This window comes from Lissotriton helveticus, chromosome 7 (assembly GCF_964261635.1).
Source record: "Lissotriton helveticus chromosome 7, aLisHel1.1, whole genome shotgun sequence".
Lineage (NCBI taxonomy): Eukaryota > Metazoa > Chordata > Amphibia > Caudata > Salamandridae > Lissotriton > Lissotriton helveticus.
Genome location: NC_136068.1, coordinates 1,942,827,593 through 1,942,968,804, shown reverse-complemented (window position 1 = coordinate 1,942,968,804; position 141,212 = coordinate 1,942,827,593). Strand labels below are relative to the sequence as shown.

At 48.1% G+C, this 141,212-nt stretch overlaps 1 protein-coding gene across 1 annotated transcript; it reads left to right on the top strand.

The window, feature by feature from the left end:
- Positions 1–37,319: 37,319 nt before the first annotated feature.
- LOC144770950 (uncharacterized) lies at positions 37,320–102,201 on the top strand. Its single transcript, XM_078655788.1, has 3 exons — positions 37,320–37,377; positions 39,156–39,262; positions 99,799–102,201. Exon 3 carries the CDS (start codon positions 100,488–100,490, stop codon positions 102,180–102,182), a length of 1,695 nt encoding a protein of 564 aa, XP_078511914.1. The 5' UTR covers positions 37,320–37,377; positions 39,156–39,262; positions 99,799–100,487; the 3' UTR covers positions 102,183–102,201.
- The last annotated feature ends 39,011 nt before the right edge of the window (positions 102,202–141,212 follow it).

Below are 141,212 nucleotides of genomic sequence, written 5' to 3'. Positions count from 1 at the left end.
GAATGGGGAGGGGTGTCGGGTACACTGAAAGTGACCGTCCGAGATGATGCCCCTGTGGACTGCCTCCTCGGGAATGATCTAGAAAGTTCCGCCTGGGCCCACGTCGAGCGGAGAGAGCATCTGGGGATGTTAGGCCTTCCCGAGTGGGCCTGTGCGACCACTCGTTCCATGGCCACCCGGGCCTCCGCCCCGATCGAAGATGCCATACCGGGAGAACCAGAGTGGCCCGCACCACCACCGCCGGTCGTCCCTGAGGACGCCGAACCGGAACCCGACCCCCCGGGGCCCAGCCATGAAGACCTCACTGAGCTCAGCCACCTTCCCGAACTAGCTCAATGGCGCCAAGAAGGGGGCCCCACCCGCGAACAATTCCTGCAGGAACAGAAAACATGTCCCTCCCTTTAGGGAATCCGACAACAAGCCGCCACTCAAGCCGCTGGGGACCCCTCTGGGTCCCACTGGGTCTATTGGGACCACGACCTTCTCTACAGCGAGCAGAAGATTGCCGAACTAGGGGCCAGCCGGGTGCTGGTCGTTCCCCTCCGATTCAGAGACTTCCTCCTGAGCTTGGCACATGACGTGCCCCTCGCCGGGCACCTGGGGCAGGACAAAACTTACAGCCGCCTGGTGACCCATTTCTACTGGCCGAAAATGCGCAACGATGTGAGTAATCACTGCCGATCCTGTCCGACATGTCAAGCCAGCGGGAAGAGCGGGGGAAAAGTCAAAGCTCCTCTCCAGCCTTTTCCCGTGGTCACCACCCCCTTCGAGCGAGTGGGGATCGACATAGTGGGGCCCCTGGACCCCCGCACCTCTCAAGGGCACCGCTTCATCCTCGTCCTGGTGGACCATGCCACCCGCTACCCGGAAGCCATCCCTCTCCGAACTATCGCGGCCCCAGTAGTCGGCCGAGCCCTAATGGGGATCTTCTCCAGAGTCGGCTTCCCCCGGGAAGTCGTGAGTGATCGGGGCACAAACTTTATATCCAAATATATGCGGTCCCTGTGGCAACAGTGCGGGGTCACATATAAGTTCACCACCCCGTATCACCCCCAAGGAAATGGACTTGTAGAGCGGTTTAACCGAACACTGAAGGGGATGATAAGGGCCTCGAAGAGCCGCTACGACGCAAATGGGATGTCCTGCTGCCCTGCCTCCTTTTTGCATATCGCGAGGTACCCCAGAAGTCCCTGGGGTTCAGCCCCTTCGAACTGTTGTACGGGCACCCGGTCCGAGGCCCCCTCAGCCTGGTCAAAGAAGGCTGGGAGACGGCTGTCCGAGGTGCTCCACCAGATGTCTACCAGTACCTCCTGGCCCTCCGCAACCAAACTCGGAAGTTCCGGGAACTGGCCGAGGCCAACCTGGAGGCCAGTCAGGAGGAGTTGAAACGCTGTTATGACTAGAACGCCTCGTCCATCGAATTCGAGCCGGGCCAGCAGGTCTGGGTCATGTCCCCGGTTGAACCGTGTGCCCTCCAGGACAAATGGACAGGGCCCTTCAAAGTGGTGGAGCGCAAGAGCCCCGTCACCTATCTGGTGGACATGGAGTCCCCCCAGAACCCCCTCCGGGTTCTCCACGCTAACTGGCTCAAGCCGCACTTTGCCCACACTGAACTAAGTCTGCTGCTAGCGACCGATGACGGAGCTGAAGACGACTCTGAACCCCTACCCGATCTCCTGAGCACCACCGAGAAAGACGGCTCCGTCGAAGGGGTCACGCTCTCCTCGACCCTGACCCCAGACCAGCACCAAGACTGCCGGAAGCTGCTGGGGCAATTTGCAGATCTGTTCTCCCTCACTCCGGGGGTCACACGGTGGTGTGTCCACGATGTAGACACCGGAGACAGCCCGCCTGTGCGACACCGAGCCTACCGCATGCCTGACCGAGTTCGGGCCTGCATCCAGACCGAGGTGGCCAAAATGTTGGCCCTAGGGGTAGTCGAACCCTCCGACAGTCCCTGGGCCAGTCTTGTTGTCCTGGTCCCTAAAGCCGCCGCCCTCGGCACACCCCCGGAGCTCCGGTTCTGTGTCGACTACCGGGGGTTGAATGCAGTCACCAGGACCGACGCCCATCCCATCCCCCGGGCGGATGAACTGATCGATCGCCTGGGGGCCGCAAGATATCTCAGCACCTTCGACCTCATGGCCGGATACTGGCAGATCGACCTCACCCCTGGAGCTCAAGAGCGATCGGCCTTCTCGACCCCCGATGGCCACTACCATTTCAAGGTGATGCCCTTCGGCATGAAGAACGCCCCGGCCACCTTCCAGAGACTCGTAAATAAGGTCCTGGCCGGGCTAGAAGAGTTCAGTGCCGCCTATCTAGACGACGTTGCAGTATACAGCCTCCACTGGGATGAGCACCTGACCCACCTCTGGGAGGTCCTGACGGCCCTCCGACGGGCCGGACTGACAATAAAAGCCAGCAAGTGCCAGATAGGCCAAGGGTCCGTGACCTATCTGGGACACCAAGTAGGGAGCGGCCAGGTGGCTCCCCTCCAGCCAAAGATTGACGCCATCCAGGCCTGGGAGCCCCCGGTCACCCAAACAGCAGTCCGAGCCTTCCTGGGGCTCACCGGATATTATCGGCGCTTCATAAAGGACTATGGGAGCATTGTGGGGCCCCTCACAGAACTAACGTCCAAGAGACTACCGCCAAAGGTACACTGGACCCCCGAGTGCCAGGTCGCCTTTGACACCCTAAAGACCGCCATGTGCACCGCCCCTGTGCTCCAAGCCCCCGACTACAGCCGAGAGTTTGTGGTCCAAACCGACGCCTCGGAGCACGGCATTGGGGCGGTCCTATCGCAAGTTAACCCCGAGGGGGTTGACCATCCTGTGGCCTTCATCAGCCGGCGGCTGCTGGCTAGAGAACAGCGATGGAGCACCATCGAGAGGGAAGCCTTCGCTGTCGTATGGGCCCTAAAGAAGCTCCAGCCCTACCTCTTCGGCACCCACTTCAGGGTCCAGACCGATCACCGGCCCCTGCGGTGGTTAATGCAGATGCGGGGAGAAAACCCAAAACTATTGCGATGGTCCATCTCCCTCCAAGGGATGGACTTCACTGTGGAACATCGCCCGGGCAACGACCACGCCAATGCTGACGGCTTGTCCCGATTCTTCCGCCTCGGCGAGGAGAACCCCCAAGAAGATGGGTGACTCTCCCCTGCCTTCAGCTGGGGGGACGCGTGTTGGACCCGGCCTCATGGCGTGGCCTTATCCCCCCCGCATGGCGGGCCCAGAACGACATCGGCCCTCCGCAGAGCCCCGTGCGGCCCCTTTTGCCCGACCCTGCACGCCCCATCACTGCCGGTCCGGCTACCATCCCGGACCACCACCACGAACCACGGCCTGAACACGAGGCCGCGCCCGACGCCATCTTGGACACACCACGTCACGAACACGTGGCCTCGGCCCCGGCCCAAGCCCCAGCGAGGCCCCGACATCGAGGCACCAAGATCCACCCAGGTGGTCGAGTGGCCACTCAACCGATCCAAGAGGAGGGGAGTGTCGATGGCCCTCCAGCCGTCCCCGGACGCCTGGTATCGATCGCCCTCCGGCCTCCCGGGGCGCTAGCTCCACCCCCCTGCTGGGTGTCTGGACACCATCATCCTGGCCCCTCTGGCCCCCAGGCGTGAGGGTCCGGACATCAAAGGACTCCAGTCCTATATCTGGGCCTGCCCCGGAGTAGGACGGCAGTTGTATCCTGGACTGGAAGTCCTGCTGACGCTGTTGCGGCCGACACCAGACGAACTCACCTCCCGTAACCCGAAGTAGCTCGAGAGCCTGCTGGCGCTGCCACGGCCTATCCTCGCTGAACCATCTTGAGAGCCTGCTGGCGCTGCCGCGGCCTATCCTCGCTGAACCATCTTGAGAGCCTGTTGGCGCTGCTGCGGCCTATCCTCGCTGAACCATCTTGAGAGCCTGCTGGCGCTGCCGCGGCCTATCCTCGCTGAACCATCTTGAGAGCCTGCTGGCGCTGCCGCGGCCTATCCTCGCTGAACCATCTTGAGAGCCTGCTGGCGCTGCCGCGGCCTATCCTCGCTGAACCATCTTGAGAGCCTGCTGGCGCTGCCGCGGCCTATCCTCGCTGAACCATCTTAAGAGCCTGCTGGCGCTGCCACGGCCTATCCTTTGGAACCCCCCGGCTCGAGGATTGAGAGCTGCGCGTAGGGTATCCCTTCCTGCTCCCGTACTGAGACTGTCCCGCTACCCTGTCCCTGATTTACGAGACTTTCCAGATCTTTCGATCTGCCTGTACATAACGCTGAGAACAAGTAACCTTTTACTCTTGATAAAGCCTAAGAACTTATCCTCTTGTGTGGTGTCCATTTGTAGTGTTGTGGTTACTCTGCTGTACGATTTCAGGAGAGGACCCTCACCCAGGAGGGCTCTCGACAACGCTCGGCTACTTCTCAACGGAGAGGTGGACCTAGGGGTGGTCAGTCAGACATCTTCTGCCTCCCCCGGGATCGCCTTTCTAACAGCAGCCAACTGGGGCAACCAAGTAGAGTTCTCATCAAAGATCACCCCCAGGTAGGGAAATCTTGTAACCCTAGATAAAACATTCCCTTCACAATTCATAGTCTTGTTTTTTTTTGGTTTACTACCCACAATCATTACATGAGATTTAGGAAAATTTACACTGAGATCCAGCGCCTTCATAAAAGAAGCGAATACATTTAAAAGACGTTGCAACCCCACTGCTGTGCGTGCTATTAAGGCGGCATCATCGGCATAAAGTAGTGCCGGAATAGAAATTTTGCCAGCCTTTGGTATGTCTTTACACGCCTCGGTTAGAACAGCACCTAGGTCGTTAATGTAAAGGGTGAAAAGTAAGGGGGCCAAAATACAGCCCTGCCTAACTCCATTAAAGATCCCAATTTTGCCCGTGCTGTTACCCAAACGATCATACCTAACTGTAGCCGTAAGATCTCTGTGTAAGTCAGCAAGAAAATACCCAATATTTTTATCAACCCCTAACTTAAGGAGCAATTCCCAGAGTTTGGACCTATTCACTCGGTCAAAGGCCGAGGAAAGGTCCATGAATGCAAAATACAGGGTGCCCCTTTTAGCAATAGTGTATTTCCCTATTAACAGTTGAAGGTTGAGGCGCTGATCTATAGTGCCTCGACCTTTCCTAAAGCCATATTGTAGGCATGAGAGGGTATCTGTGTCCTCCAGCCAAGATGTTACTTTGCTAAGGACCACTCGCCCTAACACCTTCACTGCAGCATCAATGAGGGTAATAGGGCGATAACAGCTAGGATTCCCCCTATTTCCCTTCTTAAAAATGGGTACAATAACCGATTTGGACCAAGTGTCCGGTATCCCCGCCAAACAGACCCTATTAAAAACATTAGTTAAAACTCTAGACCAAGTCTTGACATCTGATTTAAAGAGGTCGGCAGGAACGCCGTCGAGACCCGGGGCCTTATTACTAGTCATCTTCCTGATTGCGTCTGCCACCTCGAGCTCTGTGACCGTTAAAGTATAGGGTTCTGAAATAGTGGTGGATGTAGACCCCACTCCCAGATGTTCCCCTTCATAGACTGACTCAAAATGTGCACACCACGCCTGTTCTTGAATACCACAATCTAATTTGTCGTTGCAGGAATCACTGAAAAAAGGTTTGTTTACGACAGCCCAGAATTTAGCACTATTCCTTAGCACGTCTACGGAGGTCAGTTGTTCCCAGGCCGCCTCCCTGATCTCCCGTCTTCTCGTATCCAGGGCTTTCTTATAACTTTTCCTTAGTAGGGCCACAGTAGCCCTGTTCACAGGTTTACAATTCAGTGCGGCTTTTAGTTTTTGGTTAGCTGACGAGCAGTTATGATCAAACCACCCCAGCTCGGCAGGGTCCTTAACTTTCCCCATTTGTGTAAGGTCTGCCGAGACCTGGGTACAGATTGTTAAATATGCCTCTAAAACCTCCTCATTCCCCGCTTCCGAGTTCAAACATGTTTCCAACTCAAATCCTACTTTAGATATTAAGTTAGCATGGAAGTTTCCAGGTATGATTCTACTCGAGCTAAGTCTGCGGGCCTGATCTGTCGGACGAATATCTGATTTGTCCGTTCTATTCTGATCTATCGTAGATTTCACAATCAGATCCAAAACACTGAGGATCACTGGATTATGGTCACTAAAACGTGACCACACGGGCAGATAACCCTGTATCCTATCCCCTAATGTTGAACTAATAAAGATATAATCAATAACAGAATGACATCCATTCCCATTAAAGGTTGGTATCTCCTTGTCCAACGTTATTGGGAGCATCAGACCATTATCTGTCAAGAAGACCACCCTGTACAGAGTGTTCGAAGTGAGTGTCCCCTAGTTCTACAGGTCCTAATTGGTCTAAGGATAGGCACTCATCCGGACATCCATGAATATTAAAGTCTCCCATGATTATAAAGAAGCAATGAGTTTTATTACCCTCTTTATAATCAGCTAAGAACGAATTTAAAGTGGCCAAGTGATCGGTCGCGGTGACTCTTGTGGAAAAGTAAATTTTGCCATGTTCTGTGTCCCTACGTGTCCTCCATCTTATGTTATGTGTGCATGATTAATATGCATATGTATCCCCCATGTTCGATTAAAGACGCAATTACAGTTGTGTCCATCTCTAGTATGCCAGTTTCCAGTTCTCGTGAATACTACGAATATTAGGCCTATGTAAAGTTACGTTGCCACGTTTCTCAGTGTGCACGTTATTTCATTGTAAAGTCCCCGTTTCTAGGCCTCAAATGGGCCCGGACACCAGATTCAGCTTCTGTCTCCTGAACCCTCGCTGAGGAGCGATACAGCCCCCACCTGTATCCTCGACCCTTCACTTACTTCCTGCCTCACAGTGCCCGGCTCAGCCTGGCTCTGCCTCTGAGTCTGCCAAGAGTATGTTATGATTCTAGTTATCAGTCCAGCCCTCCTTCTCTGCATTCCTAAGCTACTGAATCGCATCAATAGTTTCCGTCATCGTCTAGCCTTTACGTCTCCATGTAAGAGAAATACTGTATTTATGGTCATTTAATATTCCTCAACACGCACTACATGTAGAATAATGCATGCTCCAGTCTTAGAGTCTGTTAGCCTTTCCCCTCCTGACTCTTAGTTTATATCAACATGTTCTCTAAACATCAGATACTAGATATGGTTTAGGCACATGTCGCCCTGACTCTCCAGACTTCAGTCTCTGCTCCTAGCACAGAGTTCATAGCCCCCAGCTTCTCCTAGTAACACGTCATTGTCAGTTTGCGCGCACCATTAGGTTAGAGGTCCCGGCTCCTTAGGTAGCCCCCTCCATGTTTCCGCCCCATTTATGACATACTCTGTTACGTTTACATCACATGTCTATGTATACGCCTCCTGTTACACCTACTTTCACCCTTATCTTTCGCGACTGCTATTGACCACACCCACTGCTCCGCCTATTGTATTCACTGTAATGCAACTGTTTTAGTATATATGCTTGTGTACTGTTATTAAAGTTAGCGCGCTCATCCCAGATCCAGCCCCGGCAGCTGTCGGGCCCCCCTGCCGGGCCCTGTCCCCCTATTCCTGTGCAGGTTGTCCTGTTCCTGTCCTTTATGCTGTATTAAACCTGCAAACTCCTACTACCTCGAATCTTGACTCTTATTTATTGAGCTATCTGTTATTCATTTATCCATTCAAAAATAGAGGTATTATTTATTTATTTACCACATAATGGCGCCCGAATAGGGACTTGCCCTTTCCTAACGCGCCGGTGAAGCCACGCCGGCCCCCTGACCCTCTGCAGCCGTGACGGAACCATACCGTGCACGTGCAGATATTTGTGCTTCAAGTATCCCTCAGGCCCACGGAGGAGACAGAGGTGGCGGTCCAGCATCCAGACGAGGCGGTGGAGGAACGCGGCGAGTCCCGACCAGAGCCCAAGCCGAGAGTCCAAGGTCCGAGGTATCCGGAGGCCCACCCGTAACTGAAGTCCGAAGTTCGTCCGTCCGGCGTCGAAGCAGTCCAGTCCAGTCCGAGGCTTTCCGTTCTTGCTGCCCGGTGAGTACCATTGCTGGGGTAGTATCTAGACAGGGTCAATCTAATTGACTCTGGTCCGTGGGTTGGTGGTACACAGACCCACAACGAAGTGTCCACTTTGGTGGATGCGGGTCCTAACGTGTCTCTTTATGAGACCGGTGAGTTTCGTACTGTTTTAGCAGTACATCTAGTTTCTGTTCAAGTCAGTTCTGTTTCTCGAGAAAATTCATGTATTCTGTTTTCAGTATTCCAGGTAGTACTCTGTTCGAACTGTTATTTTAAATGTTTTTCATGTATTGTAATGTCGTGGTATGAATGTGGAGTAATTATCGTGTTCATTGTGTATTGTAATTGCGTATTGTGTCTAGGTTACAGTTCAGTCATGCCCTTATTTTCTAAACTACGTCAGTTAAAAACCAGAAAAGGTCTGCTAGAAGCAGCAGTTCCTGTCCCGCCTAGGGACAGTCCAGGTCATTTTATGTATCAGAAGCATGGCATAAGTGCCATATTGTATCTAGATTTATGGGTAGAGTATACCAAACAGTTAGAGGAAAAGTATAGATGGCCCGTATCGGGTACATGGGATGCCGAGTGCATCATGCGAGTAGAAGAAACATTATGGAAAAAGAAAGCCAGACAGTCACAGAAAGATGCCATCGAGTTATGGCGCAAAGAATCTCATAAGAGAACCGAAAAAGAAATCAGAAAGTCAGAATTAAGTAGAGAATCCTTAGAACGAGCCCAAGAAAGGGAATTAATCGAGATAGGTGAACGAGTCAAAACCGAACAGTCAGACAGACAGAGGCATGCCCTTATTAAGGGTATGTATCCTCTTCTTGCCGAGGGCTTGCCAAAAGCGACCCCGGAGGCATCCAGTAATTTTCCGCCACCATTAGTTCCGATCAAGCTACGTCACAAACCGACCGCAGCTGATATTTTCATCTCGTCCTATTTGGACGACACAGTCCCGGAATATGCAAATCCTGTTCCGCCAGCTCCTGTAAATAATGTAAATCCTGCTCCTCCAGTCACCGGAGTACCTGTTACGGTACCCCCGGTCCAGCCTACATTACAATTTCCCACCGCACCGGTACGACGAGTATCAGTCGATGATTCTAGTTTAGGGGCCGCAGGAGGAGGTCCTCCTGGTACCCCGCCACCACACCAACGTAGAACGTTGGCCGAGTTACATGAATGTGCGTTACAGCGTACGCCCAAATATAAGTCCGTTGCAGATATCCGACGAGCTCTTACTGAATGCCGCTATGATCCAGTCGCAGGTGATGATAGTACAGTTATATATTCCATCCGTGTAAGACGGGTGACCGGGTATTTGGACACCCTACCGGATATGAAAGGAGATCTAGACAGAATATATCGTTTCATCCGTACAGGGGATGATCCAGAAAGTATTGGCGAAGCTATGTCTCAAAGGAAAGCTGAGATCCAGCTCATGTTATTAAAGTTTCTGATTAATTGTCTAATAAGAGAACAAGATTATCCGACTAAAGATCCGGCCGAAATGAGAATCCTGACAAGGTGGAGTGATAATATAGCCGAGGGTAAACACAGGACACTCAGTAGTATAGAGAGTATGTACAAGAAAATCCGTAAAGAAATAATAAGGTTACACGAGAAACGCAAAGAAGCACTAGTAAACGAGAAAGAAAATGACTCTTCTACTGAAGAGGTAGACGACGAGAATCCCACTAGAATAGCGTATGTAGGTAGAACTAGACTTTCAGACCGCCATTTACGCCTAGATTACAAGAAAACTGTTCCTCATCCAGCACCAGAGCAAGGTTCTCTAGAACAAGTATTTCAAGCTACCGATCACATTCTGAAATCACGAATCGGTTACAGTGAGTTAAGTACTATGCATGAACAAGAACTAGCCCGATCAGCAGTCCGATGGACTACTGATTCTACCACTTTTCCAGACGAAATAGTGGCACAAATGTTTCTGAAATTGCCTCCAGCCGAGCAACGACTGGTGGGTATGTATATGATCCAACACCTCATTACTCTGTATGAGGGTCAACATTCTGATCCAGGTCCGTTACACGATGTCCTGAACGAGTTACTCCAGTATAGATGGAAAGGTCTAGGTACCGATTTAATTAGTGTCATTCTAGAACAGCGCCACAAATATAGAACGTTTTTGAACCCGCATTTTGTTCATGTCTCACCCCCAGAAAGTAAACCCTTTTACATAGATAGACAGAATCCGTTACGAGAAGTACACCCAGTCAGGACAGCAGATGGTGAAATGCAACGAGTGTTTGTTTACACCCCGATTACAAAGATGGAACTCTTAGAGATGAAGAAATTAATTCCCTGTCATGACAAAGATCCAGCAGGGTTCCACCGAGAATTAAAAGACATGCTCCGTATGGGAGAATACACGTACCCAGATATTATTAAAATGTTAAAGGTCCTGTTGCCCGCAGGGGTATACGAGAAACTCAAGGAAAAAGAATGGGAGGTGGGAGAGAAAAAGATCGATTGGGCAGTTCTAGAAGCTGAAGATAAGATACGAGTACCAGGTACCGGTCTAGGAGAGAAATGTAAAGAATTACCAGAACTGTTAATACAAGTTTTGCCCAGATTATTAGCCACTAAAAAGGAAGACTGGGATGCAATCTCAGCCTGTAAACAGAAACAAGACGAAGACACTAGTGATTTTTATTCTAGATTCGAGAAATGCTTTAGTATTAACAGTGGCCTCAAGACAAGTAGCGAGTCATACCCTCATCTTTTTGTTACTAAATTAGTCGAGAATTCAAGTCCACAAGTTAAGAACCGAGTTTTGAAAGTCGAAAGTACCTGGCAAGCTAATACCCCGTCCCAAATGTTACAGATGCTTCAATATCACCAGAATAGAATCAGAGAAGAGCAAGATCATGAAAGAAAACGTATGAAAGACACGAAAATGAAAGTACTAGTTGCACAATCTGTTCCTCAAGACAGTCAGAAGAGGGGTACGAATCAAGCCAGTCATCCTGCAGTTCCCGTTAAAGGGACCTGCAATTATTGTAAACAGCCAGGTCATTATATAAACGAGTGTGCAGTTCTGAAACACAACATAGCTACCGGTAAGACTAAAGAAAGACCACGTCCGCCTAGACAAGAACAAGTTTCACAGACTTCTCAGCCACAGAATGTACAACAGACAGTTCCAGCACCGCAGCCTATTGCTGCAACACAGCATGTTACACAGCAGATGTACCAGTATGCACAGTCCGAGTATCCAGAGTATCAGCCATATTCATGAAACAGCCTAGAGAGGGAGGTAGGCTTGCCTCTCATCGAGATACCTGTAGATCAAGAGGGTCCCTATGTTCATAGTCAAGTACTAGGGAAAGACAGAAAGTTTTTGATTGATACAGGGGCAAGTAGGACGACTATCAGTCACGCCGAAGTTCCAGGGGCTCCGCTCTCAGGCTCTAGAAATGTTTCCCTTGGTTTTTCAGGAAAGCCTATTGTAAACGAGATATCTAAGCCAGTTATTCTAGAAGTAGGTCCATTGTCCCGCACTACTGATCTGTTACTTACGAAGTCATGTCCAGAAAATCTGTTAGGTATTAAAACACTGAAAGAATTAGGTGCAGTTATTTGCTGCTCCCCAGAGGGAATACGATTGTTCTTACGTGACTTCAAGGGTCACTATGTATTACGAGATTTTGATCCGAGATTGTCTAATGTTCCGCAGCATCTATGGGCACAAGGTCCAACTGATGTTGGTTATATGCAAATCACACCCCATCGTGTGACTCTCAAACCAGGTGTAGTGTTACCACGAATCAGACAGTACAGATTGCCACCTGAGGCTGTAGCAGCCTTATCCAAAATTATTGACGAGCTCATCGCTCAAGGAGTAGTTGTAGAAACTGACTCCAATGTATGTAATTCTCCGATCATTCCAGTCATGAAACGTACTGATCCAAATGCACCCCCAGTATATCGATTAGTGATCGACCTTCGAGAGCTTAACAAATGTATTATTCCCCAGTACCCAGTTGTCCCAGATATCTCTTCCCTATTGACAGCCATTGATTCTGAAGCCTCATTTTTTTCAGTCATAGACCTCAAGAACGCATTTTTCAGTGTCCCCATTCATCCAGACAGCCAGTTCCTTTTCGGATTTTGTTTAAATGGAAGGAGCTATATGTTCACACGAGCTCCTCAAGGTTTCACAGAAAGTCCTAGTATTTACAGTCAAGCACTTAAGAGACAACTAGACAATATTCACATGCCAACTGACACTGCCCTGCTCCAGTATGTCGATGATCTACTGATCACAGCCCGTTCTGAACGTGCTTGCGAGCGAGCATCCCTTACAGTCTTGTATTTCCTTGCCGAGATGGGGCACAAGGTGTCCCCTTCGAAGCTTCAATTCTGTGTCCAGCAAGTGATATATTTAGGCCACTTACTGTCCAAGAGGGGTAGGCAGTTGACACCTGACCGTATCCAGTTAATAGCGAGTCTTCCACAGCCCAAGACCCAGAAGGAGGTACGTGCTTTTATCGGCCTTACTTCTTATTGCAGACAATGGATTCCTCAGTATGCATTTCTAGCCAAGCCACTGATACAGTTAACGACACAGGAGGCAGCCGTATCGACTGTCCTCCCTTGGTCATCTGAACATACACTTAGTTTCAATGAATTAAAGAAAGCCTTATGCCAAGCTCCAGTTCTCGCTACACCGAACTACAGTAAGCCTTTTACACTTTTCGTCACTGAACGTGAAGGTACAGCATTATCTGTTCTCACACAAGATCAAGCAGGACAATACAAGCCCTGTGCTTATTTTTCGAGCACACTAGATCCTGTAGCCCAGGCGCTGCCTGCGTGCCTCAAGTCAGTTGCAGCCACAGCACTAGCTATCAGACAGAGTGATTCCATAGTGTTAGGGCATTCCTTGACAGTACAAGTTCCACACTCTGTGGAAGTTCTTTTAAACCGAACACAGACTCAGCACTTGACAATTGCACGTTTAACAGGTTATGAATTGACACTGTTCCAGCCACACATAGAAATCAGACGCTGCAACGTTCTAAATCCTGCTACACTGTTACCATCAGTTACTTCAAATCCTGCCACACACGACTGTGTGGAAGTAGTTAACATTATGACAAAGCCAAGACAAGATCTGACAGATATTCCATTACCAGATCCCGACCTGACACTTTATGTGGATGGTTCATGTATGAGAACAAGTACAGGAGAACTAGTAGCCGCGTATGCAGTGACTACAGACACTGAAGTTATAGAAACACACCGTATTGACACCCTGTCTGCTCAAGCAGCAGAGCTAGTTGCTCTGACTCAAGCCTGCATACACGCTAAAAACCTGAAAGTTAATGTTTACACAGATTCACGTTACGCATTTGGAGTCGTACACGACTTCGGAGTGCTCTGGCAGGAGAGAGGTTTCATGACTTGTCATGGAACCAAGATTCAGCATGGTCTCCTTATTCAAGCTCTGTTAGATGCCATACACTTACCGACATCTATCGCTATTATGAAATGCAAAGCACATACGAAAGTTACTGACATTATTTCCCAAGGTAATGATCTAGCAGATCGCACAGCCAAGCTTACAGCTCAGACACCAGACATTCCAGTTGATAAGACACAGACACATACTTCAGATCTGACTACCTGTATGACAGTTAAGGACCCTACTCAAGATGTCATAGATATCCAGTTACATGCTACTCCCGATGAAATCAAGAAATGGTCCGAACAAGGAGGGGTCCAGATAGATCAAGGATGGTTGACGAAGGGAAAAGCCACATGGTTTCTCCCCGATTCTATGGTTCAAGTCATTATCAATACCGCACATAGTCCAGCACATTTAGGAGAAAAAGCTATGTTAGATAGTATCCAGAACATTTGGTCCAACAAGCATTTACGAGCTGCAGCCAAGCAGAAAGTCCGTACCTGTATGATATGTTGCCAGTTTAACCCAGGTAAAAGTGTCCCGGTGGAACAAGGTGGATTCCAGCCCCCTGACCACCCTTTTGAAGTCCTCCAGATGGATTATATTCAGATGGAGCGATGTCGAGGTTTCAAGTATGTCCTCGTAGTTGTATGCGCTTTGTCCAGGTGGACAGAGGCATATCCAGTCCCAGATTACACAGCCACGACCACTGCCAAGCAGTTGGTTCGTGAATTCTTCCCCCGCTACGGACTCCCTAGAGTCGTATATTCTGATAACGGCCAACCATTCTCATCCGAGCTTATGAAACATATTTCCCTGTTGTTAGGGTACCAGTGGAAGTTCCATTGTGTACGCCATCCTGAAGCAGCCGGTCTCGTAGAGAGACATAATCAGACCCTGAAAATTCGAATTGCAAAAGTATGTAAAGAGAAAGGTGTAGACTGGCTAGTAGCTCTGCCAGTTGCTTTGTTTTATATGCGCATGGTCGCACATTCCAGATCAGGTCTGTCCCCTTATGAGGTCGTATTCGGCCGCCCCCCTAATATGTGGGGTACACCTAGACCTCGAAGTATTACCGATGTTTCAAGTAATATGCTGACAGATTACCTAGCTTCCTTGATGTCTGCCCTCAACTCTTGTCGTTCACAGGTTGCTGCCGCATTTCCAGACAATACCGAGGTGGCACCGCATGAAATCGTTCCCGGATGCATGGTTCTTGTGAGGAACTTTGATCGTTCAAGTCCGCTGGAGCCTCGCTGGAAAGAACCCAAACAGGTCCTCCTGGCCACCCGTACTGCCGTCAAGCTGGAAGGCAGGAAGGGCTGGGTCCATTTGTCACATGTGAAAAGATTTTTTGGATTGAAGTCTGTTACCAAGAACATTTCCGAGGATTTGAAAGACTGCCAAAGTACTATTCTTAAGGACTGTCCCGCAAAAGACTATGATACGAATCCCTCCCTGTTAGAGAAAACTCCGCAGCAGGAGTATAAGAAGAAATTAAGGTCTAGTAAAATAAGTCAGCCAGTTTGATTGTCTAAGTCCTCCCCTAGGTGAAACGGTTAGACCGGTTTCTGACATGTATAAAATAGACCCCCATAGTGAGAGAGTTAGTGAGAACTCTAAAAGTTGCACTATTATTTTATGTTTTCTGCTATATTTTAGCCTTATGATTTCCTGCACAGGTTATGCATTTTACTTGTATTTTCCAGCTCCTCATGTAAATACGTCTGCTAATGCTACAGTAGAGCACACGTTTAGTGATCTGCCTCCTCATGAACTCTCATATCGTCTTGCTATGCGTAATAATTCTTTTATCCGCATGTTACATTATTCACACCAGACCAGCAATGCCACTAATTGTTGGGTGTGTGGTCGACTCCCCCCTTTCCAGACACCGAAGGGAGTTCTGCCACTCTTTCCTTATCCATTTTCACATAATGGTTCGTGTGGAGCATGGTCCACGTTAACGTCATCCTCAACAGATATGTCTTCTCTTAATAGTACATGTTTCCCAGGCAAGCAAGGTCTTCCCCACAGAACAAGGTTAGATCTAGAGAATGAAGTTTATAATTTGGGTAATTATTCTTCGAATTTTATGGTCCTGAATGTTCAGTCTGATTCTACTCCCGACTTACCTGCTATGTCAGTACTACCAGTCAAAGGTGAATTATGTGTCCGAAATAATGGTTCCATACATGTAGGCCATAGTGATTGTACTACTATTGTCAAGTATAGTGACAGTAGGAAATCTATTTTCAAAGCTTCACGTCATTCCTATTTTGTTTGTGGTCAAACCGCATATGTTCGTCTGCCCCTCGATTGGGAGGGAACCTGTTACATTGCCTTCCTACTGCCACCAGTTTTTCTAGCCCCACCTGACTATCATAGGAATTCCCACCTAGTACATACAAGACACAAGAGAGATCTCCCGATTATCGATTATACTGAAACTGCTCTAGAGCAATACATAGATATCAATAAAGGTGTCTTCCCCTACTTAGGTACTGTCGTGAATAGTAAACTGATACGTAGATTAACCAGAACCCTTGAAGCAGTAGTGATTGAGACTACTTCTGCTCTAGGTAACTTAACCGAAGAACAATCCTTTATGAGAATTGTCGTGCTCCAGAATCGTCTCGTCCTTGATGCATTTGTGCTACCTCTTGTATTCCTAGTCCCAAGTCCTGTTCTAAATCCCGTTCCAAGAAAATTCGAGACGAGCAAATGATACTGTATGAAATGATAGATGGTATCATGAATATTGATGTTTCCTGATGGAAACGTAGTGACAAGGAGGGAATGTGGAAAAGTAAATTTTGCCATGTTCTGTGTCCCTACGTGTCCTCCATCTTATGTTATGTGTGCATGATTAATATGCATATGTATCCCCCATGTTCGATTAAAGACGCAATTACAGTTGTGTCCATCTCTAGTATGCCAGTTTCCAGTTCTCGTGAATACTACGAATATTAGGCCTATGTAAAGTTACGTTGCCACGTTTCTCAGTGTGCACGTTATTTCATTGTAAAGTCCCCGTTTCTAGGCCTCAAATGGGCCCGGACACCAGATTCAGCTTCTGTCTCCTGAACCCTCGCTGAGGAGCGATACAGCCCCCACCTGTATCCTCGACCCTTCACTTACTTCCTGCCTCACAGTGCCCGGCTCAGCCTGGCTCTGCCTCTGAGTCTGCCAAGAGTATGTTATGATTCTAGTTATCAGTCCAGCCCTCCTTCTCTGCATTCCTAAGCTACTGAATCGCATCAATAGTTTCCGTCATCGTCTAGCCTTTACGTCTCCATGTAAGAGAAATACTGTATTTATGGTCATTTAATATTCCTCAACACGCACTACATGTAGAATAATGCATGCTCCAGTCTTAGAGTCTGTTAGCCTTTCCCCTCCTGACTCTTAGTTTATATCAACATGTTCTCTAAACATCAGATACTAGATATGGTTTAGGCACATGTCGCCCTGACTCTCCAGACTTCAGTCTCTGCTCCTAGCACAGAGTTCATAGCCCCCAGCTTCTCCTAGTAACACGTCATTGTCAGTTTGCGCGCACCATTAGGTTAGAGGTCCCGGCTCCTTAGGTAGCCCCCTCCATGTTTCCGCCCCATTTATGACATACTCTGTTACGTTTACATCACATGTCTATGTATACGCCTCCTGTTACACCTACTTTCACCCTTATCTTTCGCGACTGCTATTGACCACACCCACTGCTCCGCCTATTGTATTCACTGTAATGCAACTGTTTTAGTATATATGCTTGTGTACTGTTATTAAAGTTAGCGCGCTCATCCCAGATCCAGCCCCGGCAGCTGTCGGGCCCCCCTGCCGGGCCCTGTCACCCTATTCCTGTGCAGGTTGTCCTGTTCCTGTCCTTTATGCTGTATTAAACCTGCAAACTCCTACTACCTCGAATCTTGACTCTTATTTATTGAGCTATCTGTTATTCATTTATCCATTCAAAAATAGAGGTATTATTTATTTATTTACCACACTCTGTCAAAAGAGTTATAAAAATTAACAATTAAAATCATTCCCACCCCACTCAAGCAGATTTGTACTGCCAAGCTATTTCGTGAACCAGTATCTAGTTGGGTGTGAGTCCCAGGAATGGCAGCCAAAATTAAGGTGACCAAGCCACCCTTCGCCCTCCCCATGTTAGATTGAACTGCAGGGATGGAATAACAAGAGTAACCATCCAGACTCAGTATATTACCTGTATCCCAAGTTTCCTGTAGTCCAATGATATCGCCCATGCTAATAAACTCTCTCCAAGCTGGGTCATCTATTTTGTTTTTAAGGCCAGCAACATTCCAAGTAACCAGCTTTATCACGGTGTCCCGTGGACTTTTAGCATTAACCGTTGTCTCTGCAATGGGGGCACTAACTGCAGCGACAGGGGTGGTAATAGTAGTTTGGCTCCCTAGTCACTCGTTTTCACCCAAACTTGAGACATTATCAAATCTGTTTAGAATGGGGACGGAGAAATCATATGACAATCTCCCTTTATATATATATCTATTCATTTGTCTATTCTGGTGTGGTGGATAAAAGAAGCCCAATAGGAGTAAATTCACGTAATCATTTTGAATTCTGGCTGACCCTGCCTGTCTCAAAATGTCGTCAACAAGCCTGGGGGATCTAAAGCTGATGACAACACAATCACCCTCTAGGCTTTTTTTAGTCTTACCCACCCAAGGAACCCTTCTGACCATACTAATATTATTTTCCAGATGATTACCCAGATCTGTTTTGTTTGACAAATAATAAAGGGTTTTATTTTTTAATGAGGTCCAGTGTTCGTTTTGGCCCACCTTAATTTTCGGGACATTTGCGAGAATTATCGTGTAGGGGCAAGCCTCAACTGGTAAATTTAGTGGTAACTCTCTCTTCTAATGGGGCTGTGTTTGTGAACTTATACTCCCTGCTGGCCCCCGAGGACCCTGTTTCTCACTCATGACTCCAGTAACTTTTGGTACCGAGATGGAGATACTTGGTACCAAGCTTTGAGGTATTACTGAGGGGACTGAATTCTCTGTGAGATTGGCAACACACACAGGAGGCGCAACTAAATTTGTACTGCTGTCCTTAGTGGAAACAGTAGCGCCCCCTACTGCGTCCATGTACTTGTTCAAGAGTCCACCTAATCTATTTACCTCAGCAGACATCCGATCAAGCTTTACTACTAAAGGTTTAATGATACCCTTAATCTTTGAGTCAAGGAGGCTAGCTAACTGGTTGAGCTGTTCATCCTCCAGTTTTACAGTGCTCCAACCCACTGCTACATCATCCTCCTTTTCTAGATTTTTGATAGGTGTAACCACTTTTTTTCTAATGGAGCGGGTGCCCATACGTTTCGACTGAGTTTTTCGGCATGCTCTGACCGCTCTCGGGGCAGGGGTCGGAGTAAGCTGTACCGCTGTATCTAACGAAACGTCCAGCTCAACATGTTCAGATGTTTCCCTATCAGATACTTCGGGATTAATGGGATTGCTGCAGTCGCCCAGTCCCAGTACTGTGGTTCTGAAAATCTGGACCCTGTTGTTATCCCGATATCGAGGTCCTTTTCCGTGTCACAAAACATCCACATACCATGACGAATTTGCTATCGACGAACCGATAATGACTAGGACATCATTCCTGTGCATTTGCATCATAATCGAAGGTTGCCAACACCCTAAATCGTAGTTTCCGTTCCGACCCCTTAGACTCCATTTTGTAAACGGCATCCATCTTACGTCTTGCCCTCATGATAAGTCAATTAAAGGTCAAGCTTGATCCAAAAGGACACGCCCTCACCTTCCCTGACTTCCCCCTGACCTGTCCCAACTGACTCCACTGCCTTCGGCCAGACCTGTTTGGGCGGCTTCTCGCCCAGTGGCCGAATGCGATAACATCAGTGCATAACATTCCGCAAACCATTCACTACATACAGACCATGCTTTCTGCAAACACGCACCTGTCCACGTTCCTTGTTTATGGCCAGTTTTATGACTAGGAGGTGCCCTTCTTTATTGAGGTTTCATCGATATCTGATGGGAGTTCCAGGCCTAACTGGGTAATCTATCAACGAACTGGACATCTAAAATATGGGCTTGCTTACATGACTTCGCTCTTTGTATTATTGTAGAAATATGTGTATAGCCATATCATAAACTCAAGAATTCTTGCTTGGAGCTATATATTTTGTGTATAAGGAAAAGGCTGGCTCTGTAAAAACGAACAGTCTTCCGAGAACCTACTGTCCGTGAGGTGTACTTCTGGGACACATGTTACTTGGTAGCTGCCAATAAAACTTGATCTTTGACTGCGACTAGAAGACTCATTGTTTCTGTGGTCCGGAACAAGGGAGAACTCAGAGGTCTTCGGGTGTTATCCCCTGGCACCACCGGGTTCCTAAAAACCCGGCACCTCAGTTGGCGCCCAATGTGGGGCGGTATCAAGCGGCGACGGTCCAAGCCAGATGTTCGTGAGGAGCTTCGTGTGAAAATTCCGGAGGACGGCCAGCCACTTCAGCGACCCCTGTATGTCGACGTGGTTCCGAAGGTCTTTGCTGCGAGGTTCCCCGCGTCCCGACGGCTACGAAGGACTGCTGCCCTGACTATCGCCTTGTTTTGGACCCAGTGATCCTTGGTAGAGCGAAACGATAGACGAGTCTTCTAGCGACGTCACAGATCTTCAAATACTTCAGTTAAGTATAAGTGGAGCGTCTCCCAGTCCTTAGTTTGTCCTTAGTTTTTGGTATCCTTGAGATACGCTTTGATTTGGTACTTGCAAGCCCCAAAGCCGAAGGACTCGTGTATTCACGAGAAATATCGTAATAGATAATCCTTTGAAGTTTGAAGCTAGGCTAGTGAGTGAAGATGCCTGGTTTTAGCAGACTTGGAAACTTGTTTTGTCTTGGTTGTAGTAAGGACTCCCGATTAGAGGATTCTTGTCCGGTTCCTCCGATTGGAACTCCAACGTATGAGCTCTATGTCAAACACGGCATAGGTCCTATCGCATATAACGAAGTATGGATAAAATACACCCGCAAGGATGGTGTTTTAAAATGGCCCCAATATGGTAGTTTCAACTCAGAAATATTAGATAACTTAGAGGTCAAATTGTTCAAGAAAAAAGCCCGGCCGGCGATGTTTGACTCTTTCCGCTTATGGCGCAAAGAAGCCAAACAGAAAGAAATAAAATTAGCAAAAAGGAATAAAAGAGGTATGTCGATGGTGCAAGCTGCCGTTGCATACAGAGATAACGAGGAAGAGCAGGTAAGCGAACAAATGCTTAGGAGCAAGAAACTAGCAGTAGATAAATGTTACCCGATGTTACCAAATAAGGGACAGGGTCAAGAGAAAGGATCCGAGAAAGATCCATTAATGTCCCACTTATTGAATTTGCCACCACCCTATGCACAAAATGCCACAGCACCTCCGCAACCTTTAGTTGCACCTCTGGTAGCTGTTATACAGGCTCCTTTACAGCACTCACCAGCTGCTCTTCAGCTGGCTCCTGTTTCTCTGGTGCAGCCTCCTCAAGGCTCACCGATCACATCTACTTCTCCTACTGTTCCTTCTAAAATTTCGCCTAGCGCACCTTCTAGTCTCTCTGATACTCTTTCTACGAATGTTTCTGTTTCTGCTCTGCGTGACTCTGTTCTACCACCAGTTATTCCTCCACTTTCACCTTCCGCCTGGCATAAAATGGCAAGCATTGTTACTAACTTTCCTTCACCACTTTTTCGGTCGCCTAAAACGACCCCTAATACGGAACGAAGACAATTACGAACCCAAATGCCCGATTATCAGGAAAGGGAATCATTGAATAAGCTAGCACGGAATTGGTCTATTGACACCGCAAGATATGATGTAGAGTCTGTCATGAACGTTTTCCGTCAATGGGATGAACCAACGCAAAGATACGTGTTTGAGCAGATGTGTGTTTTCCTGTGTGAGGATTTGGAAGATAATGGTCAGAAGAGCAACCCGCAAGAGTTGTGTAGTGTACGATTTAAGTTTGGGGAGGGTATGATTGTGGGTCCCGATGTTGAAAAAGCAGTTGAGATATTATTATCACATCGAAGTACGGGTGATAATTCTGGGTCATCCTCTGAAAGTGGTACATCTAGTAGGAAAAGAGCGAGACAGTACCCCATGAGAGAGGTTCCTCCGGTTTGGAGGGAAGGTGACGCAACTGCAGTTTCACCGGTTCTGCCTCATTTCCAGCGCGTATGGGTACATGTCCCCTGGAAAAGATCCGAAGTTTTAGCACTCAAGCAGACACTACCCGAACCCCGTAAAAACCCGACTGGGTATTATAAAGAGTTGTCCCAAACTGCAAGCTCATGTATAATGAATTTAGCGGATATAGACATGTTGTTTGGGAACGTTGTTCCACATCCTTTATGGAGTAAAATTCGTCATACGGATCATGACCAAGAATTAGGTGACTCGTGGGCGAACATTGCGACTACAGATGCTAGACAAATCGGTGGTTTCAAGCCTGAGCCGTTAATAGCTGAACTTCCCAGTAGAATTATTGCGTACATGAAGACAATTATGCCTGAAGTACGCATAAACTGGGACAAGCTATCTGCATGCAAGCAGAAGAAAGACGAGAATGTATCTGACTTTTTCACGAGATTCGAGGAAACTTTCACCGATCATAGTGGTCAGGATATGGCTACCGAGGGTGGCCAAAGATTGTTCGTAGACAAATTTGTACATAATTTGCTTCCTGAACTGTGTACTAAACTAAAAGATTCAGAGAGTGCTTGGGCTGTCTCTACGTCAGCGCAGATTTTAGCAACAGCTCAGTACTACGAAAACAGGCGCAAAGACGAGCTAGATAGGGCAGACAAAAAGACGAAAGATTTAAAAACTAAAGTTCTTCTCCAGCAGGCCTATCCGCCTCGTATGGCTAGTCAGCCCAATTATCAGCAACAACCGCAGTATTCGAGAAACGCGCAAGGAAACGAGTTTTCCCATCAGCGTGTTCCGTATGGCCCGAATCAATGTGCGTATTGCAAGGAAGAGGGCCACTTCAAAAGTAATAGTCCGGCTCTTGCGCGACGCTTAAACGGTGTTTTAGGTGTAAGGGGAAGAGGTGTTCAACATGCCCCTAGAGGTAGGGGCCGTGGAAATTTTGCCCAAAACACAGCTTCTTTTCCGCCTCAGAATTCCATGAATAGCTTTGACCAACAGAATAATACATCGTCCAGGTCAGCTCAGTACTATGCTGACGACTATTACACCGAACACGACAATGAGGGTAACGATTGCTAGGACAGCCATGGACAAAGAGAGGGAGTTGTTTCAGTTCCAGTAGATCAGGATGGACCTTATGTCGAGGTAATTACCTCAGGAGTGTCAGAGCCATTTCTGCTGGATACTGGTGCTACGAAAAGTTCTATTATGCACTCGAAACTTCCTGGCGCACCTTTGTCTGGCGAAATGAATGTCTCAGTAGGCTTCTCTGGCGCCCCTGTTAGAAACCCGATCTCTAGTCCTATATCCCTTTCTGTTGGCCCCTGTGAATTAGAAGCACCCCTCATTCTTACAACAGGTTGCGGTGAAAATTTGTTAGGATTGGATTTGCTAAAGAGGTTGTATGCGACTTTGTACTGTTCTCCCTCGGGAGTACAACTTACTTTAGGGAAAAAAGTCATTTCTCCAATGTATTTGTCAAAAGAAGATATTCCAACTGAATTGTTATCACTTCCTGATATACTGTGGGCTAATGGTTCCAATGATGTAGGTCGTTTGGAGATAGCACCGTATGTCATAACTTTGAAAGCCAACGTTAGATTGCCACGTATTCCCCAATACAAAATATCTAACGAATGCGAAAAGGCGTTGTTAACGATCGTTTATGATCTGATCGACAAAGATGTTATCGAAGAAACAACAGGTAATGTTTGTAACAGTCCAGTTTTACCGGTCTTAAAACGTACTGATCCTTCACGACCACCTGTATACAGGTTCGTGATCGACCTCAGAGAAGTGAATAAGGTAGTTATACCGCAGTTTCCAGTTGTCCCCGACATTACTGCTTTATTGACAATGGTTCCAGTTTCAGCAGCTTGGTTCTCGGTGATTGACCTGAAAAACGCTTTCTTCAGCATCCCAATTGCTGAAGAGAGTAGAGATATTTTCGGCTTCAATTTAGGAGGACGAAGTTTCCGCTTCAAATGCGCTCCTCAAGGCTACTGCGAAAGCCCATCAATATTCAGTCAGGCTCTGAAAACACAACTAGACACAATTATGCTGCCAGATGGGTCAACTTTGATCCAGTACGTAGACGATCTACTGATCGCCGCAGACACTGAGGAGATTTGCAAGGAAGCTACGTTGTCACTATTGCGTCACTTATGTGACATGAAGCACAAAGTCTCCCTTTCAAAACTGCAATTTTGTCGACAAGAAGTGACCTACCTAGGTCACATCTTGTCGAAGGAGGGAAGGAGACTGACACCAGAAAGAATACTGCTGCTTTAGGACAGAAGAAGAGACAAAAGGGAAAGTAGACTCACAGGACACTCCCCTTCCCGAATGCAATGACACTTTATGGGTTGATGGTTCATGTTTCAAGTTGCCGAATGGTGATACGACTACAGCATATGCCGTAACGACATTACACACCATTATAGAGACTGCGCGTATTCCCCACGATTCTGCACAAGCCGCAGAACTTATAGCGCTTACCAGAGCATGTGTGTTGGCGAAAGGAAAGCGAGTGAATGTGTACACTGACAGCCAATATGCCTTTGGTGTGGCTCACAGTTTTGGGAGATTGTGGCATGAACGTGGGTTCCTTACGTCCCATGGTGCAAAGATACAACATGGTCAGCTAGGTAATGAGCTCCTTGAGTCACTTACCTTGCCACTACAAGTCGCCATCATAAAATGCAGTGCACACAAAAAGATTCAGGATGATGTTGGCCGCAGGAATGCATTTGCAGACGAGGTTGCGAAAGAAACTGCAAGGAACACAATGAGTCGGATGTATGTTATGGGTCCCACTAGATGGATTGCTGATGTGGGAATGTGTGAGGACACCATTGAAAGCGTGAAATCGATACAAGCCGAGGCCACTGAGAACGAGGTGAATGAATGGAGAGAAAGCACAGGTAGATTAGATGTGAATGGTTGTTGGGTCGAACTATCAGAACACCAGCGATGGTTATTACCTAATGCATACGTACTTGCAGTAGTAACGATGGCTCACGGAATTGCGCACATCAGTTCGAAAGGAATATGTAAACTATTGGCCCCAGTATGGCAGAATAGCAATATCCCAAAATATGCAGAGAATGTGGTCAAAAACTGTATGGTGAGTTTGAAGTACAATCCCGGTAGGGGAACCCCAACTCCAGCTGGTCATTTTGCGCCTCCAACGTATCCGTTCGAGGTTTTGCAGCTCGATTTCATCCACATGGAGAGGTGCAACAATCTAAAGTATGTGCTCGTTGTTGTTTGCGCCTTTTCAAGGTGGGTGGAAGCGTACCCCCTTAAGGACAACACCGCCTTATCAACTGCCAAAGCCCTTGTCAAAGAGTTCTTCCCGAGGTTCGGTATGCCTAGAATTGTCTGGAGTGATAACGGAAGTGAATTCGTAGGATGCGTGATGAAGAGAGTGTGTGAGTGTCTAGGCATCCACCAAAAATTCCACGCTGCAAATCACCCCCAATCAGCTGGATTAGTAGAGTGCTACAATGGCACTCTAAAACTCAAACTAGCCAAGATCCAAGCCAGTACAGGTCTTAAATGGCCCGACGCCTTGCCTCTAGCACTCTTGTCAACCAGAATGACTGTCCATTCCAGATTAGGACTTAGCCCCCACGAGATAGTGTTTGGCCGCCCAGCCAACGTCTGGGGCGTGCCAAGACCAAAGAAACTCAGTGAAATAGAACACCCCGTACTGCTTGACTATTTGTGCGAATTGACAACTAAATTGTGTGTTTTACACCAACAGGTTCACAGTTCCTCTCCGCCAGCCTCTGACGATCCAGGTCACCTCATCGAACCCGGCTCGTGGGTTTTGGTGCGGAATTTCCAGCGCACCAACAACGGACAGCCGAGGTGGACCGGACCATACCTGGTGCTGCTTTCAACGAGATCAGCTGTTCGGGTGGAAGGCAAGAAGAACTGGGTACATGGGACCCACTGTAAACGGGTCCCTCTACCCCTTCCATACGACCGATGGGTCAATAAAGGACTTGCCGACTCCGAGACCGAATCCGTACCTCGCTTCATCCCTTTCAGCGATGCACGTTTGAAAGAAACTGGCACCGAGAAGGAGAGTGATCATATTTTACAAGGACTTGTGTCACCGTCTATGCAGTTGGACACTACCGAACCTGAGACATTGTTTGAAGACCACACCGTACCTGGGAAACGACGGTACAACCTACGGTCTAGACAAAGAGACTAATAAAAGCTTGATCTAATGTGATTTCCCTTTTCCCCTAAGAACTATTTTTGGATTTTTCAGCTCTCTCGTCCCAGGGAACTAGCTCATTTTTGATTTTCGAACCGCCATCCGGTTCTGCTGCTAGGGTCGCGGTTGAAGTCTGGGGAGTGCAACTGGGGAAGTTTTAGGTCCACGGTTCTGGTTGGTCCACGGGAGTTACCCCGGACTGAACAGAGTGCACCCCCTGGGAGAATCAATCAACCACCGCGGGCAGCAACTAGAGGATGGAGTTTCCTAGGGTAGAGAGACCTATCAGAGTCACGAACTTAGAAAAAGAGTTATGCACGATACTGTCCAAAAGAAGATTCTTGATAATATGTCTTTTAATGTTATGTAGCATAGTCGTGTTTTTTACTGGTTATACTCTATTCGTATTTAAAGTTACCTTCTCGAATGACACCCAGCCACCACCTCCTCCCACTATTTCTCCACACTACTTTCACCCTCTACCTGAACACGAGTCTGCCCGAAGACTCGAATTTGTAAATAACTCTTTCATTCAGCTTCTACACCAACACCAGTCCATAATGAACACATCAAACTGTTGGATATGCGGACTCATGCCACACACAACCGATAAGGGGATCCCATACTTCATTTTGCTATTCAGTTACTATGGTTCTCTGTGGGCTTTCCAGACCATGTTCCTATTCGCCCTAGAACCATACCCGACCCGTTCCACTGAGAGCGATTCCAGTAACAAGGCACTAATTGCAGGGATAAGAAATATGAGTAGGGATATCGACACATACCTGACAATACCCAAAGATGAACTCAGTCCCTACACCCGTTGGAACGTGACTAAACATGGGGTTTACCTGGTCAAGAGCCAGGCAGCAAAGAAATCCCGCCCAGTTTGGATAGTGCCCCACTGAGGTCACTTATGTTTACAGGGTATTGGTAGGGACCCCACAGCACAGTTAGGAAAGAGCATTTGCACAGAAACATATGTATTCGCTTCCCGAACTTCCCCTATACTCTTAGCAGCCAAAGGCACGTATTTCGTCTGCCACGACCAAGCCTACACCTGGTTGCCCCCTGACTTCTCAGGTACATGTTTCATCTCATTTCTGCTACCTCCCACCTACACGGCCAGAGCAGATTACCATCGGACAAGGACAGCTAGAGGTGTCGTGAGTAAAGACGACACCGCGGGTCAGGAATTCGCTGACTTCGCAAAGGGTTTTCTGCCGTTTTGGGGGCCTATGGTGAACAGCAGGAATATTCGTCAGTTAGCAAGGATAGTTGAATCCGCCGTGATTACAACGGCCGGAGCCCTTGGCAATTTGACAACCGAGCTTCAGTCGGATCGACTTATGACCCTTGAGAACCGAATTGCCCTAGATATCATACTCGCCGATCGTGGTGGTGTGTGTAGAGTCATCCAATCTAGTTGTTGCATTTTTATCCCTGATAATGCGCCGACGGTATACCAGGCCATCTCTAAGCTACATGAAATATCTGGTTCCCTTCACGTAGAGAAAGGGGATTGGTCTTTGCTGGGGTGGTTCTGGGAGCTGATCACCGCCTGGGGATGGAAAACATTGATCTTCATTGGGATGATCTTAGCACTCCTGTTCATGTTTTGCCTGTGTATACAGTGCGCTCCTGCACTATGTGGCCTCTGTGCTACTTCGTGTGTACGGAAGCCTGTGTCAAAGGACGAACTGAGTAACGGAATGATGCTACAGCAACATCTCCGCGAATTTCTCCATACCGATTTGGACTCAGATTAACATAAGTTATCGCCTTACATAAGGGCAAAAGGAGGGTCTGTGGTTCTGAAAATCTGGACCCTGTTGTTATCCCGATATCGAGGTCCTTTTCCATGTCACAAAACATCCACATACCATGACGAATTTGGTATCGACGAACCGATAATGACTAGGACATCATTCCTGTGCATTTGCATCATAATCGAAGGTTGCCAACACCCCTAAATCGTAGTTTCCGTTCCGACCCCTTAGACTCCATTTTGTAAACGGCATCCATCTTACGTCTTGCCCTCATGATAAGTCAATTAAAGGTCGAGCTTGATCCAAAAGGACACGTCCACCTTCCCTGACTTCCCCCTGACCTGTCCCAACTGACTCCACTGCCTTCGGCCAGACCTGTTTGGGCGGCTCCTCGCCCAGTGGCCGAATGCGATAACATCAGTGCATAACATTCCGCAAACCATTCACTACATACAGACCATGCTTTCTGCAAACACGCACCTGTCCACGTTCCTTGTTTATGGCCAGTTTTATGACTAGGAGGTGCCCTTCTTTATTGAGGTTTCATCGATATCCGATGGGAGTTCCAGGCCTAACTGGGTAATCTATCAACGAACTGGACATCTAAAATATGGGCTTGCTTACATGACTTCGCTCTTTGTATTATTGTAGAAATATGTGTATAGCCATATCATAAACTCAAGAATTCTTGCTTGGAGCTATATATTTTGTATATAAGGAAAAGGCTGGCTCTGTAAAAACGAACAGTCTCCCGAGAACCTACTGTCCGTGAGGTGTACTTCTGGGACACATGTTACTTGGTAGCTGCCAATAAAACTTGATCTTTGACTGCGACTAGAAGACTCGTTGTTTCTGTGGTCCGGAACAAGGGAGAACTCAGAGGTCTTCAGGTGTTATCCCCTGGCACCACCGGGTTCCTAAAAACCCGGCACCTCACTACAACCGGAGAAGTACACACGGTAGGTGGTAAAGGGTCGCAGCTTAAACCTAAAGATTGTCGTCTGTCACTATTTATTTTATTCACCACCTTGACCAGGTAGTTATCCAAGGTACCAGAAACAGATAGAACACTATGTTTCGACATGCTACAAGCTACAATAGGGGAAACGATAGGGGAAACCACAATACAAGTCAAATATATAACACAGTATATGCAACTTCCACACTCACCACTATAAAGATACTCTTATTTAAGCTTATCTCAGCAATTATACTATAGCCAGGTATATTGTAGAGTCTCACTGTGTTTGTAGGGAGTGAAATGAAGAGGTCACCTCTGAATCCAGCACCAAAGTCTATGGCCCAGCCCTGCCTCAGTCTGCCACGGACGGCCACAGACGTCCCGCCCTTTGCCCGGGCTTAGCCTGACTGGGCCCGCGCGCGTCCCGCGGGACGGGACAGGAAAGTCAGTTAAATCACCCCCGGTGTCAGGGGGAGGGGCCGCTTGACCTCCGTTGCCCCCGCAGCCTCCTCGGTCGTGTAGTCCTGGTCAAAGATCTTGCCCCAAAAGCAGCACCGGAACGATGCGTCTCCCGCGAAGCGGGAGGCGCGAGGAGTATTTCAATGTCCCCGGTGTCAGGGGGAGGGGCCGCTTGACCTCCGTTGCCCCGGCAGCCTCCTGGGTCGCGTAGTCCTGGTCAAAGATCTTGCCCCCAAAAGCAGCACCGGAACGATGCGTCTCCCGCAAAGCGGGAGACGCGTGGAGTATTTCAATATCCCCGGTGTCAGGGGGACGGGCTGCTTGACCTCCGTTGCCCCCGCAGCCTCCTGGGTCGCGTAGTCCTGGTCAAAGATCTTGCCCCCAAAAGCAGCACCGGAACGATGTGTCTCCCGCGAAGCGGTAGGCGCGAGCAGTATTTCAATGTCCCTGGTGTCAGGGGGAGGGGCCGCTTGACCTCCGTTGCCCCCGCAGCCTCCTGGGTCGCGTAGTCCTGGTCAAAGATCTTGCCCCCAAAAGCAGTCTTCAGTTGTCTCTTTGGGCCATACATTTGGCCCAAAGAGACAAGCACATTTTTCCCATTTTATGGGTCGATGTCCACATGAGCTGAATACAAGAAAGTAATCAAACTGGATTGTACGCATGGGTTGCCTTAAGTAATATGTTTAATCCCCTCATGAATCAAGATGGGATAAGAAAACTATACGTTGCGATTGTGGTGTCTCAGCCATCTGGGCGCCTGTAACCCACAGTACCTGGTATGGCGTAACGCTTCCCGGCCTCATAAAACGCAACAAGAAATGAGTAGTTGAGGTTTGTGAGTCTCATTGATATTGGGCTGCCTTCCCTTAAGCTGCTACTGCAGGTCTACATTGGCAATCACCTGCCAAAGGCTTTGCAGCTGCCTTTAAAGTTACTCCACAACTTGTCTCGCCTCTTTTATCCTCGGTTTCTGCCTGATTTTCCGATTGCATTATGTTTCCTGACATCTGGTGTATAATATAATTTCCTTCTCCTGTTCTTTGCCTATGTAAGGGCTTGAGTCTGCTTGGAGGGTGCACTGCAACAACACTGTGTTCCTTTGCTTGGTTCTCTGCTCCCTCCTCTTGCTGGTCCTATTTTTTTTTCTCCAGAAGAATTCCTCTAGTGGATTATGATTTTCTTCAGTTCTTTGAAGTCTTCGGCAAAGAGGATTTTGCTTGAGCCCAGGGCGGACTGGGAACCAAACCCGGCCCTGCCAAAGTGCCTGGCCGTCCCCCCGAGGGGCTGGAGGTGCGGCCGAGCTGTTTGCCAAAGCCGATTTTGTTACAGCGGCTGATATTGCAGCTATGCTGCAAAAACGGTCCTGTAATAAAATTGGCCCCCAGGGGCCCAAAACCGGCAACCAACCCTGGTGGCCCACCGGGGAAGTGCCTGGGGCCCGCGACGGCCAGTCCGGCCCTGCCTGTGCCTTTGGTGTTTTTCTCTTGAGAAGGCGACAGCTTCTCCAGGGCACTTGACTGCCACATATTCCAGTTTGTGGTGACCTGGTGGCTTCCGAAGACAGTGGAAGACCCAGATTGTGGGTGAGCGTCCAGCCCTCAACAAACAGGCCTGTTCACAGTCCCTAATCAGACCCCGCACGCTCTTTTACACTATGATCCACAATGAGAACAAGAACGAAGAAGCTCAAATATTTCAAGATGTCGGGTTCTTTCTGGTGCACAGACTTCTTCCCTGAACACATTTATTTATTCATTATTTATTTATGCGTTTTTATATAGCGCGGACTTTACCCGAAGGCGTCAGAGTGCTTCACACAAGGAACAGAACTGTTACCTGAGGAGAAACATTACACATGAACAAATTACAAAAGCAAACGTTAAGTTACCTGAGGTAAAAGTGACAATTGTGAGCAAACAAAATACATGAGGTAGCAAAAGTGCCATGAGGAAAGTGACAAGTGTGCAGGCTATAAGAGAAAACAACGTACAAAAAGAGGTACCGGTATAATACTGCAAAATAAGCTAGACACTAAGGCACAAGAACAAAGGTAACGTAGGCAATGGTGGCATTTGTGCAAGTATCAAACGTAAACAAAATGTGAGAGGAGCAAACCGTGTGTTACAAGGGAAAAGTGGTGTGTGCAAGTTACAACAAGCATTGGAAATGCAATAGGGCTCGCATTAGGAAAGTTTGAGCTATTGGTCTTATAAATCAAAGTTTTTTTATTTATGTGTTATTCTTTAAAATAGCTAAATTAATAGCTTTGTCATTTGCTATGTTTTGTTATGTATGCTATGTTTTGTTGGGTTTTGTTATGCTATACTATATTTTGTTTTGCTATGTTTTGTTTTGCTATGTGTTGTTTTGCTATGTGTTGTTTTGCTATGTTTTGTTTTGCTATGTTTTGTTTTGCTATGTTTTGTTATGCTATGCTTTGTTATGCTATGTTTTGTTATGCTATGTTTTGTTATGCTATGCTTTGTTGTGTTTTGCTATGCTATGCTATGTTTTGTTGTTTTGTTATGCTATGTTGTGTTTTGCTTTGCTATGTTTTGTTTTGTTATACTATGCTTGGTTTTGCTATCCTATGCTTTGTTTTGTTATGCTATGCTATGTTTTGCTATCCTATGCTTTTTTTTGTTATGCTATGCGGTGTTTTCTTATGCTATGCTATGCTGTGTTTTGTTATGCTATGCTATGCTATGTTTTGTTATGCTATGCTATGCTGGTGAGGGTGTGGGGTGAGAGGGTTGTGAGGGTGAGAGGGTGTGAGGGTGAGAGGGTTGTGAGGCTGAGGGGGTGTGAGGGTGAGGGTGAGTGAGGGGTGTGAGGGTGAGTGAGGGGGTGTGAGGGTGAGTGAGGGGGGTGAGGGGGGTGAAGGGTGTGAGGGGGTGTGGGGGTGAGGGTGAATGAGGGGGTGCCAGTGTGAGGGGGCTGTGATGGTGTGTGAGGGTGAGTGAGGGGGTGTGAGGGTGAGTGGGATAGGCGAGACCTAAAAATCTATCCAACAGCTGTACTGAATGAGTAAAGTGAAGTGCAAAAACCAATCAAATGTCAGAAGTGATCCTTCTGGTGTTAATGTTCTTTATGAATTCATAGTTCTTGAACATGCTGGAGAGCACCTTCAAAGCGCAAACAACATTTTTAACAGCTTAATCGTTGTGATTGGGTGGGTTTTTGGTGGTCAAAAGGACAGCATTCAGGCTGGTTTTCTCAACAATGGAAAATGCTGCATAACCAATGAGTCACCTCTAAATGCACAAAGGCATTAAAGGGCTTTACCAGCAGAGCGGTGTGAACTGCAGTGGTAGATCAGCTGCTGCAGGGGAGGAGGAGAGGTGGGCTGATCACCGTGGCCCCTGCGGCTATAGAGGGGATCCGGGAGAGGCTGACCCCGGGCGGCCGATGACGAAGGGCACTCTACTTAACCCGGAAGTGGGGGTGGGAGGAGTGTAGATTTTGGTGTTAAGAGGGAGGGCACCAGACGGGGAGAAATGTTAAAGGTCAATGTGATTAAACAAGTTTTTAAAAAAAGTACACTGGGGGGAGGAGAATCACCAAAACGTGCACTAACCCTCTATGAACTTCACGAGCCTGCATTCTGGCGTCATGATGTAACACGGCGTCCCTGCCAAAAGACCCCCCCATTCCGCTCCCCCCATTTGCTAATGTTTTGTGACATAAAACCAGGAGATTATTATTTTTTTCCCTGCCTTAATTGAAGGAAGCATTTAGTGGAGATTTACCCATTATTGGCTCTCGGCGCGCGTGCGGCGCGCTCGCGCACTCCGGAGCAGGTTTGGACGAGCTTGCAGGATTTATGCGAATCCTGCAAGGATTTATGCGAATGGGCCTGCGGGGAGAGGCAATTTGTAGCCGAGACGGACAATTATACGTGGCCCATGATTGCAAGAATGACTGCGCCAGGCGGCTAATGGGTAGTAAGGCTGCGCCGGCAGCCATGTTATGTTATGTTATGTTATTTATTCTTTTGTATAGCGCAACGGTTACTCAAAAAGAGTGTCCCGGCGCTTTAGGTAAGGAGAACTACTTCACCATAACATAACACAGTAAAAAGAGAAAAAGAAAAAGACAGACACAATAAAAAGGCTACTGAGAGGCCTACTGGGTGAACAACCAGGTTTTAAGACCTCTCCTAAAAGCAAGAAGACTGGTAGCCCCCCGAAGTGAGAGCGGAAGCGAGTTCCACATCTGTGGAGCCAGCAAGCCGAAGGAACGGCCGCCCAGGCGCGCTCTCTTCACACGTGGAACAACCGCCAGGAATAAAGATTCTGACCTCAAAGAGCGAGCCGGATGGTAAAAGGCAAGTCTCTTTTGGAGGTACTTTGCTCCCACCGCGTGGAGAGCCTTATAGGCCAAAGTCATTGCCTTAAAGGCGATCCGTTTGCGGATGGGTAGCCAGTGCAGCGTCAGCAATAGACCCGAAGCGCTAGCTCGTCTATTAAGACCAAAAATGGCCCTGGCCGCCGCATTCTGCGCGACTTGGAGCCGCTGCAACAAGTACTCTGGTAGGCCCAGGTACAGAATGTTGGCATAATCTAACCTGGAGCCTATCAGAGCCTGCACGGTCAGCTTCCTGTGTTCCTCCGACAACAGAGGTAAAAACCTCCGCAGCATCTTTAGTAGGCCGAAACAGGTACCAGTCACCCCAAGGATCTGGGCCTTCATCGTCAGCCCCTTGTCCATCTTAACCCCCAAGTTCTTAGCCATGAGGGAGGAACAAGACGGGGGGAACATATCGATGGGCCACCAGGCCTGCCAGCTAGGCTCCGTGTCGCACCCAAAGAAGAGTACCTCGGACTTATCGGAATTGCACTTGAGGCTGTTCAGTTGGAACCATTTGAAAACAGCCCCAAGGCAATCCCGGATACTCTCCCCATCAAAGTCTCCCCCTCTCTTGGAGGAGAAGAGGAGCTGGGTGTCGTCGGCGTAGGATACGATCCGGGCACCAAACGACTCCGCCAACGCCGCCAAGGGGGAATGAAGATGTTAAAAAGGGTCGGGCTCAATATAGAGCCCTGAGGGACCCCGACTCCCAAAGGCGGCATCACGGCGGTGTCAGGAGATGTCCAGACCGTTTGCCGGCGGCCAGCTAGAAAGGAAGAAAACCAGCTGAGCACCGTCCCCCGAAGGCCGATCTCATAGAGTCTTGCGAGAAGGCCATCATGGGGGACGGTGTCAAAAGCCGCCGACAAGTCCAACAACACCAGCATGACTTTGCCCCCGGTATCCAACACCCCTTTGATGGTTTCAGAAACCTCAAGGAGCGCGGTCTCGGTGCTGAGATTTGAACGGAAGCCAGACTGGGTGGCATGCAGGATCTCGTGAGTCTCCAAAAAGTTGGAGAGCACTGCCTTAACGTGCTTCTCCAAAATTTTTACTAGAGCCGGCAGCAAAGAAATAGGCCTGTAATTGGCTGGGGCCTTCGGATCAAGACCCGGCTTTTTAAGCAGCGGGATGACCATTGCCTGCTTCCAGGCCGGCGGAACCACTCCCTGACTCAACGAGAGATTCAGAAGAGGGTTCGCCAGTGGATTGATCACTTCCGCGATCTTACTCAGAAGTTTGGCAGGGCAAGGGTCCAGTGGCGACCCAGATTTCAAATTGCCCATAAGCACTAAGGAGGCAGGGGCTGACAAAGAAGGAAACACAGCCAACGTAGCGCCATGCGAGGCCAGAGGGAACATGTCAATCTCCGATTTAAACGGCCTAGCAGGTGCTCCAGATGGAAAAGAGTCCTGTATGAGTTTTATCTTGCTTGTAAAAAAACAAGCAAGATCCGCCGCCCAGGATTCTGAGGGCACCTCTTCAGATGTAATCGACCGAGGGGAGATGAATTCTCTCACTATAGTGAAGCCGAACAGCGGTGTGACGGCGGCTCCAGAGAGCGCCGAGAAGGGGTGCTGCGAGGCACTGGCCGCAGCCAAAGAGAAGGCTCGCGGGGAACTTTAAAAGTGAGCGAGGGAGAGGGGCTGGGGTAGAGAGAAGCCAGAGGGTGAGGAGAAAACAGGAGAGGGATACAAAAAGAGTGTGTGGGGAGTTAATTCAATAGATTAGAGTACAGGTGCGTGGGTGTGGGAAGGAAGTGAGAAGGCAAAAGAGCATTAGAGATTTTAAGAGACTGCGAAAAGAAAGTGAGAGTGGGAGAGACGATGGGGGACAGAGAGGCAGTGCTGTAGTGAGGAGAGTGAGAGATGAGTAAGTATGAGAAAGTGATAATGAGAACGAAGATAGGTGGGAGGAGAATTAGTTGGGGTGAAGGGTTAGCAGTAAGGATGAACTGGGAGAGGAAGGAGGAAAATTGGAGGGGAAAATGAAAAGAGGGAGGAAAAGATGAAAACAATGAAGTGGAGATAAGCGGAAAGGATGAAGAGAGGGAAATAAAATGGACAGGTATGAAAATGAGTGAGGGAACGAGAGTGACGACGAGAGAAGAATACGGGAACAGCGGAAGCCAGAGAGAAAGATGGAGAGAAAGACTGAAAACCTGAAATAGAGGGAGGGGGAAGAATCACAAAGAAGAGAGAGACGGACTGAGGCTGGAGAAGTGATTTAGAGAGGCACCAAGAGAGTAGCACTGAAAAACTCGGGGTCGGGCTCGAAAAGAGAGACATATATGGTTGAGGTGGGAAATGCAGAAATCAGAGACAAACGAGCCAAAGAGAGGGAGGAAGATAGCGAGACGATGAGAGAGAAAGCTGGCCAGTGAGAGAGGCGGCAAGAAAGAGAAAATCGGAGAGAGAGAACATAGCATGTAACTAGGTAATGTGGCCCGATATTGCCATGAGGGGGTTCTAGTAATATCATGAACCACAAGGTGACGAGGCAGAGTGGTTTATAAATGTGACAGGAACCCTAAGATGGCAATGTAGGGCCATATTATGTACGCATGGTACCCATTGTGTATTTTAAATGGTATACATTAAGTTTGGGAAAGTTAGCTTGAAAAGGCAGTTTTCTAAAAAGTGAAGTTGGCACTGGGATTTGATTGGAATTATATATAATGTTTAAGCTTCTTTTAACTCTCCTTTAATAAATTGGTAATTGAAAAATGGTGAGGGTCATTGGATTTAGAAGATTCTGTGGCTGCTGTGTTTACCGCACAATTATGGACTTACACTGACATTGAGGGAGAAAGCTGGACAGTGAGAGAGGCTGCAAGAAAAAGAAAAGCAGACAGAGAGAGAGAGGAGAACATAAAGGCACAGAGAAATGGAGAATCAGAGACAGAAAAAAGACGAAGAGAAAAGCATAAAAGGAGAAAGTACGGCCGGCCGGCCGTGAATAATTAGGGGGTGAGAAATGCGCTGGGAGGGCTGCCTTTGATGTGGTAATGCGAGGCAGGCAGGCAGGCAGGCGGCTGGTGGCATTGTGCACGCGCTTTTTAGGACTTGCGCTTGCAAGCTTGCGCAATGACCTGAAAAGCACATGCACTCCGTGGAATCGCCAGTGTAATCGTGCTTGGTTAAACGCTGTTTAAGCCCCTATAGAGCTTAGTCAGCTATGCGCATGCGCACAGCAGGCGAGCCCTAAAAAGGTATCAAACACCAGTACATTTGATAACATCCTGCGGCCTTAGATGTAGTATTTGCCCATCAGACCACTTGAGGAGCTTTGGAAGAAATGTGTTTGATTAACTTTAAGACAATGCCACAACCTTACATTATGTTTGATGCAATGAGATTGAATGGTAGAAACACAAATCATGACCTTCTTCCCAGTGTCAGGTGTCTCAAGCCCTGACGAGGATCCATTGCACAGGTATGAAGACTTGGAACAATCTGCAAAGGTGGGTGTAATGGAGTGCGTTTTTTTGTAAATCCAAACACAGGTAAAGTGTTGTCCACGGCACTTGTGCACAGCGTCTGCTGTGTCTGTTTCTGTGACAGCCACACTTGTAAACATTGCTCCAATGGAGGCCTGTGATTGGTCGAAAGCGCGTCAGTGGCAGCACCCTGCTTTAGAACGTGTGGGCGCGATGACATCATACCTGCAGTGCCGTCAATGTGTGCGTGACGCTCGGAACATTGGCCGTTATTCAGTGTAAACGCACGCGCGGCTTGACTAGAGTCATGGCTTCTCTTCTTTACTTGAGACCTGACTTCCGGTGCAACCTGTTGCCTCACTTCCGGTGCCACCTGTTGCTTATCTTCTGCGCCACGTGCTGCATGTCTTCCGTCCACCTGTTCCCTCACTTCCGGTGCCACCTGTTACCTGTCCAAAGTCCACTCTTCTCGTGTCCAAGGAGTGTGCCGAGACCAGCGGGCGGTGAGTGCGGACACATATTATAAATATAACTTAAAATCCATAAACACGGAGGGGGCCCTGAAGTGCTGACTCCCAGATAGGGCCCTCTGTGACCCCCAGGATGGGGCCCTCTGTGACCCCCCCAGGATGGGGCCCTCTGCTGAGGCTGTGACCCCAGGATGGGGCCCTCTGGGGAGGATGTGACCCCCCTCCCCCAGGATTGGGCCCTCTGTGACCCCCAGGATGGGGCCCTCTGTGACCCCCCCAGGATGGGGCCCTCTGCTGAGGCTGTGACCCCAGGATGGGGCCCTCTGGGGAGGATGTGACCCCCCTCCCCCAGGATTGGGCCCTCTGTGACCCCCAGGATGGGGCCCTCTGTCACCCCCAGGATGGGGCCCTCAGGGGAGGATGTGACCCCCCCCCCCCCAGGATGGGGCCCTCGGCTGAGGCTGTGACCCCAGGATGGGGCCCTCTGGGGAGGATGTGACCCCCAGGATAGGATGTGACCCCCAGGATGGGGCCCTCTGGTGAGAATGTGACGTAGGATCTCATGGGGGAGCAATTATATGTTTTTCGTTTTCAGACCCTTTATTTCGATTAAAACAGAAAAGCATTGTTTCTAATGCACTGTGCATCATCGCCTCGTGTTTTCTCTTCTCAGGTTTTATGACTTTAGCGCCTCGATTCCATCTCTTGCATTAATCCGGCACCAGGCACCTCCTGTCTCTTTACATCAAAGACAGGTAGTAGTGTTCCCATAGGAAAACGTCCGCACAACTCTTCAAGAGATAATGTTACTAAATATATAATTTATACACATTTGTAGTATGGATCAAACACGTAAGTGTTTACAAAGAGGGTGCTAAAGAAACTCAGGGCACCTACTACCTCAAGGTGCTATTGACATACACAGGCAGTGTGTGTCACATATGCTACAAGGGGTTGAGATTCTAATTACAGCACTCCTAATAGTTACAATTATGACAGTCTGGGCACGACGTATATAATGCCCTGTGTGTGAGATACTCTAATTGTCATAGAGGATAACATAAGGGACAAAGAACAAAGAACAAAGTTCAGTTAAAATCAGTGAGGGTTCCAGAAAAATTCACATACAATCCAGTTTTTTAGATTCTTCAATCTTTTCTTTATTCGTATTCAAAATTCCATAAAAACAAGTTCTCCCAGCACGCAAATTGCCAACACGTGTGTTATCCTCTATGTCATAACACACGTGTTGGCAATTTGCGTGCTGGGAGAACTTGTTTTTATGGAATTTTGAATACGAATAAAGAAAAGATTGAAGAATCTAAAAAACTGGATTGTATGTGAATTTTTCTGGAACCCTCACTGATTTTAACTGAACTTTGTTCTTTGTTCTTTGTCCCTTATGTTATCCTCTATGACATAGAGGATAACACACGTGTTGGCAATTTGCGTGCTGGGAGAACTTGTTTTTATGGAATTTTGAATACGAATAAAGAAAAGATTGAAGAATCTAAAAAACTGGATTGTATGTGAATTTTTCTGGAACCCTCACTGATTTTAACTGAACTTTGTTCTTTGTTCTTTGTCCCTTATGTTATCCTCTATGACAATTAGAGTATCTCACACACAGGGCTTTATATACGTCGTGCCCAGACTGTCATAATTGTAACTATTAGGAGTGCTGTAATTAGAATCTCAACCCCTTGTAACCTCCTGTCTCTTTATCTCACTCCTGCAGCTTCTTTTGCCATCCCTGCGTCCTGCCTTGTTCTCTTTTTTATATGTTTCTCTTCCTCTCTCTTGCTCTATAGCTGTTGAAGAAGAAGAAAGAAAAGTTCCGGCTCAAATGAAGCACTAGAGGCATCTAAGGCTCTGCTGTCAGCTGTCAAGAGGGTTCCCCGGGCTCTGAATAAGGCAGGTGAGCAGATACTCCCCCGCCCATCTATACATCACCCACGTGCTTGTACTGTCTCAGTGCATAGGAGCAGGCTGCTCTGTGTTATGTTTACAATCAGTGACAGTAGTTGGTATAGCTGTGATAGGGATGCTATAGCACCTGCATTATATTATGTTTACAGTCATTGACAACAGTTGATATAGGTTGTGATAGGGATGCTATGATACATTGTATTATATTGCAGTAGAGCTGTTGGCGCACTTGGACACACTTGCACTCACCTGCACTTCTTCAACTTGAAAGGGGGAGGTCGGGGAGGAGGAAGAGGTGAGAAACCAAGATGACGGCATAATACAAGAGGGAGGCTTAGGAGGAGAGGACTGAGTGGGAGGGGAGAAGAGAGGAGAGAGAGGGAGAGAGAGAGGGGGAGAGGAGGAGAGAGGAGGAGAGAGGAGGAGAGAGAGAGGGGGAGGAGGAGAGCGGAGGGGAGAGAAGAGGAGAGAGAGGAGGCGAGAGGGGGCGAGAGAGAGGGGGAGGAGAGAGAGAGAGAGGGGAGAGGAGGCGAGAGGAGGAGGAGAGCGGAGGGGAGAGAGGAAGAGAGAGAGGGAGAGAGAGAGGGGAGAGGAGGCGAGAGTTGGGGGAGAGGCAAGAGTGGGGAGAGAGGCGAGAGTGGGGAGAGGCGAGAGGCGAGAGGCGAGAGTGGGGAGAGGCGAGAGTGGGGAGAGAGGCGAGAGTGGGGAGAGAGGGGAAAGTGGGGAGCGAAAGAGAGGGAAGAGGGGAGAGTGAGGAGAGAGAGAGAGGGAGACAGAGGGGGAGAGTAGAGAGAGTGGGGAGAGGAGAAGAGTGGAGAGGAGAGGAGAGGAGGAGGAGAGGGGAGAGGAGGAGGGAGACGGGAAAGGAGGGGAGAGGCAAGAGAGGAGACAGACTCTAACAAACACATGCATGTCTGTATCATTCACGCCACACCGACCACTTTGCCCGCATTATTATTCACACATAGGTTATCATACGCACTCTGCAAACCACTTGCATGTGGCCGGGGGTTTCTCGTGCACCTACAGACCTCCTTGCCAGACAGAAGATGGTTCTCATCATCAGATGCAGACTACAAACCCCCGCATGTGTCAGTGGCCCTTCCATTAACATTCACACACAGACCTCCTTGCTGGGGGAGGCTCTCTCATTATCAAGTGCACACAGACCCCCTTGACCGAAGGGGGGGGGGGGCATTATCTTACTCAGTCCCCAGCCCCCCTTGATGGGGGAGGGTGTCATCATATCTACTCTACAGACCCCCTTGACCGGGGGTGGGTGTCATCATATCTACTCTACAGACCCCTTTGATGGGGGGTGGGTGTCATCATATCTACTCTACAGACCCCCTTGACCTGGGGTGGGTGTCATCATATCTACTCTACAGACCCCCTTGATGGGGGGTGGGTGTCATCATATCTACTCTACAGACCCCCTTGACCGGGGGTGGGTGTCATCATATCTACTCTACGGACCCCCTTGACCGGGGGTGGGTGTCATCATATCTACTCTACAGACCCCCTTGACTGGGGGTGTGTGTCATCAAATCTACTCTACAGACCCCTTGACCGGGGGGGGGGGAGTCTCATTATCTTACTCAGTCCCCAGCCCCCCTTGACCGGGGGTGGGTGTCATCATATCTACTCTACAGACCCCCTTGACCGGGGGTGGGTGTCATCATATCTACTCTACAGACCCCCTTGACCGGGGGTGGGTGTCATCATATCTACTCTACAGACCCCCTTGACCGGGGGTGGGTGCCATCATATCTACTCTACAGACCCCCTTGACCGGGGGTGGGTGTCATCATGTCTACTCTACAGACCCCCTTGACTGGGGGAGGGTCATCATATCTACTCTACAGACCCCCTTGACCGGGGGTGGGTGTCATCATATCTACTCTACAGACCCCCTTGACCGGGGGTGGGTGTCATTATACCTACTCTACAGACCCCCTTGATGGGGGAGGGTGTCATCATATCTACTCTACAGACCCCCTTGACCGGGGGTGGGTGTCATCATATCTACTCTACAGACCCCCTTGACCGGGGGTGGGTGTCATCATATCTACTCTACAGTCCCTTGACCGGGGGTGGGTGTCATCATATCTACTCTACAGACCCCCTTGACCGGGGGTGGGTGTCATCATATCTGCTCTACAGACCCCCTTGACCGGGGGTGGGTGTCATCATGTCTACTCTACAGACCCCCTTGACTGGGGGAGGGTCATCATATCTACTCTACAGACCCCCTGGACCGGGGGTGGGTGTCATCATATCTACTCTACAGACCCCCTTGACCTTGGGGGGGGGAGTCTCATTATCTTACTCAGTCCCCAGCCCCCCTTGACCGGGGGTGGGTGTCATCATATCTACTCTACAGACCCCTTAACCAGGGGTGGGTGTCAGCATATCTACTCTACAGACCCCCTTGACCGGGGGTGGGTGGGGGGTGTCATCATATCTACTCTACAGACCTCCTTGACCTGGGGTGGGTGTCATCATATCTACTCTACAGACCCCCTTGACCGGGGGTGGGTGTCATCATATCTACTCTACAGACCCCCTTGACCGCGGGTGGGTGTCATCATATCTACTCTACAGACCCCGATGACCGGGGGGGTGTCATCATATCTACTCTACAGACCCCCTTGACCGGGGGGGGAAGTCTCATTATCTTACTCAGTCCCCAGCCCCCCTTGACCGGGGGTGGGTGTCATCATATCTACTCTACAGACCCCTTGATGGGGGTGGGTGTCATCATATCTACTCTACAGACCCCTTGACCGGGGGTGGGTGTCATCATATCTACTCTACAGCCCCCCTTGATGGGGGTGGGTGTCATCATATCTACTCTACAGACCCCTTGACCGGGGGTGGGTGTCATCATATCTACTCCACAGACCCCCTTGACCGGGGGTGGGTGTCATCATATCTACTCTACAGACCCCCTTGACCGGGGGTGGGTGTCATCATATCTACTCTACAGACCCCCTTGACCGGGGGTGGGTGTCATCATATCTACTCTACAGACCCCCTTGACCGGGGGTGGGTGTCATCATATCTACTCTACAGAACCCCTTGATGGGGGAGGGTGTCATCATATCTACTCTACAGACCCCCTTGACCGGGGGTGGGTGTCATCATATCTACTCTACAGACCCCCTTGACCGGGGGTGGGTGTCATCATATCTACTCCACAGACCCCCTTGACCGGGGGTGGGTGTCATCATATCTACTCTACAGACCCCCTTGACCGGGGGTGGGTGTCATCATATCTACTCTATAGACCCCCTTGACCGGGGGTGGGTGTCATCATATCTACTCTACAGACCCCCTTGACCGGGGGTGGGTGTCATCATATCTACTCTACAGACCCCCTTGACCGGGGGTGGGTGTCATCATATCTACTCTACAGACCCCCTTGACCGGGGGTGGGTGTCATCATATCTACTCTACAGACCCCCTTGACCGGGGGTGGGTGTCATCATATCTACTCTACAGACCCCCTTGATGGGGGAGGGTGTCATCATATCTACTCTACAGACCCCCTTGACCGGGGGTGGGTGTCATCATATCTACTCTACAGACCCCCTTGACCGGGGGTGGGTGTCATCATATCTACTCTACAGACCCCCTTGACCGGGGGTGGGTGTCATCATATCTACTCTACAGACCCCCTTGACCGGGGGTGGGTGTCATCATATCTACTCTACAGACCCCCTTGATGGGGGAGGGTGTCATCATATCTACTCTACAGACCCCCTTGACCGGGGGTGGGTGTCATCATATCTACTCTACAGACCCCCTTGACCGGGGGTGGGTGTCATCATATCTACTCTACAGACCCCCTTGATGGGGGAGGGTGTCATCATATCTACTCTACAGACCCCCTTGACCGGGGGTGGGTGTCATCATATCTACTCTACAGACCCCCTTGACCGGGGGTGGGTGTCATCATATCTACTCCACAGACCCCCTTGACCGGGGGTGGGTGTCATCATATCTACTCTACAGACCCCTTGATGGGGGTGGGTGTCATCATATCTACTCTACAGACCCCTTGACCGGGGGTGGGTGTCATCATATCTACTCTACAGCCCCCCTTGATGGGGGTGGGTGTCATCATATCTACTCTACAGACCCCTTGACCGGGGGTGGGTGTCATCATATCTACTCCACAGACCCCCTTGACCGGGGGTGGGTGTCATCATATCTACTCTACAGACCCCCTTGACCGGGGGTGGGTGTCATCATATCTACTCTACAGACCCCCTTGACCGGGGGTGGGTGTCATCATATCTACTCTACAGACCCCCTTGACCGGGGGTGGGTGTCATCATATCTACTCTACAGAACCCCTTGATGGGGGAGGGTGTCATCATATCTACTCTACAGACCCCCTTGACCGGGGGTGGGTGTCATCATATCTACTCTACAGACCCCCTTGACCGGGGGTGGGTGTCATCATATCTACTCCACAGACCCCCTTGACCGGGGGTGGGTGTCATCATATCTACTCTACAGACCCCCTTGACCGGGGGTGGGTGTCATCATATCTACTCTATAGACCCCCTTGACCGGGGGTGGGTGTCATCATATCTACTCTACAGACCCCCTTGACCGGGGGTGGGTGTCATCATATCTACTCTACAGACCCCCTTGACCGGGGGTGGGTGTCATCATATCTACTCTACAGACCCCCTTGACCGGGGGTGGGTGTCATCATATCTACTCTACAGACCCCCTTGACCGGGGGTGGGTGTCATCATATCTACTCTACAGACCCCCTTGACCGGGGGAGGGTGTCATCATATCTACTCTACAGACCCCCTTGACCGGGGGTGGGTGTCATCATATCTACTCTACAGACCCCCTTGACCGGGGGTGGGTGTCATCATATCTACTCCACAGACCCCCTTGACCGGGGGTGGGTGTCATCATATCTACTCTACAGACCCCCTTGACCGGGGGTGGGTGTCATCATATCTACTCTACAGACCCCCTTGACCGGGGGTGGGTGTCATCATATCTACTCTACAGACCCCCTTGATGGGGGAGGGTGTCATCATATCTACTCTACAGACCCCCTTGATGGGGAGGGTGTCATCATATCTACTCTACAGACCCCCTTGACCGGGGGTGGGTGTCATCATATCTACTCCACAGACCCCCTTGACCGGGGGTGGGTGTCATCATATCTACTCTACAGACCCCCTTGACCGGGGGTGGGTGTCATCATATCTACTCTACAGACCCCCTTGACCGGGGGTGGGTGTCATCATATCTACTCCACAGACCCCCTTGACCGGGGGTGGGTGTCATCATATCTACTCCACAGACCCCCTTGACCGGGGGTGGGTGTCATAATATCTACTCTACAGACCCCCTTGACCGGGGGTGGGTGTCATCATATCTACTCTACAGACCCCCTTCACCGGGGGTGGGTGTCATCATATCTACTCTACAGACCCCCTTGACCGGGGGTGGGTGTCATCATATCTACTCTACAGACCCCCTTGACCGGGGGTGGGTGTCGTCATATCTACTCTACAGACCCCCTTGACCGGGGGTGGGTGTCATCATATCTACTCTACAGACCCCCTTGATGGGGGAGGGTGTCATCATATCTACTCTACAGACCCCCTTGACCGGGGGTGGGTGTCATCATATCTACTCTACAGACCCCCTTGACCGGGGGTGGGTGTCATCATATCTACTCCACAGACCCCCTTGACCGGGGGTGGGTGTCATCATATCTACTCTACAGACCCCCTTGACCGGGGGTGGGTGTCATCATATCTACTCTACAGACCCCCTTGACCGGGGGTGGGTGTCATCATATCTACTCTACAGACCCCCTTGACCGGGGGTGGGTGTCATCATATCTACTCTACAGACCCCCTTGACCGGGGGTGGGTGTCATCATATCTACTCTACAGACCCCCTTGACTGGGGGTGGGTGTCATCATATCTACTCCACAGACCCCCTTGACCGGGGGTGGGTGTCATCATATCTACTCTACAGACCCCCTTGACCGGGGGTGGGTGTCATCATATCTACTCTACAGACCCCCTTGACTGGGGGTGGGTGTCATCATATCTACTCTACAGACCCCCTTGATGGGGGAGGGTGTCATCATATCTACTCTACAGACCCCCTTGATGGGGAGGGTGTCATCATATCTACTCTACAGACCCCCTTGACCGGGGGTGGGTGTCATCATATCTACTCCACAGACCCCCTTGACCGGGGGTGGGTGTCATCATATCTACTCTACAGACCCCCTTGACCGGGGGCGGGTGTCATCATATCTACTCTACAGACCCCCTTGACTGGGGGTGGGTGTCATCATATCTACTCTACAGACCCCCTTGATGGGGGAGGGTGTCATCATATCTACTCGACAGACCCCCTTGACCGGGGGTGGGTGTCATCATATCTACTCCACAGACCCCCTTGACCGGGGGTGGGTGTCATCATATCTACTCCACAGACCCCCTTGACCGGGGGTGGGTGTCATCATATCTACTCTACAGACCCCCTTGACCGGGGGTGGGTGTCATCATATCTACTCTACAGACCCCCTTGACCGGGGGTGGGTGTCATCATATCTACTCTACAGACCCTCTTGACCGGGGGTGGGTGTCATCATATCTACTCTACAGCCCCCCTTGACCGGGGGGGGGGGGGGTGTCATCATATCTACTCTACAGACCCCTTGACCGGGGGTGGGTGTCATCATATCTACTCTACAGACCCCTTGACCGGGGGTGGGTCTCATCATGTTGAAACTAGGTCGGGGACAATCGATATTTGCCCAGCGGTAACCCACGAATTATTAATCAATGAAGAGGCAGGCGCTGGGGACGGGAAGACAGGAAACAAGGTTTATTCTCTCCAGAGGAGAACACATCAGTTAGACAGCAGGTATCGTCATGAGGTGCTCTACCCGCATCTCTGAGGCCTGGCCTCTTATACACAGGTTTATTACTTTATTACATATTACATATTCACGGCAATGCTTTGATGTACGGAAAGACATTCTCGGAACCCCCGCTTCAAGCCCATTCCCACACACGTATACAGCAGAAGTCCCACCCCGGTCACAATAGGTGATGATTATCGCGCAGCTGGACATTCCGCCGATTCATGGAACGTGGGGGTTTGATCGGATCTCATAGGGTGGGGGCTTTGATCGATTCGGGGGTCCTTTGATGAGGGAAGCTGTCTACTGTACGGGGAGGAGCAATAAACAGTGTCGGCAGGGCTAGGTGTCGGCCTGAGAACGAGGAGGAAAAACGGGCACACAGGAAAAGGGGGTTTGCATCAAAAGGGCCTGGGACCATGAAAGGAATGAAGGGAGGTGTCGCGCTGGGAACAGGATGGGGTTCTGAGGCAACGCTGCGCTGAAGAGGGGTTTATGACCCAAGGCATGTGCGAGCGGGGGGGGGTTGTCAGAGTGCGGGCTTTGTGAGGGAGGAGGGCTATGCCGGGGGTCAGTGGCATGCAGAAAAAAGGGTTGTTCTGATCGAGGCACCTAAAATGGCGGGTGCGCACGACAAAAAGTGTGGCATCAGGGGAAGAGGCAAGATGGCGCAGATAATGTTTACCAAACCGTACTAATTTTCCACAGTCCTCCCTTTAACATATCCAAGACATCTTGCTGGCCTATTTCCAATTCATATCGACTGTGGTGGTCCTCGGAAAAGAAGTAGGTACCCAGGTGAAGGAGTTATATATATATATTACATTTTGAAATCTTTCATCTTAGGAGGCGGGTCTATCGATAAAAACTCGTTTGCAGGAGAGTCATAGTAATGTGATAACAGACAAAAATGATTCTGTAGTGAGAGCATTGAGTACATTTCATAGTTGCTTATAGTCGTTTGGAATGAGAATTGATAGGTCATTACATATGTGAGTTCTGTTCATGTTACAATGGTGGAGCATAATTAATACAATGGTGGCTGGGAGAGAAATGAGACGTAGCAGAAACGATGATTGAGGGTGTCAATGTTCGAAGTTAATGGGTTCTCAGCATTCTTTGTCGTCTTTTGTTGGCGCTGTGGAGCACCGGCGGTGGAGCTAAGGGTCCAGCTCTATTCTAGGTCCCGCGTTGCAGGGCACGACCTTTTCCTCGCGTTTCTGGTCAGAAAGGTCCTTTTCGCCCTGTGTCCTTTGAGTTGATTGTCAAAAAGGTTCAGATGGAAGAAATGTGCGTGTGAGCAGTCCTTTAGGGTAGGTCGGAGAAAAAGGGGGATGGAGCAGGGCCAGATCGGGAACAGACTAGGGGGACGGAAAATTTCAGGTAGGCGGGCTCATGACCGAGTTTAGAGAGCGGGGACTTTTCGGCATACATTAGACATCGAGCAGGGGCATCAGGCCAGCCCTTTCCTCTTATTTTGTCGAAAACAGTGCCTCGTCCTGCAGCTCCTTACTGCCGCGGCCTCGCCTTGGCCAGTGTCGCAGATGTTCCATAGTCTGTAGTCAGGCCACGTGCTCCCACATCCGGTCCTTCTTTCCTCCGACAGTCGTACCCTTAAATGAGTTTGAAAAGACAGTCTTAAGAGAATTGGCAGAGGAAGGTAATCACATAAGTCTATTTCTCTCCCAGCTCCAGGTAAATGAGAATGCAATGGTGTTTTCTGCCTGGTCATGGCACGAGATCTGGTGCCTTTTATTGCATTACAGTTACGTCAGCTCTTCTGACGGAGACCCACCTTCCTAGTACGAGCCTTACAAAGCTATACCGTTCTCCTGGGCTATATATCAAAAAACGCAATGTGCTATCACCATGGTCTGATAGGTATCTTTCTGAGAGATGAACATAGGCTAAACATTTTTCATTCTATCAATGCATCCTGCCTTTCAGCTAAACATTTTACTTTCAACAGGGTTCATTGCAACGATTTCTTCACTCCGGTCTAATCTTAATTTTGCAATCATCGTTCTAGTTCCTACATAGCCTCTTACAGCCTGACTACTTAATTAAGAACCGGGGTCTTGTGGAAAACAACTAGGGACATAGAAAACTGTGGTAAGGGCGTAAATCGACCCATCTCTTACAACCGGGGGCGAGGGGCAGCTTAAAACTCCCGTCTGGGGCAGCTGATACGAAACTGGGGGTGTTCTGGGAAGATGGGGATGTTTCGATCACCTTTACTGTTTGGGTATTGCAACAATTCGGGACGGGGAAGGTCGCGTTATCTGAGGCATCTTTTTATAACACAGGAGCCGCTGACATGTAGTTCCCTTATTTCGGGTCAGATTAGGGAACCTCAGTCGTCTTACCTGTCCTTTCCCTCTTGGCCAAATCTCGGTTTCATCAATTTTGCAGAAAGGAGAGGTAGTGACACGGCGTCAGGGTGATTTTTACTTAGGATAAATTTTGAACAAATACTTGTGGTATTTGGGGCCAATTGGTGGGGCACTAGGGGTGGCGGTTTGCCAATTTAGGTGCTTAGTCGTTCGGAAGAGCGAGAGAGAGAGAGAGAGCGAGAGAGAGAGATGTGCAACAACAGGCTAAATAGTACACGTGCGACATGGGGAGTGGCCGTGCATTAAGACAGGCTATTCAGCGCATTACGCAACATAAGGCATTACGGGTCTGTGTTAGAATTTTGAAAGCACGCAGTTTGGGATGGACGAGCATTAGGCCGGGTACAGGGGACATGCATCGAGGAAAAAAAGGGCATCAGTGTGTCGCATTTCTTGCATTCTCGGTCCGTTAATCAGTTAAGTCAACGCGTCAGTCACACACAAACATCATCTCATAGTTTCAGACATACGTGACAGGTGTCCATTCACGCAACACGGATCAAGGGTGATCGCTTTTATCATGTCATAAACTCTATTGGTTCTTTTGGTAAAAAGAGCAGTTTGTGGGTGTGTTTAGGTGCCACCAGGCAGTGTTAGTCCGCTTCGTATATCAGACATGGCGATGCTTCAGATCTTCACCATACTTCGGTCGTGATTCCGGTGTGGCCTGTAGAGGGGAAAAAAGAGGGGAGGGGAGGGGGACAACATTCGAGTATATCAAAAGCACGGGTACGAAAGTCCTTTACTTACCTCATACTCGTCTTATCCCCTCGGGATAGAATCCCTGGGGTTTTTGGTTTCTGGAGCCAAAAAAAGGGGGGGGGGGATGGGGGCAGTGTGACCTTATAGGCTGTGAGTAGGGAAACGTTAGAGAATCAGAAGCACTTAGTGCGAGGTTTCCAGTGGGTAGGTGTATTTAGCTATTGGGGTCCTTAAACCTCTTTCAACGTTGTGATGTTCTAAGGTTTATCAGCTCTTCGGTCAACTCTGTTCCCTAGTATCTTTGAGTGTCGTAGCTTTATAATATTTTATCATTTACATCGTTTCACTTTACCCAACCTTTATATTCCATCTTTTACACCATTTCGCTTTTACCCATCCCCAGAAGTCGAGGTCTTTCTCCATGCGCGAGTCCCTGAGTCAGTCGCATATTTGACGGCAGAGTGTCGTGTCTCAGATCCGATCCTCCATCCGGGGCTGGGCAACCATCTTTTATTAACCTTAAAGAGAGAGCAGAGTAGGGTGCACAGAAAAGAACTCTCCCGCCGATCCCACATTTTAAATAAAGCATGCAATATCCGTTCATAGTTTGAGAAACCTTTATTTTGCAAAATCATTCAGCATGTAGATTTATGAAGGTGCAGTCGTACTTGGCCGGACACGGCAATGGCTAAAGTGCGTACAGTAGGGGGTTATTTTGCAGCATTAAAAGACATTAGAAAGGTTTATTCATTCATTCGTAAGAAACTAAAATGTCTATAAATTGGTTGGGGGGGGTCGGGGGGCATTTATTTCATAATTTAGAAGCACCGTCAGACTAGTCGCAATCAGATTTCCTATATGCATACCGTGTACGTGCGTCATAAGCGAGGTTATACATCAGCTATAAAAAAATATAATACATCGTACATTTGTAGTCAACATTTTTTTTAACGGAGTCCCTTTATATGTTCGTCGAGTGAATTCTCTTTCTTTCTCGTTAAGCGTACAAAGGATCAGGTACATGTCTCAGAACATCAAGTTTTTCTTTATTAGCAAAAAGAAAACACCACGTGGCGTCCGTAAGTTCCTATTGTTACCGGCGCCATTTTGGGCGGGGCCGGGTTAGTCCGGAAGTAGCATCAGGAAAAAATGTTTCCTACAACCGGCAGTTGGACCAGAGTCCTTTTCGGCAGTTCGAGAATTCATGCTAACAGAAAGAGTGGCAATGTCATGCTTGTTTCGTTAGCGATCAAGGCAGTTGTCCCTTACCGGAAGCCTGCAAGGGCCGAGGGCTCCTCCGGGGACTTTTTGTAGAATCTTCAAGGCTGTGGGGGTGCTGTCGGAGGTGGGGGCTCGTGCCCCGGTGGGCAAGCGCCCGAGTTACATTGCAGTTCAAAGTTACTCTAGCGGCCGAGACCCGCCTTCCAGCGGGCCCAGACGCCATTTTGAGGCCCTGCAGCAGTCCCCTCTCGTCGAGTCTGCAAGAGTGGAAGAGACCTTTCTGGGGAAAACAAAATGGAGCTCCGTGTTGTGGAAGCAGGACATTCGGCTAGGGTGTAGCTGTGGTGCCCTCACCATGGGGGCGAGGGAGACTCGTTCGCGCCGTCTCCCTCTCCCGGTGCACTCCATGCCGCTCTCTTTCATGGGCATGCACGAAGGTCTATCCACATCCCGTGCTCCACAAGTCCCATGCCCAGTGCTACGGAAGTACGGCCACCTGCGGCGCACATTCGGTGCTGCACAAGTATCGGTGCAGCCATTGCATATTCGGTGCTGCGAAAATATGGGCACCGTTGCATGTTCGGTGCTGCGCAAGTATTGGCACCACCGCCTGGCTGGAGGAGTTCAGCGCTGGGCCGGGGGCTGGGAGACCTCCTATCCATGGAGGTGGGAGAGGCTCGTCCGCGTCGTCTCTCCCTCCCAGCCCGACCAGGATTAATTTTCGTGGAGGCATGTACAGGACATCCCGCCGCCCAGAGTTGTCGCAGCCATTGTTCATGACAGAAGTGGCGCCTGGCGTGCTGCTGCGGCCATTACGGGGGAGAAAAGGAAGAAGTGTCTCGTCCTTCTCGGGGTCGGGCTTCCGGTGGATGTCGGCCGGACGCCCCTTGCTCTGGCCCCATGAACGGGTTCCTTGGCTCATCGGCTGCAGCCGGATCCAGTTGGCCCCGGTCCCTGGCCATTGGTGGCCGGACCGGGAAGACATGTGGCGGGACTACCTAAAACTCCCATGCGCCACCGTGGCCGGGCCGGGAAGACATGTGGCGGGACTACCTGCAGCTACCCAGGGCCGCTGCGGCCGGACTCCGCTGGCCCCTGCCTCTCCTCCGGCTCCACTCTATGTTATGATTTCCTGACCGGTTGTTGGCAGCAGGGCCCGCCTTATATGGGTTGTTGCCGGCTGGGCGTAGCCGTAACCCTGCCCTACTTTGGAAGGTTCCAGAATGGGGGGGCGAATGTTCTGCTGACTTTCATTTTCTAGTTTTACTGTTCTTGTTTCAAACGTTTTCTGTTGTTAGGGCATTATTAAGTGTTATTATTACGTATCGTTATTTGTTTCTTGTTTGTTATGTTGAATAAAAGTTCAAGTTCATAAGTGGCCTACGGATTTCGTTTTCCCACTCCTTTCTTTCCAGGTTGTTCCATGCTAAAGCTTCTGCTAACAGAAGTTTAAGTACCAAGGTAACACAGGCAGAGGGATGACGCAGATTCATGCATTACGTACACACAAACTCAGACGGGGAGACAGTACAAATATTATATAAAAAGACCCAAGACAAACATAAAAACAGTTATTGGCCATAATTATCTTATTTCTATATGCTGCGCATACTTTTTGTTGGAGCAATGGAGCAGGCTTCAGTTATATGCCTATAAGGATGCGGAAGAAAAGGAGGTAGTGGGTTTTCAGACATAGGCGATATCCCTAGTCCTATCGGCGAAGGATACTTGTGTAACCCTTACCTCGAAATACCCTAAACTTTTCCCTACTTGGCTAAACGTAAGGATGCTTGATCATGTGTGTACATTATTCTTTCGGTTTTCTTCGGGGTTTGTCGTCTGTCAATTTAGAGCTACACTGGGTTTTCCCGTCTTATCATTGTTGGATCTATGAGGACTCGAACATGTCGATGAAATTGGCTTGGCGAAATCTGTGCCATCGGGCATAATCGAACGTGGTGGTTCTATCTGGCCTGTTCAAGTCAGTCTGATTCATTTTTGTCTCGCGCTTTTCCCTTTCTGCCGGCCTGTTATTCCTGTCGGTCCTCTGCTCCTATTCACGCTCAGTAGAGTCGGGCATTGGGCTTTCCAGTGCCCGGCATATCTACAAAAAGCACATTGGTTTTGCCCTAAGTCTGGCCGTCCTGTGCGTAGTGTCGGGGGATTACTTTCGAGACGTTGTGTTCTGAGGTCGTCCTGTCGATATGTTCCTTTACCTGCTCTGTCCTCGTCTCTATTCTTTCGTTGCATTGCTTCTTTGCGCCACATACCGAGGCAGTCGAGCATAACGGGCGTTGTCTTATTATCACGAAGGGCTATTTCTAACGTTTCTATTTTATCAAGATCGAAGGATCCTATCAGTGGCCACTGTTTCTCTTGGCTTTCTTTGGTATACCTGTGCCACAGTTTACTATAGGCTATGGTAACTAATCCATAGTTTACGAACATGTCTTTATTAGGGGTGCCCTCCAGCGGAGCTAGATGATCCACCTCTAATAAACGGTCCGGGTTGAACCAGCTATCGACCAGTGGGGAGAAGACAGACATGACAGCTCACGACGAGGGACAAAAAGTCAGCACTGCCTATCTTATCACTGCGCGCAAAGACTAGACAGAATATTTCTATTCTACGTTGTTTGCAGGCAGTGAGTACCTCATGAACCAATAACAAAAACAACCAAAAAATAAAATAAAACCAGTGGGGAGAATAAGTAGGTGCGTGAAAGTCTGCGTCCTCTACCCTTTCACTATCCGTAAAGAGGAATCTGTTATTTCCTGTTTGCAGACAGAGAATCTCCAGAAAACAATCCGCGAACAGTAGTTCGGGGCCAAAAATAGTTAATCAGTGTGGGAGAGGGAGTCTCCCGAGAATAAGCCGTCAAATAAATAATATAATAAAACCAGTGGGGGAGAAAAATAGGCACGACGGCTGCGTTACCTATCCTTCACTGTTTGCAAAAGGGAAAGAGCCTACTGTTTCTCCGTGTGCAGACAGTGAATCTCCAAATGAGTCAACAAAGAGTAATACTAGTATTTTCTGAACAATCAACAATTATTTCGTGATTCGTCGTGTCTACACGACCTTACCCGGACCGTATGGACAGTTTCTTGTCTTCCGAATCCAGCGCCCGATCGTCCTCTTGTCTTTGTATTCCTCGCAGCACTCCTGATGGTTCCCAGTCAGGACCGTAGATCACTCGAGAGAGGTCTGTTCGGAACCAGTGAAGTTCGGATGATCGGCTGCCAGACGAGGGTCTATTGGGCAAGAGCTCTCCCGATCGTTGCAGTCGTTCACTCTGTCGTCAGGACCTCTCCCACAGGATCCACGAGTCGCTGATGGGCCCCACGTTGGGCGCCAATTGTTGAAACTAGGTCGGGGACAATCGATATTTGCCCGGCGGTATCGCCTCTTTAACCCACGAATTATTAATCAATGAAGAGGCAGGCGCTGGAGACGGGAAGGCAGGAAACAAGGTTTATTCTCTCCGGAGGAGAACACATCAGTTAGACAGCAGGTATCGTCATGAGGTGCTCTACCCGCATCTCTGAGGCCTGGCCTCTTATACACAGGTTTATTACTTTATTACATATTACATATTCACGGCAATGCTTTGATGTACGGAAAGACATTCTCGGAACCCCCGCTTCAAGCCCATTCCCACACACGTATACAGCAGAAGTCCCACCCCGGTCACAATAGGTGATGATTATCGCGCAGCTGGACATTCCGCCGATTCATGGAACGTGGGGGTTTGATCGGATCTCATAGGGTGGGGGCTTTGATCGATTCGGGGGTCCTTTGATGAGGGAAGCTGTCTACTGTACGGGGAGGAGCAATAAACAGTGTCGGCAGGGCTAGGTGTCGGCCTGAGAACGAGGAGGAAAAACGGGCACACAGGAAAAGGGGGTTTGCATCAAAAGGACCCGGGACCATGAAAGGAATGAAGGGAGGTGTCGCGCTGGGAACAGGATGGGGTTCTGAGGCAACGCTGCGCTGAAGAGGGGTTTATGACCCAAGGCATGTGCGAGCGGGGGGGGTTTGTCAGAGTGCGGGCTTTGTGAGGGAGGAGGGCTATGCCGGGGGTCAGTGGCATGCAGAAAAAAGGGTTGTTCTGATCGAGGCACCTAAAATGGCGGGTGCGCACGACAAAAAGTGTGGCATCAGGGGAAGAGGCAAGATGGCGCAGATAATGTTTACCAAACCGTACTAATTTTCAACAATCATATCTACTCAATCAATCAATTAATCTTTATTCGGTATTTAAAAAATACCATAAAAGTGCATACAACAATTCATTCATTAAAAATACAATTCATAAACCCCATAATTATACAATTTATACAAATGTCAACACTGTCCCCTCGAAATCCTCAACCTTACAGCAATCCTAATAAAATTCATTATGCAAAACAGCGTGTGGGAATCACTGGCCCTTTGCAAAAACAGCAGTGCCAGCTTAGCACGTTTAAACTTTAACTGTTTAAAAATACCCACTAAAAACTTGCGCCTAGGTACAGAATAAAATGAACATAACAATACAAAATGAAGGGTATCCTGCGGAGACCTGTTGTCGCAGCCCCAGGTATCCTTCTGCTCAACCGTGTGTGTAAAGCCCGCTGGGTTTGCCAGGATGTGATGTAAAAGGTTGAGCCTAAAACGCGTCCTATAAAATCTTTCTTGAGCATTATACAAAAGTGCTAAATAGGATTCCATCCCCACTTCTGTTTTTAGTACTCTATAGGCACGGACTGTAACTTTCGATCCCTCTCTAACCGCCCTGTGTGCAACAGCCTGCTCCCTGAATATATTTTTCACTCTCACTTTGTCAAAGGTAGTAATTTTTTCTGGGTTGACAAAGAGGTTCAGACAGCCCATGCCCTCCAGTGTGGTCTTTACATATCTAAGCCAGGGGATGTTCATTCCCTTTTCCCTTTTCCCTTTTCAGGCAATCTAAAATAATGTTCCTGCTAAGAGCTGCCTCCCCATTGATCCAAATCTTCACCCAGGCTAGAAGCGGTCTAATCTTTCTTAAATCTTCAATGAACTCAGCACCTAATTCATCGTGTACGATGAGGGCCGATGTGCTTTGCGGGGTTTTTAATACCTTTCTGAGGTGTTTGTTTTCTTCCACTTGTATCTTTCCAGTGTTTACAAACCCCCAGACTTCTGCCCTATAAGTCACTTTGGAGCAAGAGATTGATCTATAGAGATTCATCGCTTGTTCGGGCGACCCAACCTCCACCCATAATTCGTTATCGCCCCTGTTGCAGCCACCAATTTAGAGCAGTGTTTTTCAACTAATAAATTGAAGTTTAATAACCCATCAAACAATAAGCCCAGATAAGTAAAAGACTGAACCCGGCCTATTTTATGGATACCTATCCTATATGTAAAATTTGTGCAGGCTTTGGCCCCTGCTAACATTACGTAGGATTTATCCAGATTTACATATAAATCAAGTGAGGACATGAAACTAACGAACCCATCAATCAGCTTCTGCAGGGCCTTTGGGGTGCGGGCTAACAGCACCGCGTCGTCCGCGTACAGCAGAATGGGAACAGGGCAAGAACCTATCTGAGGGGAGTCCGCTCTTAATTTGCCTAATTCCATATCCAGATTGTTGATATATAAGGAAAATAAAAAGGGGGATAAAATACAACCTTGCCTAACCCCGCTGTTACACGGGAAAGGCAATGTGCAACCTCCTTCTGCACTAAACCGCACTTTGGCTGTTGTATTCCAGTGCAAAGCTTTTAATATATTAATCAGGTCAGGTTCGACCCCTAGCTTTGCCATCAGGGCCCACAATTTTTCTCTATTGACATGATCGAAGATGGCGGATAAATCCATAAACCCCAGGTACACTGCCTCATTACTTGCTATTGTGTACTTGGCAACCAAAAGGTAAAGATTTAGGCATTGATCCGTCGTAGACCTTCCTTCCCTGAACCCATATTGAGTTTCAGTGATAATATTATGTGTGTCAGCCCAGACCTTAAGGTGATTCAGCACCACGCGCCCTAGTACCTTCGCCGTTACATCAATTAAGGATTTCGGTCTTTAACATTGAGGGTCATCCCTATTCCCTTTTTTTAATATGGGGACTATTACTGCCGTTGACCACGAGCGTGGGAGGCCCGTCACTGCTGCTGCGTTCAAAACCCTTGTTAATATGGGGCCCCATAGTTCCACCTTACTTAGGTATAGGTCGGTGGTATTCCATCTGGGCCTGGGGCCTTGTTTTTAGATAGGCCATGTATTGCCCCTGCAATTTCTTCCAGTGTGTATTCCGGCCTGGCAACCCACTGGGTGCCTGGCTCAGTGACCTCATTAGACGCTTCTGTGGGGTTATACAAGTCTTTAAAATGAGTGTACCATTGTTCCGGGAGTATTGTATTACACATCTCGGGGGCGTTTGTGGCCTGAAAACATGGTTTATTAATAATTTTCCAGAATGCTGTAAAATCTCTATTCTCCGCCGCCTCCCTTAAATCCTCCCAGACTTGCGATTGAGCGATTGTTTCCTAGTATATAATACTTTCTTATTAGTGCTTCTACATTGGGTGATGTGTAGCTTATCCCTCGGGAGTGCTTTCAGGCTGTCTTTCAGGTTCTTGTGGGCCTGTGAGCATGCTTTATCAAACCATCTGGGGGCACTAGCTGGACTTGCCTTTTTGGTGTTCGTTAAAAAGCCATCAACCAGGTGCGCTATTTCCTCAAATGCATTTACCACGGCTGCACCTTCTAGGGAAAGGTCCAGACACACTTTAAAGGCGTCTCCCCCTTTATCCAATAGTGATTTGTAGAACCTTGCCCCGTCTATTGTAGCCCACCTCAGGCGCCGCCCCTGGTCCGTAGCTCTTTCAATATTTTCCATAGCCCGGGGGACCCTTTTGGTGGGGGGTATAATAGCTCCAGCACTAAGGGATTGTGATCGCTATGTATGTTCCACTCAATGTCCGCTCCCTTCACCCAGGATCTAAACAGTCTTGAAACCACAATAAAATCTATAAAGGAACTCCAGCCTCTACCCTTAAAGGTGGGTGCGATCTCCTTTCCTTCTTCAGCTTTCACTAAATCAATAGTGTGTATCACGTTTTGGCCTTTAATCAACCTGTCCATTTCCATCCCATCTGTTGTGTGCAGAAAGAGTGGCCCGTTCTCCACTATGTAGCGGGACCAGTCTCTAGTAAAAGGTCTAAGAGATGGACAAATGTGACAATTAAAGTTGCCCGCAATTATCCGGAATGGGGCCACTGCCCTTTTCCCGTGAACGGGCTCAGTGTTAGGGAAGTTATCAAGTTCTCTAATTATGGTTCCCTTCCCATTACTCCCCACTGCATTATAAAGAATAATTATAGTGAGGTTTAACCCTTTCATATGTAGCCCAAGGGCCTGCAAGTTATCTGATGGCCAATTGAAGTCCGTCCACACCCCTTCAATCTGCAAATCCACGTAGGTGATCAGGCCTCCCATGGCTCTTCCTGATGGTGACTTCTGGACAGGGGTAATAAAACACTTATAACCTGATAGAAAAAAAGGGTTATAATCAGTCACCCAGGTTTCTTGCAGGCATATTATCTGAAACCTCATAATATAATCCCTCAAGCCCTTGTTGTTAAATTTCACAGCCAGACCCGCTATATTCCATGACAGGAACTTTAGCCCCGTCTTGGTAGAGGACATACTCATCTGTGGTGTCTGGTTACTATTTTTTTACCATGTTCCCTTCCAGGGCTCCCTTACCCACAGATATTGAATACTGGGAAGATATACCATTGCTACCCTGACTTTTTATTTGGGGGTCTGCTGGCAGCCCTTCTTGTATCAGCTCTCTAGGTTCGCCCACCCGGACACAGGGGGAGTCTAATAGTACATTTACTGGGCTATATTGGGGACTCTTTTGGACCGAGCTGTTCTTCCCTAGTCAATCTAGTTCTTCCAGAGACATCAGTGGGTCAAATCTATTCATCAGATATACACCTCTTTGATTCCTGACAGGGGCATAGGGTGCAGATCGTCGTGGTCCCACCCTATTCCACTCACTCCTACTTTGCACTGCCGAGTCATAATCTGAGCTAAGCGTACCCATTGGATAAAAAAAATGTAAGGGCATGGCTCTAATCTTGGTGTATTGTGTGGGTGACTCCCAATGTATGATTTTGTCAACAATACTGGGGTTCCTAAAGTTCACCACCACAGAGTCCCCACTGATGTCTTTACGCCTATTCCCCACCAAGTTCACCCTGCGTACCAACAGAACTTCCCCCTGCTCGTTCTCTTCACGGGGTCTAAACTTATTTAGCCAAAATATGACTTTGTTTTTAAGCTCTTCGTGGGTCTCAGTCTGTTCTGGCGTTAGCTCGGGCACCCCTGTAAGGATAATTACATATGGGGCAGCTTGCGGGGGCAGATTTGGACAAGGTAATATGTTCTTGGTTGCCCTGGTCGGGGATCTTTCTGCCAGGTGCCTTGGCGGGGCGTCTAAGGCGGTCTGCCTATGGACTATATGCGTGATCTTAGGCCCCACCCAATTTTCCTCCCTCGCAATGGCAGTATTTTCCTTCACAACCTGGATTATGAGTGGTCCCTGTGGACCAACCGACATGGGCGAGGATGTAGTAGAGGTAACTTGTCCTAATGCAGGGTTACTATCTGTCACCTTCGTCAAATTTGTGGGGATAGTCTCCCTTACTGATATACTATTTGGAGTAGGGTGATTACTCCCAACGCCCGGCCCCTTTGCTTTTACCATGGATACCACCTTGTCCAACCTACTAATAATTAGTTTCATTTGAGTATTAATGACACTTTCTAGGTGGGCCTGAAGGTCTGAAATCATTTGAGCAGCCCACATGATGGGGGACTTGAGTGTGTGGTTGCTCCATGCTCCTTGGGGTTCTCACTCTACCAGGCTAATTACTCCCTGTTATAACTGAGGTACCCTTCCTCTGCTTTTTAGTGAGGCTTAACATCTTCTTTTTTTTGCCCTTTTGTGCCAGAGCCCCCCCTTTTCAGCCCACCTGTGTTTTTAGCTCCACCTCCTGGTCACAAGGTATATCCACTAAGTCAGGCTCTGGTAAGGTGTATGTATCAGTTAGAGGCTCTTCCAGTTCGCAATCTACTTGTGAGGTTGTGAAATCAATTTGTGGGGTTAATGATAAACACCTCTCTGTTCGCCATATTTCCTCTGATACTACCACAATCGATTTGCGCAACATTTTATCTGTTGCTGTGGGTTTATCAGGTACCATACAGTACACTCCCTTTGATTTGCCAGACGAGCGATGGTCAGGGGGAGTACGTAGGCTCTGCCTAGCCGACCTGGTTTGCACTGTACTGGCCATTTATAATAGAAATGTTCCCAGTTTAATTTTGAGACCGTGACTACCAGATGAACTGGATAGGTTAGCCACCACAAACCCCCTCTCCGCTTATTCCTTTACGCTTTATCAACTTCTGCCCCAAGCCCTCACCCCTTCTCTGGTTGCCCTTTGCTTCAAGTACCTGGCGCTGTCCCGGTCCCACTTTACTGGAAAAGGTCAACAGTACCTTAGTAGATTTAGGGTAAGAATTATTAGAGGGCTGGCCCGGCCCGGCCTCCTCTGGCCCCCGAGGGCCACAGATGGTCCCGCCCAGATGGGCTTCTCCCGGCGTTTCGGTCTTTGTTGCCTCCAGGTGCAGCCTGTGACGTCCCTGGTGCGCCTCTGTCACTGGGGCACCTGGGAACTGTAGTCCGCTGCTGGCGTGTTGGAGCGGCCGTTTCCCTCACGAAGCTGGGTGGTCAGCAGGTGAGCAAATGGACACGTTCAGCGCAGAGCCGTTGCCCTCACGGCAATGCCGATGCCTGCTCCGGTCAAGAAATGCCCCCACAGAGCGCTCGGCGCTCCGGTCTTTATTGTTGCCTCCAGGCGCAGCTTGTGACGTCCCTGGTGCGCCTCTGTCACTGGGGCACCTGGGTGGGAACTGTAGTCCGCTGCTGGCGTGTTGGAGCGGCCGTTTCCCTCACGAAGCTGGGTGGTCAGAAGGTGAGCAAATGGACACGTTCAGCGCAGAGCCGTTGCCCTCACGGCAATGCCGATGCCTGCTCCGGTCAAGAAATGCCCCCACAGAGCGCTTGGCGCTCCGGTCTTTATTGGCGCCTCCGGGCGCAGCCTGTGACGTCCCTGGTGTGCCTCTGTCACTGGGGCACCTGGGAAGTGTAGTCCGCTGCTGGCGTGTTGGAGCGGCCGTTTCCCTCACGGCGCTGGGTGGTCAGCAGGTGAGCAAATGGACACGTTCAGCGCAGAGCTGTTGCCCTCACGGCGATGCCGATGCCTGCTCTGGTCAAGAAATATCTACTCTACAGACCCCCTTGCCGGGTGGGATAGTGTGTGACTGACAGCGGGGGGTGGGGTGCACTTACCAACCACCCGCTCCTCTCATCTACTACAGCCCCTCCTGGGTCTCCTCAGGACTGTACGCCCCACTCCACCCGGGGAGGGACGGGAGGGGGGCCATGAGCGGTGCACCCCATGCCTGGAGCAGAGGCTTTAAAAGCCCAGTAAAGAAAGCCAGCCGACCAGAGACAGGCTGTGGGCAGTAGCAAGCGCCTACTGGAGAGGCACCGCGGCGCTTCCTGTTGTTAATCTATCCTCCTACCTTCCGGGGTCAGAACATCCAACGGAGGAGGCTGGAAGTAGGAGGACGCGGCTCAACGATACTACCAGGGGGGCTGAACGCTTCCGACAGAGGCTGCAGGTGGAGAAACCAGAGGCAGCATGGCTCAAACATCCTACCACAGAGAACTTATAACAGAGCCTGAAATGAGAGGAACCAGAGGAGGAACGGCTCAAGCATCCTACCTCAGAGAACTTCTAACAGAGCCTGAAATGAGATGAACCCGAGGAGGCACGGCTCAAGCATCCTACCTCAGAGAACTTCTAACAGAGTCTGAAATGAGAGGAACCGCAGGCAGCATGGCTCAAACATCCTACCTCAGAGAACTTCTAACAGAGCCTAAAATTAGAGGAACCGAAGGAGGCACGGCTCAAACATCCTACCTCAGAGAACTTCTAACGGAGCCTGAAATGAGAAGAACCAGAGAAGGCACGGCTCAAACATCCTACCTCAGAGAACTTCTAACAGAGCCTGAAATGAGAGGAACCGGAGGAGGAACGCCTCAGGCATCCTACCTCAGAGAACTTCGAACAGAGCCTGAAATGAGAGGAACCGGAGGAGGAACGCCTCAGGCATCCTACCTCAGAGAACTTCGAACAGAGCCTGAAATGAGAGGAACCCGAGGAGGCATGGCTCAAACATCCTACCTCAGAGAACTTCTAACAGAGCCTGAAATGAGAGGACCCGGAGGAGGCACGGCTCAAGCATCCTACCTCAGAGAACTTCGAACAGACCCTTGTTAGAATTGGGGGTCTCTGGTTGGCACAGGTAGGTACTTGTGACAAGCAGGGACCCTCTCCTCTAAGTCAGGGCAAGGGAATTACCCCTCAAGAATAACCCCTGCTCACCCTCTAGGTTGGTGGCGCAAGCAGTCAAGGCTAATCTCAGGAGCGCTGTTAGTTAATCATTCATGATTACACACAATAAATCCCCTGATCCCCCCCCACCAGGCGGTATTTGTATAAAAATACGTAGACTTTATGTAAAAAATTATATATATGCAGGCAAATTATCACAAGACCTTTTATAACGTTTTAAACTTGGGGCCACAAGGTGAAAAAGTAATGGCAAATGTTCTCTTCAGTTCAAAAATAGCTTAGTTTGCTTCCATAAACAGTCAGCTCAAGGTTTGGTTCTGTTTTAGCAGTGCTTCTACTGCTGGGCGCTTCGTAGCGCTCTAGTACTTCACTAGCGGGGAACAGGGAGCCGTCCTGACGACTCTCATGCCCCGGGCGGACACGTTCGTCCCAGGCACTGCATCTAGGGTGAAGCGTACACCGCTAGAGGCCTAGACTGGAGTGCGCGTCGTACCCCTCACTGCGGGGCGTACTTCAACAGCGAACACGAAGAACGTCTAACGGCTACGCGCCTCGCGTACGAGGCGGATAGTGCAGGATGGTTGACACGTACCAGGTTTAAGCCAATAGCGACGTACAGTACTAGCGGGGGAAAGCAGAACGTTGTGGACCCCGAGTCCGTTGATGATCACTGTACCTTGAGTTACTTTATTGTAGCAGGTGCGCTTCAGTCCACATGACGTACTTGGTGAGGGCGAGACGTACACTCCTCAGTATGTGCCGGCGGGCGAGGCGTACTTCCGGGTCTTGGGTTGTTTATGCTTTCCACCAGGCAGACGCAGCACAGGACCTCCAGTACGGTCCGTACTGGGGGTCGTTCCAGAGTGCGGCGTGGCCTGTTACAGGGGTTCGGAGGGCAACAGCGGGGCGGCCGGGTACGTTGCACATACGGGCAGCCGTCCGAGGCAGATGCTGCGCGTCGAGTCCTGGATTCCGGCGGGAGGGGAGGGTGAGCACACGACACGCTCCTGTTACAGGCGGGGTGGCAGAGGAGTAGGCGGCCCGGCCCAAGGCGGCGAGAGCGACTCATCAGGCAAAAGGTAGCCAAACTCCCGAGTGCCACGGCCCTAGGAGGGGGCGAAGGCACCACAGAACGCAGCTCCGGCGGGAAGTAGCACACAGCTGGGCCAAGACGAGCGAAAGCACAATGAACCCACTGGTCCTGGGGTTCAGTTCAGGGGCAAGCTCAACCAAGCCCTTGGAGATAGTTTAGTATTAAATCTTTTTATTGAGAAAAAGGCTCATATACAATGCAGAAAATATCCAGCTTACAAAGCGTAAACAATGAGTCCCATGCCTACAGCGGTAACGTCCGAACAAAGCTTTTTAAGAGGTCCATAGTGCCAAAAAGACTCCTGATATAGTCGGTGGTGTAGCTGGTTTAAGGTCATTATCGAAAGAGCCAGCAAAAGGAACAACCACATCCCCAACCCCTTCAAACCCCTACCACCCCCCGGCCTACCCACCCCCCATCCCTGTTCCAGATCCTTTCCCCCACACCAAGCATTCGTCCACTCATTCAACTCAAAATCAGGCATCTGGTTGTGACAGTCGCAGTAGCCGCAGGTATCTGGGGCACGTCACTTCCCTGAATTCCGTGGCCAACAGAGACAAGAAGGGCTGGCACAGCTCCGCATACTTGGCCCCTTCCCCTGCTTTAACCAAGGATAGGTTTTCCATACCCAGGACGGACCAAAGCCGGCATATCCAACCTTGAAATGTAGGGACCTGTGAGGTACGCCATAAGGCCAGAATGTTCTGGGTGGCAGTGCCCAGAGCTATTGCAATTAGTCGGCCTCTGCGCGCTCTCAAGGGGAAAGTGATAGCGTTGGGGAGCCCTAGGAGGACATAGGCCGGGAATCTTGGAACCTCAGTTTCGAAGTGAGCGTCTATCTCATCGAGGACTAACTTCCAGTAACTTTGAATATGTGTACTATCCCACAGGAGGTGTCAATGTGCCTGTCTCGCCACAGCCCCGCCAGCAGGACGCGTCCCTAGTGTGGTCCATCTCGTGTAGTCGTTCAGGCGTGTAATACCAGTATGTCACCAACTTAGTGAAAGTGTCAGTCAATCCCATATGATAGGCAGAGTGTCTGGCCCGATAGCAAATGTCCTCCCATTCCTTATTGCTCAAACCCCTCTCCCAGCGCGCCCTCCCCACGTTATAGACCCGGGAGTATCGCTCCAATAACATGCGGTAGAGGTCCGAAATGAGTCGCTTGTCCGCTGTCCGCGTGATGAGCCAGTACTCATACCGGCTGAATTTCCGGTCCGCCATCTCCCGAACCTGGGGGTTGAGTGCCCAATGCCGTACTTGTAAGTAGCGGAGGCGCTCCGTTTCTGGCAGACCGTGGTCCCGACGCAGGCACTCAAAGGGTGCCACTCCCTCACCGCAGTATATATGGAACAAGCACCTACAACCTGCCGGGTGCCACCGAGCAAACGCCCGCACATCCCTACCGGGTCTGAAGTCTGGATCTTCCAACAGGGGCGTCAATGGAGATGGAAAGGTAGTCAGGTCATGCTGGACGCTAGTCTGATCCCACACCTCCAATGGTACTCTGGTGATATAGGATGCATATAGGTTAGGCGGGCGATGCTGTCTGCGGAGGAAGGGGACTTCCTGTAGCGGGCGGCCTGCCACCGCCTGGTCCTGGAAGAGCCAGTGCCGCTCCGACTCCCACTTACTCCATTCCACCAGAGTCTGAAGCTGCACCGCCTGATAGTATAGCATGAAGTCAGGCAATCCCAGTCCCCCCTTCTTGGGAGGAAGCATTGCCAGCCGCAACTTCAACCTAGGGCGCCTCCCGTCCCAGATAAACTGTGCGAGTTCCGACTGGGTTTGGCGAATCCAGCCTTCGGGGGGTCGAAGCGGAATAGCCCGGAAGTTATACAGGATCTGCGGGAGAATAGTCAGCTTCGCCGCCGCCACCCGCCCTAGCCAGGAAAGCGGTAAATGCCGCCATCGTCCCAATTCTGTACGGATGGTGTGTCAGAGATCTGCATAGTTGATATGCACCGTATCCTGCAGAGTTGCTGCCAGTTGTATCCCCAGATAGGGGACTGCCTCCGATGACCAACGGAAGGGAAATCTCTCTTCCAGGGCGGAGCGAGTCTGATAGTCCAGGGAAATATCGAGAGCCAGCGACTTTCACATGTTAACCTTAAAGCCAGATGCCCCCGCGAACGCATCTAGAATCTCGCCACTGGCCGGCAAAGACTCCCTTGGAGCTGCCAGCGAGAGGAGTACATCATCAGCATATAAACTGATTGTATGGACGTACGCTCCAAACTTGATCCCCTTTACTCTGGGGTCCATCCGCAAGGCCTGTGCCAGTGGTTCCATGTAGAGTGTGAAAAGTAAAGGGGAGAGCGGGCACCCCTGCCGGGTCCTGCGCTCTATGGCAAAACGGGCTACGAGCACCCATTAACACACACCGTAGCCGTGGGGAAGGTGTAACAATTCAGCACCCACGTGCGGAACTTGACCCTTAGGCCCGCCTTTAGCAGCACCTGTTCCAAATACGGCCAGTGGACCCGATCAAATGCCTTTTTGGCGTTGATCGCCAGCATCCGGAATTCACTGGGCAATCTCGTGACCCGTTCAATCAGGTGGAGCGCTCTCTTAGTGTTATCAGCCATTTGCCGTTCCGGAATAAATCCTGCCTGGTCGGGATCGACCAGTCCTGGCATAAGCGGAGCTAACCGGGCCACAAGAATACTGGTGTAGAGTTTGAGATCCACGTTAAGGAGGGATATGGGCCGGTAGGCTCCGCATTGCGTGTAGTCTTTCCCTGGTTTAGGGATAACCGAAATAGTGGCATCCATCAGGTGAACGAGTTAAAAAGGTGATCAAGGGCACCAGCTGGGAACAAAAGGTTTTATAAAAAATTGTGGTGAAGCCGCCCGGGCCCGGTGCTTTAGCTAATTTGAGGCGTGATATTGCTGAAATCACCTCCTCTGGGCGGATCGCCCCGTCCAGTAGTTCCGACTGTTCCGCCGACAGGGCCGACAGCATGACAGACTGCAAGAAAGCCATACTGTCCGCGGGATCAAGCCTGTCTCCGGCGTACAACGAGGAGTAGTTATCGCTAAAGGCGGTCGCTATGTCCCTGTCCCCAGTGACCCTGCCTCCCTCCGGCGTGGTTATCTCTTGCACCGCATGTCCTGCCGCCGCTCCCTAATCGCTCGACCCAGCAGGCGCCCGCACCTGTCCCCCCGTGTAATACATGTGGCGCACCCTCAGTGCCGCAAATTCGGCACGATCTTGATCTAAGGCAGCCAGCTGTTGGCGCGCCTGGCGCCGCTGCCTCCAAACCCTCAGGGCCCCGGTTCGCTGATGGATTCTTTCCAATTCGCGAGTGAGTGCCGTCAATTCCTCCCTCTGGGGTGCCCGCTCTGCGTTTTCAGCCGCCGAAAGCGCTATAAACTCGCCCCGCAGACCGCCTTGAGTGCCGCCCATCTCGTGGCCAGTGAGGTGTCAGTGGGTTGATTATATGCTACTTAGTCCTTCATGGCCTCCCTGATTTTGTCCACATCCTCCTTCCGGTGGAGTAACGTGTTGCGCAATCTACAGCAGCGCGGAGTGCACGTAAGGGGCGGGAAACAAAACACCACTGTGAGCAGCGCATGATCCGAAAGCGCCGTCGCCCCAATCTCTATCTGAGACGGCAGCGCCGTAAGCGAAGTGGATGTCAAGAGGTAGTCCAGTCGTGCGTATGTCTTGCGAGCATTAGAATAGTAACTGTAATCCCTGACCCCGGGATGGAGGCTCCGCCAGAGATCAGTCAGTCCCAACTCAACCTACTGTGCCCTCCCTCTGATAGGGTGCCTGACTGTGAGGAGTGCTGCCCTGATCTGTCCAAAAGGTTATCAAAGACTAAATTGAAGTCGCCCCCCACTACAATGTGTCTGTCTGGAGACGTGGCTATCTCGCTGAGCTTGGTGAAAAAACTTCTCCTGCCCCTCATTAGGTGCATAAACAGAGCTGACTGTGAAAGTGTCATCCCCCAGCGAGAACCTGTAGGAAAGCAACCGCCCCTTAATTTCAGCACCCTTCTGTAGGATTCTACCCTTAAAGTGCTGGGACACCAAAAGGGCAACACCTGCAGTCTTTGTGGGGGCAGAAGAGAACAATTGCTTTGGGAAGTGGCGGGATTTCAACCTATGGCAATCTTTGGGCAACAGATGCGTCTCTTGAAGGAGGCAAATATCTGCTTTCAAGTTCTCCAGGAGCGTCAGGACCGCCATGCGCTTCACCGGGTTGTTAAGGCCCGCACATTCAAAGTGAGGAGGCGCAATTCAGTCATCGGCATAGGCAATCACCATCCTCCCAAGCTGTGCATCCTTATACAGTACTCAGTTTACTGCCTGTCCCCTCTCCGCCCCGGGCCATGCCACCATCGCAGTCCTCTCCCAAGCACCACTACCAATCCCCCTCGGGATCACCTCATCACTCACATCCACCCACACTCGGACTTGGAACCCCCCCCAACACTACCCCTGAAAATACATGTCACCCCCTGCCCCCCAATGCCCCCCCTCCACCCCATACCCTTCCTAACCCCAACCTGAGATCCCCAAGTGATCAAAATAGTCCCGGACCAGTCACTACCTTGTTCAGGCCCATGGTATAAGTCAGTAGAGGGAAACGTGGCACTGGTGACCCCAATGGCCCCATCCAGCCCCAATCAGCCCCACATGATAATAGAGCTTTAAGAGGAAGACCCCCCCCCCCTTTGTGAGGAGGTGCATCATTCCAGTGCTGCCGTGTCCTTGGACACCTCTTGGATGGCTGCCGCCTGCTCCTGCGCCATCGTCGTCGGGTCCGGTCTGAGTGACACCTTAGATGGCCGTTGGCGCCGCATGCGCTGCCATCCATCCCCCGAGGAACAAGGGGATCTCTCTTGTGAGGAACCTCCGGTGTTGTCACTTCTCGGTGAATTCTCGGCCATGTCGATTCCTAGCAAGGAACAAGTGTCTCTCAGTGACCGGAGCTGCTGTAAGGCACCATTCCACTTAAAGACAAGTCGGAAGGGATGACCCCAGGAATATGGGATCCCTCTGTCAGGAAGGAACGTAGTAGCAACTTTGAAGGCCCTCCTCTTTTGTAAGGTGATCGCTGAGAGGTCCTGTTAGAGGGCCACTTGTTGTCCTTGATAGCGCAGGGGCTGTTTCTGACGTGCCTCCTTCATGATGCGTTCCTTCAGGGGGAAGTCGGGCAAGAACGCCAGGATATCTAAGGGTGTGGCAGGCGCTCTGCGCGCCAGGCCTACCCTATGTGCCCTATCAATGCGGATTGAGAAGTCCTCATCCTTCTGGAGGATCTCTCTGAAAAGGCCTTGCAGATAAAGGGTGACACTGTCCCCTTCCGCCCTGGGCGGCACGCTCCGGACCCTTATATTGTTCCGTCGAGAGCGATTTTCAAGGTCTTCCGCGTGGGCCTGTAAGTCCACCTGCTGTTCCTTTAGGTGTAGCACTTCCTGCTGTAGGTGTTCCACTTCCTCACTTCATGTCTGGTCAGCATCTTCGACAGTGGCCACCCGTTCTCCTAATCCGTCCACATCCCGGCGGAGCTCCCGATACTCGCCCGCCATGTCTTGTTTCAAAGTTTGGAAGTCCTCCGGTAAATAATTGAATAGAGATTCCAGGAATGCTTTAGTTATTGGGGCTCCCTCCTCTTCCCGCCCTGCGGCGTCTTTGGCTGCTGCCGGGCCAGATGGGCTCTTCTCCCCCTTAGGGGCCCCTTTCGTCAGCATGTCCGTTATGGTGCGGCCACCTCTGCGTAGCCCCGTCGACATGACGAGCCCAGCACTTTTCCCCAGGGGACCCGCTGTGGAACTGCCCCTGAAATGATTGGGCAGGTCACCAGGCCACAGAGACGCCCGACTCACCCCGCCCACAGGCCAGCCACCTCCACAGGTATCACCCAGTTCTGTACCACTCCAAACGTGAGAGAACACAATCCTGGTCAACTGGGCCCCTAATCGATCTAGGACCTCGGGGAGGTCCAGCGCTCTCCGGCCCCTACCTTCCGCACTGCTCGGCCATCAAGGAAAACCGGCGTCCGCACCCCACCAATCTCCGCTCCCGGGCCGGGACCCCTCCTCATGGCGTGCTCTCTGGCGGCTCGCGGCAGTGCCCGAGGGCGCCCGGTCGTCTTCCTGAGGCGGGACCCTTACTGGTAGGCCCCGAAGCCCGGGCCTCAAGGCGTGGACGGGCCCCAAGGATGCACTGGGCCCCCTCTTTACTCGATAATGGGCGCTTCAGGGACAACCCTGGTGCCTCCGCTGTGTGACCGTGTCCGCCCCGATTGGCCACTACGGGCGGCAGGAAGCACCCTCGCTGAGCTGTGTGAGGCCCTGAGGCAGCGCGGCAACAACCTTGCTCTATTCCTCCAGCTGTAGGCCTCAAAACCCGGGCCTCAATTTTCGATGCTGCCCACCACGCTGCTTCCGCTTCCAGCCAGCCTTCACCGGCGCTGGCCACCAAACCAGGGTCACCCTCTTTCGGCTGGCCTCTCTCCCCAGGCACCGTCTCTGCTTTGCTCCACACTGACCCCGGTGTATCCAGGAGACCCCTGGGGCAGATGTCTCGGAGATGCAGCTGACCTCCGCGCCGAGCCGACACAGCCTCTTTCGCCCCCGATGTCGTCCGCTGGCCGGGACAGGGGCTGTTTCCCTCGGGTCCGTCTCACCCAGGAGGCGCGGCGTGTAGGCAGCGTCCGTGCCGATGCAGGCTCGGTGTCACGCTTGGCAGCCGCTGCGGTCCCCTCAGCACCGGAGAGCAGGGCCCACTGGTTACCGTACTGGGGGCCTCAAAATGCGTAGTCGGGGCGGGGGGGGGGGGGATTAAAGACTATTTTGAGGCCAAAGCTAGGGCCGGGACCGGGAGCCTCACAGACTTGCGTCCACCGCGGTCGCCATCTTCCTTGGAGATAGTTTAGAGCACAAATCAACAAAGTCTTCTCTGGTCTTTTCCTCTTCTTCCTCAGCAAGGCTCCACTGCAGGTCAGTTCTTCTTGGGTCCTTCTAGTCGGGCAGAGGTTCGTTGTGGTAAAACTGGATCTGATTTCTTAGGAGCAGGGCTCCTACATTTATAGTCAGTTTCTTTTGTCTTTTCAGGCCAGGGGGGCCTTTGAATAGTCCTTTTCAGCACTGGAGCACTTTGTTGTGCAGACTCTGCCTTCTCCTTTCAGTGTGTGAGGCAGGGACAGCAGACGCTCCGCAGGAGGTGGAGCCAGCATTGAGATGACAAGTACAGTCAGGAGCACCTTGTTGACAGTCTTCCCTCTTCCTGGGCTAGGTGTCGGGCAGAGTCATCAGTCGCTCCCCAGGAGGTGGAGCCAGCATTGTGGTGGCAGAGCACAGCCCTATTCAGAGTCAAGGGGCACTCCCACCTCCCACCTTGGTGTAATCCCTCCATTCACCACTTGTCACCCCCAGCCCTGTCACTCACACAACCCAGACAGCAGATACACATCCTGGCAGAAGCGGGCTGAAATGGTTAGGCAAGCAAATGCTAACTTTCTAAAAGTGAAATAGAAATATTTGCCTATGCCTCCGAGCTAATTAGAGTACACACTGGTTCATGTACAAGTAAACCACAATTTATTAGTTTACCCAAAACAGTTTATGTTTTCAATTTATACTCAATTTACAAAAAAGATATTCAGAAAAAACAGAACTAAGACCACTATCAACCTCATGTCTTAGCCATATACAATTTCAAAAAAACAATTTATACATATATACAGTGAAACAAACATATATTGGACATTTTAACAAAAAGTGACTTTTTACCAAAAATAAATATCACCATGAATACATATATAGACCATGGACCACATGACCGTACACAATTGTGAATGAAAAGAACTTTTACCAACACTTATGAAAAACGGGGAGAAAAAAGAAGACAGTGTTTTCAAGAACAATTCAACTCCCACGACCTGAACAGGAAACAATCAATTAAATTTCAGGAACATTGCCCATTTCTGCGTCAATAACAATGGCCAACTGGCCAGTGAACAAGAAAAAGGGGGTGCCGACGCGTTTCGAATCCTGATTAGTGACTTGCAGGATTCTCGTCAGGGCAGTGTGAATCTAGTCCATGGGAACTGTTTAAAATAAAGAACAAAACAGAGTATTTACTACAGAGCGAGTCCTCTAGCCACTACTCTCAGAACGACGCGAGTGACAGAATAAAGCGTACCTTGTGTTAATCCTGCCCACAGTCAGTCCTGTTTACATGGGAATGTCGTCTAGGCTTTATGGTTTACGCTGCAACAGAGTAAGGAGTATGTCAAGTCCAGCGGGGGTAAAAAAGGGAAACCCTATTTACACGTGGATGTTGTACTGATGTTTGTTACCTGCGTTATTCTTGGAATCTTTGCCACACTGTGCGATGTCTTAACCCACTTGAGGTTCTGCTCATATAATTTCTGAAACAAGTGGACAGAGCGCGATTTAATAAACTGCTTACTTGCTGACACACTGGTAAACCGCTAATGGTCATCACCATAACTAGTTCACTTACTTGGACACCGGTCCGCGGTGACCGCAGTAGGGGTTCTGATTCTGTAACCGTGTTTTTCCAGACAGTGAGCCGCTTAGTGAATCTATGGGGGTAAGGAGAGGAACGTGTTAGCGCGTTAATGCGCTATTCTGTGTGCTTAAAATCTGCAATGGTGGCAGTTCCAATTACCGGCGGCTTCCATGCTTACCGCAACTATTCATAAACCTCCGCTCAGTGTACTTGCTCCAGACCGGCAGACAAAGGGATGTGAATGTCCCTGGCAATCGCCGGTTTGGAAATCCCGGATCATGTGATTCGTTAGGGGCCAATCAGAATTGCGAACAAGTTGTGATGCTTTCTGGGACCTGTAGTTTCAGAAAAACAGTCCATTGTTTTTAAGAAAAGTTCAGATGCATTTTGGGACATGTAGTTTCAAAAAACGGGGAAGTTGGTTATGCCCTGTTTATTTCGCTGAGACTATTCAGACCCTTATTGACGCTATCAAACTTGAGGATTAAATACGCCTCCTTGCGCAACAACATTGCGTCCACATCTTGAAAATGTTTGGGGTCAATCCATGCCAATGTGGTCCATTTAAAGTCATTCTCAGAATGACCGTTACTGATGAAATGTTCCACCATGGGAGCAGTCAAGACTTTTTTCTTAAGACGGGATCGATGCTGGGTAATCCGAGCATTAATGGGCTGATTTGTTTTGCCTATATATACTCTGTTGCACGGGCAAACCACCGCATAGACGACATTGCGAGTTTTGCAATTAGTGAAGCATTCATGCTTCCATCTGATGCCATTATTCATGAATGTATCACCTTCTAATGTACTGGAACACGACACGCAGTTGCCACATTTGTGGTGCCCGCATATTGGTTTCAGCTTCCACTGTGCGACAAGGTCACTTTTGGGTACTGGGATATGACTGTCCGCTTTGATCAAATGTTGCCCTATGCTTCTATTCTTGCGCATAGCGAAGATGGGTTTAGAGAGGGGGTGCTCCAAAGTCTCAAGTAGGTGCCAATTCTTCCGAATTATATTCTTAAATTGGTTTGTGTGTTGGCCAAATGTTGTAACGCAAACCAATTGTTCCAAATCTTTCTTTTCTTTCTTTTTGAATAATGTCTCTCTTGGAGTGAATTTGGCCCTGTTTTTCGAATGTTTTAACAGTTTTTTTGGGTACCCTCTCTCTGCCATCTCACTGCAGAATCTCGTGGCGTGGCAGTCAAAATCACATAAATTGGTACAATTTCGCCTGATCCTCAATAATTGTCCGTAGGGCAAATTGTTTTTTAGTGATTGAGGATGCGAACTAGTGTAGTGCAGAATTGTATTCCGGTCAGTTTCCTTCTTATGCAAGGAGGTAGTCAACTTAGCTTCGCTGGTGCCTACAGTGACGTCAAGGAAAGTCATTTCTTTTGGACTGTGATTCAGCGTGAATTGAATATCTGGGTGCCTAGAGTTCAGCCACAGATGGAACAGCTCGAGTTCCGCCTGGCTCCCCTGCCACAGGAGCCAGACGTCATTGATATATCTCAGCCACTGAGTAATATGGCCTGAGAAAGGGTTGTCATTCAAGACAAATCTCTCCTCGTATTGTGCCATATACAGCACTGCCAGCTCCGGTGCATAGGGACAACCCATGGCTGTCCCTTTGACTTGAACAAACAAGCATTTGCAAAGCAATAGGTCTCGCATTTACGAGAGTTTGAGCTATTGGCATTGTAAATGACATAGCTTTTTATTTATATGTTGTTTTTAAAATAGATAAATAAAAGTCATTGCCACTAACAATGTCAATAGCTTAAACTCTCGCAAATGCAACACCTATTGCATTGCAAATGTGTGCTCTACAAATTAAAAAAAGCGTTCGGAGAGAGAATGTCCTGCATACAATGGCAGATGACACACAGTACCAATCTTTGTTATCAGTTGAGGAAGATAGCATGGTTCTTGAACCACTAAAATGCGGGTAGAAACATTATGAGAATTTTGGCTGTTGGGAAAATTATAAATAAGGCAATGCACATTACCATCACCCACACTCAGGCATGGGAATCATCACAGGTTGCACAACATTACTTGGACTTTAGGTAGTGGCGAACTAAACCCTGTCTCCTTGCCATCATTCCACAATGAATTCTGGTGGTGGACATAATTTTAGGATAACCCTGTCCAATACTGGGAGGAAAAAAGGGGGATATTTGATATGACAGTCATAATCATCGATGAAAAAACATAATTCTTAGTGCACATTGTTTTTTAATTACTAGATATATTAAGGCAAACCAATTGACAGAAGAATATGAAATTATTCTAAAACAATAATCTTGAATCACCTGCCAATCCCTCAGAGGTGACGAGCATGAGGTTGCACCAGAACTCAGTTTGCTGTGCAAAAGTATCAACACATACAGTGCTGCTGATTTTGGAACTAGAAAACGAGGTTCAAGTCTCAGCGCTGGCCTATGTAGCCAGTCAAATCACGTAATATCACCGTGACTAGGAAAAATCAATGTCCTCTTAGGTAATATAACTGATGCTCGTATAAAGCGTCTTTGGGTCAAAGTCACAAACTACAAAACGGTTAAAAAAAAAAAGTTTACACACGCTGTAATGTGTTTCAGTAGCAGGGCTCATGAATTATATAAAGCCCACTGTTGCATCTTCCTGCTTGGCGGCTGTTAGCATTTTATTCCTGGCCCTTCCAGTGCAGGCAAACGCAGTCAGTGCCTTGGCGCTGCTTTCTCTCATGGTGAAAGAGATGAGGCAAGGGGCTAATTACACACGCTTACCATGAAATGTGCCCCATCGTCCCTGCCCCAGCAGAGACACATATTGAGCTGAAGTCTGGTAAGTGCAAAGCTCAGGGAGGGTGTGCTGGGTTCATGAGAAACAGTTCCTGCTGCGTTGCTGCGTATCCAATAAACAACTAGAAGGAAGCAACCGACACAATGGCGAGATCACGGCTGGGGCTGCAATACGGCGTTTGGTTATCTGCCTCAGCGTGCAGCTAAGTGTAATCGACTGCGAAACCTTGGGCATGTTTATGCATCACTCGTCTCACCTTGCCATGCGGTCATGAAACTTAATAGAGAGAAAGAATGAAAATGCACCTTTATCTGTCTCCTCGGAAGCGCTGCTGTGCACGGTGCTTCCTTGCCTCGCATGCTGCCTGCTCCGAGTACCCCTTCGACTGAGCTTTCAAGAGTGCCCTCCTAGTGACTGGAACAACACAAATTGAGGCAAAAAAAGCAAGCCTCCCTGGCACAAACTAGTTGAATTTTGGGAAAAACTGAAACCCAAAGTGACGTTCGCTGAACAAAACAGCGTGAAATGTCTTCAGGTAATTAAAAGAAATATGGGTGTCAAGTAACAACACTTGACAAAATAGGACTGTCGCCATTTTTCTATTTTTAATAAATCTCTGTCCAGCTGCAATCTGGCATGTGAAGAACCACACGCGAGGCTAATGCGGGCAGTGACGGGCGGGTGGCAACTTTCAAGCTTGCTCCTTTGTCAGGCTAATAAAAATAAAACTCTTCTGCAGGTAATTTAAACAAGAGGCCACCATTGTTCAAGCGCAGAGTCCTGTGAGTGGTGTGTGCGGCCGCCACTGCAGCACTGGGTGCCAGCTACTTGAAAAAATAAATCTGCAGAGGGCAGCGCTGCGACGAGCAAGAAAACTATTATAGCCAAACGATTGTCATCATTCAGCTTCTCTTGAGATGTATATGCTGATGAAAAGCACATTTTCTTTTCCCTCCCAACATTCACATCTGAGCGACAATTCAACAGAACTTTGACCCAGGAACCCTACAGTACTTCCACTGCACCTCTGCCAGATGCCAAGTACTTAATGTTCACAGACCTATTCCACACACCTCTTGTCATATGGCCAAATCACTAGTACACTCTGTTTTGACCAAGCTGAATTACTGCTGTTGCCACCTAGTCGGCATGCCTCGATAGTCATTCGTTTCAATGGGCAAAGTACTAACATTTGCTTTAAAAAAAAAAAATCTTAACATACTCCCACTTATTTCTGCCGTCATCAATTGGCTGGTTAGCAGAAAACTACTATTTCCGGGTTTTAAAGCTACATACCATCTTATTCTTACCAACTCCCCAGCGAACGGTTATACACTCCCGATTGCCCCGTTGTAAGTGTGTGTATTTGATTATACAGAATGTTGTCTAGCCCTCTGTTGAACTGTTTTCCCTGCCTATAATGTATCTTGCATCTATCTAATAAAAAAATATCTGTTACCGAATGACGGCAGCACGGCACAGGGTGCAGCTCACCTCTCTAGTCCTGCTGCATGTCGAAGTAAAGTGGCACATCCTGGCTCCCTACCAAAAGTAACAATCAACCAGAAATCTTCACTCAGCACTAATTACATAATGTTTTATTGTCAGGTCCAAATTAAAACCAGCAGCCGTCGTGGCGGCATAAGTAACTTCCACTGTCCAGCTCCTCCAGCGAGGCGTCCCCTCTGGGCTCCCCGGGACGAGGAACACCTGGCCTCGGCCAGAGAAGACGACATGGGGATGGCATCCGCGCAGACAGGCTGGCCGTTATCTGTGCCTGGCGCTAAATCCCTCCGTAGGGTTCGCGCGCGGGAGCCACGCGGCGCAGGCGGGCCCTCATCTGGGCGAGCGCGCGCTAATGGGTTTATCATCTGGTTGAATCTTATGAGGTCAGGGCCCCGGCGGTGGGAAACAAACTCCACACACAGCTGCCACGCTGTGTGCACGTGCAATGACCGGCGCTTCATGTGACCATTACAAGGCACATTTCCGACCAGGAATGCAGGTTACCGTCGATAATAAATAACTGTCCCGATCAGGGCGGGTTTTGAACCGAGGTGTCTTTTGCTTCCTGGAAGGCCTGAGCATGTCAGGTCCGGTATTTGTTTAATGTTAGTCATTTCGTACAACTCAGGCGGTGCTCCCTCCTTAAACTGAACGTTGTTTTATAGTAGAGGACAATCTCGAGTGAGTATGCGATGCTGCACACGGAGTTCATTCAAATTGAAACCAGATTACAAAAGTCATGGGGAGGAGGTGGAGCATTTATTTAACTGGGACCGAACTAGACAGCACATCTTCCATCTTGTTTTATTTATTTTTTACACATATTGCACCGGGTCCTGCACACGTTTCCAGTACTCGCACAGGTGTCTCTGTACGTGTGGGCTGCCATAACCAAAAGCTGCCTACGGAAATAATAAGCAAAAACAAAGGTGATTGGCCCATGCTGCCGTTTTTGCTGGGGCGCACGACGCACCGTGCAGTTAAAAATGATAGCGGACCAGAGAGGGAGCATGTCTAAAAGGAGTTCTGCCTCCTGATTGGCTGTTTGAATAGAAACCTGTGGTGCATGCGCACCACAGAGGAGCCGACGGGGGAATCGAAACTAGTGGTGCGCGCACAACAGAGGAGCGGGGGCAAGGGAGCGCGAAGACGCCGAGAGGAGGTAGGGGATGTGTGTGTAAGCGCCGGGGGTTCTCTGTGTATGTGTGTATGGGGGGGGTCTGTATGTATGTGTATATGCGTGGGGGGCTGTATGTGTGCTGTGCATGTGTTGTGAAGAGCCTGTTGACGCGCGCGACCTGATCCCGGCAGGCTGCTGCATGTGTGCGCGTGCCAGTCTCTTGTCCTCTCCCTTTCAGTCCTTGAAAGCCGGTATGATTACAATAGTCTCGCTCTGCGACAGCAGGCCTTTGGCCTGCAATCGCAGGGCGAGACCTAAAAAGTTATTCTCAAATTTGAAATAGTTACTACGAAGAGTAATCTCGGCTAATGCCACAATGAAGTTGGTCGGCACCCGATGGGGTCTAGCCCTTTGTTCTAAGTAGAGTTCAATGACCTCTAGAGCTTCATCCTGCGGTATTTGGGTATAGAGCGAGGCAACATCCAATGTCACCATCAACTCAGTCTCATCATTGAATGCATGCCCCTCAATCTGTTTGATGAAGGCTGTTGTGTCACTGAGATGCGATCGGACTTGTGCTATACATGGTTTTAAAAAGAAATCGATATATTTCGATAATGGTTCAAGCACCGAATCGCATCCCGAGACAATGGGTCTGCCAGGGGGTGCCTTCTCGTTCTTATGAATCTTCGGCAAGAAGTAGAGAATAGGAGTTCGTGGCATTTTTTTGTTCAAAAATTCATGCTCTTTGGACCCTAAAAAGCCTTCGTCCAAACCTTCCTTAGTAATTCTGGATATTTTGTCCTGGATTGCATGGACGGGATCTTCTTTTGAAGGTCTGTACCAGTCCCTATTGTTCACATGTACTTCGCCTTCAGCAAGATACATCGGCCGTGGCCAAAGAACCACTGCCCCGCCCTTATCGGCTTGTTTTATGACTATTGAAGTGTCAGATTTCAGATCACCAATAGCTTTTTGTATACCTTTGCTGATGTTATTTTTGACAAAACTAGTTTTCTTCTCAAGTTTAGTGAGGGAAGACAGTACAGCTTGCTCAAAAGCAATGATCTGTTTTGGGATATTTGAAGTTGGAGTAAACCGTGACTTCACTCTGAGTCCAGTGGTTTCCTGTGTTGGCGTCATTTCGGCTCCTGCGAAATAAGTTTTTAACCTTACCTTGCGGCAGAAGTCAAGTGCTTCCAATTTTAATTTCGTAAAATCAGTTCTTTTGGTTGGGACGAATTTGAGGCCCAGGTTAAGAAGCAGAGTGAAGTCACGGTTTACTCCAACTTCAAATATCCCAAAACGAAGGCTTTTTAGGGTCCAAAGAGCATGAATTTTTGAACAAAAAAATGCCACGAACTCCTATTCTCTACTTCTTGCCGAAGATTCATAAGAACGAGAAGGCACCCCCTGCCAGACCCATTGTCTCGGGATGCGATTCGGTGCTTGAACCATTATCGAAATATATCGATTTCTTTTTAAAACCATGTATAGCACAAGTCCGATCGCATCTCAGTGACACAACAGCCTTCATCAAACAGATTGAGGGGCATGCATTCAATGATCAGACTGAGTTGATGGTGACATTGGATGTTGCCTCGCTCTATACCCAAATACCGCAGGATGAAGCTCTAGAGGTCATTGAACTCTACTTAGAACAAAGGGCTAGACCCCATCGGGTGCCGACCAACTTCATTGTGGCATTAGCCGAGATTACTCTTCATAGTAACTATTTCAAATTTGAGAATAACTTTTTTGTTCAAGTCAAAGGGACAGCCATGGGTTTTCCCTATGCACCGGAGCTGGCAGTGCTGTATATGGCACAATACGAGGAGAGATTTGTCTTGAATGACAACCCTTTCTCAGGCCATATTACTCAGTGGCTGAGATATATCGATGACGTCTGGCTCCTGTGGCAGGGGAGCCAGGCGGAACTCGAGCTGTTCCATCTGTGGCTGAACTCTAGGCACCCAGATATTCAATTCACGCTGAATCACAGTCCAAAAGAAATGACTTTCCTTGACGTCACTGTAGGCACCAGCGAAGCTAAGTTGACTACCTCCTTGCATAAGAAGGAAACTGACCGGAATACAATTCTGCACTACACTAGTTCGCATCCTCAATCACTAAAAAACAATTTGCCCTACGGACAATTATTGAGGATCAGGCGAAATTGTACCAATTTATGTGATTTTGACTGCCACGCCACGAGATTCTGCAGTGAGATGGCAGAGAGAGGGTACCCAAAAAAACTGTTAAAACATTCGAAAAACAGGGCCAAATTCACTCCAAGAGAGACATTATTCAAAAAGAAAGAAAAGAAAGATTTGGAACAATTGGTTTGCGTTACAACATTTGGCCAACACACAAACCAATTTAAGAATATAATTCGGAAGAATTGGCACCTACTTGAGACTTTGGAGCACCCCCTCTCTAAACCCATCTTCGCTATGCGCAAGAATAGAAGCATAGGGCAACATTTGATCAAAGCGGACAGTCATATCCCAGTACCCAAAAGTGACCTTGTCGCACAGTGGAAGCTGAAACCAATATGCGGGCACCACAAATGTGGCAACTGCGTGTCGTGTTCCAGTACATTAGAAGGTGATACATTCATGAATAATGGCATCAGATGGAAGCATGAATGCTTCACTAATTGCAAAACTCGCAATGTCGTCTATGCGGTGGTTTGCCCGTGCAACAGAGTATATATAGGCAAAACAAATCAGCCCATTAATGCTCGGATTACCCAGCATCGATCCCGTCTTAAGAAAAAAGTCTTGACTGCTCCCATGGTGGAACATTTCATCAGTAACGGTCATTCTGAGAATGACTTTAAATGGACCACATTGGCATGGATTGACCCCAAACATTTTCAAGATGTGGACGCAATGTTGTTGCGCAAGGAGGCGTATTTAATCCTCAAGTTTGATAGCGTCAATAAGGGTCTGAATAGTCTCAGCGAAATAAACAGGGCATAACCAACTTCCCCGTTTTTTGAAACTACATGTCCCAAAATGCATCTGAACTTTTCTTAAAAACAATGGACTGTTTTTCTGAAACTACAGGTCCCAGAAAGCATCACAACTTGTTCGCAATTCTGATTGGCCCCTAACGAATCACATGATCCGGGATTTCCAAACCGGCGATTGCCAGGGACATTCACATCCCTTTGTCTGCCGGTCTGGAGCAAGTACACTGAGCGGAGGTTTATGAATAGTTGCGGTAAGCATGGAAGCCGCCGGTAATTGGAACTGCCACCATTGCAGATTTTAAGCACACAGAATAGCGCATTAACGCGCTAACACGTTCCTCTCCTTACTCCCATAGATTCACTAAGCGGCTCACTGTCTGGAAAAACACGGTTACAGAATCAGAACCCCTACTGCGGTCACCGCGGACCGGTGTCCAAGTAAGTGAACTAGTTATGGTGATGACCATTAGCGGTTTACCAGTGTGTCAGCAAGTAAGCAGTTTATTAAATCGCGCTCTGTCCACTTGTTTCAGAAATTATATGAGCAGAACCTCAAGTGGGTTAAGACATCGCACAGTGTGGCAAAGATTCCAAGAATAACGCAGGTAACAAACATCAGTACAACATCCACGTGTAAATAGGGTTTCCCTTTTTTACCCCCGCTGGACTTGACATACTCCTTACTCTGTTGCAGCGTAAACCATAAAGCCTAGACGACATTCCCATGTAAACAGGACTGACTGTGGGCAGGATTAACACAAGGTACGCTTTATTCTGTCACTCGCGTCGTTCTGAGAGTAGTGGCTAGAGGACTCGCTCTGTAGTAAATACTCTGTTTTGTTCTTTATTTTAAACAGTTCCCATGGACTAGATTCACACTGCCCTGACGAGAATCCTGCAAGTCACTAATCAGGTTTCGAAACGCGTCGGCACCCCCTTTTTCTTGTTCACTGGCCAGTTGGCCATTGTTATTGACGCAGAAATGGGCAATGTTCCTGAAATTTAATTGATTGTTTCCTGTTCAGGTCGTGGGAGTTGAATTGTTCTTGAAAACACGGTCTTCTTTTTTCTCCCCGTTTTTCATAAGTGTTGGTAAAAGTTCTTTTCATTCACAATTGTGTAAGGTCATGTGGTCCATGGTCTATATATGTATTCATGGTGATATTTATTTTTGGTAAAAAGTAACTTTTTGTTAAAATGTCCAATATATGTTTGTTTCACTGTATATATGTATAAATTGTTTTTTTGAAATTGTATATGGCTAAGACATGAGGTTGATCGTGGTCTTAGTTCTGTTTTTTCTGAATATCTTTTTTGTAAATTGAGTATAAATTGAAAACATAAACTGTTTTGGGTAAACTAATAAATTGTGGTTTACTTGTACATGAACCAGTGTGTACTCTAATTAGCTCGGAGGCATAGGCAAATATTTCTATTTCATATTAGTGTGGCCCTGCCTACCCTCCTTCCCATTGGGCCCAGCCACCCTTGTTTTTTCTAACTTTCTAAAAGTAGCATGTGCAAACACAGGATATTAAAATAAACTTTACTAAAAGAAGTATTTTATTATTCTGAGTTCAGGCATACTAAACTTGACCTTCCACCATGCTCCCTGAGCCTGCTGGGATTATAGAGTGTAATAATTCCAGCAGCCCATTCTGGCCTATGAGAACAGGTAGCCTTACAATAGTGAAAAACGAAAATGGCTGTAATTCACTATTAGGACATGCCTCACACATCAGGGCTTGTCCTACCTTATGCTTACAATGCACCCTGCCCTAGGGCCTACCGTAGGGGTGACTCACATGAAGGAAAGGGAAGGTTTAGAGGCTGGCAAGTGTGTGCACTTGCCCAGCCAGCATGACAGTACCAGACTGCACTCAGGTTCTGCAATGGCAGACCCTAGACACATTTTAAAAGGCTGCTTCTGTGGGTTACGCAACCAGCGCTGCAGGCCCATTAGCAGTGTTGGCATTTACACGCCCTGGCACTCCTGGTGACCTTTACTGGGGACTGACAGTAAACCAAATAAGCCAATCATGGAAATCAATTATAGGTACAGTTTACATTTGGAGCACTTGCACTGCGGCACGGATTGGCCGTGGCGCAGTGCCCTGAGCAGCGAACACCATCAAAACATCTGAGGCACATCAGCAAAAGGTGGAAGGGAGACTCACGCCAAGGTGCCAGGTCTAACAACCCTGAAATGAGAGGAGCCGGAGGAGGCACGGCTCAAGCATCCCACCTCGGAGAACTTCTAACAGAGCCTAAAATGAAAGGAACCAGAGGAGGCACGGCTCAAGCATCCTACCTCAGAGAACTTCGAACAGAGCCTGAAATGAGAGGAACCCGAGGAGGCATGGCTCAAACATCCTACCTCAGAGAACTCCTAACAGAGTCTGAAATGAGAGGAACTGGAGGCAGCATGGCTCAAGCTGCCTACCTCCGTGAAATTCTAACAGAGTCTAAAATGAGAGGAACCGGAGGCAGCATGGCTCAATCATCCTACCTCAGAGACCTTCTAACACAGCCTGAAATGAGAGGAACCGTAGGTAGCTCGGTTCAAGCATCCTCCCTCAGAGAATTTCTACAGAGTTTGAAGGTAGAGGAACTGGAAGCAGCACGGCTCTAGCATCCTACCTCAGAGAACTTCTAACAGAGTCTGAAGGTAGAGGAACCGGAGGAGGTATGGCTCAAACATGCTACCTCTGAAAACTTCTAACAGAGTCTGAAATTAGAGGAACCAGAGACAGCAGGGTTCAAGCATCCTACCTCCTGGGGTCAGAACTTCGAACAGAGTCTGGAGGCAGAGGAACCCGAAGTATCCTACCTCCTGGGGGTAAGATCTTCCAACAGGGTCTGGAGGCAGAGGAATTGGAGGCAGCACAGTTCAAGCATCCTACCTCAGAGAACTTGTAACAGAGTATGAACGGAGAAGAACCAGAGGCAGCACAGTTCAAGCATCCTACCTCCTGGGGTCAGATCTTCCAACAGAGTCTGGAGGTAGAGGAACTGGAGGCAGCACGGTTCAAGCATCCTACTTCCTGTGGGTAAGATCTTCCAACAGAGTCTGGGGGCAGAGGAACCCGCGGCAGCAAGGTTCAAGCAGCCTATCTCCTGGGGGTAAGATCTTGCAACAGAGTCTGGAAGCGGAAGAACCGGAGGCAGCACGGTTCAAGCAGAGGCAGCACAGTTCAAGCATCCTACCTCCTGGGGTCAGAACTTCCGACAGAGACTGGAGGAGGTGCCCTAGGAAGGAGCCCCATGGCCTCCCTCCTTTTATAAAAGAAAAATAAGCCCTGAAAGTGGCCCACCCAGCGGCATATTTTCAAACAAACGTGGCCACTGCGCTTCTTTCCCACACACATGTTTGTGATATTGCGACAAAACATTTATTAAAAAATTTCTTTTAGCCCTGGCAGGGTCCCTATGGGAACACCGGGACAAAGACTAGGTGGTTAGGACATTCATACCCTGCTCCCTTTTCTTTTGTTGTTTTTTGGGTGGGGCGACTTGGCTAAAGCAGAGTTCCAAGATGGATGCAAACACTTCCTGGTTTGAGTGTTGCCCCCTAATCAGAGTTCTGCATGAGCTTATCATTATTTGCGAAGGCTTTATGACCTTAGGTATACAAATTTGGATTTCCTTTAATATCTCCAAAACTACTGCAGGGATTTTCACCAAATAACTGAAAGCATGATCTGCGAACCAAACGCCACCTTTCTGCCAAATTTGGTGTAATTCCGTCCAGCGGTTTGGGCTATAGTCGTGTCGAAAGACTCAATTGGAATTAACATGGGAAACTCCCTTTTTGACCCCCCTTTTACTGGGCACCCACTTGACGGACCACCCCGAAACTTTCCATGCACAACAAACCCCAGCTTCACACTTTTTTGGGGAAAAGTTTGTGAAGATTTGTCAAACAGCTCGAAAGGTATAACCAAGTTGCTTCGCTTTTCTTATGGAAACCTGGTCCTAACTATACCTAATTACTGTCGACCGCCAGAAGGTAATATTTAGCTATTTATTTATTTATTTATTTATTCACTGACAAAAACAAAGGTCACAGAGACCTTCTAGTTAGGAATAGAATTAAAAAAAAAAACATAGAAATTCACAAAAAAAACCAAAGGGCGCAGGGAGCAGTAGCCCAAGGGAGGCATAACATGTTATCGGAGGAGATAACTTAGTCTGTGCCTCAGAGAGATGTCCGGGAGAGGCACGAGACAAGATGAGGACCATGTTTTTAATAAAGGGCAGAGAAGACAGTCCGCTTGCAAGGCAGCAGCCATCATTAGTGAAGCAGGTGCAGCAGCACAGGGGTCCAAGGGTCCGAGGGGCCCCCTATATCACAGATATGACTGTCTTATTTTAAAAAAGGAACATGGAGGAGCATTTTACTTGATGGCATTGGGACTCACCGGCACTATTGCTGGCTGCAAAATAGGGAGCAACATGTGGCAGCTCATTGTTTTTCTCCAGAAAGTGCAGAGAGTCGGCTTGAAGACTGAAGTGATGGTGAAGGATAACAAGCATGGGGTGAGAGGCAGGGAACACAGCCTGCTACCTGTAGCTATCATTTGTGCAGCAGAAGCAGAAATATGCAGGTCTCTCAACACCCTTAATATCTGGGGCAGTGTTTTCCTTCAATTTCTGTTTGTTTGACGCATTTACTCTTTTATACGTCTTTCTTTTAGTGTGGATTATGAGCTACAGAAAAGTATCCCTGAAATGATCTCATATGTTCTACGCCTCCCACCCCCCCCAATCCTTGCCATAAAAGTTTGGAGAGGTGGGTCAGACCTCAAAACAATTTGCTTATGAGTACCTGGCGCAAAGAAAGTGACCTCTGCTCTAGAGTAAGGTTCTAGGGGTAGGCCCCTGAGGCACAACTTTGCCATTGTTTGAGGAATGAAAGCATGCCATGTCTGCTTCTAAGGACCTGTCTGTGAGGTCTTGGATTGTATCGCCAATTTCATACATTGCTGCTGTTGTGATATGGTCATTCCCGTCTCTTTGACTCTGTCAGACAACTTTCTCTTTTTGAATTCTAATGCCTGCCTTGTAGACGAAATTTTTCCAGAATTTTGTCCCATTTGTCTACCTATGTGGATTCTTTTTTAAAAATATCTTTTTATTGAAATCAAAAAATAAATAAAAGAAAAAATGACACATGACGGCAATAATCATCACAGCCAGCGTCGGATCACAAATTACATATCTTATACATAGCAGGACAGTCAACTCCTTGTTATGCCACGTTATTCACCCGTTCCCCCATTTTCAGATCTCAACATTTTCACTATTGTACCTAATCTTCAGTCCCTCCCAAGCTGGCACGTCGTCCAACCAGCTGACAGAGCATCCCTCTACTTTCATTCTAGCCCCCCAAACTTGCATCCATTCGCGTGGGCAACCTCTCCCTTCGTAGACCACCCTCTCCGCCTGCATGCACCAATCCATGTCAGTTTCCCAATCAGGCCCCGCCTCTGCCCTCCATTTTCTATCTGTTACGTTTGGCCACCATGAGGCCTAAGGTGACCCAAAGTCATTGCCCAGGTGATTTGTTGTCTCCCAAATATCTCCCACACATTGTCATCATACGTGTTACATTTGCCTTCCAGTGTGCCTGAATCATTGGACAATTCCACCACAGGTGTAAAAACGTGCCCTCCTGACCACAGTTCCTAGGACATTATGTTGATTCGAGTTTGCCGCCTCCCGGGGGGACGAAAGCGCCTCCATCCACTCCGCATCTCTCAAGTGCCCTAGATCTTTCACCCATTTAGCACGCACTTTCTCCAAGGTGTCGGGGGAATTGTTTAGTATTTTCCGATGGGTTAAAGATATTGCTTTTCCTTTCAGAAACCCTGGTCTCCCCTTGTGCAGCTCTATCTCTGCACCGCTGCCCCAGCACCTCTCTCTGGTAGGTGTTCGAGGCCCCCCTCCATCTACAGGCTCCTGCCTGCACCTCGTCCCTGGTGGTCCAGTGGGAGAGCCTTGCTTCTCTGCAGCCAATGAACTACACCGATGGATCACTAACTGCGCAGACAAGCTTGCCCTCCTCCGCAACTCCAAAAGACAGTGCCCTATGAAAGCCACCTGGCTCAACACCGACCTACAAGAATCCAGACGCACCTGCAGACGTCTGAAGCAATTATGGAGAAACAGCAAAACCCCAGAAGATTGGACCACCTACAAGAACGCCATGACAGAATATAACCACCGCATCAGATCCACAAAAAGGACCTTCATCCAGGACAAAGTCCTCGCCAACTCCAGCAACTTGAAGGCACTCTTCAGCATCATTCAGAAATTCACCAAACCCCCCAGCAAAGCCTCGGACATCACACCTACCTCTGGAACAGACTCAGCTCCTACTTCCACCTCCAAAATCAAGTCCCTCTACGACAACTTCAACAAACTGATACCAAACACCGAAATCACACCTACCTCCAGCAACGCCAGCCAGTCTACCATCTCAGCCTGGATCCCGGTCACCACCAAAGACACTGCCACGACCATGATGCGCATTCACTAGGGAGCCCCCGCAGACCCCTGCCTGCCGCACATCTTCTACAGAGCCGCTGCCTCCGTAGCACGCAAGCAACGACGCACCAACAATGCCACCTTTGAATCCGGCACATTCCTGGACGACTGGAAACGCGCAGAAGTCAAGCCCCTCCTCAAGAAGCCCTCTGCAGAATCGACGGATCTTAAAAACTACAGACCCATCTCTCTCCTCCCCTTCGTGGCTAAAGTCACTGAGAAGATTGTCAACATCCAGTTAACAAACTTCATCGAAGCCTACTCCATTCTCGACTCTTCCCAATCCGGATTCCGCAGCAACCACAGCACCGAGACCACCCTGTTCGCCGCCACAGACAACATATGCACTCTTCTCAACCAGGGCCACACCGTGGCTCTCATTCTACTAGACCTCAGTGCAGCCTTGGAGACCGTCTCCCACCTCACTCTCACCACCAGACTCCACAACGCTGGCATACAGGGAACCACTCTCGACTGGATCCGCTCTTTCCTCACCGGCGGAACCCAAAGTATCAGACTTCCACCTTTCCTCTCCGAACCCACAGAGATCAACTGCGGAGTACCCCAAGGATCATCCCTCAGCCCCACGCTCTTCAACATCTACATGTCCCCCTCGCCGCCATCATCGGACAGCATGGACTCAGCATAGTATCCTACGCCCACGACACCTAGCTCATCCTCTCCCTCACAAAGGAACCAGACACCACAAGACTCCGCTCCCTGGAAGGAATGAAAGATGTTGCATCCAGGATAAGCAGCAACTGTCTGAAGCTCAACTCTGAGAAGACAGAAGTCATTGTCCGGAACCTCGGCATCATACTCGACTCCTCCCTCGTCATGACCTGACAGACCAATGTAATCTCCTCCACATGCTTCAACACTCTCCGCATCCTTCGCAAGACCTTCAAGTGGATCCCCCTGAATCCAGGAAGACCATCACCCACGCAGTCATTACAAGCAGACTGGACTATGGAAATACCCTCTATGCCGGAATCAACAAAGCCCTGCTCCTTAAACTCCAGACCACCCAGAACACCACTGCCAGACTCTTCTTCGGCATACCACAACATGAACACATCACCCAGCACCTACGAGACCACCATTGACTCCCCGTCAAGAAGAGAGTAACCTTCAAGCTACTCACTCACGCCTACAAATCCCTCTATAACACCGGACCACAATACCTCAACGAAAGAGTCTCCTTCCACGTACCCAAGAGAGACCTCCGCTCCTCCTACCTCGCCGAAACCCTGTGCATCCACAGAGCCAGAGCGGGACTCTTACATCGCTTCAAAGACCTGGAACAAGCTCCCTCTCAACATCAGACGTTCCCCCCCCCACTCTGCACACCTTCAGGAAGAGCCTCAAGACCTGGCTTTTCGGCTGATTCTGATCAGCATGCCCTCCCTCCCCGCAATGCCTTGAGACCCTCATGGGGGGGAGTAGCACACTTCACAAATCCCTGATTATTTGATTTCAGACAGTTGTCTAGCAACCTATCCTCCAGGGGGGAGGAGACCGGGAGATCAGTACCCTTTGGAATGGCAAGTTGTAGAGCATGCCTTATCTGAATACAGTGTAAGGTTTCGGACGACACTAACTCCTACTCCTTTTGAAAGTCGACAAAGGGCCTAACCTTCCCGTTCACCCACAGGTCACCCACCCTTGAGAGGCCAATAAGGTCCTAGTTATCCAAACCTGGGTAGTTCACCAGAAATCCCAACCACGCTGTGTCACACAACGGAGTGGTTTGGGTAGTTTTCTCTCACCACCCTAGAACCGCTGACGCTGTATGCCATACCTTAACTGTGCTACTGGTGTTCCCCGTTTGACCCCATAGATGGCTCTAAGGTAGCCCCTCGGTCCCAATATTATGTCTGTCCATCCTATAGGCCGGTTCGTAATGTGCGGTATGAACCCAATGATTGATCACTGTAAGTTGCGCCGCCAAGTAATAATATTGAAGAGCCAGAAGAGCAATCCCTCTGTCGTACCAGCTCTTAGTCAGTTTATTTAATGCTATTTGTGGAGTCCCTCCATCCCAAAGGAGTGTCTGTACCTCTGCTTCAACCGCTCGAAAATATGTGGGAGAGCCAAGTAGGGCTTGTTTTGCAAAATGTATAAGAAGCTGGGAAGCACCATCATTTTATATAAGGAGGCCTTGCCTAACAGCGACAAGGGCAAAGACTTACAATGTAGTACATCTTCCCGAAGACGACTTAGGGAGGGGCGAAGTTGCTTTCATAAAAGACCACAGAGTCTTTAGTAACATAAATTCCCAGATATTGGAATCCTTCTATTACCACTCTTGCTGTGCAAGTTCTGGGAAGTCTCAGTCTTGGGCCATAGAGGACGTATATCAGCAACATATCCCAATTTATGGTGTATCCGGAGTAATTTTGATACAGGGTAAAGATAGGAAGCACCTTATGTAGGGAGGAGTAGGATTTCACCAAGTAAAGAAGGATGTCGCACATAAAGGGACATCCTATCCTCCCAATCTTCAGTCCATCTGAGTCCCCTAATAAGCTGGTCACCTCGTATCTACACCACTAGTGGCACCAAGACTAATGCGAATATCAAAGGGGAGAGGGGACATCCCTGTCTCCCTCTTTGTAATTTAAAAACCGCCAATCGCCCCCCATTTACAGTAACTTGTGCTAAAGGTTGCGCATATAAACAGTTGGACCCATGCTAAAAACTTCCCAAACCCTTGTCTGTCGAGGACAGCGAGTAGGAAGGGTCATTCTGTCATGTCAAACGTCATCTTAGCATCCAAGGACACCACAACAGCCTCTTCGCGAATGCTGTCTGCTCTTCTCAGTACTCCCTGAAGGTGCTGCAAGTTAAGTGCGGTATTTCTTCCTGGCATAAAGCCTGATTGGTTGGGGTGGATTAACTTATGTAGCATTGGAGCCAATCGGGTTGCCAACACTTTCGCTAAAATCTTAACCTCTGCATTTAGCAGGGATATTGGTCTGTAAGACGCACACTCTCCCGCGGTATTTGCGAGCCTTTGATTTTCCGGTAGTTTTCCGATTCAAAGACTTTCCTGGTACATCTTCACTTAGGACCAGATGTATCAAAGGGCTTTACCCATTCTGTGTCTATGGGAAAATGTGTTCATACATATGGCCCTAAGTAGGGGGCAGTTTTGGACGCTGTCAGTTTATGTAGTTCAATCGGCAAGCCATTCGGCCGATTGCTTTCCCAGCTTTTAATGACAGGAAAGCCTATATTACTTCACTGTTTGTAAGGTCTGATTCTAAACTATCCTTGTCTACTGCCTCCAGTGAGGGCATATCAAGAGTTGCCAATAATTCCATCGCTTTGTTTCGGGTGATGCGAGCCTAAGGCATATACAATTGCCTATAGTAGGCTGCGAAGGTGTCTGCTATTCCCTACAGTTCTCTCAATGACTCCCCCCTATATAGAGTGATCTCAAATACCCATTTGGTAGCTCCTTCTCTCTTGTCCAATCATGGGAGAAGCTTGCCCGCTCTATCCCCCACCTCATATAAATGATGTAGGTTCGCTCGGTGTTTGGCTCTTGCCGCTTCCTCAGCAATATCTCTATACTCATTTGGTTTAATTTACTGCATATGTTGCACATCTGTTTGATCTGGCAGTAGCAGCTCAGAATTTTTGTTTTTCTCCTTCTATTTCTTCCAGCTGTTTCCGCTTCTCTTTTTTTATGTCCAGCAAACAAAAAAACTCCTTGGTCTCTAATTGCCATCTTGTAGGCCTCTCATAAGACCCGGGCCGATTCTACCAATCCCTTGTTTCCTTCAATATAACATATCGTAGCCCTTTGCAGACCAGCTCAGCTAAGCGGTACTTTAAGGTACTATGGAATAAGTGACATCGCCTTATTACTGGATGAGGGTTTTTTGCCAATCTGAGTACAGATCAGCGAATGATCAGAGATTCCTCTCGGGAGGTGATTTGTCTCACCAAGCACTGGAAGTTGTCCAGCCAGCTCAAATATATAGTCTATGCAGGACAGACTTCCATGTACACCAGAGTGGAAAGTATACTGGCAGGTTAATGGATTTTGCATCCGGCACACATCAACATGGCCAATTGCAGACAAAGTCTGCTAGGATCTCCCTGGAGGGATTTTTCTGTCTTACCGGCAAGCAGTCCATTGCCCCATTAGGTGCCATGTGACAGCCCCCTCCAATAAGCAGTTTTCCGTGTGGCCACGTGTGTAGTAGTATGTAGTCTCGCCGGGGGGTGTAAAGGGACATAATATGTAATGGTGGGGGCTCCCAATGTCTCGATAGTGTTACAAAAAGGCCATAGGAATCATGTGTGACTTTTAGTATAGTAAATGGAAAGGATTTTCGCAAGAGGATACCCACCTCTCTGGAACCTCTAGTATGGCTTGCATGTGCTACTGATTTGTAGCCCCACCTGTTGAGCGCATAAGTGGTCCCCTGTAAGTGGGTTTCCTATTGCAGGGCTATATCGGGTGAGAGGCGTTTTAAGTATTGCAGCACTACTCCCCTTTTAATTTTATCACCCAGCCCATTCACATTCCAAGAAAGGATTTTAAATATACCGGACACTTGAACCTTATTCAAAGTTTAGCTAGGGGGACTTGGAGGTCTTGGAGGAGATCCCATTTCTATCAAGAAGCAGTTGAGAGCAGCCGGGGAGTGGGAGGGGACCTTTACATAGGCTCTCAGAGCCATCTGAGAGAAGTCCTGTTCAGCTACACTCTGCTGTTTGAGACTTGTGTCCTGTAACAGTTTCACTCTGACCAACATGCTGTGCCATAAAAACATATTAAACCAACTGATATAACAATGTTCCTCCCTCCCTGCATCGTGGACTTAAATCTGCCCACCCCCCCCAACCTGGCAGAGCACATGTGTACCCCACCCCTCATTTCCTAATGTCAGGGACCATGTCCCACCCAGCCAGCCAACCACCTGTTACATGTAGAAACGCCAATGTAGAAAAAACGAAAGACGTTGGCGTGTAGACTACTCACCAGAAAGCAAAAATTGTTATCGAGAGTCAATCAGAGAATACAAAACTGAAATCAAAACTGCCCAGACCACTTATTTCTCTAACAAAATCCACCTCGCTAAATCTAAACCCAAAGAAATATTCCACATTGTAAAAAAATTAACCAAACCCCCTCCTAGCTTGCACGATACAAAATCCATAACCCACTGCAACGATATTGCTGAGTTTTTTCATCAAAAAGTTAATAACATTTACTCTACCTTTCCCCCCAGTAATATCACCTCCCTTGCCCAGTCTAACGCAGCTCTAACTACCCTCTTCCCTCAGCCACAACCTACTCTGGATCACTTCCCTCCTTTGGATCTTGCCACTCTAGAAACCATAGTTCGGAAATAAAACTGGCTCACCTGACGATCCAGCCCCGCCAGATATCTTAATGTCAGCATGTCAAATGACACTCCCAATCATCAGGGATGTACTCAATGCATCGATCACCTCCAGCACAGTTCCTTCAGCCTGGAAACGAGCCATGGTCCGCTCACTATTAAAAAAGCCTAATTTAGACCCTTTAGACTTCAGCAACTACCGGCCCATCTCCCTGCTCCCGTGGGTGAGCAAAATCTTAGAAAAATATATCAACCACCATCTGGTAAATTTCTTAGAAGACTCCCAATTGTTAGATGTCACCCAGACGGGCTTTAGACCCAAACACGGGACCGAGACTGCCCTCCTCATGGTCACGGAGGAATCCCGAAAATCCTGGATCAGGGAGGATCAGTGGCAGGGATCCTTGATCTCAGTGCAGCCTTCGACACGGTCAGCCATGACACCTTGCTGCACCATATGTCCAGCATTGGAATTAAGAACAACGCCTGGCTCTGGTTTAAATCTTTCCTGGAGGACAGATCCTTCCGAGTCTTTGACTGTGAGGTGGTGTCCACCAGCAGACCACTGAGGTGCAGAGTCACTCAAGGCTCCTCTTTAAGTCCTGCCCTTTTCAACATCTATATGAGGCCACTTTTATGAAATTGGTTTTTACATGTTTTCATGATGATTACCAGGCTCTTGTAAGATGAATATTTACACACACACTAAAAGCACACAGGGGAGTACATTTATATACATTTTTACTTTTTGTTTTGACACAGGAATTTAGGTGTCACCATAGCCTCACTATTATCATTAGTTTCTCACACTGATGGAATATGTACTCACTTTTGACAACAGTGCGTCAGTAGGTTTTATTTATATCCTGGTTTTTACAGCTAACGCGGTATTTATTTAAGGTTTTGGTATTGCTACACATAGAAGACATGTTGCTAAGGGCGCTGTTTATCGAGGTCCCATTACGTTGGAGACTGGAAAGTGGATAAAGTTTAAGAAAATTTGAATGTTGGAAGCCATCTTTAGTTTACCGGAGGTTGCAGGCTGAACAAGTAGCTGAGTCAGTTTTTTTTGTTGGTAGTACTGTCGTTATATGAAGAAGGGGCGTGTACATGCGTTGGACACGTTCGATGTAATTAGGGGCGTTCAGTTGAGATATTGGCGGTTTGAATAGCGAGGACAGAGGAACGCCGTGGGAAGAGAGTATTCGGAGTATAGAGGCAGTCAACAGGTAGTTAATCTTGTTATTCACTGCAAGTTAGAAACGCTGGCTACTGGATATTAGCGAGTGATTAAATGCCGCATTTACTTTGCAACCTCGAAAGGAAATATAGCAGCGGTTATCGCAGGAGTCGTATTCGTGCTGTAGAGAGAGGGGGCTATGGTACATATCTACAGGTGAGCACAGCAACGTATGTTTGACTTTTGAGGTTGCATTTAGTAACGGAGTCCGTATCAAATTGAGTTTGCTCTTATCTTTGCACAGTTACTTTTCAATTTGGCAGATACGAGGCACAAGTCTGCAGTGAAGGTGAGACTGTGGGTGATATATAGGCATGCAGTATGTTGCAATTGACACAGGCTTTTTTAACACATGTTTCTTTTAAGCACACGTTCTTTTATGCACATGTTATGTGACACATGTTTTTGACATGGAGTAGTCACTGGAAGATGTTAAGGAATGGTGAGCAGCACTGTTTGAATTTTTAGGTTCATGTTTCATGAGCCTGATAAACAGCATGACCACATATTTGTTGGGACCGGGCAGGTCTATCCCCTTTCTCTTTATTTAAATTCTGTATATTATACTTTGAACTACAAGTAAATGTTTTTGTTAATTACAGCATTCCCCCTGATGAAGGTTTTATACCGAAATGCATTGGGTGTTGAACATACCAGGGATTCCGCTACATTGCAATTAATGGATTGCATTTTGTGAATCTGTTTAACTTTTCTGAATATTCATGGATTGAGAAGAATTAAATCAAGAAATGAAGAACTTTGAATGAGTTGACACTTGATGGTGTACATGTGGTTACTCATAAGAATTTTGTGTTAACATACAGAACAAACACTCTCAAAGAATTTTGATACATTGAACAAGTATTAATAATGGCACCATAGAGGGCCAGTAAATAGTGCGTCTCAACCAACAGGTTCTATCTCTTTTTGTATGATTTTCCACCTGGCAGGATTTGGGATAGCACCAACACACATCTGATTGAAACGGATTAGGTTTTCAAGAGAAGTTATTCAGTTAGGAGTGCAGGTTATCTCGTTCTAAAAGATTTTTAATAACATCCCCATTCCCCTCACTCAGTCATTCTTCTGTCAGTTGAGATAACACCTTATAAGATTGGTATGGGTAGTAATGGACCACGGGTAAGCTGGCTGACTCTGACTCTTCCTTACAAGACGGGAGGTTTTGGTGTCCCAGATATGTACTTATATTATTTAACGGCACAGTGCAGTTATTCCTTTGAACTGGATTGGTGGTATTATACTAGGATATGGCGCCTCAAGGGAATATACACCTTTCTGATTCCTAGCTCGCTGTTAGTAACGGTGCTACAAGGAGAAGAGAACCACACTTCCTCTTCTAATACGGGCAAGAGCCACTAGACATTCATAAGCTCCTTAGCACTCATTTTTATATTTTACTACAAGTTATACATATGTGTTTCCACCATACATTAGTCATGCAATCACTAAAAATTGAGATCCTTGTTGTTCAGGGTTGTCGGTAGGTGTTGCTTTATTTCAGAAGACGTCACAGCCAACACGTGTTTCGTCGATAGGGAATGTAACCCTCGACTTTTTCAAGGCTATTTTCTGAAATTTATCTCTTTTTCTTCGTTGAGGTGATAATTCCAACCCTCAAAGGGGTTCTGTTAGGGGACTTTTGTTCGTGATGATATAATCCACAGGTTGTAACCAGAGTATAGGTTATCAGTATGGCAGCTTTCGCTGCAGTTTTGGGGCTTCTCTTTCGCTCCCCGCTGCCGTATGTGTGATGCATAGATGTGTGGATTATATCATCACGAACAAAAGTCCCCTAACGGAACCCCATTGAGGACAGTTATTCCTTTGCTTGGTATCATCCGGACAAACGGATCCCTTACTTCAGACCAGAGGCAGGTTTGGTGCTCCCGCAGACTTTATCCACTGTTCTACCCCAAGGGATCCAGAGGGACCCACTGGACATCCAGACGGTTTTCACCACTAGCTGGGCATGGGTGAAGCTACGGAGATTTTTGGGACTGGACCTATTGTATTCACCGGCTTTGCCGCTCCCGAACCCCTCGTGGCTTCCCATCACTGGAGAAACATTAGTACAACACGCTCTGACTAAGTTTGGGGTCCTAAGGATGGGCGATCTATTTCCGAAGGATCATGTCTTCTTGGTGGCGGAGGATGTACGGTTCCAAGACTGCTCATTCATGGACGCCTTCGTACTGCGGTGTATGCATTCCATACTTAGAGCCACTTTTCCCACATTCCCCATTGCGCCCGAACCTACTGCTCCATTAACATTAGTTATTGAAAGCGAAATGGGCGCTCATTTGATTTCTAAAATGTATAAGATGTGTGTCTTTGCCCGACCATCCGTTGATGCTAAGGCCCCCACTGCATGGGAACATGATTTAGGCCGGCCCATTTCGGACGACTTATGGGAACAGTGTTGCAGATTCACGAAGGAGGTGTCCCTCAATAGTAGGCACAACCTTCTACATTTTAAATTCCTTTGCAGAATGTACCACACACCTGTATGGTCACACAGGATAGACCCACATGGCCACATCATTGCTGGAAATGCTCTGCCTATCATGCAGATTTCGCACATCTGACTTGGACTTGTCCGAGACTACAACTGTATTGGGAACAGGTGCATGCCACACTGAGTGACATGGTCTCCTTGTCTTTGGCCCCAGCCCGGAAATTGCACTTTTGAGCTACATGATTAACTTTCCCAAAAAAGTGAGGAGGTTTGCGGCGCTTGGGTTCCTGTTGGCTAAACGAGAGATAGCATTGATGTGGGGCAAGAAACGGGCACCAACGCTGAATGCTTGGCCTCGAAGCCTAGCATATTGCAATGTGAATTGTGAAATTTATGCGTCCCTAATGCCCAGTTCCTCACGCCCGAAAGACATCTGGGGCCCTTATAGGGCGTATATTGCTGAGAAAAATAGGGATTCTGATACGCAGGTGGAGAGTGGCATTGTACCGGAAGAGGTGGGCTAAGAGAATGTTAGGTGGGAGTAACGCTCCTGGTGATATTGTATACTGTATTCATATTTATTAACCATGCCTGCCTCCTGGACACCACTGGTTCGGGAGTAATTTGCTTGTGGTTACACTCGTGACTGGGATGGCTCCCGGGTCTGTTGATCCCGAGCCAGGTGCGCTGATTGTTTGTGACTTTGTATTGCCCTGCCATCCGGACTATACCTACTGTTGCAATATGATATGTCATGTATCTCATAATACATCATTATTGTATGATAGACCGCCTGACAATGTACTGCTATAGTATTGCTTTCCTGATCATTGTGTATCAAAATTGAAAAATAAAGTTAAAAAAAAAACTGTGGCACACTTTCTTTTACTGCAATTTTTCATTGAATTCTTCTTGAAGTCTGGAGGCGCTTTAGAAGTGATGAAATCATGCTATGTTCATGTGGAATCTCGATGTTGCGGGACATGGAAGGGTTAAAGAACTTGTTTTCAGAATGGGGAGGGGGAACTCTCAAACAACACTGATTATCACTCCTCATTTAGTAGTTGAAATTTTAATGGTTTAGAATTTTATGTTGGTTAATTAGGGAAATTACAGCCCCTATTTCATTAAACCAGTGAATTGAACTCAAAATTAATTTGCTTTTATACTACTCTTGCGGCTTAATTCCAAATATTTATTCTCACCCACTTAGAAAGTTAGGCACTTAATGACACAAAAAAGATTTCTTAAATGCGTTTTGATATTGTTTCTAATCTGGAAATAAACATGTAAGGTCATAATTAAGTTTTTAAGTTGGTCAAAAATTGTTTTTGGTATGTTTATTTGCTTTTCCTATTTCCTGTCCATGCTTAAGGCAAATCAAGGAACCAGTCAAAATGTGATGCTCAGTACTTTCTGCAAATTGAAAGTAGCAGGTGAATAGGCTTATTTCTTCCTTCTGAGTCGAACGCTCATTGCTACTTGATTTTCTGCACTTTTTGATGATTAAGCGTGTACTACAGCGTCAGTCCAGTTCACAAATGCCTTGGTAACTCTGGTGCCGTTGGGCAATCCTTGTAAAAAGTATAGCCCGTTGCCACTGGAAACATGGGAAATAAATACTACTGCGAGGCCACTGAAGTCATTGTCATAATAATCTCTATTTAGTTTTATGTTAAAACAAAAAAATAACATACATGAAATATCAAACAACTACCATTAAAATCTCAACGTAGGTCTCTTCCTTACAGCATAGCCAATAGGTTTTGCCTTTGGGACCTTATAAGTGTTTAGTTATCCAGCACAATAACCTTGGTGCAACAACATCAAGTGTTGCACGGATAAACACTTATATGGTCCCAAAGGCGGGACCTATTGGCTATTCCAATGCTTGTTTCCTCTTGATGTTTTTTGCCTCATCATGCGTCTTCTCATTTCCATTCTCGATTATTCTCATATCCTTAACTTGTGTTATTTTATCTATTGTGTAATTGTTTTGTAAATTTGTGTAACTTGCTTCGATCTGATTCTCTGTAAAGCGCTCCGATACCTCCGGGTCTAGCGAACGCCATATAAAACTCTAAATAAATAAATAGTGCCAAGGTTCCAGGTTTGAATGTTCTAGTTATTGTAGGACCTTGTGCAGGAGGGAAAAGAGCATGGGGAGATTCCCTTCCGCCGCACTGTCTCCGTGGTCGTCACCTCTCCGGTCTCCCTGGCGTGGATTAAGGCCTCACCTTCTGTCTCTCCCTGAAGTGTGGTCTGCTTGCGGCTCTCTTGCTGATTGCGGCCAGCCACACCCTGCAGCATGCAGCCGCCCACCTCGTCTCAGAAGGCAGAGCCAATGTGCAGCTCCCTCCTCAGCTCCATGTAGGTTCCTGGGTCTTGAGCCCCTTGTCTTTCGCCAACGCAGCGAACGCCTCGATGTCCACGGAGGCATCCTGCATTTCTCCATCGGGTTCACAGCCACAGGGCCCTCCTCCTCACGTTAGGCCTCGCTTTGGCTGCCTGAGGCAGTCTCTCGTGTTGGGACCGATTCGGGAGTCGGGAATGCCACAAGGCCGTTCAATGTGGTGCTGGGACCCCCAACACTCTCTAATTGTGTGGCAAATGGATGATAAAGCAGATATTCAGGGATTGCGAAAAGTGTCTACTGGAGCCCGCTTAAGGTGCGGCCATCTTGGACGGCTTCAAGCCACACCCCTCACCTTTGTAGATTCTTGGGTAAGCTTGGCATCAACTGGTTCCTTCCTTATGATGACTGGTCTGTTTGATCAATTTGTTTCTCTGTTCCTTTATTCCATCCCCTGCTAGATAGTTGTACAATGTGGTCTGAAGGGAGAGGGATGTGGGTGCTTGATGTTCTAGTTTCTGGCACCCTCTGCTTTTGCGTTGGCCTAACAGCTACTCTGTGAAACTTTCTTGTTTTTGGGTTACATTCCTCCTTGTGAAGTCCCTTGTCACAAGTGCCGGATTCAGTTCTGCCTATGTATTTATCCAACCTAGATTTGTTTTGCTTCCCATTGCACTTTCAACTGTGCTTTGTGTGTGGTTTGCCTACGAGACCTTGTTTTGTCCCTTTCCTTCCGGCATCGTGTTTATGTGGGAATCCCTGTCCAACTTTTGGGCGATCCCTGAGCTCCCCACCTCTTTCATATGGCCTTTTTCATTTTATGCTGTTTCTAAGTCCATTCGGCTCTGCCCTATGCCTCTTCTGGTGACATGGACTTCTTGGCAACTAGGCTGCAGCAAAGTAAGTATGTTCATATGCTGGGCGATAACGGATTAAAAGAGTGCTGCCTCTCCTACACCTATAGTTCGGTAGCTGCCTACACTCACCGCTGTGACAGAGACAACGCCGTTTCGCTCTGTGGGAGAATTGCCACCCGCAGGACAGCCACCTCCACACACCACTCTTCTCTACGGGCCTCACACCATCATGTACTTGTCTTTTTATTGGCTTTTCCAATATCGTTGAAGTAGAATTCTTTATAATGTGGCTGCCTCTTACTTTTTAACTGTGCTGGATTTGTCCAATGCCAGACCATAAATAATGATTTCATTAACAGAGCCTTGTATATTGCTGGTCTTGTTATTCATACAGTTGGTCAGTTATTATTGGATGTATGTCAGTACAACGCGATCATTTTGATCACGGTACTTTACAACGCGGTTTTCACAACGCAAGTCGTTACAACAACTTGCGTTGGATGGTGCTGGATTGAGGATTAATTTAATTTTCTATTCCAACTCCAGCCCTTGTAACTGTAGGGAAGGTGTTGGAATAGAAAATCAAATTATTCCTTAAGCAAGAGCGCCATCCAGCGCAAGTCGTAGTAATGACTTGCGTTGTTATGGCTGCGTCGTAAAGGTCCCGCGGTGTAAACACCGCGTTGTAAAGGATGTTTCCAGTTTTTATCATGAGATCAGTAGTTCTGAAATCTGATTTTAAGCCGCCAGTGCCCTTGAGCGGACAAGATAGAGCAGCTGTGCCGGCATTAACTGTTAATTGCTTAAAGTTCTTATCTATCCTTCACAGACCTTCACCCCTACTGCCCCTATGAGGGAAGTGATTCGTACTGTAATTCTCAGCATGAGCACAGTGTCTTTATAGTGACAAGATGAGATCATTAATGCTATTTGTGTTTTATTGTACATGCAGAAACTAACGGAGCCTCTATTTTAATCAAACAGGTGTTAAAGCGGGAGCAGAAACTGGTACAGTGATGCCTCTGTTAATTCACCTGAAGAATGACACTGTTAAAAATGCAATAAAAAAGCATGTGAAGATGCACCAGAAACCGCGTTAAAAGTGACACATGGTTGAAAGCGAATCAGGAACTGAGAGGTGAAATAGCAGAATGTGAAAATGGTTTGAGTCATCCATCAAACGCGTTGTCTCATCAGGAACCACATCAGAGACGAGACAAATCTACTGGATGCTGAACTCTTTGGAGCTACATAGTTTTCCTCCCATTACCAGATTGAATTCCTACTGAAAAACTTGTGTGATTGCTAATGTGCAAAATATCTCAACCAGAAGGTAGTTCTAAATCCGAGAGAAGCATTTGATTGAGAAATTGTCAGTGCACGTAATGTAGAAGATCTTGCTAGCCACAGTCAACTGAACTTACTACGGAGCCCAGAGCTTACTTTCCACAGTTGGCAAAACGCACTAGCCACAACCAACTGACATTACTGTACACAATCAATGGAACTTGCTGTCCAAGTGCGCCGGTGCTTATTATCCACATCTGCCAGAGCCTCAGCATTCCGGGCCTATGAGCCACAGACAATAGAGATTGCTACGTTTCCTAGCGTGCTAGAGCTCTGTTGTCAGAGCGTACCATCCATTGGTGACAGAGCTTACTATCCACAATAGAATGTCTAAGAGTGAGAAAGTGTATCAGTGCTCTGAATGTGACAAAGGGTTCAGGTTTAAACACCTACTTATTGTCCATGAGAAAATACATACAGGTAACAAGCCCTTCAAGTGCTCTGAATGTGGGAAAAAGTTCAGCTACAAAATCCACCTTCGCTACCATGAGAGAATACATACAGGTTACAAGCCCTTCAAGTGCTCTGAATGTGGGAAAACGTTCAGTACTAAAGTCCACCTTTTATACCATGAGAGAACACATACAGGTTATAAGCCATACCAGTGCTCTGAATGTGGGAAAAGCTTCTGCCAGAAAGGACAGCTTTCAGTCCATGAGAGAACACACACTGGCGAGAAACCATACCAGTGCTCTGAATGCAACAATAGTTTCAGTGCAAAAGGTGGTCTGACTGAACATAAGAAAACACATACAGGGGAAAAATCTCATCAGTGCATTGAGTGCGGGAAAAGGTTCAGCCAGGTGGGAGGTCTTAAAGTTCACATCCGAATCCACACAGGAGAAAAGCCATATCAGTGCACTGAGTGTGAGAAAAAATTCTATTCAAAGAGTTCTCTTACCATACATGAGAGAATCCATACTGGGGAGAAACCCTGTCATTGCACTGAGTGTAATAAAAGCTATCGTTCTAGAGGTGACCTGAAGAAACATTTAAGAACACACAAAGGAGACAAAACATTTCAGGACAATAAATATAGGACAAACAACACTGTTCATAGAAAAACACACATAAGTGAGAAGAAACATGTTTGTTCTGAATGTGGGAAAGGATTTAGGCTTAAGAGGGGTCTTACCATCCATTTAAGAGTGCATACGGGTGAGAAACCTTATCAGTGCTCTGAATGTAAGAAAACCTTTACTCAGAAAGGAGCCCTTACTATCCATGAAAGAAAACACACAGGGGAGAAACCTTATCAGTGCTCAGAATGTAGCAAATGCTTTAGTTCTAGTGTCACGCTGAAAGTTCATGAGAAAATACATACAGGTGAAAAACCGTTTTGGTGCAGTGACTGTGGGAAAAGTTACAGTCAACCTGGAAATCTACTTATACACAAAAGAATACATGCAGGAAGAGAAAAACTACACCAGTGTACAAAATGTGGGAAAAGCTACTTTACCAAAGCCGACCTTACAAAACATGAAAAAACACATACAGATCACAAACCATGTCAGTGCACTGAATGTGGGAAAAGATTCCAAGATAAAATTAGTCTACTCCTTCATGAACGAACACATACTGGTGAGAAACCTTATCAGTGCGGTGAATGTGAGAGAAGCTTTAATAGTGTATCAAATCTTAATGTCCACAAGCGTTGTCATAATGGAGAAAAGCCTTATCAATGCACCGAATGTGGGAAATCTTTCCGTCGTAAGCACCATCTTACTAGTCACGAAAGAACACATACAGGGGAGAAACCGTATCAGTGCACTGAATGTGACAAACGCTTTAGCAAAAAATTCATACTTACTGTGCATCAGAGGACGCACACTGGCGAAAAACCTTACAGATGTACTGTATGTGAAAAAAGATTTAGCCATCTGGGAGATCTTATAAAACATGAGGGAATACATTCTGTAGATAAACGTTATAAGTGTATGGAATGTGGGAAAGGGTTTACCCAGAAAGGAGGTCTTACTTCCCATCAGAGACAACATATAAAAAAGAACCAAAAGACATGACATTCAATAAGCTACAAAATATAGGATGGAAAATGGAAGGTTGAATTTGTTTTATATTCCTCATAATACAGAACGTAAACTATTGTAATAATCAAATGCACAATCACAAAAACGGGTTACGGTGATGTCAGAAATTATGGTTCCATTTCATTTGGGGGCCCTGAAAGCACTATTGTTTTTTCTTGGTCGGTGTATATATTAATTACAATTTTACAAATCTGATAAAAAGAATTAATGTGAACATAAATTCAGCAAGGCCCTCTTTCTTTCTGACATCACCTTAACCCATTTTTACGATTGCGATTGTGCATTTAATTATTATTATAGATTTGCCTAACTTTCCGCTGGAACAGTTGTTTCTGTTGCACATGACATACCCTGGTTCCTAGTGAGTAGGGTGCCCCTTGTTCTTGTTTTCGTCATAATACAGAACAGCATCTCCAAGAATCAAGTTTGCCTTGTTGTATTTATACAAACCCTTTGACACAGGCTAGGAGACCATACCTCATGTGAAAGAACATTAGCCATGCAGCGAAAAAATCAGAAAAGGCTTCTTATTTACCTCACAATACCCAGGATATGGAATGGAAACCAAAGTCCTAGTAAACATAAAGTCTACACATTTAGAAACTTTGTATGTGTAAACTAAAGTTTGAAGGTAAATTCCCGCTGACTCATACTTCTAACTGCAGATTCCTCACTTAGTGTTTCCTCACTTTGTGAATTCTCCCAAGCACCTGACTGGATCTGGAACCTCATGCAGTAGCTCCTGCCCAGAAGTAAATGATGCCTCCAGATTCCATCACAACTCCATCGCACCTCTGGTCATGTGGACAAAGAGTTGCATAAAGGAATCATTCCTGTGCGTTAAAGGACGTTTTTTGTTTTCCTCGCCTAAAGACGAGGATCTAAAGCTCCGCTCCTGCTGGTTGAAATTTCTTAGCAAAGTTTAAAAAAAAAAAAAAAACTAGGACGCTGTTCAAGGATGTCATCCCCAAAGATGATAGATTTCAAGCCGTGCTGTGATCATTGTTATTAACCCTGGGAAAAGCACTATGCTATGCTTGCGTAGTTTGCGAAGTTTGCACTACTTTGCACTACGCGAACTACACGTAGCACAGTGCAAACACGCGTAGAGTAGCGTAGTGCAGTGGTCATTTTCTGCTCGCTCGCGGTCCTCAACTTCAAGTTGGCGACCGCGAGCAATCAAAATGACATCCCGGCGAGACTTTTTCCTCGTTCGCGATCAGCAACATCAAGATGCCGATCGCGAGCGTGGAAAATAATCCTCCTGCCGAGATTCTCAACGCGGGGAGGTCAGGTTTCTCATTGCGAGTGGTCACGAATGCTCGCGACCGCTCGTGATGAGAAACTACCAGTCCGCGTTGAGAAAGCTGCCGCTCGAGTAAAAATCTACTCGAGCGGCAGTAAAAGACAGCTCGCACTGTGCAAGATGCTGTTTTCAATGATTGCACAGTGCGGACAAGCATCCAGCACTGTGCAATCATCGCAAACAGGGTACTACACAGTTCGCGTAGTGCTGCGCGTAGCCCGCGAAGTACACATCGCGTAGCTACGCATAGCGCTACTTCGCGAACTACGACCAGGGTTAATTTGTATATACATCATAGATAGGGGTCGTTCTAGTTATATGCTTTTATCTTAATTCATTCACAATGTATGGCTTTAATCATTCACCAGTGAAATACTTGCTCTGAGATATTGTGATAGTAGTGAACGCATGAGTAAGTTATTTTAGGAGATTTTTGAACCCACACTGGTACATTGGCTTTCCAGTTACTTACTTTCAACCATCTGCATGTAAATATTAATAGAAGTATGTAAGAGACAGAAGCACTAGTTGTTGTTTAACATGATTTTATAACACTCTCTGCATATCTATATATATAAAAACGAATGTATGTCTGTCTGTCTGTTTATCCTTTATGCATTACTACACCATTCATCCGATCGCCATGAAACTTTGGGAAGTTGTTGAGTACACTCCCGCGAAGGTCTGTGGCATACATTTTTTTTAAATATCGGCCCCCCAGGGCCTCATAATCTTTCGAATACTGATGTACGCACAATACGGAAAAACAAAAAAACGTGTATCCACAAGCACTCGAATAAATAAATAGAATTAAAACACCATTCATCCGATCGCCAGTAAACTTTGGGAAGTTGTTGAGTACACTCCTGCGAAGGTTTCTGGCATAACATTTTTTTAAATATCGCCCCCCCAGGGCCCTCATAATCTTTCGAATACTGATGTACGCACCAAACGGAAAAACAACAAATCGTGTATCCACAAGCACTCGAATAAATAAATAGAATTAAAACACCACTCATCAGATCGCCATGAAACTTTGGGAAGTTGTTGAGTACACTCCCGCGAAGGTTTCTTACATAAATTTGTTTTAAATATTGGCCCCCCAGGGCCCTCATAATCTTTCGAATACCATAAGGAAAACCCAAAAATCGTGTATCCACAAGCACTCGAATAAATAAATAGAATTAAAACGACACTTTGAAATGTTTTCCATATTAAAATGTTATGTTATGTTATGTTATGAGAATTTGTATAGCGCGCGGCTGCCCCAGCCAAGGGGCGTCCCGGCGCTGCAAGCTGACCAGAGTGCAGAATGAAGGTGCACAAAGAAAACGGGTTATTGGAAAAGATGGGTTTTGATGGCTTTTCTAAAGGCTAAAAGATCATGCATCAATATGAATGAATAAGTTTCAATAAAAATGACAATGTAAATTGAATGTTATCATGACGAGTTTCCTTGAATTTCCTTTCTTCGGAGATCGCAGCAACGCGCAACGGGTAAGCTAGTAAGGTTATAAAAGGTCTGAACACGTATTGTGCCCCGAGAGGGCTTTGGACCAGGCACGAGGAGGTGCTGCTGGGGCAAAGACGAGACCGTGATATCAACATCTTCCCTTTCGAAGGATACTGCTCTGCATATTTCATCGGAGCTTATTAAAAGACGTGGATTGCAACTCTTTCTGCCGCCTTAAACTGAAATATTTTTGTTCTGCCAAGGTATATGGGTGTCTCTTTCAGGCAGGTTCTCTTATATGGCTTTGTAGGATTCCTTCTAGTGCTTAGTTTAGTTTTGGCGGATGAAGGAGGGGTTGGGAAACTAACTTATCACATTCTAAAATATGTGCTGGATTTTAACATGTTTGAATACTTCCTTCTATTTCCTGCTATTTGCTTGTAAACATATTGGCTACTTTCCTGGTTGTTTTTTATAGTTACCACTATTCTTGTTGTGTGTACTAGGAAAGGTTTTAAATTTTTTATGCAAGTTTATGAACGCTTACATGGGTATAAATTCCTGAGTGTATTCATCTAGAGGAGAGGTCTTCAAAATCTGGGGCGTGACGCCTGGGGTCCGTGATTCAATTCTGTAAAAGGGACGAATGCCTCAGCTAAGAAGTGTAAATAAAGATCACCTGGAAGTGCGGCCTTCTTTATTTAGCGGGTTTCCAGGCTCTCTTCAATTACCGGCCCTAGGAGTGCTTAAAAAAGTTTGTGTACTGTGACCGGAGTGCCGCGGGTGCTGAGGTCATTGAGTATGGTGGCAGGGTCAAAGAGGTGGCTAAAACAAAATATTCTGTAAGTATTTGGCTTTTGCCTGTACTTGTCTGCATGTACAATAACTTGCACAGTTGGAATAAAAATAAATGCAAGTTAAACAGTTTATAATTCTTTGCAATTAACTACATCTATTTATTTCCAAAAAATGAATGTGACCTTGATTGGTGCTTATGTAAAGTGCTCAAATACTTTCAGGTCAAGTTTGCACTCAACACAAATATAAAAACCATAAATGAATAATTAGTGAGAACTAAGCAATCTCATTAAGTTAATGCACTCCCTGCAGATGTCTGTGTGTGTGAGACCAGAAAGGCACAGAATTGGATCCTTGTTTGTGTAGAGTGGAAGAGAGACATATTTATTTATTGTGCTATGAGGCCCCAGCCTGTGACAGAAATCAGTGTGAATATGTAAGCCATTATTTGAAATACTATTACACACAGCATAAGATAGGATGCTAGGTGGAGTGGTGTGGCTCACTGGTTAGAGGCGGCAGACCCGGACGCTGAGATCAGACTCGGGACCAGGGTTCAATTCCCGACGCGGCAGGGTCTTGAGCCCAAAATGTCCACGGACTCGGTAATTCTCGCCTCGGTGCCTACTCGAATCACGGGTTCACACTCTGCGACTCTGGGCAATAGCTTGCTTAATCTCCACAACAGCCCCTCGCGGCAGGATGCCTGGCTTTCACCCTGCGGATACCCTGCCGGGGTTATCTCACAGGGGAATATCAGGACGGGTTCCCAATGCAAAGCGCTTTGAGACCTTGCAGTGATATTGCGCTATATAAAAACCCATCCATCCATCCATGCTATAATTTGTTTTTTTGTTGCAGTTTTATATAGCGTGGACACAACACGAAGCTATTGGAGTGTTTACATGAACACCAGTTATATTACATAAAATCACAATCATTTGTTTTTTTTGGGGCACAGGAAGATTGTTTTGCCGAGAATCACAGGATGTTGAGCTAAGGCCGGGAGTCAAACCTTGTTCTCCAGTCCCAAAGTTGCCTGCTGTAGCTGTATCTGCACAAGCTGAAGAAGTGTTTGAGATAAAACAAGTGCTTTCGAAATATGTATTTTAGCTACAAGTGATCAGATAGTACACAGAGATCACATTTTAGTAAGTGTCTCATTTAGTTTGGACCCTGGAACTCTGCTAATGACACCCTTATATCACCCCTTGAAAGAATAAATCTCTGTAGCCATCAAGCTTTAATGCACTCCATCCTTTAAAGGCTGGTGGGAAGCCTTTTTCTTCTTTACCTTTTATACCCCACCACAACCTTTGATTTAGGCAAAGGCACCTCAAGGTCAGCATTAACCGTTCCAGGTCAGCTGTGTTTGTAAGAAGCGTGTCCAGAGGGGTGGCAGGGCAGAGACAGACAGAGCTACATTCAGGGGCAGAGTCCTAATCCTCTGGTCTGCTGGGACGTCACAGGAATGTCAGAGGAGGAACAGGAAGGGGTGAGATGGCTAGTGTAAAAGAGGGGACCCTATGTGTGGGCTCATTGTTTTGTTTACAAAGGAAGAGAAAACTTCATCAGAGAAATTCCCTCTAGGGAGGGGGAGCAGGAGAAACTTGGCTGAGTGCAGAGGGTGGAGCTTATAAGATCATTTCAGTGGTACTTTTTCAGTAGCTCCTTTTCAAACCCTAAATGTGAGATTCATAAAACAGCAAGTGTAGCAAACTAAACCAGTAACTGACCCACAAATCCGGCTCCCTGTAATTAGGGTGTTGTGACCCCTCACACTCCTGGGCCCCAATGCAACTGCACCTGCTGCACTAATGATTTTATAAAGGGCCATCACTGTCATTAGTGCTACAGATACTGGAGCCAAGGGTGTAAGTGACCGCTGTACCCCAAGTATGTCTGCTAACTCCAAAGAATAAGAGCGAGGGCCCATTGTTCTCAGTAGCATTAGAGCCCTGGTCACTCTTGGGTTTTTTGGGGGGTATTTTTTAACTCGAAGGGGCAGAAAGTAGTTGTGCTGTAGGTACAGTGGCTCCGGGGCCCCAAGGTATGAGGAGCCGACTAAACCCCCATCATCGTGGTTTTACTATCCTCGTCTGCTTGCATTATGGCCCAGTGCACGCTTGCTGTGCCAGTGTGGCTTTTAGCCTTGGAGGAATGGCTCAACAGAGGGGAAGGCCAAGATGGGAGCCCTGTTTTTAACAAACGGCAGAGGAGACAGCCCACTTTTCAAGGCAGCAGCTGCCATTAGTGAAAGTTTGTGTACTGTGACCGGAGTGCCGCGGGTGCTGAGGTCATTGCGTATGGTGGCAGGGTCAAAGAGGTGGCTAAAACAAAATATTCTGTAAGTATTTGGCTTTTGCCTGTACTTGTCTGCATGTACAATAACTTGCACAGTTGGAATAAAAATAAATGCAAGTTAAACAGTTTATAATTCTTTGCAATTAACTACATCTATTTATTTCCAAAAAATGAATGTGACCTTGATTGGTGCTTATGTAAAGTGCTCAAATACTTTCAGGTCAAGTTTGCACTCAACACAAATATAAAAACCATAAATGAATAATTAGTGAGAACTAAGCAATCTCATTAAGTTAATGCACTCCCTGCAGATGTCTGTGTGTGTGAGACCAGAAAGGCACAGAATTGGATCCTTGTTTGTGTAGAGTGGAAGAGAGACATATTTATTTATTGTGCTATGAGGCCCCAGCCTGTGACAGAAATCAGTGTGAATATGTAAGCCATTATTTGAAATACTATTACACACAGCATAAGATAGGATGCTAGGTGGAGTGGTGTGGCTCACTGGTTAGAGGCGGCAGACCCGGACGCTGAGATCAGACTCGGGACCAGGGTTCAATTCCCGACGCGGCAGGGTCTTGAGCCCAAAATGTCCACGGACTCGGTAATTCTCGCCTCGGTGCCTACTCGAATCACGGGTTCACACTCTGCGACTCTGGGCAATAGCTTGCTTAATCTCCACAACGGCCCCTCACGGCAGGATGCCTGGCTTTCACCCTGCGGATACCCTGCCGGGGTTATCTCACAGGGGAATATCAGGATGGGTTCCCAATGCAAAGCGCTTTGAGACCTTGCAGTGATATTGCACTATATAAAAACCCATCCATCCATCCATGCTATAATTTGTTTTTTTGTTGCAGTTTTATATAGCGTGGACACAACACGAAGCTATTGGAGTGTTTACATGAACACCAGTTATATTACATAAAATCACAATCATTTGTTTTTTTTGGGGCACAGGAAGATTGTTTTGCCGAGAATCACAGGATGTTGAGCTAAGGCCGGGAGTCAAACCTTGTTCTCCAGTCCCAAAGTTGCCTGCTGTAGCTGTATCTGCACAAGCTGAAGAAGTGTTTGAGATAAAACAAGTGCTTTCAAAATATGTATTTTAGCTACAAGTGATCAGATAGTACACAGAGATCACATTTTAGTAAGTGTCTCATTTAGTTTGGACCCTGGAACTCTGCTAATGACACCCTTATATCACCCCTTGAAAGAATAAATCTCTGTAGCCATCAAGCTTTAATGCACTCCATCCTTTAAAGTCTGGTGGGAAGCCTTTTTCTTCTTTACCTTTTTATACCCCACCACAACCTTTGATTTAGGCAAAGGCACCTCAAGGTCAGCATTAACCGTTCCAGGTCAGCTGTGTTTGTAAGAAGCGTGTCCAGAGGGGTGGCAGGGCAGAGACAGACAGAGCTACATTCAGGGGCAGAGTCCTAATCCTCTGGTCTGCTGGGACGTCACAGGAATGTCAGAGGAGGAACAGGAAGGGGTGAGATGGCTAGTGTAAAAGAGGGGACCCTATGTGTGGGCTCATTGTTTTGTTTACAAAGGAAGAGAAAACTTCATCAGAGAAATTCCCTCTAGGGAGGGGGAGCAGGAGAAACTTGGCTGAGTGCAGAGGGTGGAGCTTATAAGATCATTTCAGTGGTACTTTTTCAGTAGCTCCTTTTCAAACCCTAAATGTGAGATTCATAAAACAGCAAGTGTAGCAAACTAAACCAGTAACTGACCCACAAATCTGGCTCCCTGTAATTAGGGTGTTGTGACCCCTCACACTCCTGGGCCCCAATGCAACTGCACCTGCTGCACTAATGATTTTATAAAGGGCCATCACTGTCATTAGTGCTACAGATACTGGAGCCAAGGGTGTAAGTGACCGCTGTACCCCAAGTATGTCTGCTAACTCCAAAGAATAAGAGCGAGGGCCCATTGTTCTCAGTAGCATTAGAGCCCTGGTCACTCTTGGGTTTTTTGGGGGGTATTTTTTAACTCGAAGGGGCAGAAAGTAGTTGTGCTGTAGGTACAGTGGCTCCGGGGCCCCAAGGTATGAGGAGCCGACTAAACCCCCATCATCGTGGTTTTACTATCCTCGTCTGCTTGCATTATGGCCCAGTGCACGCTTGCTGTGCCAGTGTGGCTTTTAGCCTTGGAGGAATGGCTCAACAGAGGGGAAGGCCAAGATGGGAGCCCTGTTTTTAACAAACGGCAGAGGAGACAGCCCACTTTTCAAGGCAGCAGCTGCCATTAGTGAAGGGACAAGGAGTCTGTTGCAAGTGTGGCGTGACAGTCACGCAAGGTGTGGCAGGTGTGAGAGAGGCAGGGGTGATAGCCTGCTACTCAGGGACTCGGTTATCAACAGTGCAGGAGGTGCGTTTGCATTGGGGCCTGGAGTGCGAGGGGCTCCCAACACCACGATTATGGGGAGCAGTATTTTTAGGTCAATTATTGTGTTTGCTGTATTTGCTGTTTTATAAGCCTCAGATTTAGGGCTTGATGCAGACCTCGGTGGACGGGTTACGCTGTCGCAATGGTGACGGGTATCCCGTCCACTGACATATAAATTCCATAGGATATATTGGGATATATATTTCGGCAGATGGGATATTCATCATCAATGTGACGGAGTAACCTGTCTGCCGAGAACTAAATCAACCTTACTGGGGACGACTATAAGCTACGGAAACAAGAGCACTGCACTGATCTCATAAACCCCACCCCCATGCTCAGACTCATTTCTCCCGCTCCTCCAATCCTTCTCATAAAGTTTTGGAGGGGGCCTGACTTCAAAACATCTCATCTAGGGGGCTCAATGCAAAAAGGTTTGAAGACCTCTGATCAAGAGTGAAAGAAGGTTTGCGATCGACGTATATTCTTTGTACCGTTTCAACAATTGAGTGTTACATAACGCATAGCTTACTCATGTAAATGCTTAGTGGGTTGTGCGTTTTTTTGTTGTGTTTTATATAGAGCGAACTAGACCCCAAGGTATCGGAGCGCTTTACATGAGCACCAGTTGCTTTACAGATACATTCATTTTTTTGTAGGCATGGGATGATTAAGTGATTTGCTGAGAATCACAGGATGTTGAGTATCCCTGCCGAGACTCGAACCCAGTTCCCCAGATTTGACGTTGAATGCTCTAGCCGTTTGGCCACATCCTCTTCCCTGTGCGGTGGTGGCAGGTAGGTCAAAGGGCAGGTCCCTTGACATGTTGAAGTAGCTTAAGAAGCAAGCTGGAAGTTCTTTCACACACAGATGCCATGATCCAGGGAGAGGCCACAGAGGAGGTTCTCCTGTCCGCATACGCCGCCCTCAATGTCCGATCCATTGCCGAACCTGGAACTGATAAGTCTCAAGTTGCTCAGCTATGGGCAGCTGCTGCAAATTGAGGCCTTGTATGAGGACTTGCTGCAGATCTTCAGAGTGGTTCTGGATCCCTCAGATATGCCGGGCCTCTTTTTGAGATTCCCCCTGTGGGTCCTTCCCTACCTCTGACCCTGGATGATGTCATCCCACTCCACATCCCGTGCCGGGCCAGGACTCCACTCTTAACCTCAGGCCCCAACACTCCATCCTCCCTCAACGTTTATCCCTGCTCCAGCGGTGCCGGTTCCAGATCCGCTATTGGGTACAGATTCTGCACCATCTTCAGCAAGAGCCTGTCCAAAGCCCAGATATTGTATCACACAACCTCAGACTGATGAGCGTGTACCTCCAGCACCTTTACCTCAACAGCAATATTTTCAGAGGATGGAAGACTTTTTTGTATCGGCTTCAGAGCATCGAGCATATTGCACATGAGGATGATGAGGCAAAGACCTCGGAAAAACAATGGGAGAGCAAGGATATTAAGGGGGTGCATCCTGGTCCCCTGGAGCTTATGATACGTAAACAATGTGGACGAGCCCACTATGTCTTTGTGAATACTTGTTGTCACTGTTTGTGGCATGAGTTGAGACACATTGGGTGTTTAAAAGACCCCTCACACACCAACCTAGCTGGTGTCATGCCAGCCGGGACCGCGGGGACCAGATGTAGGTTAAGAGGCAGAGGACTCCACTTTTTCAAATCAGATGCAGCTGAGCCTCTCCCCCGAGCCCCGATTCACGCTATAACTCCGTTGGCATGGCATTTTGTTGCTTTATTGACGTGTCAGTAGGTACCCCGACACACTTTTCACACTTTCAACCACATACCTTAGTGAGTGTGTATGAGAAGGTTGACCCCAGAAAGAATCGCAGCGATTTCCCGAATGACTGTGCCTAAGAGCCAGAGAGATGTTCGTGCCTTTTTAGGTATTACGTCCTATTGCAGACAATGGATTCCAAATTTTTCATTGTTGGCGAAAACTTTGATAGCCCTTACGTGCAAGGATGTTCCATCCCCATTGCCTTGGTCTGAAGAGTGTCAGAAAAGTTTTTCTGAATTGCGTGATGCGTTGTGTTCGGCTCCTGTGTTGGGCACTCCTGACTACAGTAAGCCGTTTACGCTATACGTTCACGAGAGGGATGGTTGTGCGTTGAGTGTTCTGACACAACCTTTTGGCGGCAAGCAACGCCCATGCGCCTATTTTTCTTCGACTTTAGACCCAGTAGCTAGAGCCTTGCCGAGTTGTTTGAGGGCAACAGCGGCAGCTGCGGCGTCCATTCGACAGTCCGCAGGTCTAGTCATGGATAATATGCTTACGGTGATGGTTCCGCATGCAGTTGACACTCTATTGAATCGAACGAAAACTCAACATTTGACGAGCGCAAGATTGTCTGGATATGAGTTGACGTTACTGGCCAGTCATATACGGATAAAACGATGTAATGTGTTGAATCCAGCAACATTGCTGCCGATCGACACGGAGTCAAGTGGTGAAGCACTACATGATTGTTATCTCAGAACTGAAGAAGAAACTAAGGGTCGTATTGACCTAAAAGATACTCCATTGGCAGATCCCGATGGTACTTTATATGTGGATGGTTCCTGTTTCAAGTTGCCGAATGGTGATGTGACGACTGCGTATGCTGTAGTAACATTGAGTACGATTGTGGAAAGCGCAAGATTGAGTCAGAATTCGGCTCAGGCTGCTGAGCTGATCGCATTGACGAGAGCGTGTGTATTGTCTAAAGATAAACGGGTGAATGTATTTACAGATAGCCAGTATGCGTTTGGTGTGGCACATAGTTTTGGGCGACTGTGGAGAGAGAGAGGATTCCTTACGTCGCATGGCACGAAGATTCAACATGGTCAGCTTGTAAATGATCTTTTAGATGCACTCACATTACCTAAACAGGTGGCCGTAGTCAAATGTAGTGCGCATCAGAAAGTAACGGACGATGTGGGTCGTGGTAATGCGTTTGCGGATGAAACGGCTAAAGAGACAGCTAAAGATTTGACGAACAGAATGTATGTTACGAGCTCAGTGAGATGGCCAACAGAGACTGGTATGTGTGAAGACACAATTGAGAGTGTGAAGGGAATACAGAATGAAGCCACTGAGACGGAAAGGACTAAATGGAAAGAGAGCATGGGAAGATTGGATGGGAATGGATGTTGGGTTGATTTATCAGAGAAGCAGAGATGGATGTTACCGGATGCGTATGTGCTCGCTGTTGTTACAATGGCTCATGGTATGGCGCACATCAACACGAAAGGCATATGCAAGTTGTTGTCTCATGTATGGAAGAATGATGGGATCACTAAGTGTGCAGAGAGAGTGGTTAAAAATTGTATGGTGTGTTTGATGCACAATCCTGGTATGGGCACCCCCACTCCTCCTGGCCATTTTGCCCCTCCTACGTACCCTTTCGAAGTCATCCAGTTGGACTTTATCCACATGGACCGATGTAACAACTTGAAGTACGTTTTGGTTGTGGTGTGTGCATTCTCTAGGTGGATTGAGGCCTACCCCCTTAAGGATAATACGGCCTTATCCACGGCAAAAATTTTGCTCAAAGAGTATTTTCCCCGCTACGGAATGCCTCGGGTCGTATGGTCGGACAACGGAAGTGAGTTTGTTGGGAGTGTGATGAAGAGTGTGTGTCGTGGTTTAGGGATAGTGCAAAAGTTTCATAGTGCAAACCATCCACAATCAGCAGGCTTGGTGGAAGGATATAATGGCACCCTAAAACTAAAATTGGCTAAAATTCAGGCAACAACTGGTCTATCATGGCCCGACGCTCTGCCTCTAGCTCTCCTGTCGACCAGGGCAACTGTACACTCTCGAGTAGGGCTCAGCCCATACGAGATTGTGTTCGGCCGTCCTGCTAATGTATGGGGAGTCCCAAGGCCTAAGGAGTTTGATAGAGTCGAATATCCTATGTTGATTGATTATCTCTATGATCTGACTGCTAAATTGAGTTTGATTCATCAACAGGTCTTTGAGGCTCTGCCGTCACAAACAGAGGGTCCTGGTCATCGGCTCCAACCCGGAGATTGGCTTCTCGTCCGAAACTTCGGACGAAAACGGAATCTTGAACCGAGATTTGTGGGTCCGTTCCAAGTACAGCTAGCTACGAGGACGGCGGTTCGACTGCAGGGACGCAAAAATTGGGTACATGCTACCCACACCAAAAAAGTCCCGCTTCCTTTGCCGTCGGACACCTGGATAAGAAGAGGTTTTTCTTCATGTGAAACAGACACTCCACAACACTTTGTTCCGTTCAGCGAAGCTCAGTCCATAGCTGACACCCCTCGAACAATTTCTTTGCCATCGCCATTGGAGAACTCTGAAAAATTGCCTGAACAATTAAACACTCATTTGCCATCCAATCCACTGTTTGAAGATCAGACTCGCCCTGGGAGCAGCCGATACTTTCTCCGTCCACGTACGAGCCACAAATAAAAAGATTTTTTTTTATTTTTAGGTTCTACATTTGCTCTGAACATAGTGGACATTGTATATTGTGTATCTTCTTCCTTTTTCGTACAGCCAAGAACATTATTTAGCCAGAACCTACCATCCAGGTGGGCCGTAGGGCCGTGCGGGTACTTCCTTCTGTTTAGCAGCTATCGACACAAGGTCGGTTTCTTTTATCGATTTCTGGGAACTCCTGGGAATTGGTAATCACTATTCAGAACGAAGTGCGTCAAGAACGTCGCGGACGGTCGTTAGGGGATGGAATCATCATTGTCAGAGCTGTCGAAAAGAGAGGAAATGTTGGCGCAAAGATCTGCATTGCATAAAATGTTTCATACGAAATGGGTTTTCTTACAGGTGATCATACTGTTCCTGACTATATCTATGTTACTGGTAGGGGGAGTATATTATGGGTCCCAATTCTTATTGTCTTCTGCTACACCTACTCTTCCATCTCGTGATCTATATTTCGTTTCAACTGTCTCTCCACATTCCTTTTATCTTCTGCCTCAACACGAACAAGTCAGACGTGCGGAATTCAGAAACAACTCTTTTATTCAACTCTTGCATCAGCATCAGTTAGTGGTAAACACCACCAATTGTTGGGTGTGTGGGTTAATGCCACATGCCATGGATAAGGGTATTCCGTACTTAGTTCTGCCTTATAGTGCCCAAGGGTCAGCTCGAGCATTGCAAACCATGTTCCGTAGCGCACTAGATTCCTACCCCCATCGAGAACCACGATCAGCAAACTTTGGTCCTGGCCCGTACCACAAGACTCTGGCGAGAGCCATTGCAGACTTAGATAGAGATACAAATACATGGGAGAGATCACTTTCCGTCCCAATGTAAGCTCCACTCCTTCAGGGGAACAATACAATGTTGCATATAGTCGTTTCAACAAATCCAGGCCCAAAAGATTCTCACCACAACCTGTAGATAGAATCAGTGGAGCCGTTAGCTCACGAGGTCCAATCATAAGGGACAAAGGACTAGAGACTGGGTTGCTAACAGGGGCGCCGGAGAATCCAACGGAAACATTTGTTAAGCCAGACGAAGGTGCGCCAGGGAGTTTCGAATGCATGATGGAACTTTTCGTCGCACCAGTGTCTAACAGAAAAGGCTCAACTACGCCCGATGTAGCCACTGCAACGTAAGGTCCACTCTGATCAACCGGAACTGATACTACTCCCTCTCTTTGCCGTTGGCTGTCCTAGTAATGGTCGTTTGCATCAGTCTCATGTTCTATGTAATAATCGTCCACATTATATTGTGCAGATCGAACTGACCCCGCATTTCGCTGGTCAAAGCAATTAATCGCATCCGATTGATTTTGATGGCGATCAATCTGATTTTGGGATGAACCACGACCTCTACCTCGTGATGCCTGTTGAGGACCACCACCACGGTTTCCTCGTGTTGACACACCATTCAAACGGTCCCGTAAGGCAGGACAATCATATTTTATGTGTCCCTCTCTCCTACAATATGCGCACTGATTATACCCAAGTGAAGGTCTATAATCAAAGTTTTCAGAGCGCGGCTGCATCCTATCGGGCTGTGCCCGTGGTCGATACTGCTGTTGCGAATCATTTTGGTTTGATCGTGGAGGATATGCTTGCTGCAACAAAACCTTCGTTTTGAGCTCCTTCGTTTTCTTTTCTACACGATCACTTTCCTCCTTTTCCCTATTCTCATAATATTGGGCTGTTGCTAATATCTGTGCAGTGGTTGAAACCGCCCACGCACTTTCTGAATTCTTCAATTTGTTGCTTAGCTCAGGCAACAAATTCGACACGAACTTGTCAACAAATAACCGCTGGCCTCCCTCAGCGCCCATGTCCTGGCCGCTGTGGTCGACAAATGCTTCCTCAAACCTTGTGAAGAAATCCGAGACACTCTCGTCTTTCTTTTGCTTACAAGCTGATAACTTATCCCAGTTCACCTTCATCGCTGGCATGAGAGTTTTCATGAGCGTAATGATTTTCTGAGGCAAATCCAAGATCAGCTGTTCAGGCTTAGCCCCTCCAACTTGTAATGCATCAGCCGCTATCAGTGCAGCCCAATCACCCCCTAGCTCAATTGCGTGGTTGGCTTGACGAATTTTCGTCCAAACTGGTTGCGGTACAACATTACCGAACAACATGTCGATGTCGGCAAGGTTCATAACAGAAGCTTCCACCAGTTGGGATAACTCCTTATAATAACCAGCCGGATTTTTACGCGGATCGGGCAAGGATTGCTTCACTTGCAAAACTTCCGATCGTTTCCATGGTAGGTGTATCCACACTCTTCGAAAATGTTGTAAAACCGGAGGGGCAGCACCAGGGTCACCAGGCACCCAAAGTGGCGGAACCTCTCTCATAGGATACTGACCAGTAGCCGCTTTCCAATTCTCAGTGGTATCATCTAATGATACCCGAGAATGCGCTGTGGATCTGACTGCTAACAAGCGTTCCACGGCACGTCGTACATCTTCACCTACGATCATACCGTTCGAAAAGTGACTCTGGAGTTCAATTATGTCGGGCGGTACATTATCCACATCATCGTTATACCATTCTTCCCTCAAAAAGTTACACATCTCTTCAAACACGAATCTCTGCGTAGGCTCATTAAACTGAGAAAACGTGTCAAAGACCACACGAGGAGTGTAGTTAGCAGGATGTCTTATCCACCTATGTGCCATGGTTACTAACGTCTCTTTCTCCCTACCACTAGGGATCTGACTCCGTCTCTGAGGAGTTTCAGATAAATCAGACGGGAATAACGGACCAGAAAGTGGTGAATAAAGGGTAGCAACAGAGTTAGGAACACGCTTACGAACAGAAGGAGAAAGAAAAACAGGGGCAACAACACTGGAGGTGAAGGAAGGCATAGTAGGAATGGACAAGGTAGTCGGAGTAGCAGAAACAACAGTCTGCGAAGGTACAGGTACAGGGGCAGTAGGAACAAGGACAGGTGGTGGAACAAACGTAGGGTTAACAACGGGCTGACCCGCAGCCCCTGGAGCAATAAGTGGAACAACAGGAGGAACAACAGGAGGAGGTACAGGGGCAGTAGCACCCTGTACATAAGGAGGTGGTGATTTCATTAAATACGATAACAAGGAATCCTCCTTCGAATCTTCTCCTTTCTTATCCAGACTAGTCGGTAAAACCGGATAACATTTATCTATTTTCATGTGATGCAATCTAGTAGAAATTTCCATTTCCTTTTCTTCTTTTTCCTGTTTACATTCTCGTATAGTTTGCATTATCGGAACGAACCCTTGTTTTTGATCCTTTTTAAGTTGTTTGATTTCTTTCTGCTTGGCCTCTTTACGCCATATCCGAAAGGAATCAAACATAGCTGGCCTAGCTTTCTTTAAAAATAATTTAGCCTCAAGATTGTCTAAAATCGAAAGTTCAAAAGTTCCATGTGGTGGCCATCTAAGGTCACCGTCTTTCTTTGTATAGCGGACCCAGTAATCATTATATATTATAGGACCCACCCCATGTCGACTATAAAGATCATGTATCGGAGTTCCAACTGGAGGTATCGGACACGAGTCCTCCAACCGGGAATCCATTGCGTAACATTTGAAAATACGAAACAAACCACTATGGCTAGGCATCGTGCACACTAACCTAGTATCAAACTTCAAGGATTACCGAAGTAGTTAACCCTCGTGTAAGTCAAAACCCTCGGTTTTTGGCAATTGCAACTGTCAAATAATACTAAGAACCAATACTAAGAACCACAAATGCAATGGAACCATGCAATACAACAAAGCCTTAAGGCTACCACAAAGCTCGGAGAGCTAACAACAAAGCCTGAAGAGGCTATAACAAAGCTCAGTGAGCTATTACAACAAAGCCTTAAAGGCTACAACAAAGCTTTCGAGAAGCTAGAACAACCACTAAGGACTGGTAGCGACCCACAAATACTTAACTCAGAACTTCAATGGCGTCACCAGGAAGGCCCGTCTATCGTCTCGCTTGTATGTAAGGTCTGCGCCGGGCGTCGAAGACAGGTCGACAGTCAGGGCATCGGTCCGTCGCAGCCGTCAGGAGGCGGGAATCTTCGCAGGGAAAATCTTCGGGCCACTTATTTCGACAACAGGATCGATGAAGCGGGGTGCACCTTCCCTCGGAGATTTCACACGAAGTTCCTCACGATCATCAGGCTTTGGACCGGTACCGCTGAAGTCGCCCCACGTTGGGCGCCAACTGAAGGACTGGACTTTTAACAGAACCAGCGGTGCCAGGGAACAACACCTATAACCTTCATGGGATACCTGTTTCGGCGCACAACTACAGAGACACGGGACACTTCCTTCGGCGTCAAAGATCAGCGTTTATTACTGCAGGGAAACAAGAGTCATTAGAAGTACATAGGCATGTAGGTTCTGCGAGTCTGCTTCGAATTGCATATGTAGGTCGCTCTCTTTTATACAAAATGTTGCCATTGCACAACATGTGAACAAAAGGTTACAATTCAGTTCCCACAGTAAAACTTCAAAAGGGTCGCTTTCATGTGTTCAGAATCCCGGAACATAATTACAGTAGCAATGTCGGTTCCCAACTGTAAAAGTACATCTTCCCACCACTAGGCACACCCATGAGAGTTGTAAATGACAAAGAAGAAAAGCCAAGGGCAGCTGCAAGGAAGTCAGACACGTGTAGAGAAAAAAAGTGAGGGTAATATCGGAAGCATGATCGTAGGATCAAAGAGCTGGATCCATCGCCTGCACGGCTGTCACAATAGACCGGTGCAACCAGATCACCCTCAAGCTGGGCCATCTGCCTTCGCTGTGTCATTCCTCCGGCCATAAAGATGCATGAAAGGAATATGCGTCTTCCGCAAGGCTTGGGAACTAGAGGGTCAGGGGGCGAACAGTGACCTGCTCGCTGACTACGTGAGGGCAAGAAACAAAATGGATGCCGTATCTAAAATGGAACCCAAGGGTTCAGATGAAGAACCCGTAATATTAGACGAACCCTGGCAGGTAGTGTAGCGAAAATACACACTCTGGCCGAACTCGCCATTTACGGTTCGTAGATACCAAACTCGTCCATATTCGGTAATGCCTAGAACGCCGTAATAATTTTTACGGCACCTCAGTAGGTACCGCATTGGTTTTATCACCTGGCTCTATTCACTTTCGCCACTCACTAAATCACCTTCTCGGTCCTGAGGAAAGCCCCATTTAACTACACACAGGGGCTGAAACATGTACACCATTACACATAGCCAACTGATAAGTAATTAATCCATACTAGTTGCATCACACAGATTTTAATTCATATCCTGAGCCGCCAATAATAAAAGTTAAGGCAAGGATTCTCAGAGATATTTTTTAACAGTAGAACTTCACATCACATTATCGCACCAACACCCGCTCCGCTGTAATCAGGCATCGTAGCACAACCGGGGGGCATTCGGGACCCCGATGATGAAGCATGAGACCAACCAGGTTGGTGTGTGAGGGGTCTTTTAAACACCCAATGGGTCTCAACTCATGCCACAAACAGTGACAACAAGTATTCACAAACACATAGTGAGCTTGTCCACATTGTTTACGAGGCACACACCTCTACAGTGCTCCGCTGCCTTCTGGCTAGGTTTTCATTATAGAAATACCACATTAATAATAACATATATATATATTTCCTATGATTTGTGTCTCGGGAGCCCGTGGAGCTCCCAGAGATGTGGTGTGATGCGAGTTCTGTGTGTGAGGTTGAGGATGAGACTGCATGCTGAGCACTGCATGGTTCGAAGTCTTCTAGTTAGTTGCGTGGTGATCCCAACATACAGAGTCTTCCCACAGTCTAACTTACTGGTGACTAAGGCGTGAGTGATGGTTTTTCTAGGGTTGCTTACGAGCATGTTGAAGACCTTCCTCGGCATTCTCAGCATGCGCAAGTAGGATTCAGTGACGGCATTGCCTTGTTCGGCCATGTCCAGTTTGCTGTTTATGATGATCCTGAGGTTCCTCCCATGGGAGCAGGTCAGAGTTCTGGCAGCCACTAACTGGAGTCCCATGGTGATGTGTTCTTGACGATTATCACCACTTCTGTCTTGTAGGTGTTAAGCTTAAGACAGGTGTTTTTCATCCAGTAAGCGACTTCCCTCATGCAGGCGGTGAGCTTTTTTTGTGTTTGAAGGCTTGTTTTGGAGTGAGAGGGAAAGGGAGTTGCATGTCGTCAGTGTAGGACAGGACGTTGATGTCATGTGCGCAGATGAGTTGGCCAGAGGGATCCTGTTTGCGTTAAAGAGGGTGGAACTGAGTGATTAACCTTGAGGGACTTTGCAGATGAGTTTGCAGGCTTCCGAGGAGTAAGGTGCTAGGCAAACAGCGTGTGTTCTATCCGCAAGGAGGAGAAGAACCAGCAGCAAACAGCCCTCTGCTGCCAGTCTTGTGCAGGCGTCTGATGGGGAAGGGGTGTGAGACTGTATCGAATGCTGCAGAGAAGTCAAGGAGAATGACGGCTGCTGTGTCTCCTCTGTCGATGATCCTTCAGATATTATCTGTGGTGGTCAGGGAGGCATTGGTTAAATAGTTTCTCTAAGACCTTTGCTGGGTTTGGTATTAGGGAGATAGATCTGTGGTTGTAAACTGTGAGTGGGTCGGTGGAGGGTTTCTTAATCAGGGGAGTGACAGGGACATGTTTCCAGGTGTCCAGGAATGGGGCTGAGTCAATGGAGGCATTGAGGATGGGTGTTAGCCCTTTGCTGATCGGAGGTGTCCATAGGTGAAGGCGGGGTTGGAGCATTATTATTATTATTATTATTATTTCTGAATTTATATAGCGCCTGGTTACACTGTCAGTGTGTCCCCGCGCTGTCCGAAGAGTCAGTTGCTCCATCAGTCAGAACAATACGGGCTTAGTCTTTAGGAAAGAGAAATGTTTTCAGTTTCCTGCGGAAGATGAGCTCCGATGTTTCAACTCTTAAGCTCAGGGGGAGAGAGTTCCATTTGTGTGACGCCAAAGTACGAAAGGATCTGCCTCCCATTCTGGCTTTCTTGTGTCTGGGGACAGCGAGAAGGCCTGCTCCTAATGAGCGGAGTTGACGGGTAGGCGTATAGGGGCATAGCAGGTTCCGAAGGAAGGCCGGGCCCTTGCCATGTACGATCCTGTGTCCAATACAAAGGGCCTTGAAGTCGATCCTTTCATTGATCGGGAGCCAATGTAATGTTTGTAGGGATTTTTTTGAGGCGGCTCTTCTGGGCAGCCGGAGGACCAGGCGAGCGGCAGCATTCTGGATGGTCTGCAGTCGCCGCCGACTAGAGGCGTTGGCACCTAGATACAGGGCATTGCCGTAGTCCAATCTTGACGTAACAAGAGCATGGACCAGGGTCTTCCTTGAGGATTCTGGGAGCAAATCGATGGTTTTGCGGAGTTTCCGTAGAATCGAAAAGCAAGTACCAGCTACTCGTCTGGTGTGGTAGTTGTAGTCAAGCTTTGAGTCCACCCATACTCCAAGATTCTTGACCTGATCACTGGGTCAGATTGGGCCTGAAGGCAAGTTCTTCATGGTAGCAGTGGTTCCGATGGAGGTGATGGCGATCTACAAGGCCAGGGTTTGTTCTTCAGCAGTGATGGGAAGCTGAGTTGGGGTGTGATAGGTCAAAGTTGCTATGTATGGAGGCGACTCTCAATTAGATCCTAACCGGGCTGTTCACAAATGTCAATCATATGTGTAAGTAAATCACCATGCATTATTCTTACACTTTTGAGTAACTTTACTACTTTTGGCTGTTCACAATATTCCAGTGTTGAGTTGCTCAAAAGTGTAGACTTACACCTCTCCACCCCCTGAATAATGGGGTGGAACCATATTTACGTGTATGTTACTACTAAAAAGAAAAAAACAGCAGCATTAAGGCCAGCACAATACATGGTCAACTACTGGTAATGCAAAACCCTCCCACAGGAAATGATTGAGTTAGGAACTTAAAAGTTCTCTTGACATAACCATCATATATATTAAAGTAAATTATTCTGATATATTTAATGTAGAATTACATTAAAAAAGTTACAGAATAAATAACCTACATTTGAACTACATATTTATTTAATGTAAATATAATAAATTCTAGTTATTTAGCTGAGGTTTAAATGAAAAAATACATTTCCACTAAAACTAGAACATCAAACATGTTTCCTTCTGCATGATAAAAAGTATGTTGTATATAATAGGATATCTGTACCAGTTATAGATTTATTTTATATTTCCCCACTGTGCAAAATGTAGGTAAAGCAAATGTGCATGCCATCTTTAACTTTTTTTGTTTCCAATCCAAACTGGAAAGATGCCTGCTAGAGGTGCAAAAATACCCACAAGCTTACTGGATGTGGTTCGGAAGGCTGAGTTGTGATACCGCCATTGACTGGATGTGGTTCAGAAGGTTGGGTTGTTATACCGCCATTGACTGGATGTGGTTCGGAAGGTTGGGTTGTTATACCGCCATTGACTGGATGTGGTTAGGAAGGTTGGTTTGTGATACCGCCATTGACTGGATGTGGTTCGGAAGGTTGGGTTGTTATACCGCCATTGACTGGATGTGGTTCGGAAGGTTGGGTTGCGATATCGCCATTGACTGGATGTGGTTCAGAAGGTTGGGTTGTTATATCGCCATTGACTGGATGTGGTTCAGAAGGCTGGGTTGTTATACCGCCATTGACTGGATGTGGTTCAGAAGGCTGGGTTGTGATACCGCCATTGGCTGGATATGGTTCAGAAGGTTGGGTTGTTATATCGCCATTGACTGGATGTGGTTCAGAAGGTTGGGTTGTTATATCGCCATTGACTGGATGTGGTTCAGAAGGCTGTGTTGTTATATCGCCATTGACTGGATGTGGTTCAGAAGGCTGGGTTGTTATATCGCCATTGACTGGATGTGGTTCAGAAGGCTGGGTTGTTATATCGCCATTGACTGCATGTGGTTCAGAAGTTTGAGTTGTTATATCGCCATTGACTGGATGTGGTTCAGAAGGCTGGGTTGTTATATCACCATTGACTGGATGTGGCTCAGAAGGCTGGGTTGTTATATTGCCATTGACTGGATGTGGTTCAGAAGGCTGGGTTGTTATATCGCCATTGGCTGGATGTGGTTCAGAAGGTTGGGTTGCGATATCGCCATTGCCCGGATGTGGTTCGGAAGGTTGGGTTGTGATATCGCCATTGACTGGATGTGGTTCGGAAGGTTGGGTTGTGATACCGCCATTGACTGGATGTGGTTCAGAAGGTTGGGTTGTGATATCGCCATTGACGATGTGGTTCAGAAGGTTGGGTTGTGATATCGCCATTGACTGGATGTGGTTAGGAAGGTTGAGTTGTGATATCGCCATTGACTGGATGTGGTTAGGAAGGTTGGGTTGTTTTATTGCCATTGACTGGATGTGGTTCGGAAGGTTGGGTTGTGATACCGCCATTGACTGGATGTGGTTCGGAAGGTTGGGTTTTGATACCGCCATTGACTGGATGTGGTTCAGAAGGTTGGGTTGTGATATCGCCATTGCCCGGATGTGGTTCGGAAGGTTGGGTTGTGATATCGCCATTGACTGGATGTGGTTCAGAAGGTTGGGTTGTGATACCGCCATTGACTGGATGTGGTTCAGAAGGTTGGGTTGTGATATCGCCATTGACGATGTGGTTCAGAAGGTTGGGTTGTGATACCGCCATTGACTGGATGTGGTTCAGAAGGTTGGGTTGTGATATCGCCATTGACGATGTGGTTCAGAAGGTTGGGTTGTGATATCGCCATTGACTGGATGTGGTTAGGAAGGTTGAGTTGTGATATCGCCATTGACTGGATGTGGTTAGGAAGGTTGGGTTGTTTTATTGCCATTGACTGGATGTGGTTCGGAAGGTTGGGTTGTGATACCGCCATTGACTGGATGTGGTTCGGAAGGTTGGGTTTTGATACCGCCATTGACTGGATGTGGTTCAGAAGGTTGGGTTGTTATACCGCCATTGACTGGATGTGGTTCGGAAGGTTGGGTTGTTATACCGTAAACAACAAGAACTAGCTATTAGAGTAGAGTTCGCGTACTATGTGTTTAGTATGGCAAACCATTTGGTTTGTTAGGAAGGCCCTCACCCACAGCCTAGCTGGTGGCATGCTTCATCATCGGGCCCCACCCGAGGCACCGGCCGGACAACAGTGGGTCAGGAGACCATAGCAAAGTGCATAGAGTCCCGACCTACAGGCAGGAGACCCTGGGAGTTTGTCCACTGTAGATAGAAGTACAAACTGAGAGGAAATACCTCTCACACATAGAGCACCCTAACGTGTGCCACACATTCAGGGTACTGAAACATATATCCCTGTAAATACACCCGCACATAAAAGGTCCTGATGAAAGCCAGTTTAAATAGAAGGCCTGGCTGAAACTAGTCGACCACACTGGACGTGGGAGACCATAAGTCTATTCCTACACGTCCCTAGCCTTTGTTTTTATTCTCTGCCTGGGGCTCACTAATAAACTTACTACTTTGGGACCCCAAGGATAGCATTTTAAACCTCACACAGCACACCTGCACTGCACACTCACGTTCCAAAAAACCCGCTCCGCAGTAGTATGGCGTCGCAGCACACCTGAGGCGCACTCGGTGACTCGGGTGGGGCCCGATGATGAATCATGCCACCAGCTAGGCTGGTGGGTGAGTGCCTTCCTAACAAACCAAATGGTTTGCCATACTAAACACATAGTACGCGAACTCTACTCTAATAGCTAGTTCTTGTTGTTTACACATTTAACCCCATGGGAAACAAACTAGCTGTTCTAGTTCCTCTCTCTCTTTTTTATTGCAAGACTTCTCGGCAGCGCACAGCTGTGAGAGATTCTAACAACAATGGCCGAGAACCCAGGCCTTACCTTTTCTGAGAATGAGATCAGCGAGCTCCTAGCTGATCCTCCTTTCTCACTGGACATCAACATCTCCCAGACCATAGCCCAAACCACCGATTGGGACGCACTCACAGAGAAGAAACTCAATAGGATACGCACCATCCTACACGGTGTAATCCTAACAAAATACTTACGTACCAACACCGCACCAAGGGGACTACTTGTCACCAATGCGCCCAGGATCTTTCTGGATGATCCCACTTTCAGAAGGGACTGGGCCCAGATAGCATGGCACAGCACCAGAGATTGGCTGGTGCTAATAATCAAAACCGCCAAAAGACTCTTGGACGCCATGATCATTGACATACAGGCCACTGAGTCACACTTTAAAACCACCATTACCTCCTTTAAAATATAGCTGGAGGAATACAATAAAGAACTGGCCGAATATAAAGAATACCTAACACAAGCCAAAATAGCCAAATTCGATAAAGATCTAAAAAAATTCAGCTACGCAAATCAAGAGTCGCGCACCGCCTGGTTTGAGTTTACACAGTGGTAGCCAATCTAAATACGAACCCTGATGGGTGTGCCCCAAATCAAAGGTACCTGAAAAGCCCAATGGGGCAGTGGGAGCGTAGTCTGCTGTATCGCTTTAGGGAAGGTACGTTCAAATATTTGTTAAGCTTCCTTTAGGTTTTCAAGCAAACTTAGACTCCCACCCCTGCCTCTGCAACGGGAGAGTGGGTCGATCAACGCTACATTTTTTATTGCTCTGTGATCTTTATTTACTGTACACTAAAAGCATTTAGCATTGTATTACAGAATTCAGAGTAGCTTATGGCATCTTGCTCCAATTGAATAATGAGGAATTTATCTTTCATGTCGGACTGTTTTTGAAAACTGCAGTGAGGGACGGACAAACAATGACTGCCTTTTAGTGCTCGGTTTTAGTTAGGCCTGGGAGGTAAATTCTGCTCCTTTTGGGGAATTTGTGAAATTTTGGTAAATCTGAGGATAACGGAGAATTGGAAAAAATTCTGCGATCTGCGGTGTCGCAGAATTTTTCCTTGTTCAAGCTCTCAAAATGAGTGTTCGCGTGCACAGTAGCGACTTACTGGGATCCCTGTGTTTGCCGATGAGTTTTCCTATCCATTCGCGTGCGCCACGAGATTTTGGTAGCCGGACGCGTGATCCTGCAAGAGTGCGCGATTGTGAACACGTCATTCAGACGCGTCATCGGACATAGGCGGTTGCGAACAGGAAACATGCATCACGAGCGGGCGGGACAAGTGAAACAAAATAGCCGCGCCAATTGGCAACCGCATGGGCATGTTAGCAAGATATTTCCCCCCGAGCATGCATAGAGCGAACTCGAACAGGAAAAACGTATCGCGAACGGGCGGAACAAGCACTTCTGCGTGCTTGCGGAATTCGGTGTAGCTCACGGAGATTTTTTACAGTTTCGCAGAACTTTGCGTAATGCGACTACGCAAATTCCGCCCACCCCTAATTATGATAAGGAGATTGCACTGATTTTATTATTTTGGAATGATTATGATCTAGAGCGCAAATATGTTTTAATTATTTTAACTATTTTATGTATGTATGTACTTTTATGGCTGCTTGTGTAACTGAATAAAGATCTGTGAACTGAACAATTAAGTTCCTGTATGCTTTCAAGAGCAACTTAAAAGTGTTTAGAAGTCACACCAGTGGTAGCAAAGTGCTATTTAACTGGAAAGAAGCTCATTATTTTTTAACACATTCTGACCTGCTTGTTACGTACTTGACTGAGACTGACCGACATGAAAACATTAGTCATCTTTGACTAAGCTGTGGAAATGTAATATTTGCTTCTCACTGAAAACATGCAGGGCTAATAATCTCCCTTTCACACAGGTATGAAAAATGAACAAATGTTTTTGAATTATTGTTGATGCTGGTTGCAGGAAAGTGACTGAAGGAACTAGGATTTGCTGCCTCTACAGGGGCTTATTTCTGAGAGGCCTGCGTCACTTTTGCACCACGTAAAGTGCTACATGCCTGGCGCAGGGCTCTCGTAAAGGTTTATGAAGCCACGCAAAGGCACCTTGCGTGGCTTTGATGGCCTCATGAATCTTGAGAAAGATAGCCCCTTACTCTGTTCCCAGGAGCCTTTCGTGGTCGTTGTTGTGGGTTTTCCCTCGCAACACCCATGGATTTTGACGCTGCCCCAGTGTTACAAAATCATGTAAACATTGGGAAGCGCTACATCCGTACGCCTCCCGAGGTGAGACGTAACAAGGATAAATATCTGTATTTCTCCTTGTTATTTCCCCTTTCTATGTGGGCTGAAAGAGGCAAGCTCCTCCTAGGAGTATTGTTGTGCAGGAAGGTGCCCCGTGCTGCACAAAAACAATCCTGCCGACAACACAGGCGCCCTTGCAGCAGGTGCCTGCATTGGTGGTCGGCTGACGAAACGGCACCAGTGCCGGGAGAAAGGATACGAAAGCCCCGTCCCGCACAAATACAGTGCATTCCTTCTCCTTCACTTGGAAAAGGGCTGCACAACCAGGGCCGCGCTGCGCTGCCCTACGCCAACATCCCACCCATGAGGGCCACAGTTCCTTTGAGCTGCAGCAATCAATCAATCAATCAATCATGCCATTTGTATAGCGCATTTGTATAGCGCACTACTCACCCGGGAGGGTCTCAAGGCGCTTGGGGGGAGGGGTATGCTACTGCTCGAACAGCCAGGTCTTGAGTTGTTTCCTGAAGGCGAGATGGTCCTGGGTCAGCCGAAGGTGGATGGGGAGGGAGTTCCATGTCTTGGCAGCCAGGTAAGAGAAGGATCTTCCTCCGGCGGTGGTCTTCGGATGCGTGGTACGGCTGCGAGGGCGAGGCTGGTGGACCGTAGCTGGCGGGTGGGCGTGTAGAAGGTCAGGCGGTCGTTGAGGTACTTGGGGCCCAGGTTGTGGAGAGACTTGTGTGCGTGGGTGAGGAGCCGGAACGTGATCCTCTTGTCGACGGGGAGCCAGTGCAGGTTCCTCAGGTGGCTGGAGATGTGGCTGCGTCGGGGGACATCCAGGATGAGTCGGGCGGAGGCGTTCTGGATGCGCTGGAGTCTTTTCTGTAGCTTGGCTGTGGTTCCGGCGTAGAGGGCGTTTCCGTAGTCCAGTCGGCTGGTGACGAGCGCCTGGGTGACAGTCTTCCTGGTCTCGGTCGGGATCCAGCGGAAGATCTTGCGAAGCATACGCAGGGTGTTGAAGCACGATGAGGAGACGGCGTTGACTTGTCTGGTCATCGAGAGGGAGGGGTGCAGATGAAGCCCAGGTTGCGTGCGTGGTCGGTTGGCTTGGGTGCGGTGTCCAGGGCTGGGGGCCACCAGGAGTCGTCCCAGGTGGAGGGCGAAGATCCCAGGATGAGGACTTCCGTCTTGTCCGAGTTCAGTTTCAGGCGGCTGTCCTTCATCCACTCGGCGACGTCTTTCATCCCTTCGTGTAGGCAGGTTCTGGCTGTGTCGGGGTCTCTGGTGAGGGAGAGGATCAGCTGGGTGTCGTCGGCATAAGAGATGATGTTGAGGTTGTGCTGGCGTGCGATGGCTGCAAGAGGTTTCATGTAGATGTTGAAGAGGGTGGGGCTGAGTGAAGATCCTTGCGGGACGCCGCAGATGACTTTGGTGGCTTCGGAGCGAAACGGGGGGAGGCGGACTCTTTGTGTTCTTCCGGCGAGGAACGAGATGATCCACTCCAGTGCCTTCTCTTGGATACCGATGTTGCTGAGGCGCTGGACTAGGGTGCGGTGGCAGACCGTGTCGAACGCAGCGGAGAGGTCCAGGAGGATGAGGGCCACTGTTTCCCCCTTGTCGAGCAGGGTCCGGATGTCGTCGGTGGCTGCGATGAGGGTGGTCTCGGTGCTGTGGTTGGCTCTGAAGCCGGACTGCGAGGGGTCGAGGGATCCGTTCGTCTCGAGGAAGGCGGTCAGCTGTCTGTTGACGATCTTCTCGATGACTTTAGCAGGAAAAGGGAGGAGCGAGATGGAGCGGAAGTTTTTAAGATCGGTGGGGTCCGCTGTAGGTTTCTTCAGGAGGGAGCTGATCTCGGCGTGCTTCCAGCTCTCCGGGAAGGTGGCGGTGTTGAAGGAGGCGTTGATGATGAAGTGGAGGAAACTGATTGTGAGTTTCATCTGCACAACGGAACACCTAACATATACTTTAAATTGTAAAAATATTCAACAAACTGGTTTTTAACTATATTGCAGCGCTCTTGATAAAACTGCATTGTCATTTTATAAGAAGCATGCTCTGTTGGGCTCAGAACGATGATAATTGAATTTATTAACAATTGTATGGTTCGAAATGAAGGCCTAAAAAATTGGTTTTAACTTAGCTTGCTCTGAATGACACGAGCTCGCATAGCGTTGCACAGAAACATTTATGTACGTCAAAGTGACGCAGTTGGATTTATAGCAGAAACGTCAGCTCTGCTCGAACAGGCACATGCATCAAGGTAGGATTTTGCGAGTCCTTAATTGCGTTAATTAAAGCATCGCAATTAAGGATTCGCAAAAGCCTATGCATGTAGGAATCGCTATAAAATTGTGATTCTTACACATTCCTTATTTGCGACTCGCAAATTGTGAGTCACAAATAAGGAATGGCTTCCCATTCATTCCTATGGGCCTCAATGGGAAATTGCATTCGCAATTTGCATGCGCATGCAATTTCAGGGTGCAAGGGTGTCAAAAGGACACCCCGTTGCACCCCTAAAATTGATGTGTGCACATGTGTTGCGCACACATGTGCCCTAAACTGCATTTTTTTAAGTTTTTGCAAGTTACCATGAAGTTCAACTTCATGGTAATTTGTGCCCCCTATTAGCGAAATCGCTGTTCTCAAGTGGTTCTTACATTGCATTTAAGGAATCGCAATTTGCGATTCTTCAAATGCAATCGCAATTTGAGAAATCGCAAATAATTGCTATTTCTTAAATTGCGAGTGGCAAGTTGTTTCAAGCATCGCAAAAGCTATTTTTGTGATCGCAATCGGTCGATGTTTGTGATTCGCACCGTTTGCGATCGCAAAAAGCTTTGATGCATGTGACTGTGTGCATCTTAATAGATAACATGACGTTTACTCTGCTGCCAAACTGGAGACATGTCTTTCAGGACTGCTTCCCATTTGGAAGGTACTGATGCAAAGAGCGCTTGTTACAGTCCAAGTAACATATTGCCACGTTTTTGCTGTGTTTACATTGCAACGCAAAGGGAAAAACAGTTCAATTCAAGTTTAAACTATGAAAGATAAAACTAGGATTGCACAACAATCCTCTTGTTTTAAAAAGAACCCTTTCGCGGTCTCTTCGCCACAAGAAAAGACTTCCCTCCCCTCCCCTCTCTTCAGATATGTTCATTATTGTTAGGTCACCTCCAGGAGGAAGTAAAAGCAACTGTTTGAAGCCACCGGATGCGCGTCATCTCACGCTAATCTGACTGACACCAGGGGCGGCCTTAGGCATGTGCAAGCTGTGCACCTGCACAGGGCCACCGAACCCCAGGGGCCACCACGCCAATATATATCCTTAATATAATTATCCTCTGAGGATGGATACATATTTGATTGGCGGCCCCTGGCAGGGATTTGTAGGCCTCCGGCTCTGTTCCACTTCCAAACACCCTGACCCCCCCTCTTCACTGGCCTCCGCGCCTGCGTTTCTCCCGGGGCCCCCTACCTACGCTCCGGGGGCCCCCTACCTACGCTCCGGGGGCCCCCTACCTACGCTCCCTGCCCAGGGCCGCCATGAGCCTAGAGCCGCCGCAGACATGACCAAAAACTCAAAGACTATTAAAATATGGTGCATTCCGTCTCTCTCCTTGCGTTGCCGCGCTGAGTGCAGGCTAGCACCAACACAAGCGCCCTTGCACTAACACAAGCGCCCTTGCACTAACACGAGCGCCCTTGCACTAACACAAGCGCCCTTGCACTAACACAAGCGCCGTGGCACTAACACAAGCGCCGTGGCACTAACACAAGCGCCGTGGCACCATGATGCAAGAGTGCCTGCATTGCGGGCAGGGTTGCTTTTGTCTAGGAAGGTACATCAAAAACAGTCCTTTGAGCCTCGTTCCTCTTTCGCCGTGTGATGCAGAATGGGCAATGAGCCAAAATCCACAGGTGGACTTTTGAACGGTGACCTTGACTAATGTGAACGGTGACCTTGACTAATGTGAATGGTGACCTTTGAACTGTGACCGTGACTAATGTGAATGGTGACCTTTGAACTGTGACCTTGACTAATGTGAATGGTGACCTTGACTAATGTGAATGGTGACCTTTGAACTGTGACCTTGACTAATGTGAATGGTGACCTTGACTAATGTGAATGGTGACCTTGACTAATGTGAACGGTGACCTTTGAACGGTGACCTTGACTAATGTGAACGGTGACCTTTGAACGGTGACCTTGTCTAATGTGAACGGTGACCTTTGAACGGTGACCTTGTCTAATGTGAACGGTGACCTTTGAACGGTGACCTTGTCTAATGTGAACGGTGACCTTTGAACGGTGACCTTGACTAATGTGAACGGTGACCTTGACTAATGTGAACGGTGACCTTGACTAATGTGAACTGGTTCTGGCTCGGCTCATTCACGGGCTCTAAGATCTGAGCCCCACCCTTGGCTCGGCCCTGGCTTGACACATGCACGGGTCTAAGATCTGAGCCCCACCGTTGGCTCGGCTCATGCACGGGTCTAAGATCTGAGCCCCACCCTTGGTTCTGCTCTGGCTCGGCTCATGCACGGGCTCTAAGATCTGAGCCCCACCCTTGACTCGGCTCGTGCACGGGCTCTAAGATCTGAGCCCCACCCTTGGCTCGGCTCGTGCACGGGTCTAAGATCTGAGCCCCACCCTTGCCTCTGGCTCGGCTCATGCACGGGTCTAAGATCTGAGTCCCACCCTTGGCTCGGCTCATGCACGGGCTCGAAGATCTGAGCCCCACCCTTGGCTCGGCTCATGCACAGGCTCTAAGATCTGAGCCCCACCCTTGGCTCGGCTCATGCACAGGCTCTAAGATCTGAGCCCCACCCTTGGCTCGGCTCATGCACGGGTCTAAGATCTGAGCCCACCCTTGGCTCGGCTCATGCACGGGTCTAAGATCTGAGCCCCACCCTTGGCTCTGGCTCGGCTCATGCACGGGTCTAAGATCTGAGTCCCACCCTTGGCTCGGCTCATGCACGGGCTGTAAGATCTGAGCCCCACCCTTGGCTCGGCTCATGCATGGGCTCTAAGATCTGAGCCCCACCCTTGGCTCGGCTCATGCACGGGTCTAAGATCTGAGCCCCACCCTGGGCTCTGCTCTGCCTCGGCTCATGCACGGGCTCTAAGATCTGAGCCCCACCCTTGGCTCGGCTCATGCACGGGTCTAAGATCTGAGCCCCACCCTGGGCTCGGCTCATGCATGGGCTCTAATATCTGAGCCCCACCCTTGGCTTGGCTCATGCACGGGTCTAAGATCTGAGCCCCACCCTTGGCTCGACTCATGCACCGGCTCTAAGATCTGAGCCCCACCCTTGGCTCGGCTCATGCACGGGTCTAAGATCTGAGCCCCACCCTTGGCTCTGGCTCGGCTCATGCACGGGTCTAAGATCTGAGTCCCACCCTTGGCTCGGCTCTGGCTCGGCTCATGCACGGGCTCTAAGATCTGAGCCCCACCCTTGGCTCGGCTCATGCACGGGTCTAAGACCTGAGCCCCACCCTTGGCTCGGCTCTGGCTCGTGCCCAGGTGAAGATGCAGACCTGATCTTGCTGATGCCTTTAGAGGCTCGCACAGAAGCAAAGCAGGGATGAGGATGGCCTGGAGATTCTGTGGGAACCCTGATGAGGGAAGATGCCTCCGAGCATCTCCACGGTGCAGAAGGACCACCTTGTGTCATGTTCATGGGAGGACCAGGGAAAGTCTTTTGTTTGCAGAGAGAAGGGATAGCTGAGACGTGAGCATTGAGCACAGTGAAGTTCAGTATTTGTCTGTGGTCTGAAGGTGGGCCAGTTGAACATTTGCTTTCTGAGTTCCATGGTACTGATTTTTTCATCTTTCTATTAAAAAGCTGTTCCAATATGGACACACCAGACATTTGGGCCAAATAAATGCTAGACAATGATGTTTAGAAATTAGGAAAAGAAGCTAGATTTGTATATATTTTGACAGACATAAACCAATTTGGAAGATTAGTTCAAGGTGCAAAGATACTTTGAATTGAGAGAATACAGAAGGGAAACATTTTACTTTCAGATAAACAAAGGTTGCAAGGTACAATGTCTATGTTCCTTTTATTTTGAAGTCTATTTTAGGGTGGTTTAGCATGGGAAGAAGACTCTTTATCCAGAGGGAACAGCCTCATGGATGACTTAGTAAATGTCCTCTCCAACTCATAATCCTTTGATGAAGAATAGTTACTGTTTTGAGTCTGAACTCAGCTGGCAGATGTGTAGATTGCTACTGCTCACCAGGTGTACATTGTTGAGGCAGCAGGTGAGTTGATAGGAGTATGCACAGCAGATGGGTGAGTTGAGTGGGATGAGTTCATCTGGAGAGGGGGAAAGGAATAAACAGTAGAGATGTAGACAGCAGACACCTGATGATGGGTGAAAAGTACAAAAGGAAGACATATATGGAATAAATGGCTCTGCCCCAAGAGGTAAATATGGCTTAACTGTGTTGGAGGGTAAAGTTAAGGAAGAAGGATTGTTTGTTAAGTGAGGGAGGAGAGACAAGAACTATTAGGATGTGTGAAGGATACAGGGTGTCCAGTGTGAGCAGAGAGGAGATGGAAGAAGGGGCTTAGTGGAGCAGGTAAGGAAGAACGAAGAGTTAGGAAAGAAGTGAGGAAATGTGGAGAGTTTGGAAGGAAAGAGAAAGACAGAGAAGTTAGACTGGAGAGGAAGCTTAGATAAGGAAATAAAGTGTGGTCAAGGTATGTAGAGGTGGCAGGGCAACAGAGGAACAGAGGGGTGGGTTGGGGTGAATCAGTAGAGTGTGGGAGAGGCAGAGTGTGTGAGTAATTAGACTGAAGAGAAAGGTCACCTGAGGAGCAGTGGGCCAGAGAGCTATGAGATGAAGGGAATATGACAGAGGAAGGATAAGAGAGAAGTAAAGAGGGTGTGTAGGAGAGTGTAGCAGCAGGTCACCGGAGGAGCAGTGGGCCAGAGAGCTGCGAGATGAAGGGGAATATGACAGAGTAAGGATAAGTGAGAAGTAAAGAGGGTGTGTAGGAGAGTGTAGCAGCAGGTCACCTGAGGAGCAGTGGGCCACAGAGCTGTGAGATGAAGGGGAATATGACAGAGGAAGGATAAGAGAGAAGTAAAGAGGGTGTGTAGGAGAGTGTAGCAGCAGGTCACCTGAGGAGCAGTGGGCCAGAGAGCTGTGGGATGAAGGGGAATATGACAGAGGAAGGATAAGAGAGAAGTAAAGAGGGTGTGTAGGAGAGTGTAGCAGCAGGTCACCTGAGGAGCAGTGGGCCAGAGAGCTGTGGGATGAAGGGGAATATGACAGAGGAAGGATAAGAGAGAAGTAAAGAGGGTGTGTAGGAGAGTGTAGCAGCAGGTAACCTGAGGAGCAGTGGGCCACAGAGCTGTGAGATGAAGGGGAATATGACAGAGTAAGGATAAGAGAGAAGTAAAGAGGGTGTGTAGGAGAGTGTAGCAGCAGGTCACCTGAGGAGCAGTGGGCCACAGAGCTGTGAGATGAAGGGGGATATGACAGAGGAAGGATAAGAGAGAAGTAAAGAGGGTGTGGAGGAGAGTGTAGCAGCAGGTCACCTGAGGAGCAGTGGGCCAGAGAGCTATGAGATTAAGAGGAATATGACAGAGTAATGATAAGAGAGAAGTAAAGAGGGTGTGTAGGAGAGTGTAGCAGCAGGTCTCCTGAGGAGCAGTGGGCCAGAGAGCTATGAGATGAAGGGGAATATGACAGAGTAAGGATAAGAGAGAAGTAAAGAGGGTGTGTAGGAGAGTGTAGCAGCAGGTCTCCTGAGGAGCAGTGGGCCAGAGAGCTATGAGATGAAGGGGAATATGACAGAGTAAGGATAAGAGAGAAGTAAGGAGGGTGTGTAGGAGAGTGTAGCAGCAGGTCACCTGAGGAGCAGTGGGCCAGAGAGCTATGAGATGAAGGGAATATGACAGAGGAAGGATAAGAGAGACGTAAAGAGGGTGTGTAGGAGAGTGTAGCAGCAGGTCACCTGAGGAGCAGTGGGCCAGAGAGCTGTGAGATGAAGGGAATATGACAGAGTAAGGATAAGAGAGAAGTAAAGAGGGTGTGTAGGAGAGTGTAGCAGCAGGTCACCTGAGGAGCAGTGGGCCAGAGAGCTATGAGATGAGGGGAATATGACAGAGGGAGGATAAGAGAGAAGTAAAGAGGGTGTGTAGGAGAGTGTAGCAGCAGGTCACATGAGGAGCAGTGGGCCAGAGAGCTATGAGATGAAGGGAATATGACAGAGGAAGGATAAGAGAGAAGTAAAGAGGGTGTGTAGGAGAGTGTAGCAGCAGGTCACCGGAGGAGCAGTAGGCCAGAGAGCTGTGAGATGAAGGGAATATGACAGAGGAAGGATAAGAGAGAAGTAAAGAGGGTGTGTAGGAGAGTGTAGCAGCAGGTCACCCGAGGAGCAGTGGGCCAGAGAGCTATGAGATGAAGGGGAATATGACAGAGGAAGGATAAGAGAGAAGTAAAGAGGGTGTGTAGCTGAGTGTAGCAGCAGGTCACCTGAGGAGCAGTGGGCCAGAGAGCTGTGAGATGAAGGGAATATGACAGAGTAAGGATAAGAGAGAAGTAAAGAGGGTGTGTAGGAGAGTGTAGCAGCAGGTCACCTGAGGAGCACTGGGCCAGAGAGCTGTGAGATGAAGGGGAATATGACAGAGGAAGGATAAGAGAGAAGTAAAGAGGGTGTGTAGGAGAGTGTAGCAGCAGGTCCCCCGAGGAGCAGTGGGCCAGAGAGCTGTGAGATGAAGGAGAATATGACAGAGTAAGGATAAGAGAGAAGTAAAGAGGGTGTGTAGGAGAGTGTAGCAGCAGGTCACCTGAGGAGCAGTGGGATAGAGAGCTGTGAGATGAAGGGGGGGTATGACAGAGTAAGGATAAGAGAGAAGTAAAGAGGGTGTGTAGGAGAGTGTAGCAGCAGGTCACCCGAGGAGCAGTGGGTCAGAGAGCTATGAGATGAAGAAGAATATGACGGAGGAAGGATAAGAGAGAAGTAAAGAGGGTGTGTAGGAGAGTGTAGCAGCAGGTCACCCGAGGAGCAGTGGGTCAGAGAGCTATGAGATGAAGAAGAATATGACGGAGGAAGGATAAGAGAGAAGTAAAGAGGGTGTGTAGGAGAGTGTAGCAGCAGGTCACCTGAGGAGCAGTGGGCCAGAGAGCTATGAGACGAAGGGGAATATGACAGAGTAAGGATAAGAGAGAAGTAAAGAGGGTGTGTAGGAGAGTGTAGCAGCAGGTCACCCGAGGAGCAGTGGGCCAGAGAGCTATGAGACGAAGGGGAATATGACAGAGTAAGGATAAGAGAGAAGTAAAGAGGGTGTGTAGGAGAGTGTAGCAGCAGGTCACCTGAGGAGCAGTGGGCCAGAGAGCTATGAGACGAAGGGGAATATGACAGAGTAAGGATAAGAGAGAAGTAAAGAGGGTGTGTAGGAGAGTGTAGCAGCAGGTCACCTGAGGAGCAGTGGGCCAGAGAGCTGTGAGATGAAGGTTGGTATGACAGAGTAAGGATAAGAGAGAAGTAAAGAGGGTGTGTAGGAGAGTGTAGCAGCAGGTCACCTGAGGAGCAGTGGGCCAGAGAGCTATGAGACGAAGGGGAATATGACAGAGTAAGGATAAGAGAGAAGTAAAGAGGGTGTGTAGGAGAGTGTAGCAGCAGGTCACCTGAGGAGCAGTGGGCCAGAGAGCTATGAGATGAAGGGGGGTATGACAGAGTAAGGATAAGAGAGAAGTAAAGAGGGTGTGTAGGAGAGTGTAGCAGCAGGTCACCTGAGGAGCAGCGGGCCAGAGAGCTATGAGATGAAGGGGAATATGACAGAGTAAGGATAAGAGAGAAGTAAAGAGGGTGTGTAGGAGAGCGTAGCAGCAGGTCGCCTGAGGAGCAGTGGGCCAGAGAGCTATGAGATGAAGGGGGATATGACAGAGGAAGGATAAGAGAGAAGTAAAGAGGGTGTGTAGGAGAGTGTAGCAGCAGGTCACCTGAGGAGCAGTGGGCCAGAGAGCTGTGAGATGAAGGTTGGTATGACAGAGTAAGGATAAGAGAGAAGTAAAGAGGGTGTGTAGGAGAGTGTAGCAGCAGGTCACCTGAGGAGCAGTGGGCCAGAGAGCTTTGAGATGAAGGGGAATATGACAGAGGAAGGATAAGAGAGAAGTAAAGAGGGTGTGTAGGAGAGTGTAGCAGCAGGTCACCTGAGGAGCAGTGGGCCAGAGAGCTTTGAGATGAAGGGGATATGACAGAGGAAGGATAAGAGAGAAGTAAAGAGGGTGTGTAGGAGAGTGTAGCAGCAGGTCACCTGAGGAGCAGTGTGCCAGAGAGCTGTGAGATGAAGGGGAATATGACAGAGGAAGGATAAGAGAGAAGTAAAGAGGGTGTGTAGGAGAGTGTAGCAGCAGGTCACCTGAGGAGCAGTGGGCCAGAGAGCTATGAGATGAAAGGAATATGACAGAGGAAGGATAAGAGAGAAGTAAAGAGGGTGTGTAGGAGAGTGTAGCAGCAGGTCACCTGAGGAGCAGTGGGCTACAGAGCTATGAGATGAAGGGGAATATGACAGAGGAAGGATAAGAGAGAAGTAAAGAGGGTGTGTAGGGGAGTGTAGCAGCAGGTCACGTTGAGCAGTGGGCCAGAGAGCTGTGAGATGAAGGGGAATATGACAGAGGAAGGATAAGAGAGAAGTAAAGAGGGTGTGTAGGGGAGTGTAGCAGCAGGTCACGTTGAGCAGTGGGCCATAGAGCTGTGAGATGAAGGGGAATATGACAGAGGGAGGATAAGAGAGAAGTAAAGAGGGTGTGTAGGAGAGTGTAGCAGCAGGTCACCTAAGGAGCAGTGGGCCAGAGAGCTGTGAGATGAAGGGGAATATGACAGAGGAAGGATAAGAGAGAAGTAAAGAGGGTGTGTAGGAGAGTGTAGCAGCAGGTCACATGAGGAGAAGTGGCCAGAGAGCTATGAGATGAAGGGGAATATGACAGAGTAAGGATAAGAGAGAAGTAAAGAGGGTGTGTAGGAGAGTGTAGCAGCAGGTCACCTGAGGAGCAGTGGGCCAGAGAGCTATGAGATGAAGGGAATATGACATAGGAAGGATAAGAGAGGAGTAAAGAGGGTGTGTAGGAGAGTGTAGCAGCAGGTCACCTGAGGAGCAGTGGGCCAGAGAGCTATGAGATGAAGGGAATATGACAGAGTAAGGATAAGAGAGAAGTAAGGAGGGTGTGTAGGAAAGTGTAGCAGCAGGTCACATGTGGTGCAGGGAGGTTAGAGTGGAAAGGAAACTAACATACTAAGGTGTAAGCAGAAGACATGATAGGAGGTGTGGATAGGAGAGGGGTGAAATCCATAATGGTCAAAACAGGGAAATCAGTTTTGTTTATGCAAAATTTGAAAGTAGCAAAGGATAATCCCCCAATCTTTTCTTTTCCACAGATTCTGCCCACCCAAATCGCAGCATTGGAATGATCTAAGTCATAATAAAAGGCGTGCTGCAGCATTTAGAATCATCTGGAAGTGCTTAAGTAGATATTTTGCAAGTCCCAGATATACGACATATCCGTAGAAATAACCGGGGCCTTTCTGGGCAGAAGTGGGAAGGCAGAACAGGATCTTTCTAAGACATTCACTGTGCAAAGCAGGCGGCTGCCACCGTCCTCATCTGTGTGCTCAGAGTACGCTTGTGGTCCAACAGATCACCCAGGTTCTTTAGGACAGGTGCGGGGTTAGGGGGAGGGCCCACCATCGCAGGCCACACGTGGGGGTCCCAAGAGGTAGAGGGGTTGATCACCAGCAAAGCTTCCGTCCTGTCTCCATTCATCTATTCATCCTAGATGAAACTCGGGCGAGACAGGAATCCAAAGCCATTGATGACAGAGACACCACAATTTTTGTGTTGTCTGCATATGAGAAGAGTGTAAGGTCACGGCTCCCTAGTATCCCTACCAATGGTCTAACATATGGATTGAATAGCTGAGACCTCAAGTGGATGCTTGAGGCACACCAGAGGTTAGACCATGTGGTTTTGACCTATGTTGGTGAGTGTGCAGCTGAAAGGTGTGATCGAGCAGAAAAGATTTCAGCCAAGCTAAGGCAGTGTTCTGCATTTTCATGCCCTCTAACCTTTGAATGAGCATTGAGTGGGCGACTGTATCAAATGCTGCGCTGAGATCTAACAAAATCAGTACAGCAGCGCCCCCTTCATCTGATTGGTGCTTCAAAAACTCCATACCACCAAGAAGCGCCGATTCGATGCTATGTCCTCTACGAAACCCAGACTGGGATGGGTGTAGTAAGTTGTTGAGTTCTAAGGGCCTCATTTATGAGCCCTTGCATCACTTTTATCCCGCCGGTGCGTCACTTTTTGTGACGCACCAGTAGCGTAAAAAATGTGCCTTGTTGCACCATATTTACAGAGTGACGCATCTAGGTAGATGCGTCACTTTGTAAACCCCAGCGCTACATTATACCTGCGCCAGGTATAATGTATGGAGGGGGGCGTATTGAAGCAAGAAAGGGTCATAGAAGTGACGCAGTGAAATCTATAAGATTAGACTAGGACACAAATGCGTCAATTTCTTACGCCTGCCTCACAGCAGGCGTAAGACTGACGCAGGCCCTTTCACATGGGGCTTGCCCCATGTGAAAGGACACATTGCTGGAGTTGCGTCACTTTTGTGACACACTCCAGCAATGCGTCACTTTTGCGCCATGCAAATACGTCAGAAATACTGACGTATCTGTAACTCCTTGCGCCATGATGCGTCATACTGTAAATATTACGCATCATTGGTGTCGCAAGGAGGGCGCAGTGAAAAGTGACGCATCACTGTTTTCACACTGCCATGCGTCACTTTTCATAAATGTGGCCCTAAGTGCCTACTAAGATGCAGATTTCATATTTCTCTACCACTTTGATTAGAGCAGGTAGCAAGGATGTGGGTCTATAATTCGACCAAATAAGTGGGTCTGAATTTGTTTTTTTAGTAGGGGGGTAATTAAAGCTGTTTTCCAGATTTTAGGAATAACACCCTTCAACAAAGACAGAATTAACGGTTGGCTCATCTGCTCAAAGACTGAATGGGTGTGTTTTCTAAATACCTCTGGGAGACAAGGATCCAATGGGGATCCTGATTTAATGGACGCTAGAATCCTCCTAAATGACGTCACATCCAGAGGCTGGAATTCCTGCATCACACTCTTTACCTGGGGAACTGGTTAAAAAGTTGACATCAGCAG

Coding starts and splice junctions, on each gene's coding strand:
- LOC144770950 (XM_078655788.1), top strand. CDS start 100,488: ATGTCTAAGAGTGAGAAAGTGTATCAGTGCTCTGAATGTGACAAAGGG.